The 144179-nt window shown below is 35.4% G+C and overlaps 8 protein-coding genes across 15 annotated transcripts; 6 read left to right on the top strand and 2 right to left on the bottom strand.

Annotated features, from left to right (window-relative positions):
* Nucleotides 1–25763: 25763 nt before the first annotated feature.
* LOC110622097 (glycerol-3-phosphate 2-O-acyltransferase 6) lies at nt 25764–28132 on the top strand. The gene is made up of 2 exons (XM_021766480.2): nt 25764–26467; nt 27099–28132. Exons 1-2 carry the CDS (start codon nt 25844–25846, stop codon nt 27990–27992), a joined length of 1518 nt encoding a protein of 505 aa, XP_021622172.1. The 5' UTR covers nt 25764–25843; the 3' UTR covers nt 27993–28132.
* Nucleotides 28133–54556: 26424 nt separating this feature from the next.
* LOC110622517 (protein ENDOPLASMIC RETICULUM-ARRESTED PEN3) lies at nt 54557–57382 on the top strand. 2 transcript variants are annotated; one of them, XM_021767046.2, is made up of 3 exons: nt 54557–56366; nt 56472–56517; nt 57049–57382. In XM_021767046.2, the coding sequence occupies exon 1, from the start codon at nt 54631–54633 to the stop codon at nt 56050–56052; it is 1422 nt and encodes a 473-aa protein (XP_021622738.1). In that variant the 5' UTR covers nt 54557–54630; the 3' UTR covers nt 56053–56366; nt 56472–56517; nt 57049–57382. The 2 variants fall into 2 exon arrangements, with proteins under 2 accessions (XP_021622738.1, XP_021622739.1); XM_021767047.2 differs by lacking the exon at nt 56472–56517.
* A 1003-nt stretch (nt 57383–58385) lies between these two features.
* On the top strand, nt 58386–61943 carry LOC110622518 (26S proteasome non-ATPase regulatory subunit 7 homolog A). Its single transcript, XM_021767048.2, has 10 exons — nt 58386–58678; nt 59328–59420; nt 59528–59609; nt 59831–59927; nt 60144–60219; nt 60371–60429; nt 60566–60688; nt 61289–61346; nt 61427–61512; nt 61607–61943. The coding sequence occupies exons 1-10, from the start codon at nt 58492–58494 to the stop codon at nt 61676–61678; spliced, it is 933 nt and encodes a 310-aa protein (XP_021622740.1). The 5' UTR covers nt 58386–58491; the 3' UTR covers nt 61679–61943.
* Nucleotides 61944–62706: 763 nt separating this feature from the next.
* Nucleotides 62707–72509, top strand: LOC110623767 (putative tRNA (cytidine(32)/guanosine(34)-2'-O)-methyltransferase). 4 transcript variants are annotated; one of them, XM_021768787.2, is made up of 12 exons: nt 62707–62973; nt 63586–63632; nt 63722–63815; nt 63972–64021; nt 64358–64407; nt 65715–65823; nt 66336–66396; nt 66516–66568; nt 69850–69942; nt 70281–70344; nt 70862–70969; nt 72077–72509. In XM_021768787.2, the coding sequence occupies exons 2-12, from the start codon at nt 63606–63608 to the stop codon at nt 72316–72318; spliced, it is 951 nt and encodes a 316-aa protein (XP_021624479.1). In that variant the 5' UTR covers nt 62707–62973; nt 63586–63605; the 3' UTR covers nt 72319–72509. The 4 variants fall into 4 exon arrangements, with proteins under 4 accessions (XP_021624479.1, XP_043816214.1, XP_043816216.1 ...); XM_043960279.1 differs by having other exon boundaries at nt 69850–70053; XM_043960280.1 differs by lacking the exon at nt 62707–62973 and adding an exon at nt 63043–63498 and having other exon boundaries at nt 69850–70053.
* A 583-nt stretch (nt 72510–73092) lies between these two features.
* On the bottom strand, nt 73093–73635 carry LOC110623743 (josephin-like protein). The gene has a single exon (XM_021768762.2). It carries the CDS (start codon nt 73536–73538, stop codon nt 73149–73151), a length of 390 nt encoding a protein of 129 aa, XP_021624454.1. The 5' UTR covers nt 73539–73635; the 3' UTR covers nt 73093–73148.
* Nucleotides 73636–119836: 46201 nt separating this feature from the next.
* On the top strand, nt 119837–126154 carry LOC110623487 (sulfoquinovosyl transferase SQD2). 2 transcript variants are annotated; one of them, XM_021768449.2, is made up of 11 exons: nt 119837–120468; nt 121910–121976; nt 122566–122636; nt 122949–123066; nt 123148–123221; nt 123359–123414; nt 123521–123604; nt 123884–123971; nt 124316–124393; nt 125092–125148; nt 125344–126154. In XM_021768449.2, the coding sequence occupies exons 1-11, from the start codon at nt 120350–120352 to the stop codon at nt 125831–125833; spliced, it is 1302 nt and encodes a 433-aa protein (XP_021624141.1). In that variant the 5' UTR covers nt 119837–120349; the 3' UTR covers nt 125834–126154. The 2 variants fall into 2 exon arrangements, with proteins under 2 accessions (XP_021624141.1, XP_043816284.1); XM_043960349.1 differs by lacking the exon at nt 121910–121976 and having other exon boundaries at nt 119838–120468.
* A 1891-nt stretch (nt 126155–128045) lies between these two features.
* Nucleotides 128046–135976, top strand: LOC110622738 (APO protein 2, chloroplastic). 3 transcript variants are annotated; one of them, XM_021767343.2, is made up of 4 exons: nt 128046–128201; nt 129753–129927; nt 134256–134608; nt 135061–135976. In XM_021767343.2, exons 2-4 carry the CDS (start codon nt 129796–129798, stop codon nt 135890–135892), a joined length of 1317 nt encoding a protein of 438 aa, XP_021623035.1. In that variant the 5' UTR covers nt 128046–128201; nt 129753–129795; the 3' UTR covers nt 135893–135976. The 3 variants fall into 3 exon arrangements, with proteins under 3 accessions (XP_021623035.1, XP_021623036.1, XP_043815800.1); XM_021767344.2 differs by having other exon boundaries at nt 128067–128436; XM_043959865.1 differs by lacking the exon at nt 128046–128201 and having other exon boundaries at nt 128459–129927.
* A 4414-nt stretch (nt 135977–140390) lies between these two features.
* LOC110623610 (BAHD acyltransferase DCR) lies at nt 140391–142349 on the bottom strand. Its single transcript, XM_021768611.2, has one exon. It carries the CDS (start codon nt 142193–142195, stop codon nt 140795–140797), a length of 1401 nt encoding a protein of 466 aa, XP_021624303.1. The 5' UTR covers nt 142196–142349; the 3' UTR covers nt 140391–140794.
* Nucleotides 142350–144179: the final 1830 nt, after the last annotated feature.

Genomic DNA, 144179 nt, shown 5'->3' with positions numbered 1-144179 from the left:
CCAATTTAATTGTAGTATAATAGACCTAGTAACAAATTAATGGATATAAAAAGGAAAAAAAAAAAGGAAAAACCAATTTTGTGATCTTGATTTCTGGAGTCTGTAGAGGAGTTGTGTTGATTTTTTTTTATTTTTCCATTATTTATTTTTATTTAAATATGTAAATTTCAAATATAAAATTAATATTTTATTAATAATAAATTTGAAAAAATTTTGTTTTATTTTTTTAAAGAAAGGGCTTAGTTTGAGTAAAATAAAAAGATTTGGGAAAATTTTTAAAGAAAAGACTTAATTTTAGCTAGAGTTAGATATTGCAAAAGTTCAAGTAAAAAAGAAATTTCTTCCACTGTATATATACTATGGAAATTTTCGTTAAAATTTATTAATGAACCCACTTAAAATTAATATTAAAAAATAATATCCATTCAAAATTTAAAAAATAAATATATAAAAGTGGAAGTACCACTAAACAAAAAAAAAAATACATTAAAGAATTTTTCATATATTTTTGTAAAATTCTTAGTTAACTGAAAACACACATTTTTCTGCAAAATCATGTAAACTCAGATTGATGGCAATATATTTGGTAACCCTATTTAATAAACTCTAATCAAGTATGAATTTTATATGATAGAGGTTTATTATTTAAGAAAGCAGTATATACCATAAGTTAAAAGTCGAAAAATTTTATTGAAATTTTTGAAAAGTTGAAAAGTGATTGTCTAATGGTTACGAAATACTATTTATAATAAAAGAAAATCCCTAATATATAAAATTATAAAAATATTTAAAAAATAATTAAAATACAAAATTGACCCCTTAAACGATGAAATTTTCATATCAAATTTTGTGACAAGTCTATAGTCCTCTCACACATTTGAAAGTCATGCGTATCAAAATTCTTTTTCCGAAAAGTTATCGTGAGTCTGCATCTGACATCGGCAGCAAAAGTTAGATCCGGTTCAAGTTTGCAGTAAAATTTAAAACACTACTGTGTCATATACACTTTACTATGACTCCTTTATTTGATGCTATTAAGTGTTTAGGCACTTGTAGATAAAAAAAATGACAATAGTAATTTAAGTAGATAACCAATTATGAATAGAGGAAGATGCAAATTAGTGCCTTTAAGAGGTTCAGGCAATGATAGAGGATTAAGGAGGAGGTATTTAACAAAGAAATGCAAGAGTTGAGTGGCAGGAGGGATTCTACAGAATGTGCTGATCATTGAAAGGGTTATGTAGATCTTAGGTTTTGGTGGCAATGATTCTATTAAGAGTGGAAGATAAATTATGAGAAGGAGAAGAGGCGGATTAAAAATATCCGAAGAAAGAATAAGAGGTGGTAAGGTGAGAATGGTAAATACAGGTAGCGATTTTTATTTATAGTGAATTTGAATTTTCTAATTTTGATTATGAAGATTGAATGGCACACCATCGAGGACCGTAAGTGATATGTCTGAATTTTAAGAATATGATGTTTTTGAGATTGAAAATAATAAGATTATATCTAATGTAGACGTTTGGTTAAAAAAAAGAGAGAGAGAATAGATGTGACGCATTGCTGAAAATGAAAGTAGTAAATATCCATTTAGGAGCATGTATAGGAGCATGTATGTTGGCCTGCATGTTCTGGGGGTGCTTGAAGAAAATAGTTCTAGAATTATCAGTTGTTTACTCGTCATTTTGCATGATTTATTTTATAAGAAAAAAAATTATTTTTTTTTATAAAATTATATAAAATTTCAACTTTTTAAAATAAATTTTTTTTTTAGTTAAAAAGAGTTAAATTCTTTTATTTTAATAAAAGAAATTATTAAAAAATTAATTAAATTAAAGTTCTATAGAATTTTTAATTTCAAATAGATAGTTAGAGATATATATATATATTTTTTGAATCAAAGATAGTTAGACATATTAATGTGCTAAAAAATTATTGTTGAAGATTATACAGTTTAAAGCGTGATATGGATCAATTAATCTTAAATTTAATAATAGATTTAGACTGAATTTAATTTAAAAAGTGATATGGATCAATTAGTCTTAAATTTTATGATAGAGTTGGACTGAATTTAATTTCTGCTGCGGATGTATGTTGAAAGTTCACAATAACTTTTTGAAAATAAAATTTTTAAATGAAGGCCGTAAGCATGTCAGAGAGTTCAAAACTCAAATTCCATTATTTAGGAGGCTAATTTTACATTTTAATTAACTTTTAAAATTTTTTTATATTTTTTTTATATTAAATCTTTTGCTATTATAAATAGTCATTTTCTTGATTTTAAAAACACTTTTCAATTTTCCACAATTCAATAAAAATTTTTAATTTTTAATTTTTTTTATTTCATCTTAATCGAATGTTATTAATTAAAATTTCTGACGGATAGAAGTATGAGATTGCGAGTATAAAGAATGATAAATTAAGAATAACAACCAAATGTTCCACCTATTAGTGAAACTACCTTAACATGATATTAGGAGTAGTTAACAATCACTCTTATCACAATCTAAGTTTGTATTTTAGATTAACTCTTATCTTATCAATACATGTATTATAAATATAGTGTAATATATGTTAATCCATATATACAAAAACACAGTTTATCCTTTGTTTCTTTATGGTATTAGAGCTCAACCCAAACTGATACGTTTCTCTTTTCCTTTATTCTCACAATCATCAAATTGATCCAATGGCAACTGAAACTGAATCTGACTCATTCTCACCAAAATTTCCCATCTTTAACATTGGACATACATCAACCATTCTTCGAAACAATCAAATCATCACATTCAACCCTTCATCACAACTTCCTATCAAGCTGTCCAGCAGTACAAACTTTTCAACATGGAAAACCTAGATTTTTACTTTTTTTATGTGGTTATGATTTGCTTCATTTTGTTGATGGTTCTGTTGAACCTCCTACTCAGATGATCAAGCAAACAAATATGGACATCTTGAATCCAGAATACAAATTATGGTCTCATCAAGACAATCTGATCCGCAATGCTCTCATGGCGTTTGTCGAGCCCATGATTTCTCCTTCCATTGCTAATACTCACACTTTAAAACAAGTTTAGGATCACCTCCATATCACTTATGCTAATAAATCACAAACAAGGATTTTTACTTTTCGCGATTTGCTTGCCAAAATGCAGAAAGACACGAAAACTGTTGAGAAATATCTGAGAGATATTCGTAACTTGGAAAATGAATTGGCAGCTGCAGGCTCTCCAATTGACAACACTGAGTTAATTGTGAAAATTCTTAGTGGGCTTGGTTCAGACTATAAGGAGATTAGTGCGGTAGTTCGTGCAAGGGACACTCCAATCAGTTTGGGAGAGCTTCATGATAAACTGACAGATCATGAGCTCTTTCTCAAACATGAAAATGTCAAGAAGCCTCAGCCTATAATTACAGTGCAGGTTGCTCAATCAACTGCTACATCGCAAACTAATCAACGACCGCAGCAGCGATGGAACAATCAGAATCACCAAAGATTATTTCAACATCGCTACTCACACTATAATCATCAACAACCATTTTTCCCGCAATGGCATTGCTCACAGCCTTTCACATGGCAGCAAACTTCATACTCTGTTGTTCAATGCCAACTCTGTAGCAAGATCGGTCATGTTGCTAGTGTTTGCCGATCCAAGTCTCATAGTTATATTGATGCCAAAGCTATGTATGCTGCTCACAATGAACCAAATCCATAGGTTGTTGACAATGGTTCCATTCATCATGTTATTGATAATTCAATGAATTTGATGCCACCACATGCTTATTCTAATCCTAAAGGTATTACAATGGGCAATGGTACTAGTATACTGATTACTCATACAGGTTATGTTTCTCTACCCTCTTCATCTAAAGATTTTCATTTACAGAATATTTTGTGTGCACCTCAAATTAAAAAAAAATTGATATCTGTGTCTCAATTCTGTAAACAAAATAATACCTCCATTGAATTTTTTCCTTTTGATTTTTATGTGAAGGCACTGAGCACAGATGCGCCTCTTCTACGCGAAGTAAACAATGATGATTTGTATGTCTGGTCAATTTCACAATCCAACACAACTTGCTCTTTTCGTTCCGCAAATATTGTTGCGTTTGCTCTAAGTTTAAGTCTATGGCATCATCAATTAGGTCATCCCAATTTAAGAACTTTAAAAAGTATTTTGAATTCATTTTCATTGCCTTATTCTCATTCCACTAAGTTTCATTATTGTCATTCTTGTTCATGTACTAAAAGTGTTCGTTTGCCTTTCACCACCATATCTCTCAAAAGTCATACACCATTAGAATTAATTTACACAAATGTTTGGGGACCATCGCCTTTAGAATCCATTGATAAACACATATATTATGTCATATTTGTTGACCAATTTTCAAAATATACATGGCTTTATCCCATAAAAAATAAAAGTGATGTTCTTCAAGTCTTTTCTACCTTTAAATCCACAGTGGAAAGTTTTTTCCAAACCACCATTAAGAGTGTTTATTCGGATGATGGGGCGAATTTCTTGCTGTTAAACAATTTCTTAACCACCATGGAATTCAACACTTTCTCTCCCCTCCTTATATCCCACAATGAATAGCACAAGCTGAGAGAAAATATCGTCATATCATTGAAACTACTCGAACTCTTTTACATCAAGCCTCTCTGCCATACAATCTTTGGTCTTTCGCTTGTGTCAGTGCTGTCTACTTAATCAATAGATTACCCACATGTACACTTTCTTATTCATCTCCTTATCAGACTTTGTTTTAGTCAGACCCTACTCTCTCTAACCTTAGAACTTCCGGTTGTCTTTGTTTTCCATGGCTGAAACCCTATACCAAACACAAACTTGAACCACGATCTCGCCCTTGTGTGTACTTAGGTTTTTCTGTTCAGTATCATAGTTATCAATGTTTTGATCCAACTTCTTCAAAGATTTATTTGTCTAGGGATGTCACGTTTATTGAGTATGAATTTCCTTTTCAGACCATGTTCAAACACGTAAATTTCAGCTCTTCTCTTCCAATTTGGCATAATCTTGATACACCATTACAACAGCATGATCAGTCTAGTTCATCCCACCCAGATAATTCATTCCCATCCCCTATTACTATCTCCATTCCAAGACATGCAAATCAACCTTCAAGCAACGTGTTAGGGGAGGCTTCTTCTGGTTCAGCAGCGTCACAATCATCAAGTACGTCTTCTTCTTCTCCTTCCACCTTAAATCAAACAGAACTTTCTCTTTCATCTACTGTTGTTTCACCTCAATTAGATGTCCAGCCTATTAATACCTCTACTGAAATTTCACCTCAATCAAATGTACAACCTGTTTGTCGGGTAATCACTAGATCTCAGTCTCAGAACAATATTTTCAAACCAAAGATCTTTGATTACCTAGCAATAGTAGACAAACCCAGCTTACCTGCAATTGTTAAACAAGCTAGAAATGATGAGAAGTGGTATGCAGCCATGGATGATAATATAAAGCTTTGATTTGAAATCAGACATGGGATTTGGTTCCTCCTAATGATTTACATAATGTTGTTGACTATAAATGGCTTTTCAGGATCAAATACAAAGCAAATGGAGACATTGATAGGTATAAAGCTCGCCTTGTTGCTAAAGATTTCACATAGAGATCGAGAATTGATTATCATTCCATCTTTAGCTCGATAGTTAAACCAGTGACAGTTCAACTTGTGCTTACAATTGCAGTACAGAATCATTGGCAGCTACATCAATTAGATGTAAACAACGCCTTCTTACAAGGAAAATTGGATGATGAGGTTTATATGAGAAAACCTAAGGGTTATATTAGTTCTGAATTCTCAACCTATGTCTGCAAACTTAACAAAGCTATCTATGAGTTGTGGCAAGCTCCCAAGGCTTGGTACATGGCATAGAAGACTTTTCTAACACAATATGGCTTTCATGAATCTAAATCTGATAATTCACTCTTTGTGCTTTACAAGGCTGATATTATACTTTATGTTTTGGTTTATGTTGATGATATAATTGTAACGACCCAAAAATCGGACCGCTACCGGCGCTAGGATCCAGATCGGCTTAAGGCCGCCGGTGTAATACCCGGCTAGACTCCGGTATCGAAATTCCTACCGTCCGGTGGAACCTCGGATGTCGAAAACCTCTAGAAGGGTAGAATCATATTTTATGAAATGTTTTCATGTTTTTAATGGTTTTAAGTATTAAATAAAATGAGTTTTTACAAGAAAAGTCTTTGGAGGAAAACCCAGGTTCGGCCGCCGAAAGCTAAGTTCGGCCGCCGAACATGCATGCGTTTTGGAGGCACGTTAGGCCCCCGAAAGCATGAGTGAGGGAAGTTCAGGTTCGGCCGCCGAACCTCATGTTCGGCCGCCGAACATGGCATGCATGCGGAGGCACATTCGGCCCCCGAACGTGGTCTGGCCAGCCACTATAAAAGGGTCCCTTAGCCGAAAACGGGCGAGCTTTTTCCCATTTTCGGCCAAGGTGAGCTTTCCGCCGTCTCTCACCCATTTTTGATGTTCTTCCTCTAAATCTTTCAAGATTTTCACTTGTTTTCACTTGGTTTTGAAGATTTAAGCTTTTGAAACAAGTTTTGGAGCTTTGGGAACTCAGGAGCGCATTTTCGTGGATCTCCAAGTTTAGGTCGTCTCCCTCTCGATCTTCAAGAGGTAAGAGCCGATCTTAAGCTCCTTATGTGTTTTAAATAAGTTTTATGCAAGATCTATGGGTAGAAATGCATGTTAGGTTATATGTTGAGTTTATGGGCTATATTGATGATTTGAGCAATGTATGTTGATTTTTGTGTGTTTGAAGTGTTGTAGTTGGGGTATATGACTGCTTGAGACCCCTAGGAACTTGTATGCATGTTTTAGTTGAGCTATATGCATGATTTAAGGTTTGGAGGCGAAATGTGCAAAGGGAGCCAAGTTTCTGCCCTTAGCAGAAACCAGGTTCGGCAGCCGAAGGCACTTTCGGCCGCCGAACATGGCTGGGAAGGCAGCCCTTCGGCTGCCGAAGTTGCCCCCGAAAGAGAGACTTTCGTCTCTGTCGGGCAGTTTCGGCCGCCGAAAGTGCCGCCGAACATGCATGAGTTTCGTCTCTGTCTGGGAGTTTCGGCCGCCGAAGGTGCCGCCGAACCTGCCTGACTTTCGGCTCTGGAGGGACTTTCGGCCGCCGAACCTGCCGCCGAAAGTGCCCTGTTCAGCCATTTCTTGCATGTTTTTATGTGATGCTTTCAGGATGTTTTAGGGGGTTTTTGGGGAATATTTTAGAGTTATGTTCAGGTATGTTTGGTCCCTCATTTGAGTCCACCTGTGTAGGTTCGGACCCGAGGAACCGAGGACCCCAGCAGTGAGTTCAGCTGCTTCGGTATTGTCAGAGTTAGCCAGAGGTGAGTGGAACTATAACTTAATCTTTTAAATTAAATGCTTTATCATGTTTCATGCATCATGATTATGCAATAGGATGATTGCATTAGTTTTCACGAATATGCCGCATTGCATAAATTGTTGTTGTTGTGGGTGAATGTCGGATGACCCAGTTAGTCCAAGACAGGAAGACCAGGCCCCATGCTACAGGCCTGGCACAGAGTAAACAAGTCCAGGCCCCAGTCTACAGGCCTGGCACAGAGTAAGGCACGGTTATGGGACTTGAAGACCAGGAGCCAGAGGAGGCCCTGGGAAAATGGTAAGTAATGTATGTTCTGACAGGAAAGACCAGGACCCCATTCTACAGGCCTGGCACAGAGTTAACTTGGACTAATTGGTGACAAGTTCACCCAACCCTTATGTGAATTGTTTGTGTTATGATGCATTTCATAGAGCATAGTGTTAAGACGTTTTAATAGCTCTACTCACTGGGCTTTTAGCTCACCCCTCTCCCTTTACCCCCAGGCTTGCAGGTACAGGATAGAGCAGGAGTCCGGATAGGATAATGAAGTCTTGTTTATGTAATAGCTAGCAATGGACATGATCAAATTGTAATGTAAAAGTACAGTATAGTTATGTAATGAGTTTTATGGATGTTAGTGTGTGCTTGACCATAGAATGTTGTATCCCTTTTTATATACATGATCTTAGAGATTTTGATGATGTTTATGTAAACCAGCTCAACACAGGTTATGTTACCCTTTGAGGGCACAGATGAGATCCCACAGAGGGATCAAAGTTATGTTCATATTTATGCACAGGTTGAGTTTGGTTGATGTTTATGGAAAGAAAAGTTTTAATTTTTATGCATGTTGTTGATCATGTATGGGATTACACAGGTTCACAGGTTTTATGTCAGGCTTGCTACGGGTCCCGGCGGCCTTAAGTCGACCCGGATCCTAGCGCCGGTAGCGGTCCGATTTTCGGGGCGTTACAGAATGGTATCAGAGCCCTAGGTTCATATGGTCGGACCTAGAGTGTCGGGCTCATAGAGGTTATAGAAGGTCAAGCTCAATAGGAAAGATCATGTCCACTAGGATAGGATGTGGAGTCCTGTCTTGCATGATGATGTGAAATGCCATGATAATATGCATGTGCATTAATGATATGCTATGATATGTGATGTATGTGATGAGGGTTCATGTGTGCCCACATGAACCATATGATGCTAATGTTTATGTGATGTGCACTGTTTTTCAGAAAACAGGATGAGAGGAACTCGTCGATCAGCAAGATTGACTGGAGTACCACCTGAGGATGAGGGCATGAGCGCCCGTCCTCCTACATTGCCTAGGGCAATGTCAAGCAGGTCCAACAGGGACAAAGCAGTAAGAGACCCTAGAAGGTCTTTGGATCTAGGTAGGAGCAGATCAGTCAGAGGAACAGTTCAGGGAGGAGCGTCAGAGGATATGGAGGATGATATGGACGTAGAACAGAGGAGGGATGGCAGTTTGGGAGTCAATATGTCAGAAGAAGGAATGGGAGAGTCCCAAGGAGGCACTCAGGCCTCGGGATTTGTACAGCCGCCTCACTACCCACACTTCTCACAACATCCCGGGTATTCGATGGGAGGTACATCGGATTACCCTAGTTTCACCCCTTATCCCACACAGATGCCATACCCACCATACTACCCACCATACTCTCAGTACCCAATGTATCCACCTCCACCCTACTATCCAAATCCAGCAAACCCTACCTCAGAAAATGTTGTACCACCTCCACCACCTGCAGAACCAGCAACCCCAGTTGCTCAACCACCTAGACCTAGCTCAGCCAGTGGGAGCAAGGTTAAGATGACAGACTATATGAAGCTGGGTGCTCCCCAGTTTGAAACCGGTAATGATCCGTTCGTGTACTTGGAGCGGGTTAAGGCAATTACAGACGAGATAGGGGCGGATGACAGTAGAGCCATTCAGATGGCTGGGTTCACGCTTAAGTGCAAGAAGGCACGGGAGTGGTTCAAGAATTATGTGAACCCGAGAGTGGACAACATGACGTGGGAAGAGTTTGCAAACGAGTTTGCAGGATGGGCTTTCCCTGATAGTTCAAGGGAATTGAAGATGATAGAATTCGAGCAGTTGAGGCAAACTGATGACATGAGTGTAGACGAATATACCGACAGGTTTATGGAGTTGCTGCCATTTGCAGGGCAAGACCTTAGCACAGACCAGAAGAAGTCAAGGAGGTATATCATGAAGCTCCATCCCAGGTATTCCTCCTTGGTACAGTCAGCAGATAGAGAGAGTTTTCACGCCATAGTAGACATGGCTAGGAGGATGGAGGCTAGTGCCATTATTCAGGGGACAGTTAAACAGACAGTGGCACAAGCTTCTGGTTCTAAAACTCCGGGTGGGGGAAAGTTAGATCCCTCTACCCTTAGTGCAGCAGCTTCAGGCAGCAAGAGATGGGGTAAACCCAAGGGTAAAAAGAATAAGTTCTGGAACAAGGTTAAGTCCAGTCTGGGATTTGGAAGTGGCTCAAGCTCTGGTGCGGATAATGCAGTTTGTGCAAGGTGTGGTAGACCACACAAGGGAGTATGTCGGTTTGGGACGAACACCTGCTTCAGATGCGGTCAGGAGGGGCATATAGCTCGAGACTGTCCAAGAGCGGCCCTAATGGCTCAGTCCCAGTAGACAGCTTCAGGCAGTGTAGCGCAGCCAGCAGCTCCAGCCATGACTCAGGCCAGTGGCAGAGGCAGAGGGAGAGGAGCAGCCTCTTCTTCAGCGGGTTTCAGAGGTGAAGGTCCATCAGCCCCAGCACGGATCTTCACAATGACACAGCAGGAGGCAGACGCATCCAACACCGTGGTGGCAGGTAATCTCGTCATTGGATGTTCGGATGTATATGCATTGATGGACCCTGGTGCATCTCATTCTTTTATTGCTCCGAGGGCTGTAGAGAGGTTGGGTCTGATGACTTCTGGGTTAGAGTGTCCTCTCTGGGTCAGTGGACCCAAGTGTGATCCATCAGTGGCAGAGTCAGTCTGTCAGTGTAGTCCAGTTTTTGTTGAGGGGAGATGCATGTCCGCCGACCTAGTGGTTCTAGATTTGACAGATTTTGACGTCATTCTAGGGATGGACTGGTTATCTACCCATGGTGCTACCTTGGACTGCAGGGACAAGGTAGTCAGGTTCAGAGGTCAGGATGGATCAGAGGTTGTCTTCAGAGGAGACAGGAGGGGTACACCTAGAGGTATGATCTCAGCTCTTCAGGCTCGTAGGTTGCTTAGGAGGGGATGTCAGGGGTATTTGGCTCATGTGAGAGAGCTTAATAGTCAGGTTAGAGAGCCCGCCTCGGTGCCAGTGGTTAGAGAGTTCTTAGATGTATTCCCAGACGAGCTGCCAGGGTTACCACCTGCTAGGGAGATAGAGTTCGAGATAGAACTGATGCCTGGAACCCGACCGATCTCTATCCCTCCCTACAGGATGGCTCCAGCCGAGTTGAAAGAGTTGAAAGAACAGTTGTAAGAGTTGGTAGACAAGGGCTTCATCCGACCGAGTACCTCACCCTGGGGTGCTCCAGTGTTGTTTGTGAGAAAGAAGGATGGATCCCTTCGACTTTGTATCGACTGCAGGCAGTTGAACAAAGTCACTACCAAGAACAAGTACCCATTGCCAAGGATCGACGATCTATTCGACTAGCTAGCAGGAGCGGGTTGTTTCTCCAAAATAGATCTGAGATCGGGGTACCATCAGTTGAGGATCAGAGAAGAGGATGTACCTAAGACAGCTTTCAGGACCAGATATGGGCATTTTGAGTTCCTTGTGATGCCGTTCGGGTTAACTAACGCCCCTGCAGCATTCATGGATCTCATGAATAGAGTGTTTAGTCAGTACCTGGACCACTTTGTTATTGTCTTCATAGATGATATCTTAGTGTATTCCAGGAATGCAGAAGAGCATGCCCATCATCTGAGGTTGGTTCTATAGACCTTGAGGGAGCATGGCTTGTATGCCAAGTTCTCCAAGTGTGAGTTCTGGCTAAGGAGCATTTCATTCTTGGGGCATGTAGTGTCAGAGAATGGGATTGAGGTAGACCCCAAGAAGACAGAGACTGTGGCTAACTGGCCTAGACCCACTTCAGTGACAGAGATCAGGAGTTTCTTGGGTTTGGCAGGTTACTACAGGAGGTTCGTTCAGGACTTCTCAAAGATAGCAGCTCCTCTGACCAGACTAACCAGGAAGAATCAGAAATTTGTGTGGACCGACCAGTGCGAGGAGAGTTTTGAAGAGCTTAAGAAGAGGTTGACTTCAGCACCAGTTTTAGCTCTGCCATCTAGTGGAGAGGACTTTACAGTCTTTTGTGATGCGTCCCGTGTGGGACTGGGTTGTGTGCTTATGCAGAATGAGAGGGTGATTGCTTATGCTTCTAGGCAGCTGAAGAAGCATGAGTTGAATTACCCCACACATGACCTTGAGATGGCAGCAGTAATCTTTGCACTCAAGATGTGGAGGCATTACCTCTATGGGGTTAAATGTGAGATCTTTACAGATCATAAAAGCCTACAGTACATCCTGAGTCAAAGAGATTTGAATTTGAGACAAAGGAGATGGGTAGAGTTGCTGAGTGACTATGATTGCAAGATTCAGTATCATCCGGGTAAGGCGAATGTTGTGGCAGACGCCCTAAGCCGGAAGTCACTAGGCAGTCTATCCCACATCACGGCAGAGAGGAGACCAGTGGTGAAGGAGTTTTACAAGCTCATTGAGGAAGGTCTACAGTTGGAGTTGTCTGGTACAGGTGCTTTGGTTGCTCAGATGAAAGTGACACCCGTGTTTCTAGAGCAGGTGGCTCAGAAACAGCATGAGGACCCAGAGTTAGTGAAGATTGCCAGGACAGTTCAGTCAGGCAAGGACAGTGAGTTCAGATTCGACAATAAGGGGATCCTCCGCTATGGGAGTCGACTTTGTGTACCAGATGACATTGGGCTAAAAGGAGACATTATGAGAGAGGCTCATAATGCAAGATACAACATTCACCCCGGAGCCACCAAGATGTATCAAGATCTGAAAAAGGTTTATTGGTGGCCAGCTATGAAGAAAGAAGTGGCACAGTTCGTGTCAGCCTGCGAAGTATGTCAGAGGGTGAAGCTGGAACATCAGAAGCCGGCTGGAATGCTTAACCCGCTACCTATCCCAGAATGGAAATGGGAGAATATAGCTATGGATTTCGTAGTGGGGTTACCGGCGACGTCCAACAGATTGGACTCCATATGGGTGATTGTGGACAGACTCACCAAATCTGCTCACTTCATCCCCGTCAGGAGTGGCTATTCTGTGGACAAGTTGGCGCAGGTGTATGTTGATGAAATAGTCAGACTGCATGGGGTTCCTGTTTCTATAGTGTCAGATAGAGGGCCCCAGTTCACCTCCAGGTTTTGGCGGAGTCTGCAGAATGCTATGGGTACTAGGTTGGATTTCAGCACTGCCTTCCATCCACAGACAGACGGACAGTCAGAGAGGACCATCCAGACCATAGAAGATATGCTCAGAATGTGTGTGCTGGACTTTGGCGGTTCTTGGAGGCAGCATCTACCTTTGGTGGAGTTTGCCTACAATAACAGCCATCATGCTAGCATCGGGATGGCCCCATATGAAGCTTTATATGGAAGGAAGTGCAGATCACCTGTTTGCTGGGAAGAGGTAGGAGAGAGGTCCTTAGCAGGACCCGAGCTAGTAGAGATCACCAGCAGGGTGGTGCCCCTGATCAGAGAAAGAATCAAAACAGCTGCAAGCAGACAGAAGAGTTATGCAGACATCCGCAGAAGGCTAGTAGAGTTCCAGGAGGGGGATCTGGTATTGCTTAAGGTGTCTCCAATGAAAGGAGTGGTTCGCTTTGGGAAGAAAGGTAAGCTGGCCCCACGGTACATTGGACCCTTTGAAATCTTGCAAAAGATTGGGAATGTATCGTACAAGCTGGATTTACCTGCTTCAATGGAGAGAATCCATCCGGTTTTCCATGTTTCTATGTTGAGAAAGTTCGTGTCAGATCCGGGCAAGGTTCTTAGTGAGCCTGATGTGGAGATCCAAGAGGATCTCACCTATGTTGAGCAGCCAGTACGGATCCTAGACACCCAGATCAGGAAGCTAAGGAACAAGGAAATCCCGATGGTGAAAGTCCTGTGGAACCACCACAATATAGAAGAATGCACTTGGGAGATACGGGAGTCCATGCTCCGGCAATATCCTCATCTCTTTTAAGGTTAGTCTCTATGTATTTTATGTGTTAGTTGAGGAACATTCGGGGACGAATGTTCTTAAGGGGGGGAGAATGTAATACCCGGCTAGACTCCGGTATCGGAATTCCTACCGTCCGGTGGAACCTCGGATGTCGGAAACCTCTAGAAGGGTAGAATCATATTTTATGAAATGTTTTCATGTTTTTAATGGTTTTAAGTATTAAATAAAATGAGTTTTTACAAGAAAAGTCTTTGGAGGAAAACCCAGGTTCGGCCGCCGAAAGCTAAGTTCAGCCGCCGAACATGCATGCGTTTTGGAGGCACGTTAGGCCCCCGAAAGCATGAGTGAGGGAAGTTCAGGTTCGGCCGCCGAACCTCATGTTCGGCCGCCGAACATGGCATGCATGCGGAGGCACATTCGGCCCCCGAACGTGGTCTGGCCAGCCACTATAAAAGGGTCCCTTAGCCGAAAACGGGCGAGCTTTTTCCCATTTTCGGCCAAGGTGAGCTTTCCGCCGTCTCTCACCCATTTTTGATGTTCTTCCTCTAAATCTTTCAAGATTTTCACTTGTTTTCACTTGGTTTTGAAGATTTAAGCTTTTGAAACAAGTTTTGGAGCTTTGGGAACTCAGGAGCGCATTTTCGTGGATCTCCAAGTTTAGGTCGTCTCCCTCTCGATCTTCAAGAGGTAAGAGCCGATCTTAAGCTCCTTATGTGTTTTAAATAAGTTTTATGCAAGATCTATGGGTAGAAATGCATGTTAGGTTATATGTTGAGTTTATGGGCTATATTGATGATTTGAGCAATGTATATTGATTTTTGTGTGTTTGAAGTGTTGTAGTTGGGGTATATGACTGCTTGAGACCCCTAGGAACTTGTATGCATGTTTTAGTTGAGCTATATGCATGATTTAAGGTTTGGAGGCGAAATGTGCAAAGGGAGCCAAGTTTCTGCCCTTAGCAGAAACCAGGTTCGGCAGCCGAAGGCACTTTCGGCCGCCGAACATGGCTGGGAAGGCAGCCCTTCGGCTGCCGAAGTTGCCCCCGAAAGAGAGACTTTCGTCTCTGTCGGGCAGTTTCGGCCGCCGAAAGTGCCGCCGAACATGCATGAGTTTCGTCTCTGTCTGGGAGTTTCGGCCGCCGAAGGTGCCGCCGAACCTGCCTGACTTTTGGCTCTGGAGGGACTTTCGGCCGCCGAATCTGCCGCCGAAAGTGCCCTGTTCAGCCATTTCTTGCATGTTTTTATGTGATGCTTTCAGGATGTTTTAGGGGGTTTTTGGGGAATATTTTAGAGTTATGTTCAGGTATGTTTGGTCCCTCATTTGAGTCCACCTGTGTAGGTTCGGACCCGAGGAACCGAGGACCCCAGCAGTGAGTTCAGCTGCTTCGGTATTGTCAGAGTCAGCCAGAGGTGAGTGGAACTATAACTTAATCTTTTAAATTAAATGCTTTATCATGTTTCATGCATCATGATTATGCAATAGGATGATTGCATTAGTTTTCACGAATATGCCGCATTGCATAAATTGTTGTTGTTGTGGGTGAATGTCGGATGATCCAGTTAGTCCAAGACAGGAAGACCAGGCCCTATGCTACAGGCCTGGCACAGAGTAAACAAGTCCAGGCCCCAGTCTACAGGCCTGGCACAGAGTAAGGCACGGTTATGGGACTTGAAGACCAGGAGCCAGAGGAGGCCCTGGGAAAATGGTAAGTAATGTATGTTCTGACAGGAAAGACCAGGACCCCATTCTACAGGCCTGACACAGAGTTAACTTGGACTAATTGGTGACAAGTTCACCCAACCCTTATGTGAATTGTTTGTGTTATGATGCATTTCATAGAGCATAGTGTTAAGACGTTTTAATAGCTCTACTCACTGGGCTTTTAGCTCACCCCTCTCCCTTTACCCCCAGGCTTGCAGGTACAGGATAGAGCAGGAGTCCGGATAGGATAATGAAGTCTTGTTTATGTAATAGCTAGCAATGGACATGATCAAATTGTAATGTAAAAGTACAGTATAGTTATGTAATGAGTTTTATGGATGTTAGTGTGTGCTTGACCATAGAATGTTGTATCCCTTTTTATATACATGATCTTAGAGATTTTGATGATGTTTATGTAAACCAGCTCAACACAGGTTATGTTACCCTTTGAGGGCACAGATGAGATCCCACAGAGGGATCAAAGTTATGTTCATATTTATGCACAGGTTGAGTTTGGTTGATGTTTATGGAAAGAAAAGTTTTAATTTTTATGCATGTTGTTGATCATGTATGGGATTACACAGGTTCACAGGTTTTATGTCAGGCTTGCTACGGGTCCCGGCGGCCTTAAGTCGACCCGGATCCTAGCGCCGGTAGCGGTCCGATTTTCGGGGCGTTACAGCCGGGACCCGTAGCAAGCCTGACATATAACCTGAAAACCTGTATAATCCCATACATGATCAACAACATGCATAAAAATTTAAACTTTTCTTTCAAACATCCAACTCAACCTGAACAAATACTGTGCATAGTCATAATCATAATCATGATCCCTCTGTGGGATCTCAACAATGCCCCAATGGGCAAATACATCATGAGATGAGTTGGCTTTCATAAACATTATAAAACATAACTATAGATCATGTATCAAAAGGGATAACAATACTCATAGGGTCAAGCACACCTATAACCTCAATATACCTCATTACATAACATACTGTAATCTCTTACATTACATCATAGTACAATTGTCATGTCCACAATCTAACTATTACATAAACATACTTCAAAACTCTGGCTAACCTCCTGGTCTACCCTGTACCTGCACAGCTGGGGTTAGGGGAGAGGGGTGAGCTACAAAGCCCAGTGAGCAGAATAGTGAAATCATATATTAAAATTTCATGCCATTATGAAATGCAACACATCACAGCTAATCACATCTCGGATGGTATTGTCACCAATAGTCCTCTACATAGTCCAACTGTGCCGGGACGTAGAATGGGTACAACCGGTCTTTCCCTTATCATAACATATCATAACATACCAATGTGCCAGGGACGTAGAATGGGTACAACCTGGACTTTCTCTTACATCGTGCCAGGGACGTAGAATGGGTACAACCTGGACTTCCATACCATCTCATGCCATAACATCATCATATCATATGAGGACTAAAGGATCATTCAATAACCAATCCACATCAACATCATAAATGCAATGCAACATATTCGTGAATACTAATGCAAACAACCTACTACATCTCATGGCATTCATGATGCATGGATCATGCTCAAAATTCATATTTCATTTATTTTAAAACTTAAAGTTTATTCCACTCACCTCTGGCTAGCTCTGACAACTCTGTAGCAGCTGGCTCACTGCTGGGGTCCTCGGTTCCTCGGGTCCGAACCTACACAGGTGGACTCCAATGAGGGACCAAACATACACAAACATAACTCTAATATACTCCCCAAAAACCCCCTAAAACATCATAAAACAACTACATAAAAACATGCAAGAAATGGCTGGACAGGGCACTTTCGGCGGCACCTTCGGCGGCCGAAAGTCCCTCCAGAGCCGAAAGTCAGGCAGGTTCGGCGGCACCTTCGGCGGCCGAAACTCCCAGACAGAGGCGAAACTCATGCATGTTCGGCGGCACCTTCGGCGGCCGAAAGTCCCAGACAGAGACGAAAGTCTCATTTCGGGGGCAACTTCGGCAGCCGAAAGGCCTGCCTCCCCAGCCATGTTCGGCGGCTGAAAACTCCTTCGGCGGCCGAACCTGGTTTCTGCCAAAGGGCAGAAACTTGGCTCCTTTATGCACATTTGCCTCCAAAACTAACCAATCATGCATAAACTTGTTCTAAAACATACATACACATCATACATCACACCTAGGGGTCTCAAACTCTCAAATACCCCAACTACAACACTTCAAACATGCCACATTGTTCAAAAACATAACATTAGCTTAAAAACTCATACAACCCTATACATGCCATTCTACCCATAAAATAACTTAAATCTTACTTAAAACACACAATGAGCTTAAGATCGGCTCTTACCTCTTGAAGATCGGGAGAGAGACGACCTAAACTCGGAGATCCAAGCAAATGAGCTCCTGAGTTCCCAAAGCTCCAAAACTTGTCTTAAATGCTCAAAACTTGCAATGAGAGGTGAAAACTCAAGAAAAATGGAGGAGATTTGGAGAAAGAACACAAGATCTGGGGAGAGGGAGGTCGGAAGCTAGCTACGGCCGAAAATGGGAGAAAGCTCGCCCATTTCGGCTAAGTGACCCTTTTATAGTGGCTGGCCAGGCCACGTTCGGGGGCCGAAAGTGCTTCTGCAAGCATGCCATGTTCGGCAGCCGAACTTGACTTTCGGCAGCCGAACCTGAACTTCCCTCACACATGCTTTCGGGGGCCTAACGTGCCTCCAAAACGCATGCATGTTCGGCGGCCGAACTTGACTTTCGGCGGCCGAACCTGGGTTTTCCTCCAAAGACTTTTCATGCAAAAACTCATTTAATTTTTCATACTTAAAACCATGAAGTACCTTAAAACATTCTATGAAAACATGTTTCTACCCCACTAGAGGCTTCCGACATCCGAGATTCCACCGGACCGTAGGAATTCCGATACTGGAGTCTAGCCGGGTATTACAATAATCATCATAGGTAATGATCAGATTGCTCTTACTAATGTGGTTGCTACCTTGTCCAAACATTTTTCTCTTAAAGATCTTGGGTTACTTCACTATTCTCTTGGAGTTGAAGTGCCCAAACGCTTGAAGGAATCATGTTATCACAATCGAAGTATATATTTGATCTTCTGAAGAAGTATAATATGCATGACTGTCATGATATTTCTACTCCTATGGCTTCTACTCTGCTTACACTGCAGGATGTAATAGGTTCCACAGATGTGACCAATATCGTGCAGCGATTGGCAAGCTTCAATATTTATCATTCACCAGGCCGGATATTAGTTTTGCAATCAATAAGTTATCCCAATTTATGCATTCGCCTACTATATCACATTAGCAAGTGATGAAAAGATTACTTTGGTATTTGAAACACACAATGCATTATGGGTTCCTGCTTAGTCGACATAAATCATCTCATATTTATGTGTACTCAGATGCAGATTGGGCTGGGGATCCAAGTGATCGAACATCCATATTAGGTTATGTAATACCCGGCTAGACCCCGGCATCGGAATTCCTACCTTCCGGCTGAATCTCAGTTGGAACCCGGAATTTCTCAGATGTCGGAGCCTTCTAGAAGGGTAAAATAAAGGTTTTCTAAAATATTTTTATATGTTTTTATGGTTTTAATACTAAGTTTTTGAGTTAAAGTTTTAAAAATGAAAAAGAAAAGAGCTTGAGGGAAGGACCCAGGTTCGGCCGCCGAACCTCATGTTCGGCCGCAGAACATGGGGCAGAAGTGGAGGCACTTTTGGCCCCCGAAGGTGGTATGGCCAGCCACCTATAAAGGGCCCCCTGTCCGAAAATGGGCGAGTTTTCTCTCCATTTCCGGGCAAGGTGAGTCTCCGTCACCCTTTGTCGATCTTGTACTTTTCCTTTAAGTCTCTCATGATTTTTATGAGTTTTTATCTTGTTTTTGAAGATTTTTAAGCCAAGATCAAGTTTTGAAGCTTGGAGACCCCCAGAGCTCTTTTCCTCCTAATCTCCAAGTTTGGATCACATCTCCTCTCGATCTTCAAGAGGTAAGTGTAGATCCATGCCTTTTATGATGTTATAAGTAAGTTTTAAGAAGGGATTAAGGGTTTTGATGCATGTCTAGAGTAAATCTAGAATGTTAGGGTTTATGTTAGTTTTATGCTAAATGTGATGCCATATTGATGTTTGTTGGGGTTTAGACTAGTTTTATGCCCTTATATGCATGAATAAGTGTATATGCATGCATTAGAGTAGCTGAATGTGTGTTTGGAAAGTTGTGGGTGGCTGGATGTGTGAGGTGGAATCGGGTTCTGCCCTTTGGGAGAGCCCAGGTTCGGTCGCCAAAGCCAGTTTTGGCCGCTGAACTTGCCTGTGGAGGCAGTTTTGGCCGCCTAAACTCGCCCCTGAAAGTTGGATTTTCGGCTCTGGAGGGGAGTTTCGGCCGTCGAACCTGCCCCCGAAGGTGAGTGACTTTCGGCTCTAGAAGGACCTTCGGCCGCCGAACCCTGTCCCTGAAAGTGCCTGACTTTCGGATCTGTAGGGACCTTCGGCCGCCGAAAGTCCCCTGCCTAACCTTCCTTTGCCTGTTTTGCATGCATGTTTTATGATGTTTTAGGGGATTTTTGGGGAGATGTTTAGAGTCATGTTAGGGTATGTTTGGTTCCTCATGTGAGTCCACCTGTGTAGGATCGGACCTGAGAGACCGATGAGGTCAGCAATGAGCTAGCTGCTACAGAGTCAGTAAAGCGTCAGCCAGAGGTGAGTAGAACACAACTCTATTTTTATTTCAAAGCAACTAAATTTTTAAGCATGTTCATGCATCACGATTGCCATGTTTATAGGTTGTTGCATTAGAATTCACGAATATGACGCATTGCATTATTTATTATTGATGTGGATGGATATTGGATGACCTATTAGCCCTCGATATGATATGATATGATATGAGATGGAAAGACCAGGTGTGGCCGTATTCGCCCCTGGCATAGTTGGACATGTTATGATATGTTATATGTAAGAGAAGATCAGGTGTGGCCATATTCGCCTCTGGCACAGTTGGACATGTTACGATATGTAGAGGATTACTAGTGACAAGTCCATCCGTGATGTGAATTGTTTGTGATGTGATGCATTTCATGAAAGCATATGTTTAATTAACTGTTTTACTGTTCTGCTCACTGGGCTTTAGTAGCTCACCCCTTTCCCCTAACCCAGGTTTGCAGGTTCAGGATAGACCGGGAAGTCGTCAAGGTTGAAGGTTATGTTAAGTGTAATAGATTAGTAGTGGACATGTAATGTAAAATGGTATGATGTAATGTAATGTAGAGAAATGTTTCATGGTTTAGTATTGTGTTTGGCCCTAATAGTAATGGTAATCCCTTTTGTACATGATCTATATGAAATGTTTTAATGATGAGTTATGTTGAACCAGGCTTGACATATGATATGTTGCCCCACTAGAGCATTTGATGAGGGCTCTAGGGTGGGGTTTTATGTTTTCAGTTATGGTGCATGCACAGGTCAAGCTTGGTATATGAAAAGTTTAAAGTTTTTATGAAAATGTATGATCATGTATGAGATTCTATCAGATGTACATGATGTATCTTAGGCTTGCTACGGGTTCCAGCGACCTTAAGTCGATCTGAATCCTAGCGCCGGTAGAGGTTCGGTTTTCGGGTCGTTACAGGTTACATAACCTTTCTGGGATCTTCTCCGATCAGTTGGTTTTCAAAGAAACAAAGGACAGTAGCACGTTCTTCAACTGAAGCAGAGTATCGGGCTGTTGTAGGTGCCGTGGCTGAGATTAATTGGTTGACAAATCTATTTCATGAACTCACAGGTGGTAGCAATTCAGTCTCTACTCCTGTAGTTTATTGTGATAATGTGGGAGCAACATATGTGTCAAAATCCGGTACTACATAGTAGAATGAAAATATTGCTATTGATTTTCACTTTGTGAGGGAACAAGTCAATGGAAAGAAACTTCATGTTCAACATATTCATTCAGCGGATCAATTAGCACACTCCCTTACTAAAGCACAATCTAAACAATTGTTCTCGTTGTATTGAATCAAGCTAAGTATCGTTGAACTGATATCTAACTTGCGGGGGCGTATTAGTGAAACTACCTTAACGTGATATTAGAAGTAGTTAACAATCACGCTTATCACAATTTAAATTTGTATTTTAAATTAATTCTTATCTTATCTGTACATATATTATAAATATAGTGTAATCTCTGTTAATCCATATATACAAAAACACAGTTTATCCTAATTTTTTTTACCACAAAGGACTTAAAGAGGCATTGAAAAAGTTGCAAACTTTAATCAACACAGATAGTTATAAGAGGCCGAAGAAGCAATGTTAATTATCTAAGAATGTATAATCTTGAAACTGAGGTTAAAATCCAATTAGAAACTAGAGAAAATGATGGTATTAAAAAAATCTTCATTATGTTTGATCCAATAAAACATGGATTCGTTGAATATTTTAAGCCACATATTGGTGCTGATGGTTTCCACTCAAAGGATCCATATGGGAGATGTTTTTATTTCTAATAATTGTTGATGGTAATAAATAAGCTACAACTAAATAAAAACAAAAATAATCAGAAATTAATTAAGCATTGAAATAAAAAAAAAAAAAAAAAGAATTGGAATTTGTGACAAAAACAATGCTAACACGTCAATAGAAAGTTCCTAACTGCAGCAACAAAATAAAGACTGTGTTGTGTGTCTTATACATAGTAATCTCCCAATTGAAGAAAAATGTTGCTTATTTGGTTGATTTCAAAATGTCAATATCTACCGTTAGAAACTTGAGGAGGAAGGAGGAGGGACGGAGGGAATGGAAGTTGGATGGAAAATTCAGATAAAGGAGAGGAAGGAATTAGAATGTATTGAAATTTATTTTATATAAGTCGCTCAATAATTGAGGCCTTAAAAGCTCTGGAATTAAAGCCTCCATTTGGTTAGATTGCATTAATAATAATAATTTACTATTATTAAATTAATTCTTATTTAAACTTTTTAATTTGATTAATTGTGTTAAATTACAATACTTTTCAATTCAATAAAATTATAAAATTGAACTGTTTTAAATTTTAATTTATTGATTTAATAAATTATTTTAAAATTAATTAATAATATTTTTATAATCACTATTGAAATATTTTTTCATTTTTTAAATTACTGAAAATTGTTCTTTTATGAGATTTTTTAAAAATTATTTTTTATATGTGAAAACAAAGATTTTTTTACAAACTTAAAAATTTCTAATATATGTGTTAGATATATTATTTTTAAATATCAAACGTAAGTATTTATTGAAAATTTATAATAAATATAAAAAGTAATATTTTATAATTATAAATATATTAAATTTATATTTGTAATAATAATTTTAAAATATTTATTATGAATGAATATTAGTAATGATAATTTCAATTGTGTATTTTAATTTCTAATTAAATGAAAATAACTATAAATAATTAAAATTAATAAAATAACTATAAAAATGATAATAAATATAATTTAATTTGATAAAAATAACTCTACATATCACTTAGAAAATGCCACATGTTAATATTTTGAAAATAAAAAACATCAAGTGTCATTTTTCAATTATTAAGAAATGACACATGTCAATATCTTGAGATGGTAAAACTCTACGTGTCACCATCTTCTAGAAAAATATGGCTTATATATATATATATATGAATTTTAAAAATTAAATGATATGTTTGTTTATAGAGGTATTTATATGAAAATTTATTTTTTATTATTTTATAATTTAATTTAAAATTTTAAAACCGAATAATATTATTTAAAATTTGAATTAAGAAGAATGTATTTTGTATAAATTATTTTATTATAATGCTGATGTAATAATATAATATAAATTATTTTGTTATATTTATATGTCAGGTAAATAAATGATAATGTAATAATATTTTATTATTTAAAAATTTTAAGAATTTATATTATTTTATAATTTAATTTAAATTTTTAAAAATTTATATAATTTAATTTAAAATCTTTAAATTTATTTTTTTTATTGTATCTGATTTAATGAAAAAATTATAACTTTAATTTATTTTTATTTAATACTAATTTCAATAAAAAATTATAATAGATATTATATTTATCAATTTTTTATTTTTTAAATATTTTATTGGATATCCATATCAATAAATTTTATTATATTTATTATAAAAAATTATATTAATATAATAAAAATAAAAATTATAATCTTACTATTTATGATGCTATTAACTTTTTATTAATGCTTAGTATTATTATTGAGCGTTTAAAAATAAAAGCAGATTAAAATTAAATATAATTAAAATTTAAAAGAATTAAGCGAACTAAAATTAATAAAAAAAAATCTTATTATGATTTTTTTATAAAAAAATAAAAATAAAATATAATAATAAAATTTTAAAAAATTAGTGGTAAAAGATGATAAATTTAAAAATTTTGAATTAAATTATATTAATTTTTAAAATTTTAAATTAAATTATAAAATAATTTTTATATTAATATCTTAACATATTAATATAATAAAATAATTAATTTCATATAAGCAAAACATTATCTCTCAATTTAAATTTTAAATTTTAATATAATTACAATAAAATTTATAATTATAAATAATTTTACCAATATTTAAAATTTTAAATTAAATTGTAAAATAATAAAAAATTTTAATTTTTTCATATAAATAGCCTTAATTTATAACATTCTAGGTACTTAATAAGTCCAGTTTATAAACTATAAAATTTAAAAATATATATAAAAAGAAAAATTGCAGGTTTCATTTTAGTGTTTATAAAACACTAAACTTATAATTTAATTTGACCAAATAAATTATTATATTGTCACCGTTTAATTTTAAAACTTTATTACATATCTTATTTAATATTTCTCTCATCAAATAAATTTTATTTACTATACTCTTTCATGCATATTAATATTAAGAAATATAATTTCTTTTATTAATTTTTCAATTATACTATTTTAAATATATTAAATTTTATTAAATATTAAGAAATATTTTGAGAAATTTTTAAAAATGAGATAAAATTAAATAAGATTATAATAATCAATTTATATTATTATAGTATAAAACAAGTGAATAATAATTATAAAATAATAAAAAAATAAAGAGAAACAAAAATTATGAAATTTATTTTAGGAAAGGTAAAATTCAAAAATTCAAAATTTTCAAATTCGAAAAATTAAGAATTAACTTAATGACTTACGTAACCTAACTTAAAACTAACCCATTTGAATTGATGTAATTAACTGAAATTTTGACTTGAAAATTAAATGAATAAAAATTTAACATTATTTAATAAATAATTCAAATCAAATCCCAATTAATAAGTAAAAAACTATAATCCAATTTAAATGACTTAAATTTGAACCAACATGGCCCGAACTCATATGGCCACTAATTACATTAATATTACATTAATTAGTAATTAAAAACCTATCTTGTTATATTGATAATAAGTATTCCATCGTAGTCCGATGGTTAATATATCTGAATAAATTTGAGAGATCTCATATTCTATTTCTCCAATACTCAATTTTCATTTAAAAAAAAATAAAAAGAGATTGAATATAAAAAAAATTAGTGAGCCGACATTTTGCTTAAAGCACAAGCAGATGGACGCTTTTTTGCTTAAACAAATTAGTCATGTATAAGGAACGTAATTAAAAACAAGTAAAACCTAATACATGGGACTATGCTTTGTAATTTCCAAACCTAATTCACTTTCCGATGCACCAAAAAAAAAAAACACTTTGAAGTACGACTTGCAGTTTATCCTGAAACTCAGATATATGGTCGTGAGATAGTTATAGATAGGTAAGAAATTAACTGGCTTAGCTAAGCATGGAAGCCAACTGAATTTTGTCTTTGGCTTTTGGCTTTAGCTCCTGCTCTTCTTAGACTAATGAAAATAATTTAATTTTTTTAAAAAAATTTATTCGTATTAAAACGTATAAATATATAATTTTACCGTAATTTTAATATATATGATATATTTTAATTGATCTAAAATGTATGGACTAGAATGCAGGTAGATTTTTCCAAGTTTTCCAGCCTCAAACTTCGTCAAATGCAAGAGGATTGATTAAGCGGCGTCCCAAAAACTAAAAAGTAGGCTAATTGAATGTGTTGGTATGGACTCTCAACTACTCAGCCTCTATTCACAACTGCCCTAATTTATATACCAAATATATAATATAATAAAATCATTTTTCTTAACTTCTTGCATTAACCCAAGTGACCCAAAATTAAAATTGGCAATTTTTTTTTTTACTTTTAAAGAAAAATTAAATAATGGGTATCAACTAGTCTATTATTTTTCCTTTCAATCTCAGCTATATTGAACTTTATTGATAACAATATTTTCATGCTCACGCAAATAATTTCATGACCATGCATCTTCCTCTCCTCTTCTTTTATAAACCCCTCATAACCTCTCTCTTCATTTCATATCTCACCACTACTCTCTCTCACAAGCCACAACACAAAACTCTCTCTCAAAACTTATGGTCATGGGGGCTTATCGACATTTTGAACCGGTGATGAAATGTAGCGCCGAGGGACGATCAAATCAGACGGTGGCTGCAGACCTTGATGGTACCCTTCTTGTGTCAACAAGTTCTTTTCCTTATTTCTTGCTTGTTGCACTTGAAGCTGGGAGCATTTTAAGAGCGCTGATCCTTTTAGCATCGGTTCCTTTTGTGTATTTTGTATACTTGTTTGTATCGGAGGCAATGGCAATCAAGGCTTTAGTGTTCATCACCTTCGCAGGACTTAAAATAAGAGATGTTGAGCTTGTTTCGAGGTCGGTTTTGCCGAAATTCTATGCCGATGATGTTCACCCGGAAACTTGGAGGGTGTTCAATTCTTTTGGCAAAAGATATATAGTCACTGCTAATCCTAGGATTATGGTCGAGCCATTTGTCAAGACCTTTTTAGGTGCTGACAAGGTTCTTGGCACTGAGTTAGAAGTTGCAAAATCTGGGAGAGCAACTGGGTTCGTCAAGAAACCTGGAGTTCTTGTCGGAAAACACAAAAGAGACGCCATTTTAAAGGAATTTGGCACTAATTTACCTGATTTAGGCTTGGGGGACAGAGAAACTGACCATGATTTCATGTCCATATGCAAGGTTAGATCTCAAGATCTTTGTAATTTCTCTATCTTCTCTTTTATTTTTGTTTGCTTATCTTCTTTTCGAGCTTATTATTACAGTTTCAGGATTCTTTTATGAGCTGTTTCTTAGCTCACCATGGCCTGTACAGCATTTATTGTAGGTTTGGTGAGAACGTTTATGACAAAGCTGTGTTGTCCTTCGAGTAATTCTCAATGAAAAAAAAATATATAAATGAGCTAAAATTATCGTTAGTCTTATAATTAAATTTAAAATAATAAAATTATACGAACATATTAAATCCACATGTGCATATTTCACCATCTTCATTTTATGATTTATCTTTTATTTAGTTACTGAAAATTAATGAAGAAAGATGTACAACACAAAAAGAAAGCTTGATTTATTATTACCTGTCACATGCTGTTTGCTATATATATGAAGAGTGCTGCATTCCTTTTTATAAGAAGGTGAATAGATAATTGCTAGAAGTTGGTCCACTTTCATTTAATCCACAACTACATGATTAGGTTTGATCTTTTCCTTTATAGGGGCATGGCTCAGTGGAAAATTATTACATATTCACGTTACTACTAATATATTTATAGTTTATATGAATTGAGATATAAGTTTATTTGGTAAACTGCAGGAAGGCTACATGGTTCCAGCGAGCAAGTGCGAGCCACTGCCGAGAAACAAGCTTCTAAGCCCTGTAATATTCCACGAGGGACGATTAGTTCAAAGGCCAACTCCTCTGGTTGCTCTCTTGACATTTCTATGGATGCCAATAGGTATTATTTTATCAATCCTAAGAGTCTATCTTAATATCCCATTGCCTGAGAGACTTGCCTGGTACAATTACAAGATCCTAGGAATTAAAGTTACAGTTAAGGGCACCCCTCCACCACCTCCCAGTAAAGGCCAAAGTGGAGTCCTCTTCGTCTGCAACCACCGTACCGTTTTGGACCCTGTTGTGACTGCAGTGGCTCTACGAAGAAAAATTAGCTGTGTCACATATAGTATAAGCAAGTTCACTGAAATAATTTCGCCCATTAAAGCTGTTGCTTTGTCAAGAGAAAGAGAGAAAGATGCAGCTAATATAAAGCGTCTGTTGGAGGAAGGTGACTTGGTGATCTGCCCAGAAGGAACCACATGTAGAGAGCCGTTTCTTTTGAGATTTAGTGCTCTTTTTGCTGAGCTTACAGATAGAATTGTGCCTGTTGCAATTAATACAAAACAAACAGTCTTCCATGGCACTACAGTTCGTGGGCACAAGTTGTTGGATCCTTATTTCGTGTTCATGAATCCAATGCCAACTTATGAGATCACCTTCTTGAATCAGCTGCCCACAGAGCTCACTTGCAAAGGTGGAAAATCTGCCATTGAAGTTGCAAATTATATACAGAGGGTGCTTGCTGGGACACTTGGATTTGAGTGTACTAATTTGACTAGGAAGGACAAGTATGCTGCGCTTGCTGGTACAGATGGTCGAGTCCCATCTAAGAAGGAAAAGGAAAATCAAAACCAAAAAGAAAAGGCTTAAGAAGAAATTTGCAACTTTCATCATCTTCTTATTAATTGTTTTCACATATTTGAATCTTTATAATTGAAATAAACATTTATCTTAATGATGTTATCAGTAATTCAGTATAAATTAAAGAACCCTTCTTTTATTTTTCTGATGTATTTATATTTTATATTTTTCTGATGGTTGAGTCCCACCACTGAATCCCTTCAAGATTAAATAATATATCTTAATAAAAAAAAATTATAGTATGAAGTATTTAATTCGGAGGCGAACGCAACAACGGTGATGTTAGCGGCGGCCGGGGCAACGTAGTAGAAGCCAGGCCAGATAAGTTGTGGTTGGTGAAATGGAATATGATGAAGGCTCCAGTGGTGGGGGGATGTTTATCAAAACTGCTTTAATTGCAGTGCTGTATTTTTTTTTGGCTTGCAAGTGAATACTCACATTGACATGTTATATATTTTCAATTCAACAAGCAATTTATTGAGGGAGCATCGCCAAGGACAATTGCCTGCAAAATTGGTTAAGACCTAATTCCTGGAAATTCACTCTTATGTTGACTTTGTTAATACTCAGACCTAGATTTGCCAGCTTCAGAAATAAATCCAAATTGTAATACCCGGCTCGAGTTCGGCCTCAGAATTCCTGTCATCTGGTGGAATCTCGGATGTCGGAACCCTCGAGAAGGGTAAGACATATGTTTTCATGTGTGTTTTAAGAGTTTTGAATGTTTTCAAGTGTGAAAGAAATTGAGTTTTGAAAGAAAAGCAATAAGGGAGAAATGCAAAGGTTCGGCCGCCGAAGGTCACTTTCGGCCGCCGAACATTGCATGGTTTCGGATTCACGTTCGGCTGCCAAAGGTGGTCTGGCCAGCCACCTATTTAAGGGCCAAAGGTCGGTGGAAGGAGGATATTTCTCCTCCACTTGCAGCCAGAGGTGAGCCAAAACCTTCTCACGTTGACTTTGATGATTTTCATGTTTTTCACCAAATCCTTCAAAGGTTTTAAGAGTTTTGTTGTTGTTTTGAAGATTTGAGCAAACTAACCAAGTTTTGAAGCTTGGAGCTTTGAGAGAGGATTTCTCCATATCTCCACGTTAGGATCCTTCATCCTCAAGTTCCTTAAGAGGTAAGTGAAGATCCTGAGCTTCTTTGATGATTTTTGAAGGTTTTATGAAGGTTGTGTGGGTAGTATGCATGTTTAGGTTTAGGTGAGGTTTTTGGTAATCTTTGGTGTTCAAGCATGTTTGAGTGTTATGTGCTATGTTTGTTTGGGGTTGTAGGTTCGTTTTAGACCCCTTTGTGCATATATAGGTGTATATGCTAGTTGGGAGTAGTTGATATGCATGTTGAGAGGAGTTGGGGAAAAGATGGCATGAAACAGAGCAGGGTTCTGCCCGTTAGGCAAAACCAGGTTCGGCCGCCGAAGGAAGGTTCGGCCGCCAAACCCCTTGTGGAGGCAGTTTCGGCTATCAAAGCTTGCCCCCGAAACTTGGGACTTTCGTCTCTGGAGGCAAGGTTCGGCCGCCAAAAGTACCGCCGAAGGTTGAGTTTCGTCTCTGGACGAGACTTTCGGCTGCCGAAGGTGCCGCCGAACATACATGAGTTTCGTCTCTGAAGAGGGGTTTCGGCCGCCGAACGTGCCCTGTCCAGCTTTCTTTTGCATGTTTTCTGTGATTGTTTGAGGATCGTTTAGAGGGTTTTTGGGGAGTTTCTTAGAGGTGTTCTTGAGTTAGTTTGGTCCCTCATTTGAGTCCACCTGTGTAGGTACGGATCAGAGGAATCAGGGAGGTCAGCAGTGAGTCCAGTTTCAGAACCTGCAGAGTTAGTTCAGAGTCAACCCGAGGTGAGTGGAACGGAACTTAATGTTTGAATATGAGAAATAAATATTTTATCATACTTCATGCATCATGAATATCTATAGGGTGCGTGCATTAGTGGACACGAATATGATGCATTGCATTTATCCTTGTACTTGGCATTGCTCCTTGTACATTGTTTCTATGACAGTATGGACATAGTACGGATTCAATAGCCCTCAAAGGAAAGACCTGGAACAGCCCTATGGAGACCAGGCACAAAGACCTGGAACAGCCCTAAGGGGACCAGGCACATGGTACTTCGGTACCCCAGATGAGATGCAGTACCCAGATAGAGGGAGTGTTGATCCGTCCATGCTGAGATGATGTGATTACTTGTGATGTGATACCTTTCATGAGAGCATGTTTTATCACCTGTGCTTTATCCTGTTCTACTCACTGGGCTATAGTAGCTTGTCCCTCTCCCCTACCTCCAGTTGTGCAGGTTCAGAGTTCAGAGGGAAGTCAGCAGGGTACAAAAAGAGTATATAGTTTATAATAGCTAGTGTGGACATGTATATGTAAAGAGATAATGTACAATGTATAGACTTGTGCTTGACTTAGAAGTGTTGTAATCCCTTGTTGTAGACACATGATCAGTTTATGTATGTTTCTTTTCTTGTTCCTATTGATGAGAAAACCAGGCTTATTATGACGAGTTTTATCCGCCTAGAGCAATGAGGAGCTCTAGTAGGGATTGGCAGAGAACAGAGATAGTGCATGCACAGGTTAAGCTATGGAGGAAAGAAAAGTTTTATGTTTTGACAGAAAATATATGATCATGTATGGGATGTCACAGGTGCACAGTCAGTATAGCAGGCTTACTACGGGTCCCGGCGACCTTAAGTCGATCTGGATCCTAGTGCCGGTAGCAGTTCGGTTTCCGGGCTGTTACAGATTGGTATCAGAGCCCTAGGTTCACATGATCGGACCTAGAGAGAGAGAGTTGGGCTCATAGAGGTTTAGTGGGTCAAGCACAATAGGAAAACATGTCCACTAGGATAGGATGTGAGTTCTGTCTATCTGCTGATCTTGTGCAATACCATGCTGCATGAGTTGTTTTTCCTCTATGTGTTGCTTATGTGCTCTGTTATGTGTTATTTTCCAGAGAGAGTTAAGATGCGAGGAACTCGTCGATCCGCGAGATTGACTGGAGTCCCACCTAAAAGTGAGGGTACAGCTGCTCGTCCTCCTGCATTGCCAAGGGCAAGGACTCATAGGTCAAGCAGGGAGGGAACGTCAAGAGACCCTAGAAGGTCTTCTGACGAGAGCAGAAGAGGAATAGGCAGAGGGGGAAGATCAGAAGAAGAGAGAGTTGCTATGGAGGAGGCTCAGAGTAGAGATGTAAGTATAGGTATAGGAAGGTCAGAAGAAGGTATGGGGGAGTCCCAGGGAGGCGTACAGGCCTCGGGATTTGGCTATCCACCCTTTCCACAGGGCCTAGGGGATCTGATGGGAGGCACGTCGGATTTCTCCAGCTTTGCCCCATATCCACCCTACATGCCATATATGCCCTATCCTTCCTTCTATCCACCATATCACATGTATCCACCCCCACCTTTTCATCCAAGTCCAGTACAGCCTGAAGCCAGAGAAACAGTACCTCCACCACCACCACCTGAACCAGTAGCCCCTGTTGTTGAAGCACAACCTAGTTCTTCAGGGGGAAGTAAGGTGAAGATGACTGAGTACTTAAAGTTGGATGCTCCTAAGTTCAATACGGGAGATGATCCCTTTGAGTATCTCAGTGCAGTTAGAATGATAACAAGTGAGTTGGGAGCAGATGAGAGCAGGGCCATTGAGATGGCAGGGTTCACGTTGAAATGTAAGAAAGCCAGAGAATGGTTCAAGAACTATGTGGACCCCAGAATAGACAGTATGACATGGGAAGAGTTCGCCAACGAATTTGCTGGGTGGGCTTTCCCTAACAGTTCTAGGGATTAAGAGGTAAGTGAAGATCCTGAGCTTCTTTGATGATTTTTGAAGGTTTTATGAAGGTTGTGTGGGTAGTATGCATGTTTAGGTTTAGGTGAGGTTTTTGGTAATCTTTGGTGTTCAAGCATGTTTGAGTGTTATGTGCTATGTTTGTTTGGGGTTATAGGTTCGTTTTAGACCCCTTTGTGCATATATAGGTGTATATGCTAGTTGGGAGTAGTTGATATGTGTAACGACCCGAAAATCGGACCGCTACCGGCGCTAGGATCCGGGTCGACTTAAGGCCGCCGGGACCCGTAGCAAGCCAAACATACTTCCTGGAAACCTGTTTAATCCCATACATGATCAAGAAAATATATAAAAAAATTTAAAACCCTCCTTTCAAATATCCAACTCAACCTGAACATATACTGTGCATAGTCATAAACATAATCATGATCCCTCTGTGGGATCTCATCAATGCCCCAATGGGCAATACATCATGAGATGAGTTGGCTTTCATAAACATTATAAAACATAACTATAGATCATGTATCAAAAGGGATAACAATACTCATAGGGTCAAGCACATCTAATACCTCAATATACCTCATTACATAACATACTGTAATCTCTTACATTACATCGTAGTACAATTGTCATGTCCACAATCTAACTATTACATAAACATACTTCAAAACTCTGACTAATCTCCTGGTCTACCCTGTACCTGCAAATCTGGGGCTAGGGGAGAGGGGTGAGCTACAAAGCCCAGTGAGCAGAATAGTGAAATCATATATTAAAATTTCATGCCATTATGAAATGCAACACATCACAGCTAATCACATCTCGGATGGTATTGTCACCAATAGTCCTCTACATAGTCCAACTGTGCCGGGACGTAGAATGGGTACAACCGGTCTTTCCCTTATCATAACATATCATAATATACCAATGTGCCAGGGACGTAGAATGGGTACAACCTGGACTTCCATACCATATCATGCCGTAACATCATCATGCCATATGAGGACTAAAGGATCATCCAATAACCAATCCACATCAACGTCATAAATGCAATGCAACATATTCGTGAATACTAATGCAAACAACCTACTATATCTCATGGCATTCATGATGCATGGATCATGCTCAAAATTCATATTTCATTTATTTTAAAACTTAAGGTTTATTCCACTCACTTCTGGCTAGCTCTGATAAACTCTGTAGCAGCTGGCTCACTGCTGGGGTCCTCGGTTTCTCGGGTCCGAACCTACACAGGTGGACTCCAATGAGGGACCAAACATACATAAACATAACTCTAATATACTCCCCAAAAACCCCCCAAAACATCATGAAACAATCATAGAAAAACATGCAAGAAATGGCTGAACAGGGCACTTTCGGCGGCAGGTTTGGCGGCCGAAAGTCCCTCCAGAGCCGAAAGTCAGGTAGGTTCGGCGGCACCTTCGGCGGCCGAAAGTCCCAGACAGAGACGAAAGTCTCCTTTCGGGGGCAACTTCGGCAGCCGAAAGGCCTGCCTCCCCAGCCATGTTCGGCGGCCGAAAGTGCCTTCGGCTGCCGAACCTGGTTTCTGCCAAAGGGCAGAAACTTGGCTCCTTTATGCACATTTGCCTCCTAACTCTTCCAACATGCATTTAACTCATCCAAATCATGCAAATATACATACAATGGTTCCTAGGGGCCTCAAACTAACTTAAACCCCAACTACAACACACAACAACAACACAATCCAACATACATTGTTCAAAACACATCATTAACTCAAAAACCTAACTATGAGCTAAACATGCATTCTACCCCATAGATCTTGCATAAAACTTACTTTAAACATAAAATGAGCTTAAGATCGGCTCTTACCTCTTGAAGATCGAGAGAGAGACGTCCTAAACTCGGAGGTGGGAGATTTTGGGTTCTTGAACCTCAAAGCTCCAAAACTTTGCTCAAAGCTTAAAAATCTTCAAAACTAAGTAAAAACTCATGAAAATCGAGTAAGATGGGAGGGAAAGAACTCAAGATCGGTGAGGGGGCGGCGGAGAGCTCACCTTGGCCGGAAATGGGGAAAAAGCTCGCCCATTTTCGGCTAAGGGACCCTTTTATAGTGGCTGGCCAGGCCACGTTCGGGGGCCGAACGTGCCTCCGCATGCATGCCATGTTCGGCGGCCGAACTTGAGGTTCGGCGGCCGAACCTGAACTTCCCTCACTTGTGCTTTTGGGGGCCTAAAGGCGCTCCCGAAGGCATGCATGTTCGGCGGCCGAACTTGAGGTTCGGCGGCCGAACCTGAGTTTTTCCTCCAAAGACTTTTCATGCAAAAACTCATTAAATTTTCATACTTAAAACCATGAAATACTTCAAAACATTTTATGAAAACATGTTTCTACCCTACTAGAGACTTCCGACATCCGAGATTCCACCGGACGGTAGGAATTTCGATACCGGAGTCTAGCCGGGTATTACATTCTCCCCCCCTTAAGAACATTCGTCCCCGAATGTACCTCAACTAGCACACAACATGGCATCAAACATAACACACACATAGCACATAAACACCTAGAGATCTAACCTTAAAAGAGATGAGGGTACTGCTGGAGCATAGACTCCCGTGTCTCCCAAGTGCATTCCTCCAAATTGTGGTGGTTCCACAGGACTTTCACCATCGGGATTTCCTTGTTTCTAAGCTTCCTGATCTGGGTGTCAATGATCCGCACTGGCTGCTCAACATAGGTGAGATCCTCTTGGACCTCCACATCAGGCTCACTAAGAACCTTGCTCGGATCTGACACAAACTTCCTCAACATTGAAACATGGAAAACCGGATGGATTCTTTCCATTGAAGCAGGTAAATCTAGCTTGTACGACACATTCCCAATCCTTTGCAAGATTTCAAAGGGTCCGATGTATCGTGGGGCTAGTTTACCTTTCTTCCCGAAGCGAACCACTCCTTTCATTAGAGACACCTTGAGCAATACCAGATCCCCCTCCTGAAACTCTAACTATCTTCTGCGGACGTCTGCATAACTCTTCTGTCTGCTTGCAGTAGTCTTGATTCTTTCTCTGATTATGGGTACCACCCTGCTGGTAATCTCTACTAGCTCAGGCCTTGCCAAAGCCTTTTCTCCAACCTCTTCCCAGCAAACAGGTGATCTGCACTTCCTTCCATATAAAGCTTCATATGGAGCCATCCCGATGCTAGCATGATGGCTGTTATTGTAGGCAAACTCCACCAAAGGTAGATGCTGCCTCCAAGAACCGCCAAAGTCCAGCACACACATTCTGAGCATATCCTCTATGGTCTGGATGGTCCTTTCTGACTGTCCGTCCGTCTGTGGGTGGAAGGCAGTACTGAAATCCAACCTAGTACCCATGGCATTCTGCAGACTCCGCCAAAACCTGGAGGTGAACTGGGGCCCTCTATCTGACACCATCGAAACAGGAACCCCATGCAGTCTGACGATCTCATCCACATATACCTGCGCCAACTTGTCCACAGAGTAGCCACTCCTGACAGGAATGAAGTGAGCAGATTTGGTGAGTCTGTCCACAATCACCCATATGGAGTCCACTCTGTTGGACGCTGCCGGTAACCCCACTACGAAGTCCATAGCTATGTTTTCCCATTTCCATTCTGGAATAGGTAGCGGGTTAAGCATTCCAGCCGGCTTCTGATGTTCCAGCTTCACCCTCTGACACACTTCGCAGGCTGACACAAACTGTGCCACTTCTTTCTTCATAGCTGGCCACCAATAAACCTTCTTCAAATCTTGATACATCTTGGTAGCTCCGGGGTGAATGCTGTATCTTGCATTATGAGCCTCCCTCATAATGTCTCCTTTTAGCCCTATGTCATCTGGTACACATAGTCTGCTCCCATAGCGGAGGATCCCCTTGCTGTCGAATCTGAACTCACTATCATTGCCTGACTGAACAGTCCTGGCAATCTTCACTAACTCCGGGTCCTCATGCTGTTTCTGAGCCACCTGCTCCAGAAACACGGGTGCCACTCTCATCTGGGCCACCAAGGCACCTGTACCAGATAACTCCATCTGTAGACCTTCCTCAATGAGCTTGTAGAGCTCCTTTAACACTGGCCTCCTCTCTACCGATATGTGGGATAAGCTACCGAGTGATTTCCGGCTTAAGGCGTCTGCCACGACATTCGCCTTACCCGGATGGTACTGAATCTTGCAATCATAGTCACTCAGCAGCTCCACCCATCTCCTCTGTCTCAAGTTCAAATCTCTTTGACTCAGGATGTACTGCAGGCTTTTATGATCTGTGAAGATCTCACATTTAACCCCATAGAGGTAGTGCCTCCACATCTTGAGTGCAAATATTACTGCTGCCATCTCCAGGTCGTGTGTGGGGTAATTCAACTCATGCTTCTTCAGCTGCCTAGAAGCATAAGCAATCACCCTCTCATTCTGCATCAGTACACAACCCAGTCCCACACGGGACGCATCACAAAAGACTGTAAAGTCTTCATCACCAGATGGCAGAGCTAAAACTGGTGCTGAAGTCAACCTCTTCTTAAGCTCTTCAAAACTCTCTTCGCAATGGTCGGTCCACAGAAATTTCTGATTCTTCCTGGTTAACCTGGTCAGAGGAGCTGCTATCTTTGAGAAGTCCTGAACGAACCTCCTGTAGTAACCTGCCAAACCCAAGAAACTTCTAATCTCTGTCACTGAAGTGGGTCTCGGCCAGTTAGCCACAGTTTCTGTCTTCTTGGGGTCCACCTCAATCCCATTCTCTGACACTACATGCCCCAAGAACGAAATGCTCCTCAGCCAGAACTCACATTTAGAGAACTTGGCATACAAGCCATGTTCCCTCAAAGTCTGCAAGACCAACCGCAGATGATGGGCATGCTCCTCTGCATTCCTGGAATACACCAAGATATCATCTATGAAGACAATAACGAAGTGATCCAGGTATTGGCTGAATACTCTGTTCATGAGGTCCATGAATGCTGCAGGGGCGTTGGTCAACCCAAACGGCATTACAAGGAACTCAAAATGCCCATATCTGGTCCTGAAAGCTGTCTTTGGCACATCTTCTTCTCTTATCCTTAGCTGATGGTACCCCGATCTTAGATCTATTTTGGAGAAACAACCCGCTCCTGCTAGCTGGTCGAATAGATCATCGATCCTTGGCAAAGGGTACCTATTCTTGGTAGTGACTTTGTTCAACTGCCTGTAGTCGATACAAAGTCTAAGGGATCCATCCTTCTTTCTCACAAACAAGACCGGAGCACCCCAAGGTGAGGTACTCTGTCGGATGAAGCCCTTCTCTACCAGCTCTTACAACTGCTCCTTCAATTCCTTCAACTCGGCTGGGGCCATCCTGTAGGGAGGGATAGAGATCGGTCTAGTTCCAGGCACTAACTCTATCTCGAACTCTATCTCCCTAGCAGGTGGTAAACCTGGAAGCTCATCCGGAAAAACATCCTGAAACTCTCTGACAACTGGCACCGAGGCCGGCTCCCTGACCTGACTGTCAAACTCTCTCACATGAGCTAAGTACCCCTGACCTCCCTTCCTAAGCAACCTACGAGCCTGAAGAGCTGATATCAGACCTCTAGGTGTACCCCTTTTGTCTCCTCTGAAGACGACCACTGACCCGTCCTGATCTCTGAACTTGACTACCTTGTCCCTGCAGTCCAAGGTAGCACCATGGGTAGATAACCAATCCATCCCTAGAATGACGTCAAAGTCTGTCAAATCTAGAACCACAAGGTCGGCGGAGAGGCACCTTCCCTCAACAAAAACTGGACTATACTGGCAGACTGACACTGCCACTGACGGGTCACACTTGGGTCCACTGACCCATAGGGGACACTCTAACCCAGAGACTATCAGACCCAACCTCTCAACGGCTCTCGGAGCAATAAATGAATGAGATGCACCCGGGTCCATTAATGCATACACATCAGAACACCCAATGACGAGATTACCTGACACCACGGTGTTGGATGTGTTAGCCTCCTGCTGAGTCATGGTGAAGATCCTGGCTGGAGCTGATGGACCTTCACCTCGGGAACCAGAAGAAGAGGCTACCCCTCTCCCTCTACCTCTGCCACTGCCCTGAGTTGTGGCTGGAACTGCTGGCTGTGCCACACTACCAGAAGCTGTCTGCTGGGGCTGGCCCATAAAAGGCGCTCTAGGACACTCCCGAGCTATGTGTCCCTCCTGTCCACATCTGAAACATGTATTAGTCCCAGCTCGACACACTCCCCTGTGCGGTCTTCCACATCTCTGGCATTCTGTACCATCTGAGCCTGAGCTCGAGCCACCGCCAAATCCCAGACCGGATTTCAACTTGTTCCAAAACTTATTCTTCTTCGGCTTCCTGGTGGTGTTATCCCACCTCTTCTTACCTGAGCTCTGAGAAGAGAAACCTGGTCCTCCTCTGCCTGGGGTCTTAACCCCTGAAGACTGGGTCACTGACTGCTTCACTAACCCCTCAACTATAGCACTTGCCTCCATCTTTCGAGCCATATCCACCACAGTGTGGAAACTTTCTCTCTCAGCTGACTGAATCAACGAGGAGTACCTGGAATGCAGCTTCATAACATACCTCTTGGCTTTCTTCGTATCTGTATCTAGAGCTTGCCCTGAAAAAGGCAATAGCTCTAAGAATTTATCCGTGAACTCCTCTACACCCATGTGCTCTGACTGCCTCAGTTGCTCAAACTCAATCATCTTCAGTTCTCTGGAACTGTCTGGAAAAGCCCATCCAGCGAACTCATTCGCAAATTCTTCCCATGTCATACCGTCTAGTCTCGGGTCCACATAACACTTGAACCATTCCCGTGCCTTCTTGCACTTTAAAGTGAACCCTGCCATCTGAATGGCCCTGCTGTCACTTGCCCCTAGCTCATCAGTTATTGTCTTCACCACTCTCAGATACTCAAAGGGGTCATCCCCTGACTTGTATTTGGGAGCATCTAGCTTGAGGTAATCTGTCATCTTTACCTTGCTCCCATCAGCTGAGCTAGGTCTAGGAGGTTGAGTAACTGGGGCTGCTGGTCCTGTAGGTGGTGGAGGTGGAGGTGCAGCATTCCCCGAGGTGGGGTTTGCCGGGTTTGGATAGAAGGGTGAGGGTGGATAAGCTGGGTACTGTGTATAAGGTGGATAGAAAGGTGGATAAGGCATGTAGGTAGGGTAGGGGTTAAAACTGGAGTAATCCGATGTACCTCCCATCGGATACCCTGAACCCTGTGGGAAGGGTGGATAATGGGGTGGAAAACCATACCCCGAGGCCTGAACGCCTCCCTGAGACTCCCCTGTCCCTTCTTCCTCCATGCTCACATCCAGGTTCCCATCCCTCCTCTGATCCTCTTCCATAACCTCCCTCACATCGGAAGAATTTCCTCCTCTATCAGTCCCCCTTCTGCTAGCATCAAAAGACCTTCTAGGGTCCCTTGACACTCTTTCTCTGTTGGCTCTACAAGACATTGCCCTAGGCAATGTAGGAGGACGGGCGCTCGTGCCCTCATCCTCAGGTGGCACTCCAGTCAATCGTGCAGATCGACGAGTTCCTCTCATCCTGTTTTCTGAAAAACAGTACACATCATACAAACATTAGCATCATATGGTTCATGTGGGCACACATGAACCCTCATCACATTCATATCATAGCATCAATGCACATGTATATAATCATGGCATTTCACATCAGCAACAAGACAGGACTCCACATCCTATCCTAGTGGACATGATCTTCCTATTGTGCTTGACCTTCTAGAACATCTATGAGCCCGACACTCTAGGTCCGATCCTATGAACCTAGGGCTCTGATACCATTCTGTAACGACCCGAAAATCGGACCGCTACCGGCGCTAGGATCCGGGTCGACTTAAGGCCGCCGGGACCCGTAGCAAGCCAAACATACTTCCTGAAAACCTGTTAAATCCCATACATGATCAAGAAAATACACAAAAAAATTTAAAACCTTCCTTTCAAATATCCAACTCAACCTGAACATATACTGTGCATAGTCATAAACATAATCATGATCCCTCTGTGGGATCTCATCAATGGCCCAATGGGCAATACATCATGAGATGAGTTGGCTTTCATAAACATTATAAAACATAACTATAGATCATGTATCAAAAGGGATAACAATACTCATAGGGTCAAGCACATCTATAACCTCAATATACCTCATTACATAACATACTGCAATCTCTTACATTACATCATAGTACAATTGTCATGTCCACAATCTAACTATTACATAAACATACTTCAAAACTCTGACTAATCTCCTGGTCTACCCTGTACCTGCACATCTGGGGTTAGGGGAGAGGGGTGAGCTACAAAACCCAGTGAGCAGAATAGTGAAATCATATATTAAAATTTCATGCCATTATGAAATGCAACACATCACAGCTAATCACATCTCGGATGGTATTGTCACCAATAGTCCTCTACATAGTCCAACTGTGCCGGGACGTAGAATGGGTACAACCGGTCTTTCCCTTATCATAACATATCATAACATACCAATGTGCCAGGGACGTAGAATGGGTACAACCTGGACTTTCTCTTACATCGTGCCAGGGACGTAGAATGGGTACAACCTGGACTTCCATACCATATCATGCCGTAACATCATCATGCCATAACATCATCATGCCATATGAGGACTAAAGGATCATCCAATAACCAATCCACATCAACATCATAAATGCAATGCAACATATTCGTGAATACTAATGCAAACAACCTACTATATCTCATGGCATTCATGATGCATGGATCATGCTCAAAATTCATATTTCATTTATTTTAAAACTTAAGGTTTATTCCACTCACTTCTGGCTAGCTCTGATAAACTCTGTAGCAGCTGGCTCACTGCTGGGGTCCTCGGTTCCTCGGGTCCGAACCTACACAGGTGGACTCCAATGAGGGACCAAACATACATAAACATAACTCTAATATACTCCCCAAAAACCCCCCAAAACATCATGAAACAATCATAGAAAAACATGCAAGAAATGGCTGAACAGGGCACTTTCGGCGGCAGGTTCGGCGGCCGAAAGTCCCTCCAGAGCCGAAAGTCAGACAGGTTCAGCGGCACCTTCGGCGGCCGAAAGTCCCAGACAGAGACGAAAGTCTCCTTTCGGGGGCAACTTCGGCAGCCGAAAGGCCTGCCTCCCCAGCCATGTTTGGCGGCCGAAAGTGCCTTCGGCTGCCGAACCTGGTTTCTGCCAAAGGGCAGAAACTTGGCTCCTTTATGCACATTTGCCTCCTAACTCTTCCAACATGCATTTAACTCATCCAAATCATGCAAATATACATACAATGGTTCCTAGGGGCCTCAAACTAACTTAAACCCCAACTACAACACACAACAACAACACAATCCAACATACATTGTTCAAAACACATCATTAACTAAAAAACCTAACTATGAGCTAAACATGCATTCTACCCCATAGATCTTGCATAAAACTTACTTTAAACATAAAATGAGCTTAAGATCGGCTCTTACCTCTTGAAGATCGAGAGAGAGACGTCCTAAACTCGGAGGTGGGAGATTTTGGGTTCTTGAACCTCATAGCTCCAAAACTTTGCTCAAAGCTTGAAAATCTTCAAAACCAAGTAAAAACTCATGAAAATCGAGTAAGATGGGAGGGAAAGAACTCAAGATCGGTGAGGGGGCGGCGGAGAGCTCACCTTGGCCGGAAATGGGGAAAAAGCTCGCCCATTTTCGGCTAAGGGACCCTTTTATAGTGGCTGGCCAGGCCACGTTCGGGGGCCGAACGTGCCTCCGCATGCATGCCATGTTCGGCGGCCGAACTTGAGGTTCGGCGGCCGAACCTGAGTTTTTCCTCCAAAGACTTTTCATGCAAAAACTCATTAAATTTTCATACTTAAAACCATGAAATACTTCAAAACATTTTATGAAAACATGTTTCTACCCTACTAGAGACTTCCGACATCCGAGATTCCACCGGACGGTAGGAATTCCGATACCGGAGTCTAGCCGGGTATTACATTCTCCCCCCCTTAAGAACATTCGTCCCCGAATGTACCTCAACTAGCACACAACATGGCATCAAACATAACACACACATTGTAACACCCGGCTAGACTCCGGTGTCGAAATTCCTACCGTCCGGTGGAATCTCGGATGTCGGAGACCCCTAGAAGGGTAGAATCATGTTTTATAAAATGTTTTCATGATTTTAATGGTTTTAAAGTATGAAACTAAACGAGTTTTGCATGAAAAGTCTTTGGAGGAAAACCCAGGTTCGGCCGCCGAAAGTCAAGTTCGGCCGCCGAACATGCATGCGTTTTGGAGGCACATTAGGCCCCCGAAAGCAGGAGTTAGGGAAGTTCAGGTTCGGCCGCCGAAAGTCAAGTTCGGCCGCCGAACATTGCATGGATGCGGAGGCACATTCGGCCCCCGAACGTGGCCTGGCCAGCCACCTATAAAAGGGTCCCTTAGCCGAAAATGGGCGAGCTTTTTCTCCCCATTCGGCCAAGGTGAGCATTCCGCCATCCTTCCCCAATCTTGAGTTTTTCCTTCCTTTTTCCATGATCTTTACAAGTTTATAACTTTGGTTTTGAAGATCTTTGAGCTTAGAACGAGTTTTGGAACTTGGAGACCAAAAGTTGGAACTTCTCCCATCTCCAAGTTTAGATCTCCTCAACCCTCGATCTTCAAGAGGTAAGAGCCGATCTTAAGCTCAATGTATGATTTAAACAAGTTTTATGAAGTTTTAAGGGGTAGAATGCATGTTAGGGTATATGTTGAACCTATGGGTTTTTGATGACTTTTTGAACAATGTGTGTTGTTTGAGTATGTTTGAAGTGTTGTAGTTGGGGTATTTGATGTTTTGAGGCCCCTAGGAACTTGTATGCATGATTTAACTGAGGTATATGCATGATTGGAAGGTTTGGAGGCGAAATGTGCAAAGGGAGCCAAGTTTCTGCCCTTTGGCAGAAACCAGGTTCGGCAGCCGAAGGTACTTTCGGCCGCCGAACATGGCTGGGGAGGCAGGCCTTTCGGCTGCCGAAGTTGCCCCCGAAAGGAGACTTTCGTCTCTGTCTGGCACTTTCGGCCGCCGAAGGTGCCGCCGAACCTAGCTGAGTTTCGTCTCTGTCCAGGACTTTCGGCCGCCGAAGGTGCCGCCGAAAGTGCCCTGTTCAGCCATTTCATGCATATTTTCTGTGATATTTTCATGATGTTTTAGGGGGTTTTTGGGGGATATATTAGAGTTATGTTTACGTAAGTTTGGTCCCTCATTGGAGTCCACCTGTGTAGGTTCGGACCCGAGGAACCAAGGACCCCAGCAGTGAGCCAGCTGCTGCAGAGTTTGTCAGAGTCAGCCAGAGGTGAGTGGAACTAAACTTAACCTTTTTAAATTAAGAAATGAAATACTTTTATCATGCTTCATGCATCATGATCATATTATAGGTTGTTTGCATTAGAATTCACGACTATGCCGCATTGTATTGTTGTGATAGATGATAGTGGATGGACATTAGGATGATTCATTAGCCTTCTATATACGAAGTCCTGTGGTGCCCATAATAGGGCCGGGCAATACGAAGACCTGTGGTGCCCATAATAGGGCCGGGCAATAACTCCGAGTACGAAGTCCTGTGGTGCCCATAATAGGGCCGGGCATGGAGTTGAGGGATTTTTGAATCAGTCCATCCGTGGTGTGATTAATATGTGCAGTGACGCATTTCATGATAGCATGTTTTAAATATTCTTTTTATAGTTCTACTCACTGGGCTGTGTAGCTCACCCCTCTCCCCTAACCCCCAGGTTTGCAGGTACGGGATAGATAGAGAAGGCAAGAAGAAAAAGTCATATGTATGTAATAGTTAGTTTGTGGACATGACAAATGTATTATGATAAAATGTAAAAATGTTCAGGATGTTATGTAATAAGGTTATTGAGGATAGAGTTGTGCTTGACCATAATATATTGTTAATCCCTTTTGTATATACATGATCTTATGTTATGATGTTTATGTAAACTAACTCAACACAGGATGTTTTGCCTTTGAGGCTTGATGAGATCCCACAGAGGGACTATGTTATGTATATGATCAGAGTATGCACAAGTTGAGTTAGTTGATGACAGTATGTATGAGGAAAAGTTTTAAATTTTATGCATGTTGTTGATCATGTATGGGATTATACAGGTTTACAGGATATATGTCAGGCTTGCTACGGGTCCCGGCGGCCTTAAGTCGACCCGGATCCTAGCGCCGGTAGCGGTCCGGATTTCCGGGGCGTTACAGAGTGGTATCAGAGCCCTAGGTTCATATGGTCGGACCTAGAGTGTTGGGCTCATAGATGTTATAGAAGGTCAAGCACAATAGGAAAGTCATGTCCACTAGGATAGGATGTTGAGTCCTGTCTTACATGATGATGTGAAATGCCATGATTATATACATGTGCATTAATGATATGATATGCTATGATATGCTTATGTGATGAGGGTTCATGTGTGCCCACATGAACCGTATGATGCTAATGCTTTCTTGATGTGCACTGTTTTTCAGAAAACAGGATGAGAGGAACTCGTCGATCTGCACGATTGACTGGAGTGCCACCTGAGGATGAGGGCACGAGTGCCCGTCCTCCTACATTGCCTAGGGCAATGTCTTGTAGAGCCAACAGAGAGAGAGTGTCAAGGGACCCCAGAAGGTCTTTTGATGCTAGCAGAAGGGGGACTGATGGAGGTGGAAGTTCTTCAGATGTGAGGGAGGTCATGGAAGAGGATCAGAGGAGGGATGGGAACCTGGATGTGAGCATGCAGGAAGAAGGGACAGGGGAGTCACAGGGAGGCGTTCAGGCCTCGGGGTATGGTTTTCCACCCCATTATCCACCCTTCCCACAGGGTTCAGGGTATCCGATGGGAGGTACATCGGATTATTCCAGCTTTAACCCCTACCCTACCTACATGCCCTATCCACCTTTCTATCCACCCTATACACAGTACCCAGCTTATCCACCCTCACCCTTCTATCCAAATCCGGCAAACCCCACCTCGGGGAATGCTGCACCTCCACCTCCACCACCTACAGAACCAGCAGCCCCAGTTACTCAACCTCCTAGACCTAGCTCAGTCGATGGGAGCAAGGTAAAGATGACAGACTACCTTAAGCTAGATGCTCCCAAATACAAGTCAGGGGATGACCCCTTTGAGTATCTGAGAGTAGTAAAGACAATAACTGATGAGCTAGGGGCAAGTGACAGCAGGGCCATTCAGATGGCAGGGTTCACTTTAAAGTGCAAGAAGGCACGGGAATGGTTCAAGTGTTATGTGGACCCGAGACTAGACGGTATGACATGGGAAGAATTTGCGAATGAGTTCGCTGGATGGGCTTTTCCAGACAGTTCTAGAGAACTGAAAATGATTGAGTTTGAGCAACTGAGACAGTCAGAGCACATGAGTGTAGAGGAGTTCACGGATAAATTTTTGGAGCTATTGCCTTTTTCAGGGCAAGCTCTAGATTCAGATACGAAGAAGGCCAAGAAATATGTTATGAAGCTGCATTCCAGGTACTCCTCGTTGGTTCAGTCAGCTGAGAGAGAAAGTTTCCACACTGTGGTGGATATGGCTCGAAGAATGGAGGCAAGTGCTATAGTTGAGGGGTCAGTGAAGCAGTCAGTGACCCAGTCTTCAGGGGTTAAGACCCCAAGCAGAGGAGGACCAGGTTTCTCTTCTCAGAGCTCAGGTAAGAAGAGGTGGGATGGTACCACCAAGAAGCCGAAGAAGAATAAGTTTTGGAACAAGTTGAAATCCGGTCTGGGATTCGGCGGTGGCTCGAGCTCAGGCTCAGATGGTACAGAATGCCAGAGATGTGGAAGACCGCACAGGGGAGTGTGTCGAGCTGGGACTAATACATGTTTCAGATGTGGACAGGAGGGACACATAGCTCGGGATTGTCCTAGAGCGCCTTTTATGGGCCAGCTCCAGCAGACAGCTTCTGGTAGTGTGGCACAGCCAGCAGTTCCAGCCACAACTCAGGGCAGTGGCAGAGGTAGAGGGAGAGGGGCAGCCTCTTCTTCTGGTTCCCGAGGTGAAGGTCCATCAGCTCCAGCCAGGATCTTCACCATGACTCAGCAGGAGGCTAACACATCCAACACCGTGGTGTCAGGTAATCTCGTCATTGGGTGTTCTGATGTGTATGCATTAATGGACCCGGGTGCATCTCATTCATTTATTGCTCCGAGAGCCGTTGAGAGGTTGGGTCTGATAGTCTCTGGGTTAGAGTGTCCCCTATGGGTCAGTGGACCCAAGTGTGACCCGTCAGTGGCAGTGTCAGTCTGCCAGTACAGTCCAGTTTTTATTGAGGGAAGATGCCTCTCCGCCGACCTTGTGGTTCTAGATTTGACAGACTTTGACGTCATTCTAGGGATGGATTGGCTATCTACCCATGGTGCTACCTTGGACTGCAGGGACAAGGTAGTCAGGTTCAGAGATCAGAACGGGTCAGAGGTCGTCTTCAGAGGAGACAAGAGGAGCACACCTAGAGGTCTGATATCAGCTCTTCAGGCTCGTAGGTTGCTTAGGAAGGGATGTCAGGGGTACTTAGCTCATGTGAGAGAGCTAGACAGTCAGGTCAGGGAGCCGGCCTCGGTGCCAGTTGTCAGAGAGTTTCAGGATGTCTTTCCTGATGAGCTTCCAGGTTTACCACCTGCTAGGGAGATAGAGTTCGAGATAGAGTTGGTGCCTGGCACTAGACCGATCTCTATCCCTCCCTACAGGATGGCTCCAGCCGAGTTGAAGGAGTTGAAAGAGCAATTGCAAGAGCTGGTAGAAAAGGGTTTCATCCGACAGAGTACCTCACCTTGGGGTGCTCCGGTCTTGTTTGTAAGGAAGAAGGATGGATCCCTTAGACTTTGTATCGACTACAGGCAGTTGAACAAAGTCACTACCAAGAATAGGTACCCATTGCCTAGGATCGATGATCTATTCGACCAGCTAGCAGGAGCGGGTTGTTTCTCCAAAATAGATTTGAGATCGGGGTACCATCAGCTAAGGATAAGAGAAGAAGATGTGCCAAAGACAGCTTTCAGGACCAGATATGGGCATTTTGAGTTCCTTGTAATGCCGTTCGGGTTAACTAACGCCCCTGCAGCATTCATGGATCTCATGAACAGAGTGTTTAGCCAGTACCTGGATCACTTTGTTATTGTCTTCATAGATGATATCTTAGTGTATTCCAGGAATGCAGAGGAGCATGCCCATCATCTGCGGTTGGTCTTGCAGACTTTGAGGGAACACGGCTTGTATGCCAAGTTCTCTAAATGTGAGTTCTGGCTGAGGAGCATTTCATTCTTGGGGCATGTAGTGTCAGAGAATGGTATTGAGGTAGATCCCAAGAAGACAGAAACTGTGGCTAACTGGCCTAGACCCACTTCAGTGACAGAGATTAGAAGTTTCTTGGGTTTGGCAGGTTACTACAGGAGGTTCGTTCAGGACTTCTCGAAGATAGCAGCTCCTCTGACCAGACTGACCAGGAAGAATCAGAAGTTTCTGTGGACCGACCAGTGCGAAGAGAGTTTTGAAGAGCTCAAGAAGAGGTTGACTTCAGCACCAGTGTTAGCTCTGCCATCTAGTGTAGAGGACTTTACAGTCTTTTGTGATGCGTCCCGTGTGGGACTGGGTTGTGTGCTTATGCAGAATGAGAAGGTAATTGCTTATGCTTCTAGGCAGCTAAAGAAGCATGAGTTGAATTACCCCACACATGACCTTGAGATGGCAGCAGTAATCTTTGCACTCAAGATGTGGAGGCATTACCTCTATGGGGTAAAATGTGAGATCTTTACAGATCATAAGAGCCTGCAGTACATCTTGAGTCAGAGGGATCTGAATTTGAGGCAGAGGAGATGGGTAGAGCTGCTGAGTGACTATGATTGCAAGATTCAGTACCATCCGGGTAAGGCGAATGTTGTGGCAGACGCCTTGAGCCGGAAATCACTCGGTAGTCTATCCCACATCACGGCAGAGAGGAGACCAGTGGTGAAGGAGTTCTACAAGCTAATTGAGGAAGGTCTACAGTTGGAGTTGTCCGGTACAGGTGCCTTAGTGGCCCAGATGAGAGTAGCACCCGTGTTTCTGGAGCAGGTGGCTCAGAAACAGCATGAGGACCCGGAGTTAGTGAAGATTGCCAGGACTGTTCAGTCAGGCAATGATAGTGAGTACAGATTCGACAGTAAGGGGATCCTCCGCTATGGGAGCAGACTATGTGTACCAGATGACATTGGGCTAAAAGGAGACATTATGAGAGAGGCTCATAATGCAAGATACAGCATTCACCCCGGAGCCACCAAGATGTATCAAGATTTGAAGAAGGTTTATTGGTGGCCAGCGATGAAGAAAGAAGTGGCACAGTTTGTGTCAGCCTGCGAAGTATGTCAGAGGGTGAAGCTGGAACATCAGAAGCCGGCTGGAATGCTTAACCCGCTACCTATTCCAGAATGGAAATGGGAAAATATAGCTATGGACTTCGTAGTGGGGTTACCGGCAGCGCTCAACAGAGTGGACTCCATATGGGTGATTGTGGACAGACTCACCAAATCTGCTCACTTCATTCCTGTCAGGAGTGGCTACTCTGTGGACAAGTTGGCGCAGGTGTATGTGGATGAGATCGTCAGGCTGCATGGGGTTCCTGTTTCGATAGTGTCAGATAGAGGGCCCCAGTTCACCTCCAGGTTTTGGCGGAGTCTGCAGAATGCCATGGGTACTAGGTTGGACTTCAGTACTGCCTTCCACCCCCAGACGGACGGACAGTCCGAAAGGACCATCCAGACTATCGAGGATATGCTTAGAATGTGTGTGCTGGACTTTGGCGGTTCTTGGGGGCAACATCTACCTTTGGTGGAGTTTGCCTACAACAACAGCCATCATGCTAGCATCGGGATGGCTCCATATGAAGCTTTGTATGGAAGGAAGTGCAGATCACCTGTTTGCTGGGAGGAAGTTGGAGAAAAGGCCTTGGCAGGGCCTGAGTTAGTAGAGATCACCAGCAGGGTGGTACCCATAATCAGAGAAAGAATCAAGACTGCTGCAAGCAGACAGAAGAGCTATGCAGACGTCCGCAGGAGACAGTTAGAGTTTCAGGAGGGGGATCTGGTATTGCTTAAGGTGTCTCCAATGAAGGGAGTGGTTCGCTTCGGGAAGAAAGGTAAACTAGCCCCACGATACATCGGACCCTTTGAAATCTTGCAAAAGATTGGGAATGTGTCGTACAAGCTAGATTTACCTGTTTCGATGGAGAGAATCCATCCGGTTTTCCATGTTTCAATGTTGAGGAAGTTTGTGTCAGATCCGAGCAAGGTTCTTAGTGAGCCTGATGTAGAGGTCCAAGAGGATCTCACCTATGTTGAACAGCCAGTGCGGATCATAGACACCCAGATCAGAAAGTTAAGAAACAAGGAAATCCCGATGGTGAAAGTCCTGTGGAACCACCACAACTTGGAAGAATGCACTTGGGAGACACGGGAGTCCATGCTCCAGCAATATCCCCATCTCTTTTAAGGTTAGATCTCTTTGTGTTATATGTATGTTATGATGTATGCTATGCATGTGTTAGTTGAGGAACATTCGGGGATGAATGTTCTTAAGGGGGGGAGAATGTAATACCCGGCTAGACTCCGGTGTCGAAATTCCTACCGTCCGGTGGAATCTCGGATGTCGGAGACCCCTAGAAGGGTAGAATCATGTTTTATAAAATGTTTTCATGATTTTAATGGTTTTAAAGTATGAAACTAAACGAGTTTTGCATGAAAAGTCTTTGGAGGAAAACCCAGGTTCGGCCGCCGAAAGTCAAGTTCGGCCGCCGAACATGCATGCGTTTTGGAGGCACGTTAGGCCCCCGAAAGCAGGAGTTAGGGAAGTTCAGGTTCGGCCGCCGAAAGTCAAGTTCGGCCGCCGAACATTGCATGGATGCGGAGGCACATTCGGCCCCCGAACGTGGCCTGGCCAGCCACCTATAAAAGGGTCCCTTAGCCGAAAATGGGCGAGCTTTTTCTCCCCATTCGGCCAAGGTGAGCATTCCGCCATCCTTCCCCAATCTTGAGTTTTTCCTTCCTTTTTCCATGATCTTTACAAGTTTATAACTTTGGTTTTAAAGATCTTTGAGCTTAGAACGAGTTTTGGAACTTGGAGACCAAAAGTTGGAACTTCTCCCATCTCCAAGTTTAGATCTCCTCAACCCTCGATCTTCAAGAGGTAAGAGCCGATCTTAAGCTCAATGTATGATTTAAACAAGTTTTATGAAGTTTTAAGGGGTAGAATGCATGTTAGGGTATATGTTGAACCTATGGGTTTTTGATGACTTTTTGAACAATGTGTGTTGTTTGAGTATGTTTGAAGTGTTGTAGTTGGGGTATTTGATGTTTTGAGGCCCCTAGGAACTTGTATGCATGATTTAACTGAGGTATATGCATGATTGGAAGGTTTGGAGGCGAAATGTGCAAAGGGAGCCAAGTTTCTGCCCTTTGGCAGAAACCAGGTTCGGCAGCCGAAGGTACTTTCGGCCGCCGAACATGGCTGGGGAGGCAGGCCTTTCGGCTGCCGAAGTTGCCCCCGAAAGGAGACTTTCGTCTCTGTCTGGCACTTTCGGCCGCCGAAGGTGCCGCCGAACCTAGCTGAGTTTCGTCTCTGTCCAGGACTTTCGGCCGCCGAAGGTGCCGCCGAAAGTGCCCTGTTCAGCCATTTCATGCATATTTTCTGTGATATTTTCATGATGTTTTAGGGGGTTTTTGGGGGATATATTAGAGTTATGTTTACGTAAGTTTGGTCCCTCATTGGAGTCCACCTGTGTAGGTTCGGACCCGAGGAACCAAGGACCCCAGCAGTGAGCCAGCTGCTGCAGAGTTTGTCAGAGTCAGCCAGAGGTGAGTGGAACTAAACTTAACCTTTTTAAATTAAGAAATGAAATACTTTTATCATGCTTCATGCATCATGATCATATTATAGGTTGTTTGCATTAGAATTCACGACTATGCCGCATTGTATTGTTGTGATAGATGATAGTGGATGGACATTAGGATGATTCATTAGCCTTCTATATACGAAGTCCTGTGGTGCCCATAATAGGGCCGGGCAATACGAAGACCTGTGGTGCCCATAATAGGGCCGGGCAATAACTCCGAGTACGAAGTCCTGTGGTGCCCATAATAGGGCCGGGCATGGAGTTGAGGGATTTTTGAATCAGTCCATCCGTGGTGTGATTAATATGTGCAGTGACGCATTTCATGATAGCATATTTTAAATATTCTTTTTATAGTTCTACTCACTGGGCTGTGTAGCTCACCCCTCTCCCCTAACCCCCAGGTTTGCAGGTACGGGATAGATAGAGAAGGCAAGAAGAAAAAGTCATATGTATGTAATAGTTAGTTTGTGGACATGACAAATGTATTATGATAAAATGTAAAAATGTTCAGGATGTTATGTAATAAGGTTATTGAGGATAGAGTTGTGCTTGACCATAATATATTGTTAATCCCTTTTGTATATACATGATCTTATGTTATGATGTTTATGTAAACTAACTCAACACAGGATGTTTTGCCTTTGAGGCTTGATGAGATCCCACAGAGGGACTATGTTATGTATATGATCAGAGTATGCACAAGTTGAGTTAGTTGATGACAGTATGTATGAGGAAAAGTTTTAAATTTTATGCATGTTGTTGATCATGTATGGGATTATACAGGTTTACAGGATATATGTCAGGCTTGCTACGGGTCCCGGCGGCCTTAAGTCGACCCGGATCCTAGCGCCGGTAGCGGTCCGGATTTCCGGGGCGTTACACACATAGCACATAAACACCTAGAGATCTAACCTTAAAAGAGATGAGGGTACTGCTGGAGCATAGACTCCCGTGTCTCCCAAGTGCATTCCTCCAAATTGTGGTGGTTCCACAGGACTTTCACCATCGGGATTTCCTTGTTTCTAAGCTTCCTGATCTGGGTGTCAATGATCCGCACTGGCTGCTCAACATAGGTGAGATCCTCTTGGACCTCCACATCAGGCTCACTAAGAACCTTGCTTGGATCTGACACAAACTTCCTCAACATTGAAACATGGAAAACCGGATGGATTCTTTCCATTGAAGCAGGTAAATCCAGCTTGTACGACACATTCCCAATCCTTTGCAAGATTTCAAAGGGTCCGATGTATCGTGGGGCTAGTTTACCTTTCTTCCCGAAGCGAACCACTCCTTTCATTGGAGACACCTTGAGCAATACCAGATCCCCCTCCTGAAACTCTAACTGTCTTCTACGGACGTCTGCATAACTCTTCTGTCTGCTTGCAGCAGTCTTGATTCTTTCTCTGATTATGGGTACCACCCTGCTGGTAATCTCTACTAGCTCAGGCCCTGCTAAAGCCTTTTCTCCAACCTCTTCCCAGCAAACAGGTGATCTGCACTTCCTTCCATATAAAGCTTCATATGGAGCCATCCCGATGCTAGCATGATGGCTGTTATTGTAGGCAAACTCCACCAAAGGTAGATGCTGCCTCCAAGAACCGCCAAAGTCCAGCACACACATTCTGAGCATATCATATAGAAATTTTCATACTATTATAAAATTAAAAATATTATTAATAAAAATATACAAAATAATTTAAAATCGGTTACGTAATATGATATATTTATTAATAACCCTTTTAATGCTATAATAAATAGCAATTATTATGAAGTAAATTAAAATATATTGAAAAATTATTTATTATATATACTTATAACATAATATATGAACATATAAATTAATTTGTAGTTTTTTATTTAAACTACATTTATGTTTTACTAATTAGTAATAATATTTCATAAAATTCTTTAAAAAACTTAATATTTGCTAAATATTATTAAACAAAAATAATATTTAGATATATTATATTTCTTAACTATAATAAAAGTATATACATATATTTTTTTAAAATGGAAATTGAAAATTGAAAATTGGAAAAGCAGAACTTGAGATCTCTCAGATTTATTCAAATACACTTATTACTGGACTAAAAATATGAAAATCTATATAAAAAATTAAAATTTGAAATATTATTTTATTTAGTTTCTATTTATTTATAAAAAATAATTTATGTTTGAAAAATATTTTATGTAAAAAATATTTAAAATTTTTTTATGATATTTAACTGCTAAAATTAATAAATAAATTAATTAATAAATACTTTAAAATATCAGAGATATTGTAACGTATTTTTTAAAATTAAAAGACTAAATAAAAAGTTTTTTTGGTAATATAGAAATTAAATAATAATTTTTTCTAACTAAAATTTATAAATATTAAAATTAATATTAGCGAACACGGCCAAATTTCGCATTTAACAATATCAGCCCCAAAGCAATTCATTGGATTCAATATTGGGCTATAAATCAATTTAAGGCATCTAAAGCCCTGAAGCCCACTCTATATATAACTTTTAATCACGCTGTCTTTTTTTTTTTAACTAAAAATTAAAAATTAAAAATATAAAATTAAAATCTCTCATATTTATTTAGATATATTTATCATTAAATTAAGTTTATGAATACATACCACTTTATTTTTATAATATAAAATTTATTTTATTTAAAACTATTTAATAGTTTTAAGAAAATTAAAAAATATTAATTAATTTTTTTATTATAAACTTACCTCTATTAAAAGAATAATTATTTCTTTAAATTGTTTAAAATGTCTTATTAGTTATTTTTTCTCTTTCATTTGTCTATTAATAAATTAATGAAAAAAGTATTAATTATATAAAATAAAGTAATTTAATAAAAATTTTAAAATATATTATTATAATTCTCTTCAAATTATGACATGTATGTTAGATTTTGTGCTTTTCTCTAATTGTCGTTGTTGTTGCCATTGACTGGCGGTTGGTCGGGGTTTGTTTTCTTTGACAATCGGTGACAAAGGCGAGGGAAGGTGCTCTGGCAGGTGTTGCATTGATTTTAGTGGTTTGGTTCGGCTATGGATTGGCTTTTGGGTTTGAGTTGAACTCTATTTTATGGGTTGATTTTTGGGTTTTGGTAACTTTTTGGTTTGGGCTGTGCTTGGCTCAATGTGGGTTGCTTCTTAGATTGCTATATGGCTAAAGCCCACTTTGTATCTTTGCCTTGGCCTTCTTAAATGCACTGCCAGTTGTATTGTTTTAAAAAAATGGTAGAAAATTGTACTTTATTTATTTTTGTTTATAATATTTTCTTAAAAATGCTTTTATCAATTTTAAAAATATTATAAGTACTGATAGAATTAAATATTAAATTAATTATTTAATTTAATTTAATATATTTTAAAAATTAAATTATTAATTTTATTTAAAAGTTAATAAATATTTGATTCAAATTAAAAAAATTTATTAAATTGAATTAATTTAAAATTTTATTTTTATTTTTTATTTAATTTAAAATTTTAATTTTATTTTTTATTTATTTTAATTCAGTTTGATTTTTAATTTTAAATTTTTAATTATTTTAATTCAATTGAATTTTAATAAAAATAAATTAAATTGAACTAGTATATTATTTTTAATAATATAAAAAAATTAGATAATATTAAAATTAAAATATTTTAATTAAAATATTAAAAATAAAATATAAAAAATAAAAAATTTATTAAAAATTCAAACTCAAATCACATTAATTTAATTTAATTTTAATTAAATTTAATTAAATTTAATTTTTATAAATAATAAATTTTTAATTTTTAATTTATTCACTTAAATTTAATTTTAAATAAAATCGAGCTGGCCACGAATTTTATCATATTCTATTCCCTTAATTTTATGTCTTAATTTCTCGTCTTAAAATTGTACTAGATTATTACAGTCGAGTGCGAAGCAATTCCACGTCTTCCACTAATGGAGAACGAAATTCCTAGTTCTAGCCCATCTCGCCATCCCACCGATCGTATCAAGCTCAATGTTGGAGGCAAGCTCTTCGAGACAACCATATCCACGATGCAATCCGGCGGTCCTGACTCCCTCTTAGCCGCCCTGTCCAGCCGCCACACTCAAGACCCTGTTTTCATTGACCGTGACCCGGAGATTTTCTCCGTTCTCCTTTCTCTGCTTCGTTCCGGCCGCATACCTTCTACTGCTCAACGCTTCTCCAAGCAAGAGCTCGCCGATGAGGCTCTCTACTATGGCATCGAGTCGCAGCTCCGATTTGCGATGTCTCCGCCTCCTCTATCTGGAATCGACGCCTCCCTTGTCACCACCATCCACCCCGCTTCAGACGGCCTGCCCTCCACCTTCACTGCTGCAGCTGGAGATGGCTCCATCTGGATAGCACACGGAGGCCAAATATCAGCTTATGATTGGAACCTCAGCCACACTGGCACCATCCGTACGCATCTTGATGATATCACCTCCATACGCCGAATCTTGCCGGATGTTGCCACCGTCGGATCAAACTCCGCTGCTGGACTCCATTTTTATGATTTTTGTAGCGCTAGTCACCTCGGGTCAACTCACTGGACTGACTCATCGGATCCTAGAATATATAAAGCCCGGGTAACTTCAATCGCTGACTCATCGAATCAGGTTTTTGCTTCCTTCGATTGTCAACACAGAGAGAATTGCATACTAGTAATAGATAAATCAACACTCCAGATTGTCTCCGAAATTGCGAGACAATCTGGGAGCTCAGCGAAGACTATGGTCCCCGGGAAGCTAACTTGGCTTCCCGATACCGGTGTGATAATCGGAACCGCGGTCACAAGTGGGGCGTTTGGGTACTCGGGATACATCAGAATATGGGACCCAAGGGCTAATGGAGCGGTGATTTGGGAGACGAGCGAGCCTGGTTCTGGCCGGAGCAGCAGATTTGGTGATTCATTCGCGGACGTCGATGTCGACGTTGAGGGCTCGAATTTGTTCAAGATCTGTTCCAAATCTGGGGATTTAGCAATGGCAGATTTACGCAATTTAGGGGATGATCCTTGGGTTTATCTGAAAGATAAAAACCCAATGATGAGATACACTGGTGGCGCAGTAGATAGTGTGATACATTGCTATAGAAGTCAGGTTTTTGTGGGAAGAGAAGGGGCTCTGGAGGTTTGGTCAAGGGTGATTGAGAAGGAAAATGGAATAGATACAGAGAATGTGATAGGTGAGGAGTTGTATAGAAGGAATTTTGTGGATAAATTGGAGGATTCAGAGAGAGGGATAATCAAGAAAATTGAAGGGGGAGGGAATAGGCTGTTTGTTAGCAGGGAAGATGTTGAGGGTATTGAGGTGTGGGAAAGCTCTCATTTATCTGGTGCAGTTTCAGTTGTGTGATCCAGATTTTGGCTTATTTGTTGTGGGAATCTGGCCTTCAACAAGCATTTGTCTTCTTGATTTTGTTGTAAAGTGCATATGAATTGAACCAACCTCGATTGGACGATCTTTAATCAATTCAGTTCATTGAATTCTTCAAGCTTCTTGGGTAGTTTCTCATTACAAGTTTCCTAGTTTTTAATGAACTGCTCCCCCTTCAATCTTCATTTGATTTTAGTTTAAATCTCCTCAATCATTTGTTGAAGACAAGAATGTTCACCCTTCATCAGAATTGAGCTTTTCATTTCCTGAGGATTCAGAGGATCCTATTCAGGGTAAAGGCTTCTTGTTGGGACGTGTTACAATATTTTTCTTTGCTTTACTACTTTTTTGTGTTTGGTAATTTTTGGGGTTACTTATTCGTGATTTTTGTTTTCCAGATAACTGTAATGATAGGCAGACATGGTATGATTTTTCAAATTACAGGTAACAGTATTTTCAGTTAGAACATGTCCTACTCAACTACTTGTTTTCTCTAATCTAATTAGGAAGAATACACACTACTTTATTCTTCAGTTTACAAAACTGAATTATGTCAGTAACCAGTGTCTATTTAAGATTCTTTATAGTGTGCTATATCTCCTAACTTACAAAAGCTTGGATATTACAAGAGAGAAATTTATAGTTTGTTTGAACAAAAGGATGATTCCTTCGCAGTAAGAATGCTCCTAAAACCTACTAAGGCTATGTCACTTTGTTCTTTCCTTTCTATTGTAATAACTGAATGTTACCAATACTGTATGAGAGAAGTGATCTTGGCAATGATTTATTTTCACAGTAGATGCCTTTGGTCTTCCCTGTTTGTTTCTTGCTTCTTCACATTTCTACAGCACATCCCTCGAATCTTTAGTGGATTTGGATCTTTGTATTGTATACCAAGTAATATATATTGCTTCTTTCCTACCACATTGTTTACTGCAAGAAACAACTACCACAATTTCTTATTATGATTTGCAGTTTCCTTGACAAGGCTGCACTTACATCGCCATGACAAAATCTCAAAAGAGCTAGAAAAAAACCGATGGAAACTCTGGAGGGTGACCAAGTCCATGAAGATAAACTAGTTTCAAGTATGCTTTCCATGTGGCCGACCTTTATTGTTCGTGTTGTTTTATTTTCCATCAGAAACACTTGGTTTGTGGAGCATGCAAGTTTTGAGCATGCTTTCCCATGTGGATAACCTTTATTGTTTGTGGAGTTGTATCTTCCACCGGAAAAACCTTATTTATGGAGCATCCGATCAATGCAGATCTGGAGTTTTGGGGGTGGAAAGTTCTTGTCCCCATGTTTATACTTCTTTGTCAATTATTCATGAAGTCCTCTATAGTATTTTACCCAAAATGAAGAGAAGTTTGGGTGCATGAACGATAAAATACGCAGCATCATAGGAATGGCAGCTCTTCTCTGTATTTTGTTGCAGTTTTTCTTTTCTTTTCTTTTTTTTTTTCGGGTGGAAGAAAAGCTAATAATGAAGTGCTCAAATGGCGCTAATATGGTAGCTAGGTACATGGGTGGTGTCATTTCGATGCAGAGCAGGCGAAGCCAACAAAAGATTAGGAAAGCCCAGTTGAATGAGAATCAAGTGAGTCAGTGTACTTTGTGGCAGCTATTTGGATGCTCAAAGTTACTTGAGATTTATTTAGAGAGAAAGGACATAATAATTAGTTATTATAATTTTAATATTTATAACAATTTAATTTTTTTAATTTACATTGATTTATTTAATTTTTTTATCTGAATTAGGAATTTATAGTTGACTAATGAGAATTTAACAGAAAAATTATTTTATTAATAAAATAAAAGTTTATGAACTAAATTATTTAGTATTCAAAAGTGCATAGTAATTTACTTGATATCAAGACTAAATTATTATAAAAAATATTTTTTTTAAGAAAATTTAAAAATATATTGAATAAGGACTTGTTTCCGATTACTATTTTTTATGTTCTACCTCTAAATGGAAGACTAATCACTCTTCATGGTTTTTTTCAATTAGAGACTATAGTTGTGTTTTAGATTATAATAATATATAAATTCACTATTATATTTATATTTAATTTTGAATTTTTTAATTTTTTTAAATATTTTTAATATATAATAAAGTTTAATATATTTAAAATAGTTATAATAAAAAAAATTAATTCCATTTCAAAGAAAAATTAAAAAATTAATTAAAAAATTATATTTTTTAATATATATAAAAAAGCAGCCGGAAGAAAAATGACGGGAAGAGGTAGTATATTTTTCAAAAATATAAAAAGCTTTCGGGTCAACTAGACCCGTTTGCCCGTGTGGTCTGGCATGCCGTAGAGGCTACAAAAGCGTTTTTGCGAGGTTAGAGAAGCTGTGAAAGAGCAATCGAGCTGTAGACTGCAGAGAGAAAGCTAAAGAAATTTGGGAATGGACGTGATAAAGACGCAGCAAATACAGTCAAGGCCAATAGAGAAGGTGATAGTGCATCCACTGGTTCTTCTCAGCATCGTCGATAACTACACCAGAGTCGCCAAGGACACTCGCAAGCGAGTCATTGGTGTCTTACTCGGTAGCTCTTTTAAAGGCACCGTCGATGTCACTAATAGCTATGCAGGTCCCATTTCTTTCTCTTCTTCATTATCTTTTCATATCAGCCGCTTGAAGCCCTCGCTGCTATTTAATTTTTCTTAATTTTGTTCTAGATCTAATTTTTCTTTCTTAAGTTTCATTGCTATACAGGAAATTGAGCTTTTGCAATTGTTGTGTTTTCTTGTTTGAATAGTGGGCTAGGTTTCATGCAGTGAAACTTGTTTAATAATGGTATTGTAGCGCTGTCGTTAATTTCTTCATTGGTCCACAATTTTGTGTGGTTAGGGAAGATCTTATGTTTGGTTTGGTATAATGTTTTCCCTGTATCTAGTCAACCTGAGCTTTTTCATAAGCTCTGAACTTTTAAGTTGGAGAAGATTGGAGTCCTTAGTAATGGGTCACTGATTAGGTGTCACTGAGGTTATTTTCTTTTCAAAAGGCATTTCCTCTGCTTTGCATAAGGTTGTCTTAAATTTTTTAGAGGTTTTATGTTAATGGATGGAGAAAAGACAGTTGAGCTAGTTCCAATTCTATGCGCTAAAGATGTGTTAATATTATGGCATTAACATAAATTGTAAACAGAGTAATGTGTTTTGATACTATAGCATACATTGTAAATATAGTACTCTCAATAATGATTGCTGAGTTTCAGTATTGTAATTTTGTGCTTTCAGTGCCTTTTGAAGAAGAAGACAAGGACCCAACTATATGGTTTCTTGACCACAACTACCATGAATCTATGTTTTCAATGTTCAAAAGAATAAATGGTAATACTTGTTTCAATTTCTTGTTATTTGTGATTGCTATTTATGTTATATTGTCATTTATCTCCATATATGTCTTATCAATTTGTATTTTGTGGCAACTCTTTCAGCCAAGGAACATGTCGTAGGTTGGTATAGTACAGGCCCAAAGCTAAGGGAGAATGACCTAGATATTCACCAGTTATTCCACAAGTAAGATCATATTCTTATTTATAGTCATTTCATAAATTTCTTACACATTTTATGCTCTTTTTTGCTTTCTATCCATTATAGTACCGAATCTTTGTGTTTGTTGAATGGTTCTATGTATGCTTTTGGTTTTTTAACAAGGATGAGGTTGTGAAACTTGTACTTAGGTCATTGCTTTTTTTAAAGTTCACTTTTTCTTTATCAAGTGATTTGTGGTGATGTAGCTATGTCCAAAATCCTGTCTTGGTTATTATTGACGTTCAGCCTAAGGAGTTGGGAATACCTACCAAGGCCTACTATGATGTTGAAGAAGTTAAAGAGGTAACAATAAATCATGTTTTGCTTTCTAGTTGTTATCAGTGATTAATCTAGTGCATTATATTATATGAAAGTGGAATACAACTGATTCAATTGTCAAAGACGGTTAAATCATGTGATGAGGACTCTAATGAAATTAAAGAAGTGGTTTGATATTTGTTGAGGTTCCAGTTGGCTTTTTTTCTCACCTTTTCTTTCTTTTTTTTTTAATAATAATAGAATGCCACTCAAAAGAGCCAGAAGGTTTTTGTTCATGTGCCTTCAGAAATTGCAGCTCATGAGGTTGAGGAAATTGGTATGGCATAATATGGAAGTCAAGTTGTCCTGTCAGAATGTGTGTGTTTTTTTTCCTGTCCTTTATTAGCTATGAAGAAGATACAGTTGCTATTAACCCGGTTTTATTTGACATTTACTTTCACTAATGATGTCTTTGCCTCGCCCAACAGGAGTTGAACACTTGCTGCGGGATGTGAAGGACACAACCATCAGCACACTTGCAACTGAGGTTTTTGTTTCCTAACAGATTTTCTATGCTTGATTATTGAGCTTTCTTCATCTTTTTAAATATTCTTTTAGTATATGGATGTTGAAATAATAGATAAATGGAAATAAGGTGAAGGACCATTATCTTCTATTCTCAGGTTACTGGTAAACTTACAGCTTTGAAGGGTTTGGATGCACGACTACGAGAAATTCGGGGTTATCTTGATCTTGTCATTGATGGAAAGCTGCCATTGAATCATGAGATCCTTTACCATTTACAGGTGTGGTTTATATTGTTATCTGTTTATTACTGCACCCTACAAGTTTTAGTTTCCTTTATTTTAGACTTTTCCAGTAATATTCTGTTTTTCATGCTTGATTATTCTACCTTTTCTTGCTCTTCAATGAAATAAGCTTATTATTCTATTAGCTAATGAAATGCTCAAGGTTCTTCAGTGTTGATTGGTTAGAGCCGGTGGCTATAATTGGAATTGATGAGCAATTATTAACTTTTTAATTGCTTGTTGATTTTTAATTTTTGATGTATTTACTTCTATTGATTGATTTCAGGTTATATTAATCATTCTTAAGAAGCATCTGAGGTTTGAAATTAGTGTTTATTGTGTTGGAAAATTCATTTGATTGTCATCCAAGTATAGTGTGCAATGATAGCTGCAAGTAAATATGGAGTTGTGTGTGTGTGCATGAGTGTAGTGGGAACTGGAATGCCAGTGGTAGGCTGTTTGGATAGGTCATTTTGGCAGGGAGCTTATTCAGGTTTATTGTCCTAGGTGTTCTCAATATGAACCAAGTGCTGTTATACAATAGCCCTTCAATGTTCTCAACTTTGTTTACCGTATTTTCTTATATCTATTATGCAGGATGTGTTCAACCTACTGCCAAATCTTAATGTGAGCGAGTTGATCAAGGCTTTTGCCGGTAAACACAACTCATAATTGACATATATGCTTGCTCCTCAGAAGTACATAGATCACTAACTGTTTATCTTGTTATTGCAGTAAAAACAAATGATATGATGTTGGTTATATATCTATCATCTCTCATTCGAAGTGTCATCGCACTTCACAACTTGATTAATAATAAGGTGACAGCCTTTTCCATGCAAATAGCTAAAAAATGATAACTACTTCTGTGAATGTTCACGGCATTCAATTTACTTGCAAAATTTGGTCTTCCAGATGCTTAACAAAGAACATGAGAAAGCAGAGGATGCAAAACCAGCGACAATCCCAGCTGCCAATGGAAGCTGAAAATCTATTCTTCAGGCTTTGGGACAATAGTCATGACACAGCTCCAGAGCTAATGGACTAGCTTATGGTTGTAAGACATTTGAGGCAATTTTGTTGTTTAGCAGTAAAATAGTAGAATGAAAGATGACAAAGCCCCCTGATGATCTTGATTTGTGAGATGGTGGTAGTTAAATGTATTCTATTTAGCATTGTAAACCATTTAAACTTATGATTTACTCTTCAATACTTTGTTTAGGTGCTTGAATTGAATGCCGTCCTTCTATTCCACGATTCCCATTTTAGCTATGGGACTATCATTAGCCTATGATCTGCTCCTCTGGCTACCCTTGGTGAAACTAAAACTGTGGTGCTTGCTGCTTGATTCACATTTGCATTATTTCATCTCCTTCCTCCTTTTTACCTCGTTGAAAGACCCTGCCTAGTTAATTCTTTTAGTTAAAAGAATTAAATTTTTTTCATAGAATTGTTCAAAAAGAAATCAATTAAATTAAATTGTATCCTTATAAAATTTTTGATTCTAGTGTTAATAAAGTTAAATCTTGTTGCATAATTCCATAAATGTACACCAGAGGGAAATACAAAATTTTAAAATTAGAATATAAATATAAAATATAGTAAATATGTAATTTTTTTTTTTGTTGAAATGATATAAGGATGTAAGACAAAATGCATTTAATTTTTTTTTTGAAATAAAAATTAATAATGGTCACAAATTACAAGTTATTTTTTTAATGAAAATTTTATTAATTTTTAAATATATTTCAATTTAATATATATTAAAAAATATAATTTTTAATTTAATAATAAATATATTTAATTTAGCCGAAAAATTTCAAATTTAACATCCCAATTCCCTAACTCTAATATAAAAAAAGCATAAATTATTAATTTTAAAAATAATTTTATAACAAAATAATATTAATATAGTATATATTAAAACAATATATATATATTTTTTGTTTTGACAGTGTTATCTGTAGTTTTTAATATGTATATAAAAATAAATTAACGATTTTTTTCTTTGAAATTTAATATCATTCCATTATTCTAGAAAATTTTTAACGTAATCTACCGTGAAATATACTGCGCCAACGAATGGGCAGGCCGTTGAGGACAGCTGCCAGTTAGAAAATAGCTCGAACATCGCCGCTGCCGCGAGTGCTGCAGAGATTCTGTTCTGATTCTTTTGCGTTTGCTTCACGTCTTCTCGTTCTTTAGAACTTAGGAAACTCTCTGCGTGAATGCTTGAGAAGAAGAGCATATTGATTTGACTCACTTGACCTAAACCAAAGCAAGTAAGCTCTCATCCCTTTTATTTCAATTTTATTATTTTTTTTTCTAATATTTATTCGGTCTCTCTCTCTGCTTTGTCTGCCTTGATCGAAACTGGTTTCTTTCGCTTATTTTGTATCTTCTGGCCCTGTCTCCTTCTGAATCCCATTGTCATTTTTTGTGATCACAAACGTAGAGTCGTTTAAAGAAACAAGCTATACCCTTTATCATCTAAGTTCTAGGCTTCTAGCTATGCACATAAGGTGCTTGAAGAAATGGCCTACCTAAATTTGGTTATGCCTCACGGAGACAGAAGGGGAAAACAAAACCCAAAAAATTTTTGCTATTCCCTTTTGCCAGTGTAGTAATATTAGCTGTTCGTCAATGCAGTTTTCGCTTTGAAGAAAGTGTTTTGCCTTATAGTGATACGGATTTTGTGGCCAACTCTAAGCCCAATTTAGTTTCTGAAACATGTAGCCTTTATATGATCTATAACATCATGCTTCTCATTCTCGTTAGCGTTGACATCATTGTTGTTAGTGCCAAAGGTAGATGTGCTACTTACTTTCACCCTGAACCATATGCTTCTTTTAATATTGGAGCTAACCAACCAATAACTTTTCTGGTATTTGCAGAAGTAGTGACTATCTAAAACATGGGAAAGGCATCAAGGGATAAGAGGGTAAGTCATGCTTATGTTAAAAGTTCATTGCTTCTTTTCCCTTGTTGCTATATATGGCTAGAGGTGATAATGAGATAATCAATCTGCAGGATATCTACTACCGAAAAGCAAAAGAAGAAGGTTGGCGTGCTCGAAGTGCTTTTAAGCTTCTTCAGATAGATGAGGAATTCAACATATTTGAAGGTACATAGTACATTCAACCCCCCCTCCCCTTCCTTTCCCTCTCTCAAGTTGACTCCTTTTGTCTATTCCTGAGTAAGAATGAGGTCACAATGCATAAGATATTATCTTGGTTAGTGATTTGCTCACCTTGTTGTGTGATCATGATTTGATTTGTAGGGGTGAAGCGTGTGGTGGATTTATGTGCTGCACCTGGCAGTTGGAGTCAGGTATACTTAAATTGACTATGTTCTTCCTTTGAATGTTTAAAGGCAATATCTTCCTTTCTGTGATATTTTAGCTATCTATTACAAAATTAGTCAACTTCAGTAGTTTAAGAATACCCTTGATTGCTCTCCTCATCTTCTCTTTCTGTTGCCAACAACGGTACACTTTTCAATTTTGGATGTTTTAATCTTTCGCACTGGAAATTCCTTCACTTTGGAATATAGGCCACCCTAAAATTTTATTATGCTATATAGTGGACATTATACTTATATTATGGTAATGCTGTTTCGGGTGAGTAATGTACAAAACATCTTGATTAGTATGGTTTCCATTTGCAGGTTTTGAGCCGTAAATTATATCTGCCGGCAAAACTTTCACAAGATTCAAGGTCAAATTTCAGTCTGTTATTTGAAAATATGTTTACATCAAAATTTGTAAAAGGCCATATGCCAAGCTTAGCATATAACCTTCACCTGAAAAGTGCCCTGACATTGCCTTACCTGTTGAAAATACAAAAAGAGATGTGCATGTTATGGGAAGCATTGTAACTGAATTATTTCTTGATTTACATTGAAAGTGTAGCTTGTCTTAATTCCATCCTTCCACTTTCTGAGTCTACAGTGTGAGTTAGATTGATCAAAGCCTTGAATGTTGGTATTCATGAGAGAGGTTTGCAATAGATGATCTCCGTTACAAAAATGTAAATTGATTTTGCACTGGCACTATCTATTTTGCATTTTCCTTGAGTCAAACTTGTGATTTTAGCTTATTGCTGTCTCTTGAATATACAAGGGATGTGAAAGAAAACTAGTATGCTCAAGAAACAGCTTTCTAAACACCTTTTTTACGTAAAGTAAAATTAACAAATCAGGAAAAAATGTTTGACTTGTTTTAACATGTGCTTGACTTGATCTTGTTTTATGCCCATTTATGTTTGTTTAGCTACTTTTCTGAAGCTTGATTAGATTTGATAGGTAATTAACTTTAAGCTATGAAATTTGGCATTTTAGTGATAAAAAAACATTATAGTCTGTTGTTAGATCTTCATAATAGGAGTTGAATGATTAAAATAAATTGCTGGAATGCAAAATATTTGCTTTGAAGTTTGAAATATAGGGAATGGGCAAGTAAAAAAGTGGGAAACAAGCGAGGAAGGAAAATGTGGTATTTGCGCACATTGATCCAATCCAAACACACATCTGTACATAGAAAAAAATACCTGATACCGACTAGTGAATCTTGAACTTGAGCTTCAAATTGAATAAAATAAATATTATCAGGCATAAATACCTGATACTCAGCTCAGCTCAAATTGTTTACATTATACACTGTTCATAATTTCATTGTATTACAATAAATATTGAAAAGAATGAACTTTCATTCCAGGAAAAGGAAAGAAAATGTGAAATTTATTCTTCATTTCTGTTGAGATAGTAACTTTCCAATATTTTGAGCTTGACCTTGAAGTTTAATTAACATAAGCATTGCCTGGCCTAGACACTTTAGACTTAGCTTGCTTGGCTCAACTTGTTTACACCCTGTACACACTTCATAATTTTCATTGTCTTACAATAAATATTGAAAAAATAATAATAATACTTTTATGAGTTTCATCGACAAAGAAAAAGAAAGAAAACATCAAATTTATTATTCCTTTCATATTGAGATGGAAACTGTCTACTTTGTGATTTGCAGGGATGATGAACTTCCTCTTATTGTGGCTATTGACTTACAACCCATGGCTCCAATTGAAGGTGTTATCCAAGTACAGGGAGACATCACCAATGCCCGAACAGCTGAAGTGGTGAGGAACTGAGGATGGTTTCCTCTATCCTTCACATGCATTTTCCAATTAACATTGTATAGAAATTTATTTTATTGTTTTTTAAAAGTTAAATGGCCTATTTGAGTTATTTCTGTTTTGATTGGAATACAATTGTATAATCATGTCTTGAAGTTGTTTAGTGAGTATTGAGAAATGGCATTCTAAGTCTGAATATATTGAAGATGGTTAAAGTCTATAAATGGTTTGTAGATTTCCAAAGGCTTCTTTTTTGGGTGAGTAGCATACGTCGAACAAAATTCTTGGGGCTCTAAAATGCTAAGAGGAAGTTACTGGGAATATGACCATATAATTAAATCTACATGCAACCATCAACTAGTTGGATTTGTTGATTTTTCCACTATTGTTTATCACTTTGGTTCTTTTGGGATGAGCATACTTGCACCTTCATATGGTAAATCAAATCAACGTTACTTCATTACTATTGCATGATGGTTGGTTCTTTATTACTCATCTTTTTTTCTCTTTTGTAGGTTATTAGACATTTTGATGGCTGCAAGGCTGACCTGGTTGTATGTGATGGTGCACCCGATGGTAATGCAACATTTACAGTCCTTCATGTTAAATGGTTAATCACCTTATTGGCTTAGATTAATACAGTAATTAATATTTTATACTTTCTAATGTTTGCTTTATAATGTTCTGACTTACAGTCACTGGTCTTCATGATATGGATGAATTTGTTCAATCTCAACTCATACTAGCGGTAAGAGTTCAGATTCCTAGACTTACTCCTGCATACCTAAGGATGTTGTCTTTCGTTTGTAAAGGAATATGAATATATGTGAAACACAAGTAATTTCTATGCTTCATTTTTATTTTATGTTCTTAATAGTTTTATTTTAATGCCACAATATTGGAGAGAATGACAATATCGATCAAGGTTTGTTTTATTCAATTTTGTAGGTTTATTATAGTGTAGTCACCATTTGCATATTATGTTAATCTTAAATAATTATGAACCATGGACTTCTCTCACATAATTGTGAATCTTACCAATAGAATCTATATATGATCTTTTATTGTTGGCTCCAAACTTTCTAAAAAAAATTCCAAAATTTTCCACATTTTCACTATAAAATCTCAAAATCTTTAATTTACAGTAAAATTCAAAATTTTTGCAGTTAAGTACCAAATATTTATGCAAAATGTTAAATCGTTTCTGAACAATGAGTGAATTGATTAATCTGTTTTCTGGAGTGAACTGGGACAAATCAGTACATGATCAATCAGATTCGACTGATTCTTCCCTTATTGTGTTTGTAAGACCCAATTGTTTAAGTTCATATTTTACAATAACTTGCCATGAAAGAACCCCCTAAACCCTACACCAATTAATTTGAAGTAAGGAGAGAAAAAGAGAATAAAAAACCTTTTTCCTGTCATACCTAAACAGTAAACAAAATCAAATCATCTTGCTGTTTGGCATGAATCTGCATTCTGTTCCTATTCCTGTACTCCAGTCTCCTACACACTAATAATGTCTTGTGACATTCAGAAGTCCCCCCCCCCTTCTCCATATGACATTCATTTCCCTCTCCTTTTTTGTACTTTTTATCTATTTTCTGATCTGTTAACTTTTATCCATGTAACAATCATTGTCACATTGTGATGTTACTTACCCATTCAGATTGCCCATTTGTTCCTTTTTTTTTCTGCCATAGCTTGTTGACTTTTATGGTTAGGACCTTTTAGGTTCTATTGCAAACATGTTAAAGCATTAGGTCATGAAGACTAAGATAGACTTGACCATGGTCCGGTTCAAACTGTGAATTGGACAGGTCAAATCCGAGACCAGAACTGGTCAAAAGGTTCCATTTCGTGAACCGAACTGGGACCATTTATTAGGAGGGGGTTACAAGGTTTGAACTGGAATTGGCTGATTCTTTTTTTTTTTGAAATTATATTAGCTGATTTGGTTCCTTTAATTTTTATTATAAAAAATAAATAAATGGTGTATTTTAAATCTAAATCTTCTAAATTTTTATGTATTCTAATTTATAGAATGATAATTTTTTTTAAAAGAAAAAATTAAAATCAGGCCGAACTGGAATTAGAAGCAAACAGAATCACTTTGAACAACAGCTATTACTTTTCTGGAACCAAAGCTGTTTCAAACTGGGACCATTTTAACCAAAACTGAATCGAACTGTGCAGCTTGACAAATTGGCAGTTCTAGCTCGTGGCCGGGTCTAGACTAAGGGTTATGTTGATGAAGCTCAAAGATCATTTGAAGACAAGTGTTGGTGTTCCACTTCTTTTTTTTTTTTTTTGTGGCATATGGCTACATGATATGGAGCATAAATATTATATATTTTGTATCAAATGAATATGAGATATGACTCTTAACATTTAGTGAAAATTACTGTTTAGTTCTTATAGTATAGGAAAACTCACTCGATAGTTTTTGGACTTTTAAAAATAAACTAAAACATTGCTCACGTTTAAAAAATTCAATTAGTCCTTCTGTTACTTGAAGCCGTTAAGGACTAATGAAAAGTAAAAAATGACCTAAATTAGACTAATAACTACTCAATTAACCTAAAAGGAAAAAAAGCCCCTAAATCCCCAATTTCCCTATGCCCTCTCTCTTCATACATGCCCCCCATAGTCTTCTTCACCTTGTCTCTTCCCTTTGTCTCTTCTCTTTCTCTCTACCCATTCTTGCACAATGATTGAGTGAGAGTGGGTATCGATTGAGCGAGAGTGGTTCCTGTTGATCTAAGTGAACAAGTTCTTCTGCTGAGTGTTAATGGGAACCAATAATGTCTGTCTCAAATAATGAAGATAAAGTATCCTTATTATTTGTTATTTCATATGTAAAATGTGGCCCATTTGTTTTAAAATTAGGTTTCGCCTTATTGTTTTCTTGAATTTGCTTTATTCTGAAATAGATTGTTGATTGATCTCGATACATGATTGCAAGATTCTCATGTTGTTTCCAAAATTTTGAGGTGTCGATACATGACTCACTAGAGCCAAAAGATCAAAATGTTGGAGATCCCATTGGAAAAGCTTGTGGGATAGATTCTAAATTTCATAAAGCCAATGGCCAAACTCTTGCTGAAGGGACCGAGCAAGAAACTAAATAGGATAGTGTATTGGGTTCTGTCCATGTTGGTGACATTGATGAAGATGCTGCAATCAATGTGGAAGTTGAACGTACATCAATTGAAAGAGTAGAAGAGGAACCAACTATCAGACTAGATGACCCACATTAAACAAGCCAAAAGAAGTTGCTTCAGTTAAAGAAGAGGAAACTTTGGACATAGAGAAAGTAAAGAAGATTCAAGGAAAGAATATGAACTTCTATCCCTTTTCCCACACTCACCATATGAGAGGAAGGATGTTGATTTCTCTTGGCTGCCATGGCAAATAATGAGAGGAAAGAAGAAGTGATAGTAAAATTAGGGTTTTCTCTTAAGTTTAAAAGGGTTTTAAACATTAATTAGAAGGGTATTTTTGGAAGAAAAATCTTCTCTCTTCTCCTTTCACGTTAAAATTAACGGCATTAGTTAGAAAAAGTAACGGCGGGGATTAACCAGTTGCATTTTTTAAATGTGAGGGATGTTTTAATGTATTTTTAAAAATTTAGGAACCGACTAGTGTGTTTTTCGATACTATAGGGACTAAATAGTAATTTTTCATAATATTTATTTGGTTTATATGTGCATTTGTGTTTTAGAAGAGTGGATCATGGGAAACTTCATGAGTTTAGACTCACATTTCTTGCTTTATGGGCAAACATATATCGTTAGATGATACTTGATATTTGGAAAAATATGTCCTATTTTGATGTGTTTTGTATGTTTTATGTGAATATATTGTATCGAAAATTATGATTCACTTGTTAAAAAAAATGAGGGTTTTGATTCCTAATTTGATTTGATGGTTATGGTTTGCGTGTATTGACTCCGAGAAAGTTTGTAATCTTGTTCAGGTTTTTTTAACTCTGATAGTAGCTCTGCTGGATGATATTATTTGCAGGGTTTGACAATTGTCACACATGTACTTAGAGAAGGTGGGAAATTTATTGCTAAAATATTTCGTGGGAAAGATACAAGTCTTCTTTACTGCCAGGTGCATGAAATGCTCATTAGAAGTTCAATTTTTTATGATGCATCTTATGATCTGGTTACTTGTTTGTTGTTCAATCATTCCCTGTCATATCACGCCAAAGCTTGTGTTCTGGTGCGTTTGAAATTTTTAGACAATTAGTGAGGTTACTTTCTGTTAATCATGTATATTCAACAAATAACCAGAGTTATGTTGAACCAGTAAAAGCAAAAACAACTATAATAAATTTGTTGACTCCAAGTCAAGGGGCAGGCTTTAGGCTGAAGGACTTGTTCAAATGAAATATTCTTGTTTTTAGATCAAACATACCATTTATGATGTTGTTTCTTTTTCTGTTGCAGCTCAAATTATTTTTCCCTGTCGTGACTTTTGCAAAACCAAAAAGTAGCCGCAATTCCAGTATAGGTAAGAGTAACCTTTTCTTTTGTTGTCCTTTTTTGTTGACACAATCGAATTTCTTATCTGGGGAGTGTATGGCTCAGCGTATTCTCATAGAGAACTGAGCAGCTGCATTGCATAAGAAAGATATTTCTAGAAAATGAGTTGTCACTGAAATATAGTATGAAATGCAATTCAATATGACTCCCAGTGAACTAGAAAAACTTCTGGTTTCCATGAATTTTTTTTTTTGGGTGCGGGGGTGGGATTGGTTTACATTTATGCTTTGTGAGAGTCTGGTCTTTCTAGGGAACAAATGTCAAGGGAGAAGCAAAATGTGGTAAGCATTGTTGTATGGGGCACTTGAATAGGAATATCATCCAATTGGAACAGTGACACCATCCCTACCTACAAAGGGATAGATGTGGATTAACCAGGGCAATGATATTAGTGATGATAAGCACAAAACCGATGGATGTTCTTGCATGCAAGCACAAGAAAAGATGAAATGCTTATAACTAAAATTATGTCTTTCCTAATGCAGAAGCATTTGCAGTTTGTGAGAATTATTCCCCTCCTGAGGGATTTAATCCAAAAGACTTGCATCGCCTCCTAGAAAAGGTGGGAAGCCCCTCAGGCATGGACGATATAGGTAATATAACAATGTTATTATATAAATATATAATTATTATTTGTTTTACATATTTATATATCTGTGAATTTGTATGTATAGTTTCATATGGATTGTTAAAGAAACATGCTTGCAATATACTTTTCTGTTTGAATAATGATTCTCTATTAGTATACGATGTCACAGTTTTTTGCCCTTCTGCAATTCATAGTCGGTCACTTTCAGCAAAGAATATTCGTAGGCTTATTTGTTTTTTCCCCTCTTGGGACAACACATATTCAACTAGCAAAGTTTGCAGGTTATTTATTATTATTATTATTTTCTAATTCTTAAGTTCGTTCTCATAAACCTCAAATGATTGGGCAACATAACCTTTTATAGCAGCCACTTACATTCAATTATAATAACTAGGAGTAGTGGAATGTAGGCAGGGAGTGATTCAGAAAAAGCCATTCAGTTCAAGGAGTATTACAATGTTGATTTGACTTAGCATGAACAGTGCAGGCTACCCCTACCGTGCAATTTGTCTTGTTATAGCCTGATACTTCCCTTTTAATTTGAGGGATTTTCGTTCATTTGCATAGGATTTGTAAAGTAACTTTTCTTTTTTGGAAAGATAAAATCATTTCTTTAAGTCTTTGCAACAATGAATCATAGTATCTTTCTCTTTCTTTTGTATTCCTTTTTCTTCAACTGCATAATTCTCAATATCAACAATAATCATAGTAAACTCTTATCAAATTATCTAGTATTTGGTGTCCCAAATGAGTAAATACTGAACAACTTCTAAAGATCAGGAATGTATAACCAATTTAACTTCCTAAATAAAATAAATACTACTTTTTGAATAATAATAAAATTCTAAAAATATAAAACGTCCAATTAATAAAAACCTAAATTCATGATTTTACAAAGAAAAACTAAATCATACGAACAATAAAAAGAAAAAGTTTGATTTCCTTGACTGTAACTGCATCAGTAGTATTGTTCTTTACTTAGATCAAGTGAGACAGTATTACACAGCTTTAGTTAAATTACTGGTTCTTCCGGGGCTTGTTCTAAATATATCTCGTTTCTCATTGCTGGATTATTAGTAATATTCTGGAAATTATATTTGTTTTGTTACAGATTGCAGCAGTGGATGGTTAGAAGGACCGAATAAGGTTTATATCCCATTTCTAGCTTGTGGGGACCTTAGCGGGTATGATTCTGACCGATCATATCCGCTGCCGAAAGTTGCGGAGGGCACTTATCAGAGCTTGGATCCTGTACAACCCCCAATCGCCCCTCCTTATAAGAGAGCTCTTGAAATGAAGAAAGCTTCTAATCATGGCATCAAAGAGCTTGAAAAACTCTCTTTGGATTCCTAATCCTCCCCCTAAATTTTTCATTCTTTTTCTCCCTTTTTCTGTTCCCTTTTGAACATGAGCTTAGCAGATTTGGAAGGGTTAGTTTTTGTTGTACTTGCTTATTACTGGCAGACATACAATGATTACCATGTCCTAATTATTAACTTTCATCATTATCAATTTTATCTCTCGAATCATTTGACAGAGATTTATTTACACAATCTCTTTCTTTTTTTTTTTTCCTGATAGATGCACACGAGACCACTAATTTGTAAAAGTAATAATACCTTGTAGACATGAATTCCTCATCCTTCGTGGGCATTTCTATGTATCTAGGAAGTAACCTGCTTCCGTGATCCAATTAAGACTTTCTGAAAAGTGAACTTAACAGAAATTAACAGAAAATAATCCATTCTGATGACTTGGGTACCTATCATATAGGAGTCTCTGGAGTGAAAAAAAAACAATAAAAATAGTGACCACCAACTGGGATATTCGGTGAACTTTGCAATTATGGTCCTGATAATGACTCAACCATCTAGGATTGGCCCAACCCTTTGGAATGGTCTGCATCGATGAGTTACATGGTGTTGAGTTTTCATACATGTAATTTATGTCACCCCCTGATCAGCTGGGTTAAGCTATGCCTTTAACTAAGCTTTAACATACAGTAACATTCATGAACCTCTGATAGGTTCAAGTAGTTATTGGTCGTGTTAGTGTTTAACAGTAGTGGCGATGCAGATCTCGGCCACTGAGAAACTCATGATCAGAACCTTGTTATGATCAATTCTATAAAGAATAATAAACTTCTTGTTTTCTTTCATTTACATATATCAATTGCGAAAATTCTAGCAAGAATTTGTAGAAACTGAATTTGACCTCTGCAAAGAGGAAGAAGAATTTAAGAACTCGATACAATCTTCTATAGCTTCAGCTCTCTGAGAGTCTATTGCATCTGCAAGAGATCTTGATCTTGCCAAACTGGCTGAAGACACCTTGCGAGAAGACTTCCTTCTCATAGACACAAAACGTAAAACTCTAGCTACCTTAGCGCTGAGTCGCCGGAGTATTCTTGCTGGAGAAAATTTGGAGCTTCTGGGCAACCTAAAGCTGAAGATTCCGGCAACCCTTTTCCTATGTGTAGCTACTCTGATTCCACCGCCATGTTTAGGGAAGAAAATGGGCTTCTCATGGACATCAGGGCTGAAACTGACTCGCTTACTTCCGTTGGATGACATTTTTGGACAGCTGCAGCAGACGGGAGATTTGGAAACAAGGAGGAAGGGGCAGTTGGCTAGGATGTGAGACTATTTATTGATGAATTATTAAATATGACATAAAGAGATGGAAAATAAGAAAAAGATAAAGTTAAAAGAAAAAAAAAAAAAGACTGTTATTGAAACTAGGAGTAGGAAATTTTACTGTTGAGACCTAGCTAGCAATTTGCTTGACGCGCAGCTCATCCTTAGGTACATGTATAACGTGCATGAGCCATGCACGTGGCACATTTGACTCTCCGGTGGCTATACTAATTTCTAGCCACAACATGCTCCCTAAGTCCAGGCACATGCCATTTTTCTTCTTCTTTTTTTTTTTCTCCATTAAGTTTTCCTTGTGCTCATAAGCTGCACACTTTAGAAATGAAAATTTCTTTTCATTTTTAATGAGTTACGTCCAAATTAAAATAATAATTATTATTAAGATTTATTTGTAAAAAATAATTAATATCTTTCCGTATTATAGAATCATTATATCAATAACCTTTTTATTGTTAGCCATATGTATCATAATTAGACCTGCGTGCATAGCTGGGCAAAAAAGTTGGCCAAGTGTTTGATGAAAGTTGAATGAGAAGAAGATTTGGGTGTATGAAAGAAAGAGAGGTATGTAGAGGTAGAGACACAGAGCTTAGCTTAGGTAGGTGTGTAAATGGAATTAGACTTTGTCAGAGCAATGATTGAAGAGAAAGAGAGGTGGGTGTGGTCAAAAGAACTAGACATTGTGAGACATATAAGAGGTTAAAGAAAAGGGAAAGGCCTTCAAGAGGAAGAAGGGAGCATAAAAGATGCACAAATATTTACTATTCTTCTCATAAGCGTTTCTTTTTAGGTGCCCTTCAGGGGCCTACCCATTTTCTTTATGGTAAATTTATTAATTAATTTTTTAATTTTAAAAAATATATTATTTTTTTTAAATATAATAATTAATCTTTTTTTAATTAATTTTAACTGTTAAATATTTTATTATTTATTTTTTTATATAAAATTAAATAATAATGTTTTTTTTTCTTTATATTCTGTTAGCAGGTGGATCAAAATTTTAAATATTCTGGTGATGGTGATGATCATGGTTGTCTATTTTTAGAGGGAATCTATTTGAATATGGAAATGTGGGGTTGGGTTTGTGATATATGAGGGAACCCATGTCTTTTCTTTTCTTTTTTCTTTTTTTTTTTTTCAAATTTCCTTTTTAAATTTTGTCACTTTCTTTTTGTCACTTTTGCAGAAGAAATTTGCTGTTGAAAAATCTGAATGATGCTGGTAAGTTTTTTGACTGGGGAGCTAAAAGGCCCCAGTTTTATGACCAATAGTTTGTCTCTCTTTAGAATTTCAGTTCTTGGTCAAGCTCAAGCATTCCTTCAAACCAAGAATAAGCCTGGGAAGCACATGGGATCTGGGTGTTAACATATTTAGCTTTATTAATTATCAACTTTAGGGTTTGTTGGATGGAAGTAATTTAATTTTGGAATTTTAATTTTTAAAAAATATTAAAACTTTATTTATTTGATTAGTAATTTTTTCATGACTTGTTGAGAATTTAAGATTTTTATTTTTTATTATAAAAAATAAAAAGAGTTTTTAGTTTAATTTATAAAAATTATCTTTTTTATTTTTATTTGATAAAAAAATAGAAAACTTGTTTGGTTATTAATGTGTCGTTTTTATTTTTATTATTTATTAAAAATTATTTTTAAAATAAAAAAATTAAAAACCACAAATATTAATTTTCTTATTACAAATTCTACTAAATCATTATTTTTCTTTACAAATTTTATTAAATCATTAATAATTTTAAAATTTTATCTTCGTCAGTTAAATTCATTTTTTAAAAATATAAATTTATTCAATTAATTTATAAAAAATATTTTTATATTTTTATTTTATTATTATAAAAAATTTAATATTTAGTATTTGTATTAGAGAAAACTTTGTTAATTAATTTTTTATTTTGAAAAATAATTCAAGAGTGCTTTGAGATTTTAATAAATCTATTAATTAATCATTCTATTAATTTTAATTTTTAAATATTTTATTATTTTATTCTATAATTTAAAAGAACTCATCCTTTAATTTTATAAAAATATCTATTAATTATTAAACGCATTTTAAATTTTTGGAGTATTGGACAAAAAATTTTAAACGTTTGTGTAATTCACAAATATATTCCGCGCTTTACATTTTAGATAATAAAATTTAATTTTTTTCAATTTACAATATGAAAAAGTTAATGATAAATTATAATATAGTTTTTAAAATTTGATATTATTAATAAAATATATAATTTTTTAATTTAAATTTTATATTAAAATTAAATATATTTTAAATTTATTTTATATAATATTAAATGTATTATATTAAATAAATATTTATTATAAATAAATTTCTATTATATAAAATATTACATATAAATCATATATATTAAATATTTGACTGAATGTTTATATTTAATATTATATATTATATGTATATTTTTTATATTTAGAAAATTTTACTTTCTATTAATAATATTTTAAATAAAATAAAAAATTATATATTTTAAATTATAAAATTTTATTTTTTTATATTTTAAATTTTTATTAACACCTACGATATTATATAAAAATGAGAATAGGGATTGAATATATTTTATTAATTTTTTTAATAATTAAAGAAAAATGAAGGAAATAAAATAGATAGACCTTCGATTTAAAGTTTAAATACAAATATTTAAGCTGCTTTTCTTTTTGTTGTGATTTTTTATTTGATAAAAAATATAAAATTTATTTTATTATTAGTGTTGCAATTTTATTTTTATTATTTGTTAGAAATTATTTTTAAAATTAAAAAATTATAAATTATAAATATTGATTTTTTTATTACATATTCTATCAAATTATTATATTTCTTTATAATTTTTATTAGATTATTGATAATTTAAAATTTTATCTTCATTAATTAAATTTATTTTTTAAAATATATATTCATTTAATTAATTTATAAAATATATTTTTATATTTTTATTTTATTATTGTTTGAAAAATTTAATATTTAGTTCTTGTATTATTAAAAAATTTATTAATTAATTCTTAATTTTGAAAATTATATTAAAAAGTGTTTAAGATCTTAACAAATCTATTAATTAGTAATTTTATTAATTTTAATTTTTAAATGTTTTATTATTTTGTTTTTACGGTATAAAAAACTCATTCTTTAATTTTGTAAAAATATTTATTAATTATTTTCTTTATATTAAATGCATTTTAAATTTGTAGAGTATTGGATAAAAAAGTTATAAATGTTTACGTAATTCACAAATATATCTAACGATTTAATTTAAATAATAAAGTCAAATCTTTTTAATTTACCATAATTATAGTTGAGAACTAAATGAAATTTAAAAAATTTAATAATAAATTATAATATAATTTTTAAAATTTTATATTATTAATAAGATATATAATTCTTTAATTTAAATTTTATATTAAAATTATATATATATATATATATTATATATATATTTGTTATATAATATTAAATATATTATGATAAATATTTATTATAAATAAATTTTTATTATATAAAATATCACATATAAATAATATATAGTAAAAATTTAACTGAATATTTATACTTAATATTATAAACTATATATAAATATTTTATATTTGAAAAACTTTACTTTTTATTCATAATATTCTAAATAAAATAAAATATTATATATTTTAAATTATAAAATTTTATTTTTTTGCATATTTTAAATTTTTATTAATATTTATAATATTATATAAAAGTGAAAATAAAACTCTATAATGTGATTAATAAAAAATAATATTATTGTAATAAAAATATATATTTAAGAATTATTTTAAATAAAATTTGAGGGAATATATTATAATTTACTTAATTAATAGAAATTTAATTTAATTTTTTTGGTTGTAGCAAATTTAAAAAGTTTAATTTTATTATTCAAAATTTAAGGTATTAAACATAAATATGAATTAATGTAAATATGTAGATTTTTTTATTCAATCGCCCTAAACTTTTTAGAAGGAAAATTTATTTTTTATAGTAAAACTAATTAGTTTGTTTCTTAATTTTTAGAATTATATTAAAAAGTCTATAAAATATTTAAAAATATACTAATTAATAATTTTATTATTTTAGTAATTAAACATTTTACTATTTAATTTCTATAATAAAAAAAATTATTAGTTCACCTCTCAATTCGTAAAAATATTTACTAATTAGTTTTTTTATATTAAGAATATTTTAAACTTTTTATACCACTTAATAGTTAAAATTAATTTAGAAATTAGTTAGTATTAAAACTTTATGGATATTTTAATTTATTTTTGAAAGTCAAATGGTTAATTAGTGAGTTTTCATATACTATAGGGTTAAATAATAAATTTTTTTATTTTTATAAAATCAGACTAAAATTAATGGAAAAGTTAAATAATAAATTTTCTAAAATCTTAATAATATTTTATTATATTTTTAAATTAATAGACTAATTAATTAATTTTTTAATAGCCTGAGAGCATATAACAAACTTTTATTATAATATTATATATTTTGTAAAAATATTAAATTTCTCGTTAACACACATATCACCTCTACATTTTCTCCGCATCATCACAATATAATACAAAATAATTATTAAAAATTTTTATATTCTACAATTCATTACAATTCTACCTATACTTTAAAAATAACTAGTTTAATTATATATTTTTAAAATTTTCATCAATGATATTAAACCGTTAAAAAATATTAATTTTTATTTTATCATTAATAAAAACACCGTATAATCATGTCACATATTATAAAATTGGCTAAATACATATTTACATACATATATTTTAATATTTTTATTTATCAAATACTTCGATTTTATTATAAACTAATAAGCACTTAAACTCTAAAAAATATGTATTTTTAAATATCATTTTGTCAAATTTATAGTTTTAAAGTTGTGTTTAAAATTAAATTTTCAAATCCATGGTTAAATACATGGTTTTTAAGTTGTGTTTAAAGTTAATTTTTTTTATTTTTAAAAATTTAAGCATTTAAAATAATATTATTTTAAAGTTTTGGTATTTAAAAGTAATATTTTTTAAAGTTTAAATATTTATTAGGTCACGATTAAAATTAAGGTATATGATAGATAAAAATATTAAAATATACGTGTGTAAATATATATTTTGCCCTATAAAATTGGCTAAAATATAAAATTTAACATCAAATTATATAACAGAATTAAAATATTAAATTTTATCTTTTAATCTAAATTTACTCTTAAATTATTATTAAAAGTATTTTTTTTAATCTATTTGGCATTATTTGACCTTTTAATAATAATTTATGAATAAATTTAAATGAAAAAATAAAATTTAATATTTTTAAATTTACCGTAAAATTATTAATTAGACTTTTATCAATTTTAATAATTATTTTATAAATATAAATGCCATATATCTTAAAATATCTAACATTATATTGTAATATGACAATGACATGATATCTTCATCTTTGAAAAAAATTGTGGCATTTCTATTAGTAGATTAATAGTTATCTTAATAATTGATGAAAATTTAAAAAATATATAATTAAATTAATTATTTTTAAAGTATGGAGTAGAATTAAAAATAATTGTAAAGTATAAAATTTTTTAATTATTTTATTTTATATCATGATGATGTAGGGACGTTCTGACGATGATATAGCAATAATATTATATTTTTATTAGTGGATTAACTGAAATTTTAAGAGTTAAATATAATTTTTAAAAAATTAAAAGTATCAAATTGACTATTTTTAAAATATAAAGTAGAATTATAAAAAATTATAAAATATAAATTTTTTTTTAACAATTAACTCTATTTTTAAAAAAGTATTTTATTACTTATTTTATGTGATAAATAATAAACTTATTTTTTTATAAATATTTTTTTAAAAACAATTTTCAAAAGGTAAATAATAAAAATATAAAAATAATTTTTAATTTTTTAAAAGATAAAAAACAGAAATCATACAGCATTACCAAACACGCTCTTAAATGTCAAATTTTAAAAATCTATGAAAAATATATCTTCTCCATCCCATAATTTTTTTGTTTAATTTATATAATTTATTTATAACCATTTTAAAAAAATTAAATTTTATTAAATATTAAAAAATATTTTAAAATATTTTTTAAAAATAAAATAAAATAAATATAATTATAATAATTAATTTATATATTACTATTGTGTAAAAAAAATTGATAATAATTATAAAATAACTAAAAAAAGAAATATATACAAAAATTTTGGGATGAAGAGATGTTGATTATAATGTAAGGGACTAAATAATTTAGTCTAAGATAATCCATAAACTAATGATTTAAGAAAAATGCAATTGCTCAATTAATTGTTATTTTCTTTACAAACGTGAAGTCTTGAAAAGAAAAAAATTTAAAAAGAGAAGACGAAGAATATTTTTATTTCTAATGGCAAGTTTGAGAAGTCAAACGGAATAGATGGGCTCCAATAAAAAGCAACTGCCCTCCATTTTTTCTCATTTATTAGAATGAAATCCAGCCCAACGATAAGCACGGTCCACGAATAACCACCCTCCTGCTTTTTTCTCCTCAATTTTTTTTTAGGAAAAGTAAAAAAAAAAACTTTATAGTTTTATTTACTTCAATCTTTATAGTGTAATATACCCGTATATAACAGTAATTTTTAAATATTATTAAAAAATATTTATATAAAAATCATATTATTAGATAATATTTTAATATAAATAAATTACATATTTAAAATCAAAATGAGTGAAATGATATAATATTTTTATAATTTAACTATATATATATATATATATAATAACAAATTTATTATATAATATATATAAATTAAAAATATAATTATTATATACAATTTTTATCATAATTTATTATTTATAATATTATTATATTTATATATTACAATGTTAAGTAATTTATGGATGTAAAATATTAAATTTTAGAATGCAATATTTTGTAACTAATAATTTAAAAGAGTAAAATAGTCTATATCCGCTATCAAATCATGAAAAAAATTTTAAAAATAAAATAGACAAATATTGAAATTAAAATTAATTATCAATTTATAAAGTTTATTAAATAAATATAAATACTCATTAAATATGAAATAGCTATAAACTATTTCGAAAAGCTAAATCAAACGACATTCAAAGTTTTTTCTTGTGAATTTATTAATTTATATATAATTTATATTTAAAATAAATAAATAAATAAATATTATTTCATAATATAATATACAAACAATTATTTATAAATTGATTTTTTTTTCTTTGCTTTATATAATTGTAAGAAATCCAAATGATACTCAAATTTCATGGGGAAAAAAATGATTACACGTTAGTTTGAATAAAAACAAACAAAATCAAATAATAATGAGATACACGTGCCAATAAATAAAATCGAAGTTCACGTTGTAGATGGAATTATTAGTGTGTGGTGCGGCCCACATAACTATGATACATCCAAAGTTCAAGAGCATATCCCTGAGCATATGTAATGATACTTCACGCTAATTTACAAATAGTATCATTAACATAGAACCATCGGTTTGGCATAGCTTGAAGCGGGTCAGCAGTTTAAATAAAAAAAAAATAATTGAATTGAATTAATTTAATTTTTTATTTATTTTAATTTTATTAATTTTTAATTTTAAAGATTTAAATATTTTAATTTTTAATTTTAATTAAAAAATTAAATTAAATTAATTAATAATAATAGTATATTATTTTTAATAATATAAAGAGATTAGATTATATTAAAATTATAATATTTTAATTAAATTTTAAAATACCAAAAATAAAGTATAAAAAATAAAAAAAATTTATTAAAAATTTAAATCGATCGAATCAAATTGAATCAATCAAATTAAATCAATTCGATTTGATTCAGTTTCTGATTAAAATCAATTCGACTTGATTTTTATAAATACTAAGATTTTAATTTTTGATTTTCAATTTATTTAATTTAGTTTGATTTTAAATTAAACTGATCAAATATTCACTCTTATAAATGATCCTTTTAAAAAAACTCCCGATCCAATACTTAAATAAGTAATCCGACATAAGTAAGTAATTCGACATAAGTAAGTAATTCGACACAAATGCTCTGCATGTTTTTTTAGTTTTTTTAAACATAAGTAAAATTTTTATTAATCGAATATAGCTTAAATTTTCAGATTTTAATAAAAAGTAATGTTATTTAGTCTTTTAATTATAGTTTAAAAATATAGTAAATTATAATCTGTGATTACGGTAATTTCCTTTATTTAAAAAATTTGTAGTTAACTTGAAATTCAAATTTTATTTTTCTATTTATTGAATTTATTGTTATATTAAAAATTTCATAATTCAGTTTTAGGTTGAATTCATTTTATTTAATTTATTTTATTTTTATTGATTTTGTTTTATTAAATTAGTAATATATATTCTTTTATTTTATTTTAATTTTATTGAAGCATATTTTTTTTTATATCATATGTATTTTTTTTATTTATATTAGTGAAATAATGATGACTGTTAGGCTTTTTTGCACTTAGAGTGAGGTCGAACTCTGAAGAAGAATATAGATTTGGAGCCTATTAGGTCTTTCAGAGCAAACCGATTCAATATCGCGCACCCAGCGCATGACTAAAGCATGCCGAACTGACTCCATGCTCGAATCCACCAAATGATAATCTAGTCTGGCGATGTAATGGGACGCAGGGGAGCGGGTTCAGCTACCTCACAGTCCTATCAACATACATACTGGAAAAATTAAATGATTGACAAAAAAAGATATGCTTATATGTCTATACGTACGGGTCTGAGTGACAGGGATATGTGACACTGTAATAAGGTGGCGGTTATACGTCATTAGAGGATAAGAAAAAAAAAAGGAATAAAGAAAAAGACGTAATTCTCTCAGACTAAATTTATACACTGTAAATCCTATTTCCTTAGTTTATTGTTAATCGTATTTTATATAAAAATAATTTGTATACAAAATGAAGTTAAAAATTTTTGTGATTCGTAGAATTAAAATTGAGGAACACTTGTGCTGCACTTATCTAAATTTGAATACAATAAATAAAATTTATCACTGAGTTAATTTGTAAATTGATAATAATATGTTACGATAACTTTAATAATAAAATTAAAATTAGAGAGATTTATGATATAAATTAAATTTATGGCAAGAAAAAAAAAGAATTATATTAATAAAATTTAATTCATTTTAATTCTTAAAAATGCTCTTTTATTTGGAATAGATTTTAAAATAATAAAATTTAATAAAATTCATTTATTTTAAATTAATTATTAATAAATTTAAATTAATTTTTTGATATATTATTCTTATTATTTCTAAACTAAATATATCAGTCTGGCAGATTTTTATCCTTGTGACCTTGGTATAAAATGCTTTAGTTAATTGGACTAACACCCGGTCATTGGTCTACCGAATACCCGTCTCATGGCCTTAGCATAAAATACCTTAGCTAACTTTAATAATTGGAATTAACGCCCGGATATGAGTTTGGTGGATATCCATTTTGTGGCTATCTTTGGCAAAAATTGCCTTTAATTATTGCCTTTTGGGACTAACACCCGAAAACTCGTATGGTGGTTATCCGCTTTGTAACTCACTTAGCGGTTAGCCGCCTCGTGGCGATTTTTCTTGTCCATGCGCTTTCACCAATCCATCGTTTCTGAAAATTCTAATTTAAGCACCAAAAGAATTAGAAAAATACATTATAATTTTATTTGATAATATTTTCATGAATTACACAATACTCCGAGTGTTGACTCCGCCATCTAACTTGAGCAACTTATAAATACCCAGCCTAATAAATTTAGAGGCCTTATATGGTGTCTTCCGAGAGGAGTGAGGCATCATCCAAGCCATAGTCCTCCTTTTACTCCTTCTCATACCTTTACACGGCTCATATCAGCTTCTAGTCGACATCCTTCGCAGCCTGTCCGATGACTCCTCTACCTCCAGCTTGGCTTTCCCCTTGGATTGTGTTTGGATTGCCTCCATCCGAGTCCTTGGGGTGTCGATGGAAGCTTCCTCTCTTATTGAGAGCCATGAAGGAGGCATTCTCCCAAGCTTTAAACTTCTCAAGAGTGGCATGTAGTTTTTTTATTTATTGGAGTATCTGCTCATTATTTAGATTACTCAAATCAGCCTCATTGACCATTGAAGGTGTGTTTTTCTCACTACTAGGAGTGTTTTTCTCACTACTAGGAGTGGAGAAAATGATTACGCTCTTATTGGCAGCAACTTTAGCAGTAGCTCATGAATTGTCAGTTATTTTAGAGAATGGAAAAGAAAAAAGATTGCTTTTTAGGAGAAAATGAATGAAAAACCAGTTTCTAATCTAATTTAAGAGAATCCAATGGAATTATCCGGCAATGGAATTAAATGATGGGGTTGAAATGGAGTTGTACTGCGATTGGTCAATTTAAAATAAAAAGAAAGCGAGGTGATTGGTCCCTATGACAGTCACTGCAATGCTCAAGTCAGTAAATTAAAGAAAATGGCGAGTGTAATGAATTTCTTTGAACTCAAGAGTAGTTGTGTAAAAATGTGTACCTTGATCTCTGCGATCATTAGCTTTTATACTGTAAGAAAATAGAGTTAGTTATCACATCTTCTGAAAATCCAACTGGTACCTGCTAGTAGATAGTGGATCTTGCGATTATAGGTATAATGGAAATCTGTTAGATTCTATCCGTTAATGGTAACTTTATATAAAAACTCGATTTTTTCAGGAGAAAGCGAGTTTTGATGAAAAACCGGGTGCTGCAGTGTCTAGGTCTTCCTTTCTTCAAATGGAATTGCATATTAACTTATCAAACTCTTGTATTGTGACTCTATCTCATAATAACAGTTCATGACACATTTTGAACAAATATCGTATCATATCACTTACGTATCTGAAACATTTGGAGAATCTCCTAGCTCATTTATCAATTTAAGGTAATTTATGTTATTAAAATAAAAATATCCTAAGTCAAAGTAAAATTGAAAAAAAAAAAAACTATTTTTAACATACGGACTAATTTATTGAATGGAATTAAATTTAAAAAATTTAATTGTTATATAAATTTAAATCAGAAATTAATTCGTGAATTTTGTCAAAATTTCGGAAACTTACATGTAATTTACCAAATTAAAAAATATCAAACTACTTCCAATTAAATTCATAATTGCTGCTTTAGGTAAATGTGTAAATATCTAAAATAGTTAATCCTTTGAAGAATTTAATCAAATTTAGTATTCGATCTCTCTTTCTATTTACAACAAATTAGTTCATCAAAGGTTCTTTAGAATAAAAAAATTTATAAAAATTTTAATTTAATTATTTTTTTTATCATTTTTCTTGTTTGAAATGAGATAATTTAATTAATTTAATTTTTAAAATTATTTTAAAAATAATTGAAATTGAATATGAATTTATAAAAATAAATTTAAATTCTTTTCTTATAAATAAATAGTTACAGATGACAAAATAAGAGAATTTTACTTATATCAAGTTTTCATCCTATTGTTTTACATTCTTTAATTATATAGTTAAAAAAATAATAAATTTATTTTTTAATTATATAATAAAAAAATAAATTTACTCTTGAATTATATAATGAAATTAAAAATATCAAATTTTATTTTTTGATCTAAAATTACTTTATAACGAGTATTAAAAGTCTAAACAAAATCTACACTTATTGCTTTTGTTTGATATGCATTTCTTGTATAAAAAGAATTTATTTATGTTTAAAAAAATTAATTTATTTGAAATCAATTTAAATATAATAAAATTTAATTTAACTCTTTTATGTTAAACAAATTAATAATAAAATGTAAATTAATTTATAATATTAATTATAAATATATTAAATATTGATAGACAATATTAAATTAAAATAATCTTTATAAACTGAAATTATTAATTAAAAAAATAAAACTAAAATTAAAACAAACAAAAAATACAAAATAAAGGATAAAAGAAAGAAAAAAAAAAGAATTTTTAAGAATTAATTAAATAATTTTGATGTAAATGGTCTTAAATGAAACAATTTCTTACAAAATTATAATAATTTTAATAAAATTTATTTTTAATTCAAAATTAATTTTTTTGTGAGAGAGAATTGAATTCTTACGTTATTATGTTGCCAAATCACAAAATTTCAAGAGAAAGAATTCATTTCTTGTGAATTCTTTCAAATTTAAGTATTTTAAATAAAATATTACAACTTTAAAGTGTGAGCTATAATCTACTCAGCCTATTTAATTATATTGATTTTATTTATCTTTTAATAATATTTTTTGAGTAAATTTAAATTGTTAAAAAAAATTAGTATTTTTTATTCTTAACTTTCATTTGTTTGTGCAAACTTGCATTTAAAATATTTTCTGTGCAAAAAAAAATTTTTTTATTGTAAAATATTTTTTTCAATAAGTTTATTTATAAAAAATATTAATAAGATCTTAAAAGTGTGAAAATTATTTTTTTTTGAAAAAATATTTTTTAAATTGATTTATTTTTTTTAAAAAAAATTATTGATTAAATTTTATAAATAAACTAAATATTAAAAATATTTTTTAAAAAATATTATCTGTAAAAAAAAAAATAGAGCCTTAATATATGATTTATGAGCAAATTTAATTTCATAGTTTTTTCATATCATCATTGATCGATGACTCTTCATTGTATAGCATGTTTTTCTTTTCCATCTCTTATTCTTAGGCAATCGAAAACTATGATTGCGATCTTATTAATTAATTTAAGTAGCATAAGCTAGAAATGAGCAGTATTCGGTTCAAATCGAAAAAATTGATCGAATTGAAATCAGTTTGATTTTTTATTCAATTTGATTCAGTTCGGTTTTTAATTTTAAAAATTTCAGTTATTTTGATTCGGTTTGATTTTGATAAAAAAAATAAAAAAAAATGAACTGAACTGATTAATGATTATAATATATTATTTTCAATAATATAGAGAAATTAAATTATATTAAAATTAAAATATTTTAATTAAATTTTAAAAATATTAAAAATAAAGTGAAAAAAATAAAAAATTTATTAAAAATTGAAACCGATCAAATCGAATCGAATCAGACTAGTTTCTGACTAAAATCGATTCGGTTTGATTTTTATAAATATTAAAATTTCAGTTTTCAGTTTATTCAGTTCGGTTTGATTTTGAATTGAACCGATCGAATACTGACCCTAAAATAGCTTGCCCCAAAAATAAATAAATAAAAAGAAAGAAAATTGAAATACTACGCTTTGGAGCTTGAGTGTTGAATTGATACATCCAATGTCAAATAGGAATTTGATTTAAATATATTAGGATAAGAACGTTGTCTTTGTTGGGATGAGTTTGGATTTAATATTATTAAAATATTGATTGTTTTATGTATAATATTATTTTAAAATATATTTTTTATTTTCTTTTTCGTTGAAAGCACTTAAATTAATTAATTAATAAAAATATTTTTTTATTAAATAAATTATATCATTTAAAAATAATAATTTTTTAATTTTTTAACGCTTACAAAATTTTACGATCATTCTTATATAAAAATTTATTAATATATTTTATTTTTAAATTAAGAAAAAATTACTTTTTAGTCTTTGAGGTTTAACGTAATTAACACTTCTGTCCCTCTATTTTGGCAACCCAACACTTAAGTCCCTCACTTTCTCATCCGTCCAAATTCGTAGTCCTTCCGTCCAAAATAGCCATTTGGAACACATGAATTGACAAAATTAACCCTCTTCTTCTTTTTCTTCTTCTTCTTCTTCTTCTTCCTACCCTTTCTGCAACTTCTTATTCTTCTTCTTCTTCTTTCTTCTTCTTCTTCTTCTTCTTCTTCTTCTTTCTTCTTCTTCTTCTTTCTTCTTCTTCTTCTTGCTGCTGCAACTTCTTCTTCTTCTTGCTGCTGCAACTTCTTCTTCTTTCTTCTTCTTCTTCTTCTTTCTTCTTCTTCTTCTTTTTCTTCTTCTTCTGGAATTTCACATTAAAAGAAGGGTATTTTTGGAAAAAATTATCACATCTCACCTTTGACTCTTTGACCAAACGGTTTAAATGGACAGAAGGACTACGAATTTGGACGGAAGAGAAAGTGAGGGACTTAAGTGTTGGGTCGCCAAAATAGAGGAATTGAAGTGTTAATTACGTTAAACCTCTGGGACTAAAAAGTAATTTTTCCTTAAATTAATATTAAGTTATTTTTAAAAAATTTTAATTTTAATTTTATTTATTGAATACTCAAAATATGAAATATTAGACTTCGAAATACAATTTAAAGGATTATTGAATTTTAATATATAATCCTTTAAATTTTATTTTCAATAGTAAATGCTCTCAAATTTACAATTGAAAAATGTTTATAATTGTTTGCTTCAAGTCAATTAAAAATAAAAAAAAAATCAAATTTTAAAAAATCAACCAAACTATGAGACTCGATTCAAACAATCAATTCTTCTTATATTCTCTATTTTTCAATTTTGAGCCGTTTTATAATTTTATTTATACTACATAAAAATAAGTTATAAGTTATTAATATAAAATAGATTTACGTGATAAAATTTAATAATTAAATAATGCAATAAAAAAGTATAAATATTTTAATATTCGAATCATTTTCAAAACTCGTCGTATATTAAATAGAACAAGTCTCGATACAAAATTATTATTAAACAGAAACAGTTCGATATGTTTTTATTACATTTGTAATATTAGCCGATAATATCATTATCAAACGGCCAATCATATTATTATCGAATTATTGAAAAATATTATATTTATCTTCAATTTTTTTACAATATAAATGAACAAAGTAAGAAGTACGGTATTCTATTACACAAAAAACTTTAAATAATTCACTGTATTTATTCTTTTATTCATTATATTAATTTGAATCGGCTGCCGTAAACACTTACTACCTCACGTTTTTTATCTTACAGATTTAAACCAATCACAATACAGTTTTATTTTTAAGTTACATCATCTACAATATCATATGAATCTATCAAAATCGAAATAATTTTTATTAATGAATTTAAATCCATTAGCTTTTTTATTAATGTATTTTAATTAAAATTCATTAGTTATTTGTAAGATAAAAATTGGATTTAAAATTCATTGATAATATATTAAAAATTTTTATATCATGTTGGTAGTTATGGAATAAAAAATTTTGGTATTTGATTTAAAAATAAAGAAATGCAGTGGTAATTTATCATTGAATTAAAATGGTTGCTAAAAGAAAAAATTATTAATAAATTATAAAATTCGTTGGAGAAAAAATCACACTTTTATTTAAAAGTCCATTTTCTTTTATTATCTACATAATTTAAAATTTATTGATAATTTGCTAATGATTTTGAAATATATTAAAATTCAAGGAAAAATTATGTTTTCTACATATTTTAAAATTTATTGATAATTTGCTAGTAGTTTTTCTCTCAGGTTGCTGGTAACAAGTCCTACTACGTATGGATTCTCAGCTCCATCAGTTAACCTTAGAGGACGATGAGGAGGCAACGACATTCGTTCATGGACACGATGAAAAGCCAACAATTGTGGAGTATCATGAGCTAACAGTGGTTGGAAAGCTTTTGACAGAACGTGTTGCACAATAATTTACTGTCGGTGTGGTGACTTGGCAGAGAGAGGGATTAATATACAGGATTTGGGAACTGAGGTCTATTTTATTTCAAGTTTTCCATGTTGTTGACATAAAGAGAGTTGTAGAAGGAGGGCCTTACTCCTTCAATAATCATCTTTTGCAGGTTCATCATCTTCAACCCAGTGAGAATCTATTAACAGTGCCTTTATACACAACACAATTTTGGGTTCAGATTCATGGTGTATCAATAGAATCTATTAACAGTGGTCCGAGATTTAATTCGATAAAAATTCACTTAATAATAATCTTTTCAAAACTAAATATTATCCAATGAAGAGTTTTTAAAAGCTGAGATGAGCGATAACCTAAGTGATATACGAAAGAGTCTTTTGCAGGCATAAGAGTTGTTAAGACAATGTATTAGAGAGAGTATGATAATTGGAATATTATTAATGTGTGGAATGTCCCTTAGATTCTTAACAAGCATAACTTTTTATGGAGACGGTGATGATTGAGGAGTTGCGGGACCTTACTGTAGCAGGATTGATTAATGCAGAAGGGACCAATTGGAACGGTTGTTAAGAAAAATATTTCCTTAAAAATACTATTTAAAAATATTAAAAAATAATAAAAAATTATTTTTAACATAATTTAATTTTAAAATTATTAAAAATATTAAAATAACAGAATAATTTTTTCAATATTTCTTCAATAATAAATGAAAATGTATTTTTTTCTAATTACTTATTTGATTCTTTTGATTTATAACATTGTAGATTAGGATATGTTAGTACTTTTTATATTAAAAAATATAATATTTTGGTATAATAATACATGTTTAAATAAATATGAGATTTGTGTAGAATTTAAGTCAATCAAAAAAATCATATTCAACAACACATAGAGAAATAGTTTAAAACAAACTATGACTAAAGTATATTTGCTTAGAGAAGTAGTTTAAAACAAACTATGACTAAAGTATATTTTCTCCCTTAATTTTTTCATGTAATTTTTATTGATAATTATTCTAGATATACTAAATTATATTTGTTTAGAAATAAAGATGAAGTATTTGATATGTTTCAATTATATAAAATTGAAGTAGAAAATTAATTAAATAGGAAAATAAAAAAGATTAGATCAGATAGAGAATGACTTTTGTGAAAAAGAAAAAATAATTTATGAATTTACTCCATTTTATTCACATGAATCTAACGGAGTAGCGAAAAGAAAAAAATAAAATATTAAAAGAAATGATGAATACTTTATTAATAAGTTTCTTCTCACCTAATAAACCTTTAGGGAGAAAATTAATAGATAAAACATCGAGGGCAATGAGACTTGAGCCAATTTGAAATTATCAGTGATAGAAACTCAATCTTTGTGATTGGAGATCCCATGAAAAAGGTTTATGTGGGTAATAACAAGTCACTTGTTAATTCTGCCAGTACTATTTGTCATTATCTCTTCCTATAGTGTGAGAAGTGCTAAACTGTATTAACGAGAGGATGAGATGAAAGCTCTTAATAAAATTCATATCCCTTATGGGTAGTGTATAAATTGCAGTATACACTTAATGATATCACCTATATAAGTGTAGAGTGGGGTCGCTTCTATGAGATTGTAGCATAATCTCTAGAACCCTTATGAACTACTAGGCGCGTGCATGGCCTATTAGCGCAAAATAATGTTGACAACAAGATTTGTGAAATGTTATGAGATTGATGGAATATTAGCATACAAAAAAAAATGTTTTTGGTTCATAGAAACTAAAATTTCACCGATTGCTCTGTAAGTTAAATCTTATTAATTTAGGTCTGGTTTATAGTCTAAAAAACACCAGATTCGAAACATATACACTAAATTTTTAAACTCAACAATGAAAAATCTTTTGAAATATATGGGGGATTATTATAAAATTAGTTTAGATTTCAAAAGATTTTATAATCGTTGAAGATTTTATAGTCGTTAAAAATTTTATGGCAGTTGAAAATTTTATGGTTGTTGAAGATTTTAGTCATTTAAGATTTTATTTATGAAATTTTTTTGCTGTTGCAGATTTGATATTTAAATTTAATATTAAATCTGACTGTTATGATTTTATTATATTATTTCAATATTTTTATAACAGCTTACCACTGCCTTTTTTTTCACTATAAATAACTTTCATTTTTTAAAAAAATCTCAATCTTATTTTTCTACTTTATTCTATCTTCTTTATATTTTCTGTTAGATTATAAATTAAAAATAAATTCCTATTATCCTGATTTTAAAAATTAAATTTTAAAAAAATTTATTTAATTCAAAGATTACAAAATAAATCATTAAAAGCGGTAATTTTTCAGAAAAATCACTTTTTTGAGCTCAAATTGAATGCAAAATCCCACTTAATATGTTTAGTTTTTATATGATTAATAAAATTTTAATTTAAAATTTAAAGAAAAAACATAATTGTAAAAGCACAAAATCAACAATTTCAATTATTGGTTTTTGAATCAGAATAAATACAAGCAAACATTATATTCAACAAATATCAATTCCCAAAAAAAAAAAAAATTCACAACCACATCCCCATTAATAAAATTCCATATGAAAATCGATTAAAACTACGAAAACCCATTAATCAATTTATACAATTTCAAGCTGAAAAATTGGGTATTCGTCTTCTGATATTCACACCTCACTCAACGTGCGGCGAGGCAATCAAGAAGGGATAATGCTTAAGAAAAAAAAAGTATTTTTTAATATATTATGAAAGAACATAAAAAAAATTTTATATTAATTTTAATAAATTTAAGTGACAAAAATAATAAAATTACACAATAGCTTTTTTCTTGTACAATCACATTAGTATGCACTATTTGTGGTACGTTGGATATTTTAATTGAGAAAATAAATTTTAATATGTTTATTAAAAGGTGTTAAAAATAATTTAAAATTAAATTAATAATTTCTACTCACAAAACATTAAAATAACAAAATAATTTTGATATCAAACTATAATGCCAAGTAAGTACTATAATATAAATATTAATATTAATTTTTATGCTTTTAATTTACAGCGAAAGAAGTTAATTCTTTTAACTTAAAAATAATTTTTAAAATTTTAGAACGAAATAAGTTAATTCTTTTAATTTAAAAGTAATTTTTAAAATTTTAAAACGAAATTAGATAGCGCGTATATTTTCATTAATTAGTAGTTATTAATAAATGATTTTAAGTTCGAGAAAAAATGATTTTCATTAATTAGCAGTGTATTATTTATTACACTATTTTCATCTCATAGTTTTTATTCACATTTTCCTTTTTAATTATTTTAAAATTATTATTTATTTTTTACATTAGCATATAACTTTATTATTATAATTCAATTTAATTTTATATTATTTTAAAAAATCTCATACGATATCTATTAATATTTAATAAAATTTAATATTTTTAAAATAAATATAATTAAAAATTTAATAAAAAATTATATCTTTTAATGTGTGTGAAAAAATAAAATGGACAAAATTTATAAAACAGAGGAGTAGATGTTTTCAATTTAAATTTAAATTATTTAAATAAATAGGTTGCTACTAATGAGGACGTTATCATTTCTTTCACTCTTGGTAGGAGACAAAACACATCCCCTATTATCAATGAGACAGATTTCAACAATCTGAGCATCGAACAAATATTCCAATACGTTAGAAGGTTTCAGGTTATTTTTGAGTAATACAAAACTCGGAAAGAGGCATTACTCATGGCTCCAGGGAGAGAGAGGAAGTTTCCGTAGAAATCTCAAGGATTCGGACAAAGGCAATCCAGATTCAGTCCCAAGGAAAAGACAAGTCCGAGGAAGAGGAGCCATCAAATGATGTTCCCAAGAACGTTGGCTGAAAGTTGGTATGGGCTGCCTAAAGGTGCCAAGAAGGATGAGAAGAGGACAAAAGGATGGATCAGAAGTAAGGCCAAAAGCCGGACAAGCAGAGGTATAAGGGAGACCACAAAAGTTATCTAATCTCCCGAGGAAGGAATAGCCAAGGTAAGTATAAGAAATATACCATATTGAATGACTCACGAACACATATTCTAATGTAGATTAGAAAAAATGACAAGAAAATTAGGTGGCCTCTCAAACTCAACCTCAAGAAAGCCAAAAAATGAGACAGGACCTGCCATTTTTATGAAGACATCATACATGTAACAAAGGATTGCAGGCAATTGAAAGACGAGATCAAAAGATTAGTAGGGAACGACACACTTTAAAAGTTCATCAGAAAGAGTAAAAAAGATAGGAGGGCCGAGCCTAAGGTAACAATTTCTGAAACCACCACTGACAGTAAACTTGTGGGGGTTTATTCATGTGATTATAGGAGGAACGAGTGTTAACAGGGGTGATAATAAGGAAAATGTTGGGGATGTCTAGTGTTAGGAAACCCAGATATTACTGCAACCCAAACTATGCAGTGGAAAAATAAAAAAAAAATCTCTAGTTTCCTTCACAGGATCTGAGTGCTTCGTTTATTTCGAAAGGAAGGATAAGAGACTAACCTGTTAGACTCGACGAGAAGATATAGTAACGGACTGATGATGCTGCTTTTGAAACAAATACCCTCTATGGTATTCACATGAATATCTTTTATCCTTCTAGAGTGCTAGCTCTCTCAAAGATTAATAAATTATGTACTCCCCAATCTACAACTCAAAAACGATGTCTCTAAAAACGTTACTCCCACAATTCGTAGAAGAGGTTTTTATTCATTTTTAGTCTTTTGTTTTCCTCACTTCTTTTCGTAAAAGAGTTGTATTCATAACCAACTATCACAATCTCGCAGTGTAATATCCGGGTAGACCCCGGCACCGGAATTTCTACCTTCCGGTGGAATCTCCGTTGGAATCCGGAGTTTCTCGGATGTCGGAGCTTTCTAGAAGGGTAATATAAGGTTTTCATAAAATGTTTTAATGTTTTTAAGGTTTTTATGGTCTTAATCAGAGAAAGAAAATTATTTTTTTGAAAGAAATCACCTTGGAGGAAAAGTCCAGGTTTGGCCTCCGAACCTCATGTTCGGCAGCCGAACCTGGTGGAGTTTCGGAGGCACTTTCGGCCCCTGAAGGTGGTCTGGCCAGACACCTATAAAGGGCCCCCTGTTCGGAAAATGGGCGAGTTTTCTCTCCCCATTTCCAGGCAAGGTGAGTCTCCACCACTCCTTTTATGATCTTGTGTTTTCTCCTCAAATCCTTTAAGATTTTTACGAGTTTTTATCATGTTTTGAAGATTTTTGAGCTAAAGATCAAAGTTTTGAAGCTTGGAGACCCCCGGAGCTCGTTCCTCCATATCTCCGAGTTGGGATCGCACCTCCTCTCGATCTTCAAGAGGTAAGTGTAGATCCATGCCTTTTATGATGTTTTAAGTAAGTTTTATGAAGGGTTAAGGGGTTTTTAATGCATGTTTAGGCTAGTTGTAAAATATGAGGGTTTATGTTAGTTAAATGATAAATGTATGTTTATGTGTTGATATGTTGTTGTTTGTTGGGGTTTAGACTAGTTTTATGCCCCTATATGCATGAATGAGTGTATATACATGTTTTAGAATAGTTGGATGCATGTTGGAAAGTTTGGAGGGCTGAATGCGGGATGGCAGAATCGGGTTCTGCCACCTAGAAGGATCTAGGTTCGGCTTTCGAACATGCTTCCGAACCTGCTTTCGAAAGTGCCTGACTTTCGGATCTGTGGAGGACCTTCGGCTTTCGAACCTGCTTCCGAAAGTGCCTGACTTTCGGATCTGTGGAGGACCTTCGGCTTCCGAACCTGCTTTCGAAAGTGCCTGACTTTCGGATCTGGAAGGGGTTTCGGCCGCCGAAAATCCCCTGTCCAGCCCTTCCTTGGTTGTTTTATATGCATGTTTTATGATGTTTTAGGGGGTTTTTGGGGAGATGTTTAGAGTTATGTTAGAGTTGTTTGGTCCCTCATTTGAGTCCACCTGTGTAGGATCGGACCTGAGGAACCGAGGTAATTAGTAGTGAGATAGCTGCTTCAGAGTCAGATCAGAGTCAGCCAGAGGTGAGTAGAACACAACTCTTTTATTTTAAAGCAAATGAACTTTAGAGCATGATCCATGCATCATGAATGCTATAATATGTATTAGGTTGTTTTGCATTAGAATCCACGAATATGACGCATTGCATTATTCATTGTTAATGTGGATGGATATTGGGTGATCCATTAGCTCTCAATGTGATATGATATGATATGAGATGGAAAGACCAGGTGTGGCCTAATCGCCCCTGGCACAGAGTAAGAAAAGACTAGGTGAGGCCTAATCGCCCCTGGCATAGAATAAGAGAAGACCAGGTGTGGCCTAATCGCCCCTGGCACAGTTGGACATGTTATGTTATGTTAAGAGGAAGTCCTGAGGAGCTCCGTCGAGGGCCGGGCATTTATGGGATATGTAGGGGGCTTTTGGTGACAATACCATCTTAAGGTGATTACTTGTGTTGTGATGCATTTCATGATGGCATATGATATTTAAATATTTTTATTGTTCTGCTCACTGGGCTTTTTAGCTCACCCATTTCCCCTAACCCCCAGGTTTGCAGGGTCAGTGATAGCAGGAAGTCAGCAAAGGTAAAAGCTATGTTCTCATAATAGAGTTGTAGTGGACATGTATTATAATGTAATGTAATGTAAAGATATGTAATGGATAGAGTTGTGCTTTGCCCTAGTCATGTATGATTAAGTCCCTTTTTATATATGATCTTTATGTAAAGAGATAAATGTTTTAATGATGAGATATGTTGAACCAAGCTTGATGTATGATATGTTGACCCAGCTAGAGCATTTGATGAGGGCTCCAGTAAGGGGTTTTATGTTTACAGATTTAGTGCATGCACAGGTCAAGTTTGGTATATGGAAAGTTTTAAATTTTTGCGAAAATGTATGATCATGTAGGGGATTTTATCAGGTACACAGGTTGTATGTTAGGCTTGCTATGGGTCCCGGCGACCTTAAGTCGATCTGGATCCTAGCGTCGGTAGCGGTCCGGTTTCCGGGTCGTTACACGCAGATACTCAAATATTTTACATGATAGTTTATTTTAATAAGGAAAATCAAAGAATCTTTTATCTGTAACAGTTACAGATAAACTGTAGATCTTTTTAAATATTATTATTTTATAATAATAAATAATTAATATTAATAATAATAACATCTTTATTATTATTAATTATACTAATGGGTTTTTAGCCTATTAATATGACATAGCATATCAATGACGTTCTTTTGTGTGTGACCCAATAGACTCATATTAATTGGCAATAGGCCCAGTCCCACTAGGCCCATAAATAATAAACGGCCTCTAGCAAGATATTATGACTACCCAACTAATATGAGGATCGATAGTCCGATAAAACCTAATAAATAGAACATGTATTAATCCTTTGTCACACGATATCTAGTTTGAACATAAGTCATAGTCAATGTCAAACCTATAATGTCAAACTTATAATGTTCAAACTTGTGATTTCTCGATCTCTAAGTAGACTGATAAAATCAAATGATATTGATCACACTATTAATTCAATTGAGCACGGCCATGCATTTCTTAGTCTCACTTATCGAGAGGCCTAGAAGATATCTCTCTTAGAGAGGAAAAAAAAAATTCTATCTTGATTGTTCAATATCCTCTACATAATTTCTATTATGCTCAATCATAACCTTTATGATTATCCAATTAAAGATAATATTTGGTTATGTCAAAACATAATAGTCCTTATGTTGGAAACTATGACAATCTCAAGTCAAAGAATTAAGACATAACTACTTTGCTATTCACTTATGACAATAACCCATGTAGTAATCTCAATGTGAGTCCATCTAATACTTTGTTCTCTAACAAGTATCTATGATTATTGAATTATATCAACATATACATAATCATCTCATGATTATCAATCAATAATCATACTAGTTATATTTTATTATTATCGACATAATAATAATAAATAACTAGGGATGTTAATCATTATTATGTAACATGCAAACAAATAATAATGATAATAAAATCTCTTTTATTAATAGGGGTGATAATAAGGAAAACGTCGGGGATGTCTAGATCCTAAGACAAACTATGAGTTCTGAAATTAGTCAAGTCAGACGACCGATTCTTTTATTTTATCCTTAGAGAAAATATTTGTGATTTATGATAATGTTATAACTAGAATGCATTCTTCAAGCTTCTTTTCTTATAGAAAAACTAGAATTGTTGGATGGATGAAAGTATGGAGATAAAAACATTGGTCATAAGGCAATTGCCAGCCTATACGGGCATGGGTGCCGCATATAATCTAAGCGTTGGTCCACGAGAACAAATTCATAAAAAGCCACAAGACCATTCGAGCATAGGTCCCGCACAACAAGACATTTTCATACCAGACCGCAAAGCGGGTCCCGCATCATAAAAAGACTCTAGGTCATCTAGTATCAGGCCTCAAGGCGGGTATACGCCAGGCCGACCTTCCAGGTGTTAGTCCCGAGAAGTTTCTAAGGCATTTTCATGCCAAGCCCCAAGGCGAGTATACGCCCGACTGACCTTTCAGGTGTTAGTCTTAAGAAGTTTCTAAGGCATTGAATGCCAGACCATAAGGCGAGTATACGCCAGGCCAAAAGATCGGGTATTAGTTCTACATCACAAAAAGTTTCTAAGGCATTTAATACTAGGGCGCAAGGCAGGTATATGTCAGGCCAACCATCCGAGTGTAGGGGTGAGCATTCGGTCGGTTCGGTTCAAAACCGAACCGAACCGAATAAACCGAAAACCGAAATTTTAGTTTTTATGAAAACCGAACCGAACCGATTTTGGTCAGAAACCGAATCGAACCGAACCGGTCTGATTCGGTTCGGTTCAGTTCGGTTTGATCGGTTTCGATTTTTAATATTTTTTTAATTTTTTACTCTTTATTTTTAGTATTTTAAAATTTAATTAAAATATTTTAATTTTAATATAATTTAATTTCTCTATATTATTGAAAAAATATATTATTATCCCAAATCGGTTCGGTTCGGTTTTTTCGGTTTTTTTCTGATCAAAACCGAACCGAACCGAAATAACCGGAATTTCTGAAATTTAAAACCGAACCGAACCGAAATGTATAAAAAACCGAACCAAATTTTCAAATCGGTTCGGTTCGGTCGGTTTTTTCGGTTTGAACCGGATTCTGCTCAGCCCTATCCGAGTGTAAGTCCCGAGAAGTTTCTAAGGCATTAAATGTCGGGACACAAGGCGTGGACCTTCCTGAGTGTTAGTCCTGAGAATTTTGTAAGTCATTGAATGTCAAGCTGCAAGACAGTTATACGCCAGGCCAAAAGACCAGGTATTAGTCCCGCATCACAAAAAGTTTCTAAGGCATCTAGTGCCAGGCCGCAAAGCGGGTATACGGTAGGCTGACCTTCTGGGTGTTAGTTCTGAGAAGTTTCTAAGGCATTGAATGCTGGGCCGCAAGGTAGGTACACACCAGGCCAGAAGACCGGGTGTTAGTCTCGCTTTACAAAAAGTTTTTAAGGCATTGAATGTTGCAAGACAAGTATACGCCAGACTGACTTTCCGGGTGTTAGTCCTGAGAAATTTCTAAGGCATTGAATGCTAGGCCGCAAGAGGGGTATACGCTAAGCCAAAAGATCGGGTGTTAGTCCCGTATCACAAAAAGTTTCTAAGGCATTTAATGCCAGGCCGCAAGGCGGGTAAATGCCAGAACAACATTCTGGGTGTTAGTCTTGAGATGTATCTAAGGCATTGAATGTTGAGGCTTAAGGTGAGTATACGCCAGGCTGACCTTTTGGGTGTTAGTCCCGAGAAGTTTCTAAGACATTGAACGCTAGGCCATAAGACAGGTATACGCTAGGTCAGAAGACTGGGTGTTAGTCCCGCATCACAAAAAGTTTCAAAGACATTTAATGACAGGTCGCAAAGCGAAAATACGTTAGGCCAGACCTACCGAGTGTTAGTCCCGCTTCACGAAAAGTTTCTAAGGCATTTAATTTCAGGCTGTAAAGCAGAAATACATCAGGCCAGATCTACTGGGTATTAGTCCCGCTTTACAATAAGTTTCTAAGGTATTTGATATTAGGCTGTAAGGCAGGAACACGTCAAGCTGACCTATCGAGTGATATTTTTGCTTTACAAGATGTTTCTAGGGCAGATGATGCCAGGCTGCAAGGCGGGTACACGTCAGACCAACTTACTGAGTGTTATTCCCGCTTCACAAGAAGTTTCTAAGGTAGTTGATGTCAGGCCTCAAGATGGGCATACGTCAGTCCGACCTACTGGATGCTAGTCCCGCTTTATAAGAAGTTTCTAAGGCATTTAATGCCCAGATCATAAGGCGGGTATTAACTAGGCCATACGATCAAGAGCATTGGTCCCATCTCTTAAAGAGAATCACAGGCATGTGTCATCGCTCTTACAATTACTCTAAAAAATCTAAAACTTTTTGCAAGGAACAAAATGATCAAAAGCTCGTCAAGACTGTAAAAATACACATAAGCCTGTCAGGATTGCAAAATGCTCAGAAGCTCAACAATGCTCGAAAAGGCCAAAGGAGCTCGCAAGGGCTAGAAAAATGCCCAAAAACTCATCAAGGCTAGAAAAGGCCAAAAAGCTTGCAAGGGCTAGAAAAATGCCTGAAAACTCATTAAGGCATTACTATATCACTCGGATCAATTTTTGCCAAGATAAGTAAAAGGCAAGGGCTGAAAAATGCCCAAAAACTCGTCAAGATATTACTATATCATTCAGATTAATTTTTGCCAAGACAAGTTATTGAACTTGACTGGTCAACAGGGCAACTAAGAAGAAGCAAGGACATTATGCGCTCAGTCCGAACAAACAAGCCACATTATCCAGATCATGAAGATAGCTATCACCTTCGAATCTAAAAAATTGAAGACCAGCGGGGGACCTCTGATGCTACATGAGACTCGCTCAAAGTAGGCAGTGAGCTATCACCATAAGACTAGATCATGTGGCAAGGATCTAATAAACTAATACGTGGTTCAACTCATAGAAACGAAGGCCCGAACGACCATGGTACCTTGAACCAAGAGAAAATAAGACCTGGGCGCTTCAAGACAGATCGGTCTCAGGTTGGACAAGACTCGCCCTCTTAATTTCAGGGCGAGACTCCATGAGGAAGTTACCGTTAACAACTACAATACAACAGATCCCCTTTATGTCTTCGATTACGGAATTTCCGACCAATTAGCAGGTGAAGATCCTTTACCAACGAGTCGGCCACATCATCACTAGATTGTCAGGAAATACTATATTTATCGCTACCTTCTTACAGTATAAAAGGAGAGTGATTACAGAGGCAAAAGTGTGCTATTTTCTCTCACTATAACTCTTAAGTTCTAAATATTATACTCGCTCTCCTCTTTCTTTTACTGACTTGAGCATCGAAGTGGCTACCGTGGGTACCTACCACCTCATATTCTCTTTCTTACATGTTTAGCCGATCACAACACAGCTCCATTTTGTCACGTTATCAATTTAGTCTAGCAACATCAGTGTCAAATATTAATATTTTTTTCTAACTTATATGATCACTCAGCTCAATACAAAATAATAATTAATTTGTCAAAAAGTTAATCAAACTCTGAAAATATGTATATTTTACTTTAAATTTTCTATAAAGTACACATAATATTTGTAATCAATCACATTACAAAAGTATATAATATTTAATGAAAAAATATAATAATTTAAAATAATATATAAACATAATAATTTTTATAAATTTTTTAAAAAATAAAATCTATAAGTGTTACATTTTTTACTTTATGTATAAAAAAAATATACATACTTAAAAAATATTAACATTTCAAAATATAAAGATATTAATTTACAAAATTTAATTTATTTTTATAATAAAATAAATTTATTTTACTTCTTATGAAATAATTTAATTAAATTATTTTTTTCCACCAACAATGACTCCACTTCAGACTTGATTTTTTTCCTTAAAGATTTTGATGTCAGGAAATTGAGGGAAAAGATAAATCTTATATACTAATTAAGATTAATTAATTAAATACTTAATTAAAACTGAAACATATTGAACATTTTATAAAAAAATATAATAATTAATGTTGTCGAAATAGAGTTGCGTTGTAATTGGTCAATTGCAAGAAGGAAAATGTGAGGTTATTAGCGTTTACGACAAGCACCCGGACTCAAGTCAGTAAACTGAAAAATGGGGCGAGTATAAGAAATTTTTTAGAACTCAAGAGTAGTTATGTAAGAATTGCGTACCTTTGTCTTTATGGTCCTTAACTTTTATATTGTAAGAAGATGGAGTTAATTATAGCATTCCCTGAAAATCTGGCTAGTCTCAGCTAATTGATGGGAGATTCCATCAGCGATCGGTGATTCCATGATTACAGGTGTAACAAGGATCTGCTGGATCGTATCTGCTAACGGTAACATTATATAAAGACTCAATCTCTGCAAGAGAGGGCGAGTTTTGATGAAAAACTGGGTGTTATGGTGTTCAAGTCTTCCTTTCCATGGGTGGGACAGCGTATCAACTTATCAGACTTTTGGCACGTGACCCTATCTTATGTGACAGCTCATGACTCATTTTGGGCAATTGTTGTATTATATCAAAGGTCCTCCTATAGTATTTGATTCTTCAAATTCGAAGGAGACAGTTGTCTTCACGATTTGAGACTCATAGCTAATTTAGATTGGCCTTTTCCTATTCACGTCGTTTCACCTGCTCTTGCCCATTAATGATGATTTTCCTATTTCTCGAGTCGCATTTAAAACCTGCCGTCAAAATTATCATATAAGAACCCTTTTTATTATCCAAATATCACTTTTACTCACAACTGTTATCTTTGTTTTAGAGAAGACTCGATCACTTCCCTTTTTCGTTCATACTTCCTTACTTTCATAGTAATTCCTATTTTCTTTTTCCTTTTAAAATGAACAAGATTACTTCCTCTTCTTATCTTACTCCCAGTGAAAGTTCTGCCACAAGCTTCTCCTCCGAAGGCTCTATTCACGCCCCAGCTCCTATCGTTCCATTGAGAGTGACTCATGAAAGCGAAGGTAGCCTGATCAATGACATCCCTTTCATAAAAACAGAGCAAGACGTAGATTGCCTTCATGAAAAATATCAAACTTCTCGAGAAACCTTCCACGTCTTTGCTCCATCCTCAAGCGTTTGCGCAGATGACCAGATCCCTTCGATTTCATAAACTTTCAATTGCTCAGTTGTATTCCAACAGCTGGAGAATCTTGATGGCCTTTCGGTTTATTTGTTTCAATAATAATATTGAGCCGAGCGTGGCCCTCTTCTCCCAACTGTATCAGCTGGACACTCAAAGAAATAAGGAGTTTTGATTATTCAGTAGGAGGAAATACCAAATGCTGTTTGACCGGATACCTTCTTCATTAAAGTGATAGAAGAACAAGTTTTATCCTCCATCATCGGACGTCTAAGGGTTTTGGACACCTCCGAATGAGCTGGATAATGTCAGTGGAGCTGAGGAAGGATGGGATCCAGCCACAGAGGGATGAGGAAGAGGCTTTAAACTTCCTCCATAAGATGGCCACATCCTAAAAAATGGATATCACCAAGGCGGTGAGGAACGCTCTCTTATCTTGGCAAAGCCTTCTCCAGGTGAGCTAGGCTCGGGGTCCTCACCCGCCTAGCCTTCCCTGCCTTGGGGAAAGCAATGTCATGCACTCTGCCATGGTCCTCTATGAGTACATTGCCAAAGAGTGTAACAAGACTCTGAGGTGAGAGTTTGGGGCTTAAGAGACAAACAGAAGAATCCTAGCAGAGGAATGCTCGAGGTTGAAGACTCGGGTTGATGAAGTGGAGAGTACCATGAAAGAGACATTGGAGTCAGTAGACAAGCTCCAAGCAGATCTGGGTGAGGCCAATGCTTCTAAGCTTGCCATTGGGAATTGAGTTAAGAGTGCTAAGGATCAAGTGGCCATACTTTAATGCCAAGTCCAGGAGCTGCAATCTCAAATTGAGGAGAATCGAGCCACCTCCAACAAAATTGCTGAATTAGAGGCCGAGCTTCAAGAAACGGTGGCCCTAGGAGGAGAGATATACGTCGAGGGCCAAGACTCGACCAAGAAGGAACTAGTGAAGCGGTTTCCTTCTAAGGATTTTGTTTGGATAGATGACATCTTTCCAGAGGAGGAAGAGAGCAAGGACGAGCAAGAGGAGGAGAGGATCAATGATATCGACCAAATCTTTACAGGAAATGTAATAGATGTAGGAAATACTAATGTAATAGAGACTCAGGAAGAGGAACCTGAAGTCATCTCTCCTCCTATGCAATCTTCTAAGATTTTAATGAAAAATATCTTCTCTCATATCTTGTTATTATTTTTATTAAGTGCTTGTATGATCGATACTCATCTATAACCCTCTTCCATTTATTGCCAAATAAGACTTTGAATAATTTTTAAAAAATTGGTAAGGGGTCAACACCCGACCCTAACACCTGGTCACTGGTCTAGCCAGTGGCCATAAAATAAATAACTTGAAAATTTTATAAATTGGGACTAATACCTAGACATGTGGCCTAGCAGATACCCACCTTACAGTTTGGGCATGAAATGGGTTAGAGAAATAGGACTAACATTCGGTCTTGTGGCCTGGTGAATATTCACCTTGTAACCTGCGCATAGAATGCCTATGAGACTTTTTTGTGAAACGGGGCTAACACCCGGTCATATGTCCTTATGGATACCCGCTTCGTGGCCTGGGCATGTAATGCCTTAGAAATTTTTTGCAAAATGGGACTAATACCCAGTAGCATGTCCTAGCTAACACTCGCCTTATAGCCTGAGCATACAATGCCTTGGAAACTTTTTGCGAAATGGAACTAAATCTGTAACGACCCCAAAATGGACCATCACCGGCGCTAGGATTCAGGTCGGCTTAAGGCCGCCAGAACCCGTAGCAAGCCTGCTATACTCTCAGTGTACCTGTAATCTCATACATGATCATACATTTTCTGTGAAAATAACAACTTTTCTCTGGACCAAGGCTTAACCTGTGCATGCACTATCTCTGTACTCTGTACTCTGTACTCTGTACCCCTGACTAGAGCTTGCTCTAGATGGGTTCTTTCATACCTGTTAAGCCTGGTTTTTACATACAGTAAAACATATATACATATACAGATCATGTACATAATAAACAGCACTAAGTCAAGCATATTTCTAACTTTATACACAATTATTCCATCTCTTTCATATTACATGTCCACTCTAAGCTATTACAACTCTCTTTACTCTTTCTGTACTCTGTGGATCTCCTCTGTATAATGTAATACCCGTCTAGATTTCGGCATCAGAAGTTTACTTTCCGGTGGAGTCTGGGATGTCGGAAGTCTCTCGAAGGGTTAGATTTATGTTTTTCTATAATGTTTTGCTATGGTTAGTAAGTTTTATGCATAAGGAACTAAGTTTTTGAGTGAAATGAACCAAGGCAGAAAAGCCAGGTTCGGCCGCCGAAGTTGAGGTTCGGCCGCCGAACATGCATGGCTTTCGGTTTCACGTGTGGCCGCCGAAGGTGGTCTGGCCAACCACCTATAAATGGCCCTCAGTCGGTTGAAGTGGTAAGAACACCATTTCTTTTGTCTTCTGAGGTGAGACCCTATCCTTTGTGAGTCTTCTTTCATGTTTTCATTAAATCCTACACAGATTTGATTAGTTTTTATGGTATTTTGAAGGTGTTAAGCTAAAAACTCAAAGGTTTGAAGTTTGGAGCGTTTGAAGGCAAGTTGCTCCAAAACTCCACGTTAGGATCGTTCATTTTCTTGATTTCAAGAGGTAAGTGAAGATCCTGAGCTTGTTTTTATGTTTTCTGAAGGTTTTATGGGGTTTATGGAGAGAGTTGCATGAATAGGGTTCTTTGTGAGGTTTTGATGATTTTGTGCATCGAGCTTGTGTCTGTGTTGTTTGAGTTGTGTGTTTGGGGTTTTTAGGTAGTTTTTGACCCCTTTGAGCATATACATGAGTGCCTTTTGGCCTCCGAAACTTGCCCCCGAAAGGGTTCGGCAGCCGAAAGTGGAAGTTCGGCCGCCGAAGGTGCTTGAGTTTCGTCTCTGGAGAGGACTTTCGGCCGCCGAACCTGCCGCCGAAAGTGTCTTGTCCAGCTTTCCTTTGCATGCTTTGCATGGATGTTAGAGTGAGTTTAAGGGGATTCTTGGGGAGTTTAATAGAGTTGTTCTTGAGTTCGTGTGGTCCCTCATTTGAGTCTATCTGTATAGGTATAAACCAGAGGAACCAGAGGAACCAGAGAGAGCAGCAGTGAGTACTGCTCCAGAGTTTACAGAGCCTGCAGAGTCAGTCAGTCCAGATAGCCAGAGGTGAGTGGAACTAACCTTAACTCTTTTAATTGCACAATGGAATGTTTTAGCATATCTCATGCATCATGATTATGCACTAGGTTGATTGCATTAGTATCCACGAATATGTTGCATTGCATAGTTATTTGTTGATGTGGGTGAATGCTGAATGATCCAATAGTCTCAGATAGGAAGTCTAGGATCCTTTGACTACGCCCTGGCAGGTATAGTAAAGACTAGGAGCCTTTGACTACGCCCTGGCAGGTATAGTAAAGACCAAGAGCCTTTGACTACGCCCTGGCAGGTATAGTAAAGACCAGGAGCCTTTGACTACGCCCTGGCAATGGTAAGTACAGAGGTGTTATATACACATATACATATATGACAGGAAGACCAGGTGCTCGATTCTACGCCCTGGCACAGAGTTACTGGGACTATGTGGTTACAGGTTTACTCTTGATGTGGTTTGTCTGTGTTATGACGCATTCCATGAGATCATATTTTAATGAATTGTTTTACTGTTCTACTCACTGGGCTATAGAGCTCATCCCACTCCCTTAACCCCAGTCTTGCAGGTTCAATGTACAGTGTACAGAGAAGGTTCAGCAAAGTGCAGAAAAAGAAAAGAGAATTGTAATAGTGTAGAGTGGACATGTAATGTTAAAGAGATGTAATAGTTATGTTTTCAGTTACAGATGTGCTTGACTTAGTAGTTTGTGTTGTAAATCTATTGTTATGTACATGATCTGTATATGTATATATTTTACTGAGTATGTGAAAAAAAAAACAGGCTTAACAGGTATGAGTTAACCCATCTAGAGCAAGCTCTAGTCAGGGGTACAGAGTACAGAGTACAGAGTACAGAGTACAGAGATAGTGCATGCACAGGTTAAGCCTTGGTTCAGAAAAGAGTTTTTATTTTCACAGAAAATGTATGATCATGTATGAGATTTACAGGTACACAGAGAGTATAGCAGGCTTGCTACGGGTTCTGGCGGCCTTAAGCCGACCTGAATCCTAGCGCCGGTGACGGTCCATTTTGAGGTCGTTACATATACTGTACACTGAACCTGCAAAACTGGGGTTAAGGGAGTGGGATGAGCTCTATAGCCCAGTGAGTAGAACAGTAAAACATCTCATTAAAATATGATCTCATGGAATGCATCATATCACAGACAATCCACATCAAGGGTAAACCTGTCACCACATAGTCCCGGTAACTCTGCCGTGCCAGGGCGTAGAATCGAGCACCTGGTCTTCCTGTCATATATGTATATGTGTATATAACACCTCTGTACTTACCATTGCTAGGGCGTAGTCAAAGGCTCCTGAACTTCTCTGTACCTGCCAGGGCGTAGTCAAAGGCTCCTGGACTTCTCTCAGAGACTATTGGATCATTCAGCATTCACCCACAACAACAAGTAACTATGCAATGCAACATATTCGTGATTGCTAATGCAAACAACCTACTGTATATTCATGATGCATGAAGTATGCTAAAAGCAGTTTATATGTCAATTTAAACGTAGTTAGGTTAGTTCCACTCACCTCTGGCTAACTGGACTGACTCTGCAGGCTCTGACAAACTCTGGAGCAGGACTCATTGCTGCTCTCTCTGGTTCCTCTGGTCTGTACCTAGACAGAGAGACTCAAATGAGGGACCAAACTAGTTTATGAACAACTCTATTAAACTCCCCAAGAATCCCCGTAAACTCACTCTACTATCCATGCAAAGCATGCAAAGGAAAGCTGGACAGGACACTTTCGGCGGCATGTTCGGCGGCCGAAAGTCCTCTCCAGAGACGAAACTCATGCACCTTCGACGGCCGAAGCTCTATTTTCGGAAGCCGAACCCTTTCGGGGGCAAGTTTCGGAGGCTGAAAGGCACTCCAGAGACGAAAGTCTCTAACCTTCGGCGGCACCTTCGGCGGCCGAACTCCCCTCCAGAGCCGAAAGTCCAAAAGCTCGGGGCAAGCTTGGGCAGCCGAAGCCACCTCCTCTCTTCTCCTCAGAGGTTCGGCGGCCGAATGTACCTTCGGCTGCCGAATCTGAGTTCATCAGCAGGGCAGAAACTTGCCCTGCCTCTCGCCAAGTGTACAAAACGCTCTCCAACTCAACCACCTCACTTCCTCCACTTGCATACACGCATGTATATGCTCAAAGGGGTCAAAAACTACCTTACAACCCCAAACACAGAACAAAAACAACACAGAAACAAGCTTTACTCACAAAATCATGAAAACCTCACACATAACCCTATTCATGTACCACTCTCCCCAAAACCACATAAAACCTTCAGAAAACATAAAAACAAGCTCAGGATCTTCACTTACCTCTTGAAACCAAGAAGATGAACGATCCTAACGTGGATTTTTGGAGCAACTCTCCTTCAAACTCTTCAAACTTCACAACTTTGAGTTTTTAGCTTAAAACCTTCAAAATAACATAAAAACTAATCAAATCTTTGCAAGATTGGATGAAAACATGAAAGAATACTCACAAAGGACAGGGTCTCACCTCAGAACGTGAAAGAAAACGTCGAAGCTTATCCTTTCAACCGACTGAGGGCCTTTTATAGGTGGCTGGCCAGACCACCTTCGGCGGCCACACGTGAAACCGAAAGCCATGCATGTTCGGCGGCCGAACCTCAACTTCGGCGGCCGAACCTGGCTTTTCTGCCTTGGTTCATTTCACTCAAAAACTCATTTCCTTATACTTTAAAACTATGAAACATACCAAAACATGTTAGAAACACATCACTCTAACCCTTCTAGAGACTTCCGACATCCGAAACTCCATCGGAAAGTAGAATTCCGATGCCGGACTCTAGCCGGGTATTACAAACACCAAGTCACATTGCCTGGCTAACACTCGCCTTATAGCCTAGGGATACAATGCTTTGAAAACTTTTTGCTTAGCGGGACTAACACCTGATCATGTGGCCTAACTAACACTCACCTTTTGGCTCGGGCATACAATGCCTTTTAAAACTTTTTATGAAGTGGAACTAACACCGGTCACGTGGCCTAGCTAACACTCACCTTATGGCTTGGCATAAGATGTCTTATTTAGCGGGACTAACACCCGGATTATAGCCTGGCTAACACTCTCCTTATGGCCTGGCATAGGATGTCTTGTTTAGCGGAACTAATACCCGAATTATGGTCTGGCTAACACTCGCCTTATGGCTTGGCATAGGATGCATTGGGAACTTTTTGTGAAACAGGAGTAACACTTGATCGCGTGGCCTGGCTAACACTCATCTTATAGCCTTGGCATAAAATGCCTTTTAAATTTTTTATGAAGTGGGACTAACACCCAGCCACATGGCCTGGCTAACACTCGCCTTTTGGCTTGGCATAGGATGCCTAGGAAACTTTTTTTGAAATGGGACTAATACTTGGTCGCGTGGCCTAACTAATACTTGCCTTATGGCTTGAGCATACAATGCCTTGGAAACTTTTTGCAAAGTGAGATTTACACCCAAATTATGAGTCTGGCGAATACCCGCTTTGTGGTCTGGGCATAAAATGCCTTTTAAACTTTTTGTAAAGTGGAACTAACACCCGGTCATGTAGCCTGGCTAATACTCATCTTATAGCCTGGCATAGGATGCCTTGTTTAGCGGGACTAACACCCGGATTATGGCTTGGTATAGGATGTCTTGTTTAACGAGACTAATGCCCTGATTATGGCCTGACAAACACTCGCCTTATGGCCTAGTATAGGATGCCTTGTTTAGTGGGATTAACACCCAGTTTATGGCCTGATGGATTCCCACTTTGCAGCCTGGCATAGAGGCTAAACACTTCTTTTTAGTTGAAGGTTAATCAAAATTGAGGTTTATTCAAGTTGTGATATTATGTTCTTAACTTCTCTTCACCTTATTTCTATTTTCTATTAATTTCTATTTTCGAGAAACACCACCTCCATTGTTATCCTCTTAAGAATTCAAGAGGCCCCTTGAATTTCTTAGGAAGATAACATATTGCTAATTAATCCAATTAAATCCATAATTGTAACATCCTCTGGGCCCACACCAGTGAATATTGTTCGCTTTGGGTCAAGGGATTGAAACCCTGTCTTCCCTCACGGGTTTGTTTCTGGGTCAAGGGATTTACTACCCTGTCTTCCCAAAACGTGTCCACTGGGGTCTCTTAGGCATAGGCTTATAAGGCCCTCTCCCTTTCCACCTCTTTCCGATGTGGGATACTTTTAATCCACCTCATGGGGTTCCTTCCCCCCATAAGGCCTGAGCGTCCTCGCTCAGCACACTGTACTCATGAGGCCCAGGCTCTGATACCAATTGTAACATCCTCTGGGCCCACACCAGTAAATATTATCCGCTTTGGGTAGGAGTGTAAATGAACCAAACCGTTCGTGAGCTATTCAAGGTTCGATTCGATAAAAGCTCGACCGAGCTCGACTCGATTTCTAAACGAGCCAAGCTCGAGCTTAATTTTTAGGCTCGTTTGATAAACGAGCCAAGCTTGAGCTCCATAGTATTCGGCTCGTTAAGACTCGTGAGCTCGGCTCATTTCTGAGTTCATGAGCAGGCTCACGAATAGGCTCGTGAACAGTCTCGTTAAGTAAACTGAAATTACTATCATAAGAGAAATAAGTTCAAACCCTGCATATACTTTCATGAGCCAAAGCTGAATTTTTTAAAATTCAGCTCTATATATAGTTTAATTACACTCTTAAACTTGCATATATTTAGATCATTAAGATTTAAAAACTCATCTTTATAAGTTTACATGCTAATTTGTAGATATACTTATTTAACTAAAATTATTTTAGTTTTAAACTAAAATTCATTATACATGTAAATAAATTAAATTACTCGTGAACTATTTGAGACTCAGCTCGATAAAAACTTGACTCAGCTCGATAAAAGCTCGACTCGTCTAAGCTCGTTTGCTAAACGAGCCAAGCTTGAGCTTCTTAATACTCGGCTCGAGTTCCATATGAGTAAAGCTCGAATTCGGCTCGAGTTCGAAAAAATTTTAACGAGCCAAGCTTGAGCTCTTCAAAGCTCGGCTCGGCTTGGTTCGTTTACACCCCTAGCTTTGGGTCAATGGATTGAAACCCTGTCTTCCCTCACGGGTTTGTTTCTGAGTCAAGGGATTTACTACCCTGTCTTCCCAAAATGCGTCCACTGGGGTCTCTTGGGCATAGGCTTATAAAGCCCTCTCCCTTTCCACCTCTTTCCGATGTGGGATACTTTTAATCCACCTCATGGGGTTTTGGGTCAAGGGATTGAAACCCTGTCTTCCCTCACGGGTTTGTTTCTGGGTCAAGGGATTTACTACCCTGTCTTCCCAAAACGCGTCCACTGGGGTCTCTTGGGCATAGGCTTATAAGCCCCTCTCCCTTTCCACCTCTTTCCGATGTGGGATACTTTTAATCCACCTCATGGGGTTCCTTCCCTCCATAAGGCCTGAGCGTCATCGCTCAGCACACCGTACTCATGAGGCCCAGGCTCTGATACCAATTGTAACATCCTCTGGGCCCACACCAGTGAATATTGTCCGCTTTGGGTCAAGGGATTGAAACCTTGTCTTCCCTCACGGGTTTATTTCTGGGTCAAGGGATTTACTACCCTGTCTTCCCAAAACGCGTCCACTGGGGTCTCTTGGGCATAGGCTTATAAAGCCCTCTCCCTTTCCACCTCTTTCCGATGTGGGATACTTCCATGAGGTGGATTAAAAGTATCCCACATCGGAAAGAGGTGGAAAGGGAGAGGGCCTTATAAGCCTATGCCCAAGAGACCCCAGTGGATGCGTTTTGGGAAGACAGGGTAGTAAATCCCTTGACCCAGAAACAAACCCGTGAGGGAAGACAGGGTTTCAATCCCTTGACCCAAAGCGGACAATATTCACTGGTGTGGGCTCAGAGGATGTTACAATTGGTATCAGAGCCTGGGCCTCACGAGTACGGTGTGCTGAGCGAGGACGCTCAGGCCTTATGGGGGGAAGGAACCCCATGAGGTGGATTAAAAGTATCCCACATCGGAAAGAGGTGGAAAGGGAGAGGGCCGTATAAGCCTATGCCCAAGAGACCCCAGTGGACGCGTTTTGGGAAGACAGGGTAGTAAATCCCTTGACCTAGAAACAAACCCGTGAGGGAAGACAGGGTTTCAATCCCTTGACCCAAAGCGGACAATATTCACTGGTGTGGGCCCAGAGGATGTTACAATAATTATTTAATTTGATTAATAATAAGTAGCAATTAGCATATTCATATATGTTAAGAAATTAATAGATTTGATTTAAATAATTCGCGTATTATTATTGATCAAATTTAGATTCTTCTCTCTTAAAGCAGTTAACTAATTAAATCTACACGCGTGTTGGGGTTGTTAATTAACTAGAAATTAATTTAAGCGTGAATTAGATTAATTTAATCATAAGAAAGAACTGGTGAGATTCGCTGATTAGACCAAATTTAGACTCATTTATCATGTTGTTATTGATGTTAATTTACACATCTTCTGCCTAATTCTGTGGTTTTGATCTTATTTTGCAGAAAACAGTGTAAAGAGGCAATTTAGTGAAAATGCTCTTAAAACTGCCTAAAAGAGGATAAAAGAGAACAAGCATGGTTTGCCCAAGCCAAGTTGCAGCTGAAGTGAAGATAGATAAGGAAAGTAAAGACAGTAGAGTAATTTGAAATTCAAATTTCAAATCTTCAAGAAGTCTTTCCCTTACTAAAAATGTGAAGACACCTCAGCATTCAATTCAGCTTATTCAGAAAGTCAAATCTCAAGAAGATGCACTTGCCTCCTAAGAATTCAAAATTCCAAATAAATTCAAAAGCCATCTCAACAAGGAAATCTAGGGCAGCACTTTCAGCGATAAAAGGATCACAAACAAGTAAGAGAAGACTCTTCTTCACTTTTTCGGAATTGAAGAGCCGCACGCCTCCTACTCCAAGCCGCCGCCCGGTTCCTCTTTCCTCTTCTCTTTCTTTTATTTTTGTGTTTTGTTTCAACCATGAGTGACTGAAACTTTTTTTTCTAGTTGAAGATTAGGTGAAACTTTAGTTGTTTTATGGATTGGGAGATCTGAACATATTATGTTTATCTTTTATTTATCAATATTTATGCAATTTCATGCTTAATTCCATTGTTGCTTTGTTGTTTAGATCAATAAGGCCCATTGATTCTTGATTGTAAAGTAATTATTTGTTAGTTTGGATAGTTTTAAGTACGTAATTGCCTGAATTATTCAAACACAAGTAACTCTTGGTGTAAAAACTAAGGAAATTGCATAATCTAGCAATATCACCATACGTTTGGGTAGCTAGAATTAGGTCTCTCTATTTCTTAATATAATTAACGGTTGATTGATACTAAAAGCCCCAAGGACGTTCCTTGGCAACTTGTTGATTAGTGATTAATTAGAGAGCGTTTCCTAGTTAATCTATGCTTAAGGAGGGATATGGTGGTGAGAAGCGTTTTCCACCTCCATAACTAATTTATTGAATCAAATAAAGGAACCTAAGTGTCAATGATCAATCCCAACAACTGAAGTGAATCCAATTCTTCAACTAGAGCTTTTCTCATATTTGAATCTTCTTTACTTTATTGCTTTTGGTATTAGTTTAATTCAGCAAATCTCAAAACCCCTTTTTATTTATTTGCAATTTCTTTACTTGGTCTTTGATAAGAAAAATAGGTGAGTATCAATTCTCTGTGAATTTGATCCTTTTGCCACTATCTACAGTTATAAAATTGTTGATAATAAAAAAGGTTATTTTTTACCGGTTTCGACAACCGCACAGTCATTCGCGTATTTGAACACTATAACCAAACAATAGATAATAAAATGAATTATTTTTTCTAATCAATGATCAACTGCTAACCTCTCAATTTGATTATCTTCAGCTGAATTTTAATCTAATTATTTGTTTTACCATCTCAATTACAATATTTTTCTTCTTTAAAGTTTTGGCTTGCCCAAGGCAAAAATTAATTTCTTCAAACAAAAATCCTCTTCTTCTCTCTTTTTGTTTTAAATTATTCTTCTTATTCTACTATTCATCTAAATTAAACAAAGTTAAGACCTTTGAGGGATTGACACTAATTTGCACTATCTACAAATTCTTTTAAATTAAGGAAAGGAAAATAAGTTTTAATTGACGGATTCGACGTCCGTCATTAACCTTAATAAATTCCTTTTGGGAATAGAATTTTTTTTTTTTGTTTTGAATTAGGAATCCTACCTTTAATATATTTCTTCCAAGGAGAGAACTCCTTGATTTGAGGAGGATATGGTGTCGCACTGAATAAGGAAAAATCGAGTAGGTCCTGCGCCTTTTAATGAGAAGACCTAGTCTTCTTTTTTTCAAATTTGAATTTTTCCCGCTCACTGTCAAGTTCTGTGCAGACTGCTGGTTTGCGTAGTAGTTTGAGCAAATCGCTGGTCAAATTCGCCATCTAAATATGGTTAATTCAGCTTGTGGGTCTGGACAATTCCTAGCTTCTCTAAAGTATGATCATCAGTGGGTTTGCCTAAATTGCTGGTCAAGTCAATTTCAATACTTTTTAACACTTTTTAACACTTTTATATCAAATCCACTTCTCTTTTGTTTTTTTGCAAAATATCATCCAAAAATAAAAAATTGATTAGAAAAATACTCAATTCAATGCTAAGAACAATATGAAAAAATGTGTTAAAATTATATTCGATCAATGGGTTCATGGTCAGGGGTTGTTTCAGGAGTTGTTACCTCGGATTAAGACCTTCTCTCTTCTCTATTCTTTTTCACAAACTTTTGAAGTGTGTCGTCTCTTATTAACCTCTCAATCTCGTCTTTGAGCTATTAGCATTCCTCTATTGTATGCTCATGATCTTTGTGAAAATGGTAATACTTGATCCTATCTCGTTTTTTTGCTCTCTCAAGGTTGATCTTGAGAGGCCTCCTAACCTCCTTGTCATTTTTTCTGATCCAGATCAGAATACATATTCATGAGTTATTTAATGGAGTATAATTCTTATACTTACGTTGATCATCCCTTCCTCGGGAGGTTAGGTAATTTCTTTGGTCTCCTTCGTATCCTCGCCTCTCCAGCTTTTGGTTTTGCTTTTGACTTGTCCTTTTATCCTCTCTCAACGCTTAGACTTTATCATCTAGCCTAATGTACTTCTGATCTTTATTCATTAGTTGTTGGTACATAGTGGCTGGGTTCTTGATCGTCTCCTTCGTATCCTCGCCTCTCCAACTTTTGGTTTTGCTTTTGACTTATCATTTTGTCCTCTCTCAACGCTAAAACTTTGTCATCCAGCCTGATGTACTTTTGGCCTTTATTCATTAGTTGTTGGTACGTAGCGGTTGGGTTCTTGATTAGGGAATCCATAAACTTGATATTGCGTGTTCTTTTCTTCAATGCTTTGCATGCTATCTAATGATTTAATTCCTTCACTTGTATTACTTCTGCATTAAACCGTGAGATAAAGCTCTTTAAAGACTCGCCCTCTCCCTGGCGATTTTTTCACAAGTCAGAGGAGAGTTTTTTAGGAGATATATAAGTAATAAATCTGGACTTAAATAACATAATGAATTACATAAAGTTCTAAATTAAACTTGGGGCTCAGATGTTGGTAACATTTTTGAGTCAAACCTATGAGTGTTAATGAAAACACTCAGCACAATACGAAGTCATTAACATCCTGAAGCTGCATGGTCATTCTAAAGATCGCTAGGTGACTCTTGGGATCTACTAATCGTCATACATGTTTAGACTTGGGATTTTGAACTTAGCGAAAAATATCTCTACCAAGTTCTCTTCAAAAAGAGGCGAGGCATCATCTAGGCCAAAGTCCTTTTTCTGCTCCTTCTGGTTCATTTGAATAGCTCATACCAGCTTCTAATTGACTTTTTTCAGAGCATCGTTTGATGACTCCTCTTCCTCGAACTCAGCCTTCCATTTGGACCGCGTCTGGATCGCTTCTGTTTGAATTTTTGGAGTATCAACTGATGCTTCCTCCCTTCCTCTAGGAGCCATGAAAGATGCCTCTCCCCGAGAATTATATTGCTTGAGAATAACCTACATCTTTTTTATGTATTGGAGCATTTGCTCATTGCTTAGATTGTTGAGATCTGCTTCGTTGACCATAGAGGATGTGTTTTGTCCACTGCCAGGAGTGAAAGAAATCATAACGCCCTCATTGGTAGCAACAACCTTAGCAGCAACTTGTGAATTGCTGGCCATTTCGAGAGAGAGAAAAGAGAGATTTTTTTTAAAAGAAAGGGGATAAGAGACCGGTTTTAATCCAAATGAAAATAGAAAATTTAATAGATTTTCAACAACAGAATCAAATGATGTGGCCGAAATAGAGCTGTACTGTGATTAGTCAATATTGCAAGAAAGAGAATGTGAGGTGGTTAGTTCCTATGGCAACCACTCCGACGCTCAAGTTAATAAACTAAAGAATGGGGCGAGTAAAAAGAATTGCTTAGAACTCAAGAGTAGTTGTGCAAGAATTGTGTACTTTTATCTCTATGGTCCTTAGCTTTTATACTGTAAGAAGATGTAGTTAATTATATCATTTCCTGAAAATTCAACTGGTGTCGGCTAATTGATTGGAGATCTCACCGGCTAATTGATCGGTGATTCCGTGATTATAGGCATAACAATAATCTACTGGATCATACCTGCTAACGGTAACATTATATGAAGACTCGACATCTACAGGACATGGCAAGTCTTGATGAAGAACCGGATGTTATGGTGATCAGATCTTCCTTTCTACGGGAATGACTGTGTATCAGCTTATCAGACCCTTACCACGTGACTCTATCTTACAGTGACAACTCATAACTCATTTTGAACGATTTTGTGTTATATCAATAATTAAATACAAATAATTTATTAAAAAATAAAACTCGATCTCACAAATTGCTTATTGCATTCTAAATTTTATTATTTAGACTACATTTGTTTGTGAAAAATAATTTGTATTTGAAAAATAATTTTCAACAAGATAATTTATTTTTTTATTGATTAATTTTAATTTAAAAAATAAATTTTATTAATAAATTTATATAAAGAGATTTTAATAAAATTTTAACAAATAGGAAATAACTTCATTCTTTTAAAAAAATAAGTCATTTTTCTTAAAATGTTTTGTATTTTTTTATTAAATTTTTTAATATTTTAAACGCTAAAAAATATAAAAAATATTTTCCTTTAAAATATTTTTCGAAGAATAAGTAGAGCCTTATGCTATAAATTTTTTTTTTTTGAAATAGGGGTGGGGGAGTCGAACCTTTGACCTCACAAGGCTACAAAGATGCACTTTCCACCAGACTAAGTCTCGAAGTGCGCTATAAATTTTTTATAAATCGATAAAATTATATGAATATAATTTTATGACTTAAATGTCTAAAAAATTTAAAATTTTAACGCTTTTATTAATTTTAGCCATTTTTTTTCTTATCAATTTTAGCTTAATTTAAAATTTTTGTGTTAATTTTAGTCTATAATCAAAATTGAAATCGGTTTATTGAGGAGACGGCTAACATGCTATAAATATTAATATTTTATTTAATATTACTGACGTGGCCAAAAGTCTTATAGTAAAAATATTTTTTTTCTATATTTATCAATTATAAGTATATTTAAAATTGCTATTTGAATTATAGTCAATTAACTAATTTTGATCTAAATTCTTTGAAATTAATAAAAATTAATTAATTTTTTATTTTATTTAGTATAATTTATGAAATTATGTATTTATAAATATTTATTTATAAAATAAAAATAATATTTTATAATTAAAAATATTATATTATTTAAAAGGTCGTTGGAGATAACTTTTACTTTTTCTTAAATTAATTAATTTTTTCTTAAAATTTAGTGAGCATGCATAATTAATATTTATAAAATATAAAATAATTTTTAAATTTTAGTGTAAATAGTAATCCTGTAAAAAAAATAGATGTATATAAGATTTATCTTTAATATTTTTACATGTTCTTCTGTATTTTCTAAAGAAATGACAATAATGATGAGTTTTTTTATTATTGCTAATTATTTAATAGAGAAAATTACTTTTTAGTCTTTGAGTATTAGCATAATTAACACTTCTATCTCTCTATTTTGGCGACTCAACACTTAAGTCCTTCACTTTCTCTTCCGTCCAAATTCGTAGTCCTTCTGTCTAAAATAGACGTCTGGGACACTTGAATTGACAAAATTGACCCTCACTGAAAGTCCCATTATTTTAAAATCATCAAACCCAAACTCAATACATCTTCACTGCATATTCTTCTTCTTCTTCCTCATACTGTTTCTCTAACTCTCCATCTCCAAATCACTAATCTCTCAGTTCTCATGTCAGTGTCCTCACCATAACTCCTACATCTTTTGCAATAAATCTCTCTCTATTTTTGCAAGAGCTCACTCTCTCATCTCTCTATTAACCCTCTAAGAAAAGAATTTACAACTCTCAAATAATAATTTAGGGATCCCAAGACTTGAAATTCCATCTTATGAATGATGGTGGTGGTGTTGATTGGGGAAGTGATGGTGGATTTGGAGAGAGAAGAGTGTTGAGAGAAGTTGATGATGGGCTTCTAGTGTCTACTTGTTGCAAATATTTTAGAGGAAAAAAAGAGAAAGATATGGAAGAGAAGAAAGATGGAAAAGAGAAAAAAAAAAAAAAAGAAAGAACGAAAATCAATAATGCCAAAAGAAAATAGAGAAGATATGAGGGAGAAGAAAGTGAAAAGAAAGAGAGAGAAAAAAACAAAAGAGATAGAGAAGCTACGAAAGAGGAAAAGATGGAGGTTTCACATTGAGGGGTTTAACAAGTTTATTAAGGGCATTTTTAGAAAACATTCTCACCTCTCACCTTTAACTCTCTGACCAAACGACTATTTTAGACAGAAAGACTACGAATTTGGACGGAAGAGAAAGTGAAGGATTTAAGTGTTGGGTCGCCAAAATAGAGGGACAAGTGTTAATTATGCTAAACCTCAGGGACTAAAAAATAATTTTCCCTTATTTAATATTTTTTACTATATTATATATATATATATATATTTATAAATATTAATTATTGCAATAATTATAATAATTTTAATAACAGTAAATATGCATAATCAGATAAGAATTAGTATTCACACTGAATTTTAACTAGTACTTTAAATACACAGACTATTCATGCACTATTTTAAATATTTATATTTAAATACTTCCTAAAAAAAAAAGAAATTACAACTATTAGTTAATGCATATTTTACTTAGAAAAAAGATATAATTAATAAGAGACATTATGTTATAATTGAATTGTAACAATATAAATAATATATTATATTGTCATAATATACACAAAATAAATAAATATATTAAGTTTATTGGATTAAATAATAAAATATTAATTTTAATTAATCTAAATTAAAATTAGTAATAGACTATACTTGAAATAAAATTTTAAAATTCGATTATAATCGATAAAAATAAAAATTTTTAGATTTTTTATTATAAAATTTTATCTTACACCAACAATAATGATTAAAATATTAATATTCATATCATATAAAACCTAACAATTTCTAATTTTAATTTTGATTATGAGTTAAAATTAACATCAAAATTTTAAATTAGGTTAAAATTAATAAAAAAATAACTAAAAGTGACAAAAACGCTCAAATTTTAAAATTTTTAAAAATTTACACCTAATTTTATTATTTTATTAAAATTTAGAATTTAATTAACAAATTTTTTAGGATGGTTAGCAATAAATTTAAATGATTTCTGATTTTTTTTTTATAAATTCAGTGGTAATATATATTAAATGTTTATAATTTTTATATATAGATGGTTAATAAATTATAATTTTAGTTGAAAGTATATATTTAGGAAAAAAATGATATTTAATTTTTATAATATAAAAAAATTTTAATTAATTTTTTTATTTTAAAAAATATATTAAAATATTTTTAATATTTTAAAAAATTTATTAATTAATTATTATATTAATTTTACTGGTTAAATATTATAAAAAAATTAAAATATATAAAATTAATTAATAAATTTTTAAAAATTTAAAAAGTTAATTAATAAATTTTTTAAAATTATAAAAATTAAATAATAGAATATTTAATAGTAAAATTAATAAAATTTTAAAATGTTGAAAATATTTTAATATATTTTGTTAAAATTAATAGATAATAAGTGAAATTCTCGGATTAAATAGTAAGGTTTTCACAAAAAAAAAACAGCAGCAATCGGCGTCAACAGCCGTAGACAGAAGCATGTACTGGCATCTCTATTGCCTGTTGCAGGGAGATAGAGACCCGCCTTTCACGAGAATATCCATTGTTATTGTACCCTTTAAGATTCCTTTGAATAATCCCATTTCCATTTCCATCTTCTGTCTCTTACTCTTTCTCTTTCTCCTTTCCCACACGATTAGTAATCAATCAGCAATTCCAACTCATCCCACACCCCACTATATTATGGTAACCCCTTCATCATCACGCCCTCCTCTTCACTCTCTATAAATCCATCTCTCTCCCCCTCTTCTTTTCTCCATCACTTCTTCCTCTGCCTGCCTTTCTCCTTCTTCTACTTCTTCTTCTTCTTCTTCTTCTTGCTGCTCTTTTTCTGTTTCTTTTAGAGCAATTTGAGCTTTTCATCTTTTAGGACAAGACCCATTTCCATTTCTTGCAAGTACGATTCCCCTAGGGTAAAAATATTTGATCTTTTTCAAGCTAAAGCTAAACCCAGATACAGCAATATGACTATTACGGAGATTAGAGTAGAGGAGGAGGAGGATAATCTTCCTCTTTTGGTTGATCCTCAGACCAATTCCAAGCCTCGCCGCATTGCTCTTTTTGTTGAGCCTTCTCCATTTGCGTGAGTATTCTTTCTTTTGTTTTATTATAGATGTTGATCCTGTTGATCTTTAAAAGACATTGAAGTGATGCTTTAATTTTGTCTCTATGATTTTTTTTGGGGAACTTTTGGGTTTTTGACCAAACATTGACTTTGATATTTTTGCTTGATTTTTTCAAGTTTCAAGTTGTTTTCTCGAGCTTGATTTCTGTATCGGCTGATGTGACAGTTTTCTAATGTGTCTTGCCTTCTGCTAATGTTGTGAAATTAATATGGATCTAACTACGTTGTTTCTTCAGTGCTTAAGTAGCTTGGTTGATTAAGTTTGGTTCATCAATACTTTATGAGTTTTTGCTTTTGGGTTTATGGTTCTGTTGGAAATGTGCCTCTATCTTTAATTGACTTCAGCCTATTCACTTAGCTGCTCTGCAATGAGGATTGTCCATGATCAAGTCATGCTTTACCTTTGATCTGACATTTAGATCCATATGCTTTTTTTTTTTTCTCTAATTCTGTTGTGAAATTCATCTTTCACCATTTGCTGCATTTCATTATTAGATGTCTTGGCTAGTTTCTTGGCCTAACTGTGCTGCTGACTACTGCTCATCACTTTTTTCCTCTGGAACTGACAATTTCCAACACAAATTGTTGGCTCATTGATATTTCTGTAGTTTTGTTATGTTCTTCTCTGCGTCGGATTGTTGATTATGGTGGTTTGAAGTTTTAACTACATTTATTCTTTGAGGTAGCTGTTCTGTTTGTAACGTGAACTTCATCCCTATGCTATTAGCTGATGATGCAGAGCATCCGACCTTCCAATTGCAGGAAAATAGTTGTTCTAAAATTCATCAGGCACTGAATGTTCTTAACTTCCTATCTTTAAGCTATCTGCCCACATTTTTGCAGATGATAACCCTTGTGATCCATTTGTGTTTGTGTTCTTTCCTTTCTTTTGGGAGATCCAAACAAGATTGTCTCACACAAGTAAAATCCTTCTACTTCTAACATCTACTTGCTACTAACCCTATAAATTCAGAATTTGATCAGAAGGAGAAATACAGCTCTTGTGAAATTTCTGGGATTATTGTCTGCTGTTATTGTAGACTTTTAAGTTAATTAGAACTAAATGTTTGTAAAGGTTAAATTGTATTCTCATAGTATATACATATTATATTCAAATATTTACACCTAATTATTTCTAGTTGCCTCAAAAATTAGAGAGGAAGAGATACCTCCTTTGATGATTTGGTTGAGACTTGAGACACAAGGGGATTAGTGATAGGAACATTTCATAATGTAGCACATATATCAAACTTGTTTAGTTTATTTATTTTGGCAACAGAATTTCAGACACATGATTGTAGAATCTTGTTTCTTTTGTATTCTCTATAGTTATTATGTTAGTTGTAAGGTAAGAAGCGCACACGCATTAAATCCTTTGTTTCCTTTTTTTTTTTTGCAGATATGTGTCAGGATATAAAAATAGGTTCCAGAATTTTATCAAATATTTACGCGAAATGGGGGATGAGGTAATTTTATTATGCATTGAGTTGACCAGGAATCTGCATGACTAAGTTTAATATTTTACAATCCAAACATATCCCATCCTTACTAAAAGTTGACAATGTAAACATATGGACAGGGCAGATTTCTGTTTATCCATTTTATAGTATATATTATCTCTCCATATTATTTTCATTTTTTTTGTGTCTTGGTTTGTCTTGGATCAAATAAATTGGGAAGTCCTCTCTCCATCTCATGCCTCTCACCCAATTCAAATAGAATTTGAACGTACGATCGCCTATTTGGAATCCCAGGTTATAATCGTTGTGACATATCCCGAGGATATTTATTTTCTTCCAATTTTCCAGCACCAACTCAGAGTTTGAAACCCTTGAGCCACAGTAGTTCAAATAATTGGTTTTGTCTGGCAAGTGGCAAGGCTTTTGATTTACCCTCAGCTCATCTTCCTATTTGCTATTTCCAGTCTAACTATCAACCAGCTTGCTTCTTTAAAGCTACAAGTTGCTGGTTTGAACAGCATTTTGCTTCGCTCTATAAAAAGGCCTCTAAATGATAAAACTAACTATTTCTTTTTTTTTTTCATGCATTGCATAGGTGATGGTTGTGACAACACACGAAGGAGTACCTGAGGAGTTTTATGGAGCAAAATTGATTGGATCACGGAGGTTGCTATGATAACCTTAGACTGACTGTCTTGATGAACTAAATTCTGTCTATCCAATTCTTAAGGATGCCTGTTATGATAAATTTAAGTTATAGGGTGATTGGTACTTTTGGCCCACAAGTACCAAGTTGCTGTCATTGCATTATATTAATTATTACAACTTGCTATTAGAACATTGTCAGGATTATGTAGGACCTTTAATTTTGAATGTCATAGTACAACTGCATTATTTAAAATTCTGCACATTATTATAATTTGTCATTTAAAACATGGGCTTTGCCTTATGGTTGTCAATTTTTCACCCTCTTTGCAGCTTCCCCTGCCCCTGGTACCAGAAGGTGCCTCTTTCTTTGGCACTCAGTCCAAGAATAATTTCAGAGGTTGCACGGTTTAAACCTGATATAATACATGCATCATCACCTGGGATAATGGTAACTTTCGCATTCAAAAATATAATGGATATAAAACATTGGTTGGCAATAAATAATTGACAGTTGCAATCTGTGCTGTAGGTTTTTGGCGCTCTTATTATTGCAAAACTGTTATGTGTCCCCATTGTGATGTCTTATCACACTCATGTTCCTGTGTGAGTTTGACTCTTCTGTGATCTTTTAGATATTTTTGCATGTACTTCAATATTCTGTTCATTCAGTCTTCTACTGCCAGGTTCCTTTGAGATATACAAAATGTCATGGCTGAGCAACTTTTTTTTTTTCATTGCAGATACATCCCAAGGTACACTTTTAGCTGGCTAGTGAAACCCATGTGGTCGATCATAAGTATGTGAACTATGTTAGCTTTTTATGTCTTTGTCGTATTTCAATGCAGATGCTGAAGGGTTTAGATTGCTGGGCCATAACTTAACTTACATTGCCATTTTGCCAGAATTTCTGCACCAATCAGCTGATCTTACCCTGGTACCATCAGCTGCTATAGGGAGGGATCTTCAAGCAGCTAGGGTAACAGAAGGTGAACATAAAGCATCTAGTTCCTATAGATAACAGTTTCTTGCAGTTTTGTCAATTCAAATAAAGTTCGCAATGTAAATCTATGCAACAAATTCTTCAGTTAGTTTTTTCTTTCTTTTCTTTTCTTTTTTTTTTTTAAATTTTCCTTTTCTGTGGCATTTACTTCTATTATGTAACAAAAAGAAATGCATCATGTGCTTCCTTTCCAAATGTCCTTATATTCCAATGTTGCTTTTCTATGCCCACCCAGCAGTATAACTGGTTTTTCTTATTTTTTCAGCTAATAAGATTCGACTTTGGAATAAGGGTGTTGACTCTGAGAGCTTCCACCCTCATTTCCGCTCTGATGAAATGCGATGTAGATTGAGGTAAGATAGTGCACTTTGGCACTGGTCCAATTCAGACCTGGAACTAGACAGAACTGGACTGATTTCTCTCTCCTCCTGAATTGGACTGGAACCAGCTGGTCTGGTTCAGGGCTAAGTCTACTTTTTTTTTTTTAATTATTCTTTTAAAAAATTGAAGAGAATTTTGACCATTGGACTGGTTCATAACTGAAATGAACCAGAATCAAGACCGGAGGACCCTGCAGTTTGGTCTCTGATTTTTTGGAACTAGAGGCCACCCTTATACACATTCATTCTTTTATGTCCATGTCATCATAACCTTGTTTTTCAAGTTATTCTGAGTGATAAATTTTTGGTCCAAACAGCAATGGTGCACCTGAAAAACCATTGATAGTCCATGTTGGACGACTTGGGGTCGAGAAAAGCTTGGATTTCCTTAAAAGGTATTAGCGCTCACTCTCCCTCTCTTTCCGCTGTCTCTTTATATATCTATATCTATATCTATGTATGTATGTGTAAAATATCGAATAGTTTTACTGTATATAAGCCAACTATATATATACACACATATTTTTGGTTTAGTTTGTTTAGTTTTAGTAGAATTTGATGTTTGGTTACAAATTTGATTATTTGAAAAATTATAATTGAAATACCTCAGCTTAAGATTATATAATTTACATGAGTGAGAAGTTTTTGATGTTGTCTACATTTGAAGAGAGAGATATATATATATATATTCTTTTTTTTTCTCTTTTCTTCTATTAACCAATTTGATTATGCCTTCAAAAACTTAATGATACATAATCCTTGAAGTTTTGATTCTTCTGTGCGTCCACTTATTATTTTGTGATTGTTCTTCAGGATCTCTCTCTCTCTCTCTCTCTCGGTTGTCAATGGCATCTCTTATTATATTTGTTTTGAAACCATAGCAGTCTCTCTTTTCTTCTTCGTCATCTCTCCTCATCTTTATGTGATGGAAAAATATCACACTTTTTAATTGGAGTTGTACTTTCACTTATGTTCTTTGCAATATATGGCATGCTTGTTGTGCGTGTTTGGGCATTTAACCACTTTTTGATACTTAGCTAAACTATTATTCCATAATTTTAATCCATGTTATTAAATGAATGTGATTTAACAGTGTCATGGATAGGCTTCCAGATGCAAGAATTGCCGTCATTGGAGATGGACCATATAGGTAATCTCTCTTGCTGAGAACAATAGGAGAATGTTAGTCATCTGAATTCACCAACTTGAGGATTGCAATTTCTGAATTGGATTCTTCTTCATATTTTTCCTGACCGATATACTGATATTTTCTTTTTCATAGAAACAAGAGGATCATATGAAATCTGTAACTGTGTTTTATGAAGCACAACTCCTTTCTTTGCAGGGAGGAACTTGAAAAGATGTTCACTGGTATGCCTGCTGTCTTTACCGGGATGTTAGGAGGAGAAGAGCTCTCTCAGGCATATGCTAGTGGGGATGTTTTCATAATGCCTTCAGAATCTGAGACGCTCGGTCTCGTTGTTTTGGAGGCCATGGCTTCAGGGATACCGGTAGTGGGAGCTCGTGCTGGTGGAATCCCAGATATAATTCCTCCAGAGCAGGAAGGCAAAACTGGTTTTCTGTTTAATCCTGGAGATGTTGATGATTGCTTGAGGAAATTAGAGCCATTGTTGAACAACGGCGAACTCAGAGAAACCATTGGTAAAGCAGCACGTGAAGAAATGGAGAAGTATGACTGGAGGGCAGCAACTCGAATAATACGAAACGAACAATACAATGCTGCGATTTGGTTCTGGCGCAAGGAGGGAGCGCAGCAGGTTCTGAGACCTTTTCAATGGCTGGTAAAGCGTCTTTTCCCATCTCCAGAAGTTTAACTATAATTGATGGGATAAATTTCAGAGCTCTTGTTCTGCAAAAGGTATCCCAAAACATGGGGAAAATCCAGGGAAGGGAGGTTGGTGGTTGTATAGTTGATTCAGCTTTCCACAGGGCCCTTCAAGGGTTGTGGATGATTGATTGTTTGCTGTTTATTCATTGTTCATTTGTTGTATATTATAGTCAGGTTTGCAATTAAATGATTTGGATATTTTTTCTTTTCTTTTGAAACAAATGATTTGGATAGTTTAGATGAACACTTTCTGGAAAAAGCAAAACTCTAGCATTAATGTAGAATTGCTATGTGCTCATTTTTCTTATTCTGTTTTTTTCTAGGATGAATTACACTTTAATCCTTATATTTTAACATAATTAATAGATCAGTTTTTATATTTATAAAATTAAACATTTAAATTCATATATAATCAACACGTTCAAATTAGATAATCTTCTGTTCATAATTCCGTTAGTTTACCAGTCAAATGGAGAATAAATATTTTAAATATCTAAAATATCTTTATGAGCACTTAAATATTTATAGGTGAAGAATTTTGTATTGTGTAAGCTATATTTTTATTTTTAAATTTTAGTGTATTTAATTTGTGAAGAATTATTTCTAATGTATTTTATTTTATGCACTTTATTTTACATTTTTTGTGTTTTTTTATTGTCCTTAATTGGTCTACATATAATATTTTAAGGACCTGTTTGATATTATACTCATCCCTATAAAAAGAGCTTCTGACCATGTACAGACATATAATTTTATTTTTTCATTGAGACAATAAATATGCCTTTTCTCTCTCTTCTCTCGATGCTTCCTTTTATAATCAGTTTAAAATTACATTTATTTAATTCATTATAGGCTTAACGATGGACGCAATTTTTTCGGAAAGTATAATTTTTTTTTTAAAAAAAATTATAAAAATTTATAATCTCACTTAATATTACTTAAAAATAGTTAAAATTATAAATATTTTTTTATAAATTTTAAAATTATAAATATTGAAATATTTTAATGAATAAAAATTTAACAACATAAAATATTAAAAATTAATTAAATGAAATAAAATAAATAAAAATTAATAGAAATTTAAATATTTTTTAAATAAAAAATATTTGAATTATAATAAAAAATGATAAATTGTTATAAATAAATTTAAGTGTAAATTTTAAATTATAAAAATTAATTCATTAATTATTATAAAAATAAAAATTTAAATATAATTTATCTATTGAAAAATAATAATAATACTATTTATATACTTTATAACAATAAAAATGGATAAAGAATCTCCGGATGATTTATTAGACATCTAAATTTTTTATTATTAACATTTAATACCTACTTTTATATAAAAGTATAATTATTAATAAACTTTTTATATAAAAGACTATAATTATAGTGTGAACATTTATTAATAAAAATAAATAAACTTTATGCTTTAAAATTAAAAATTCATTAATAATAATAATCAATTTGTTATGGTAGGGATAGGGAGGGGAGATGGAAAGACAAAGATGGGTGGAGGAAGGTCTGAGAAACAGAGTAAAAAAAAAAAAAATAGTCATTTTCTTTTGTTATATATCATTAAATTCACTATCAGTTATTAAAAATATGGTCAACGTTGTTATTTTTGATATTTTATATGATTCTTTTAATTTTAAAATTACAATTTTATCTATTTTAAAAATAATTTATATTAACCCATTTTTAAAAAAACATAAATATATATTGAGAAAGAGAAATTTTATTGTTATCATATTGTATAAATAAAATTAATTTAAGCGAAAGAAGAGAGAGAAAAGGCATATTGTATAAATAAAATTTTATTGTTATCATATTGTATAAATAAAATTTAAATATTTAAATTAAAAAATATAATAATATAAGCGTTGTTGAGCTTTTTAAGATTATTAATTTATATAATAATAATAATAATAATAATAATAATAATAATATCCAGTTAAATTATTAAAGTATTATGTAAATTATTAAATTTAAAAATTTAAAAATTAATTAAAATTACATCAAAATATAAAAATGAAAATTAAAAATCACATTAAAATATAAATAAAACACGAACCTTTTGAATTTTTTTTGGATCAATTGGCATTTTAAAAAATACACTAATTTCCATTTTTATCTCCAATCTAAGAAGAGGCAATAAGTTTGATGAACGACCGGTAATCGAGTAAAACTTTCAAGATCAACTCCAGCTATTTATATCATTCAACTCCTCAAAGTCTAGAGGGCGAGACACTGCCCTCTCACTGTAAGGATAAAGCTAAGCCTCTTATACAACCTTCCATTTCAAAATCCTAATCTCCTCCGCCAACCCGCCACAGCTGCCGTCTCATTTATAGGTGAGCCTATTCAAACCCTGAAACCCACTTTTTGTTTGCTCCAATCTGCCTGTGGGTGTATGTTGCTCTCTCCCCCACTTCTCTGCTAAGTGCCGAGACTGCCGGCAGCCCAGTCGGAGACAACCCTTCCCTCTCCCCAGTCGGCGTCATCTCTTTTCCTCTCCCCAGTCGGCGTTTCTTTCTTTCGTTGAATCGGTTATTCTAGTAATCAAGATTTGACTGGAACTCTCTTTGGGTTTGTAATCAGATTTTGATAATCAAGATTTTTAAAGTGCATGTTGTTAAAGATTTTTTAGTTGCTATTAAAGATTTTAGAATTTATGGACTACTAATCTGATTATTTAGGTCATGTTAAAAAATTTTTAGGCGCTGTTAAAGATTTTTTAAGTAATCATCAAGATTTTTTGTTTTGTTGGACGAAATATTGTCATTGCAAATTTGCCATTTATCACCTCACTCACTAGAAGCACCAGAATATTCATCTGAATCAATCATCAAATTTTGCATCTGATGCCTTATTCATAGATGGAGGCATCCCTTCCATGGATGGATCAATGATTTCATCTGTTTTACCAATAACCAAGATTAGGCACCGATTATATTGTTTAATAGCACAACCTTACAAGAATAGAAGAAAATAGTGCCATGCACCATCAAGGTAGGAAATGCTGCTATAGATAAGGCTGCATTGAAAATTTTTTATGTCCTTCCAGGTGCTTTAGTTCATATTTAATTAGTTCTTTGATAAAGCTTTTATCCTTTTCTTTTAATGCTGGTTGAATTATATTAACTAGGTGAACTGGTGTGATTATTTTAGTTTGTGGTTATGTATTGACTTAAATAAATTTATTTGTTGATTAAGTTACTATATGTTATTTGTTCTTGTGGTTATATATTGTTTGCTAATACATGTTATTGTTCTTCATATCTAGGATATTTAAAATATCAAGGTTTAATAGTTCTGAAGCTGCAGTGAGTTGTAAAGCTACTACTGTTTCAACCACTCAGCTACATTTAGTAAAATTAAAATACTAAATGGATTTGGGATGGGTTTGGATTTGGGTACCCTCAATTTCGCGGGTACCCTACTCATTTACGTCCCTACTACTTCAATAGTGCCTCCTCCATTTCACTGTAAATTTAGAGTTTATTAACTTATTTACATTTTATCTAATAATTATTTTGAAAAGTTTAAAAGTAATTGTAATATAAATAAATTAAATGGATGTTTAAATTTGTCGCATATTATATGAGATGTGTTAATCATTTAATTAAATGGTTAGTCATAAGATAGAATAAATCAACGTCCATAACACACATTTTGTACTGTGTAATAAATGAATGATTTTATTAACCAAATTTATTTATATTGAACCTAAATTTAAGTGGACAGCCTATAACTAAGATGAAGTTCAAAAAGGGTCCTACCTAAAACGTTGACCTGAAGCATCCATGTACTTTCTTGTTCTAATGCTTTCTTCTTCTTCTTCTTCTTCTTCTTTGGATCTACAGAAGCTAACATGTTCACAATTTCAATACTTCTTGCTATAGTTTTAAGGACAGCTTGTGGTTTTCATAGTTCCTGTTTGGTACCATGGCTTTGTTTCATGGTAAATTGATTGTATTCCATCCCAAAGCGGAGGGCTCCATAGTTTCTCACTGCCCCAGATCACAAATTCGTGAATTTAGTCTCTACTCAGGTCTCAGTTCGCTTGATTCTTTTCAGGTACTACATACTTTAGTTCAAAAATTGTTGATTTTTATCTAGTAGAATTGAAATATTTGGTAAGTTGCAATTATTGATTGATGATTTGTTAATATGGGGATTTTTTTAAAATTTCAATCATGTTAAATTACCATTGCTTATTGCCTTGGATTCTTGGCATTCTATTAAGAATGTACAAGTAGCACAAAAAGAAAACAACATGGTGAATGGATTTGATTTCTTCTCTTACAATTCAGTTGGTGTCTATAGGCATATGCATTTGATGCTTTTTAGTATTATTGAGCAGTTGTATATTTATGTTCATGCTTTAGCTCATTGTCATTGTCACATTGCTCCCAGATCACTAACATTTGTATTTTTAATTGTGTGAATTTTTGTGTGTGTGCATGTGTTTTGGGATAGGGGCTGGAATTATGTTGACATATGCTCTCTAGCTCTCCTTTCTTTTGGGAATTATCTTTGACGTTGTTTTATGTGGCATTGTACGGATAATCAAAATGATTAGGTCACTTAGATTTTGATAATGCAAAGAGCAATTTAAACTTCCTTCACATTGTGGTCGCAGTAGATCACTTTCAATCTTGGAATTAGTGTTTGAAGGTTCCTTTTTCTGCAGTTGGCATATCTTATAGATTATACATCTTATGTTGAGATGAGCACTTTTCAATTCCGTGTACAGTGGACAAAAAATGTGTTTTCACAAAACTTTAGAGAATGTAGTCATGGAGAATAATTGAAGGCTCCATTTGAATGCATGTGAATTTCAAATGATGAGGTGTTTAAATTTGATTCTTAACTATTTGAAGCTCAAATTCAAAATATCAATTATTGCAGATGCACATACAGCAAAAAAGGAGCCTAAGATAATTTGATTTCAAATAATTAGCAATCAATTTAATAATGCTCTAAACATATTCAAATCGGTTTGGTTTTCTAGATGCAATTATTTCTATAATTTGACTTCCATGATGTATCGCCTCATTGGTGTAAAAGTGGATGTTTTCTCTATGTGTACATATGATGTTATGTTCTTTTGAGTGCTACAATCTACCAAAACATTATTGTCTCCAACATTTATATTTTGTAGAATGTGAGCAGAGATGCAGAGTATATAAACGGCAATGACATCCAACCATATCTTCCATTTAATTTTGATGAGAAATGCTATTTCAAGCATAGAATTTGGGTCTAGCATTAACATTGGGTTGCTGCTCCATTAGCTGAGAAATAGGAAGGATAGCTTTTAGTTAGGTAACAACTGCAATTTGCATAGAAAGCGTGTCATACAAAATATATCAACCTTCCTCCTTGAGCATCCAGGCACAAGAATTGCTTATGCTTCATAATCGATACTTATGGTTGCTTGCTTCCCCAACCTTCAATGCATCCACCAAGGGTAGGTGGAGAGATGACCTTTCCTCTAGAGCATCCAGTGGTAGGACTTGCTTGTGCTCCATATTGTTATGTATTATAGGAAGAGATATCGAAATAGAATGTAAAATGATTAATAGTAAAGGTTCTAGAAAAGAATAAGTAGTTCTAGAAGAAAAAGGTTGGCAGGAAAATACAATGAGATAGTTATAGGAGTATTTGACTCTATTGTACTTCTTGGAGCTGACTTGTTTATCAAAATCTGTACAAATCTCAGGAGAGTCCATATTGTAATTTCATTCCAAGGATTGTCAAGAATACTACTCTTTCTTCTCTCAGTCTATTCTTCTTATTTTTCTCTTGGCTAATCTTTTTCTAGATTCTTCTCCTCTTTCTTTTGCAACCTCTGTTAGGATTTCTGCAACTCTAAAATTTGGTAGTACAGCATTGCATTCTTGGAAAATAGTAGGTAATTGGTTCTTGGCGGTCGGTATCATGAATAAATCCACAATAGTTATCAAGAGATGGTACAAATTGCAGAATTGGAGGAACAAGTTTGGATGTTGCACGAAGTCACTTGGAAGAATGTTGGAGAGTTAAGATATTTCAAAGGTGAAGTGAGGAAGACTTCCAGAGATTATAATGTGATCTTGGAGGCTGCGAGAAAAAAAAAAAGGGATCAGGCAATTTTGATGATGGAAGAAGCAGACTGAAAACAAAGGTTCCTAGTCAATCTATGTAGAGAATAATGGACTATTACTAATCATAATGAGACTCAGAATCATCAGGTTAGGGATCAAGGTAATTTTGGAACCTTTTCTATTACTGGTATAACTCAAATTTTGCCAAAAATTGAGCTGGTGACCTATGAGGGAAAAGAGTCTAAGGCTTGGTTGAGAAAATGTGTGAAGTACTTTGAAGTACTTTGAAGTTAATAGGGTTCCTAATGATCAGAGGATGCTATTATTTCTCTTAGATAAAGTAGATGTGTGGTCTCTTGGAATGGAAGAGAGACATACAAATAATTTGAGAAGGGATTTGTAATAGATTTGGGGATGAAAGATTTGAAGGCATAATTAAAAGGTTTACAAAATTAAGACAAGAGGAGATTATGGAGAAATATTGGGATGAGTCTGAAGACATGAGAATAGGATTGGAAGACTGATGCCTCAGTTGGGGGAATCATACTTTCTCTCTAGTTTTATTGGAGAGTTAAAAGAAGAAATTAGATTGATGGTTAAGGATGATGAAGCATGTCTCTCTTTCCCAAGCAATGAAGGTGGGTGGATTACAGGAGCAATTGATTGAAAGTGAGAAGGCATGAAGCCCTAATGCTTCGTTTAGGCCATTCACAAAGTCAATCAAATAATACCTAAGCTGTTGAGTTTTCTGGTAATGGATCATGTCATGGGTCTATGGACAGCTAAGTCTTCTTCAATTGCTACCTTACCCTTGCCTTGATTCCTGCACTTGCATGCTGAACCTATTGTGAACATGGGTAGAGCTCAATAGAGGGATCTCCAATACCTCAAGACTCACTGGGTTAAGAGAGTCTCAATCTCAATATCTGATAATAATCTGCTTCATTTTAGTTGAATGAAAATAATCTGTTTTATAGTGGGGATTGCATATAGCCTGACTCTTCTTATCATGGTTTTAAATAAATGCCACTCATAACGGCCGTTTTTTATAGGTTTCTAACTCTCCGGTTATCGTTACACCCATTATTAAAGGACAAAAAAAATTTTATTCTTGTAACTGCCGTTACTTACCGTTAATGGTAACAGTCCTTTGCCTAATCTTTAAACATATGGGGCAAAAAATAATTTCTTTTTCTTAGATTGTGAAGTTTTATGCTATTGTATCTCACTTTTCTCAAATTTCCATTGAAAGTTAACTCTATATCTACAAATGTCTCACTTCTTTTCTCTTGAGCTAAGATTATCAACTATCTTTCAAAATTCTATAAATCTAACCTTATGAAATTTGAGTTATTTATCTTTGCTTTTGTCATTTTTTACTTATTCGTTAAAGAAAATAATGTTGGATGCCATGTTCTTTTCGTCACATTTAGAGTATGAAGAATTATTCTTTACTATCTATGTTATCTACATTTTTACCTTAGCTATAAATTAATTATTGTTAAAGATGTCTAACAATAATGGATTGAATGTCTTTTCATTTCATGAGTTTTGCAATTTTTTTAAAAAAATTTGCGTAGCGATAAACTGTTATCGTTATGTTATGGCCGTTATAAGCCTGTATCAATTATTTGTGAGCTTCTAATTGAAGTGAATGACTAATACAAGCAGATATTGAATCATACAAAATAATTCCTACTGAAGATAAATGTTAATCCTACAAGAATGGGTTATCTTTGAAACTGGTCCAGCTATAATTATAATGTTGCACAGATGAAAAGAATGGCTTGCATTGTTTTTATGGTAGTTGTCAAATATCAAAGCTTTGCATTTCCAAATATGTCCATGTACGACTAATTGATCAATGAAGAATAGTAAACATTTATTATGGCCATTAGAAGTTTGATATTGAGCTAGTTTTATCATTATTGCTGTGTATCATATGGACGAATAAATATTATTGACATTGTTGCTCATAAAATTAGGAAAGAATATAACTGTCAAAGTTCATTTTGTTATCCAACACATTTGGAAAATACCTTGATCAACTTGAAGCAAGCTACTTTTCCAAGTTACTGCTACTTACCCAAGTCACTCCTCATTGCATAATTCCATCATGCCTTTGCTTTTGGGTAGGCACTGTTAAGGCTAGGACACTTAACATCACTATCCATACTTGAAGGTTGTTTTAACTTTGAAATATTCTTTTCGTGTTCCTTGAGAACATTTGTGTACTTAATTTCTCAAGTATTCAAGGTGATCATCTCCTGCATTTATGCTGCTCTTTAACTCTTTTTTCTCACTGTTCCCTTGCAGCATAGCTGTAGTAAACTTAGACACGGACTGAAGTCTGTAATTAAATTAAGAAAGTTGCAGCATCCACATGCGTTGGTTATCACAAATGAGTATCCGCAAAATGCTGATTTCCCTCGAAATTACTCGACGAAAGAGAAAAAGCCCTTTCCAGTACCCGTAGTTGAATTGAGACGAGCTGCGAGAGAGAGATTCAAGAACAGGAAAGGCCAGCCTAAAAGACAAGCCCCTCCTCCAAAAAATGGCTTAGTTGTTAAGAGCCTCATACCACTTGCTTATGATGTGTTCAATGCTAGGATTATCATGATTAACAATCTCAAGAAATTGTTGAAAGTGGTGCCTGTGCATGCTTGTGGGTAATTTTCATCTGCTTCCTCCATTTCATCTTCAGTCATGGGTAATAACAGAATTCGCTCAAGGTTTCTGTTTCCTTGTAAAAATCGATTACTTGCATGAACATGGATTTAGGAGATTCTCTCTTGCTTGCTAGTAGTAATATTTATCACATGCGCTTGACGCCATCTGATATCTGATCAAACTTCAGTCTTTTCTACTGATAAATGTTAGTCATCTGGGTTGGTTGAAAAATGTAGTTTGGCAGTTTGTGTCTGAGGCATTAAGAATCTTAAAATAGGCAGGTTTATTGTCTGTAATTTTGAATTAGTCGTTTCTTGTTTTCATATGATTTGCTGGTAAGTGGTAAGGGTAAATGCATGCAAGCACATTAGTTGGCATAAACAATTGTTGCGAGCCAATCTTGAACCTCTTCGATGAATATTGTTATATTGGTTATTGTCTATCATTGCAGGTGGTGTAATGAAATCCATGTGGGACCTGTAGGACATCCATTCAAGTCATGTAAAGGCAAATATGCTAGCCTCCGAAAGGGCCTTCATGAGTGGACAAATGCAACTATCGAAGATGTGTTTGTTCTTATAGAAGCCTACCACCTTTTCGACCGCCTAGGAAAGCGCATTTCTCACGAGGAGAGATTTTCAATCCCCCGAATTCCTGCTGTAGTCGAGCTCTGCATTCAAGCAGGCGTGGATATGTCCGAATATCCGACGAAAAGGAGAAGAAAACCGATCATTCGTATCAGTAGAAGTGAATTTGTTGATGCAGATGAAAGTGAGCTACCGGACCCTGTCCCAGAAGTTCCTGTAAAGCCACTATTAAGTGAAATACCTAACTCAGAAATAGTAGCCCCATCTAATGAAGAAGAAAGCAAATTTCTTGCTGAGGAAACACTGCAAGCATGGGAGAAGATGAGGAAAGGAGCCAAGAGGCTGATGAAGATCTATCCAGTGAGAGTTTGTGGATATTGCCCAGAGGTGCATGTAGGACCCAGTGGACACAAAGCACAGAACTGTGGAGCCCACAAGCACCAGCAAAGAAATGGGCAACACGGTTGGCAGGCTGCGGTTCTTGATGACTTGATACCACCAAGATACGTTTGGCATGTTCCTGATGTAAATGGTTCACCAATGCAGCGGGAGCTTAGGAATTTCTATGGACAAGCCCCTGCCATTGTGGAAATCTGCATTCAGGCGGGTGCAGATGTGCCAGAGCAATACAAATCAACTATGAGGTTGGATATTGGAATCCCCACCAGTGTTAGAGAAGCTGAAATGGTTGTTTGAGGTATTGTATTTCACCTCTTTCCAAATGAACTGTTGTAAATTGTATGCAGAATATTGGAAGTGAAGACGATGTAGATTTTTTCAGAGAGATGGGCAAACCATTTTGAGGGCTTTTTAGGTTTTAGGTGTTAAAAAGAAAAATATTTAAGAAAAGGGTCGGGAGAAACTATTTAGGAATGAAGGGTTTTTACTGCCACATTGGTAGTCAAACCCCCCTCAGAAGCACGATTTAATCGAGACCTGAGGCACATTAGATGTGGAGACTACTCATGACAAAGACTACTTAGAAGCCAACAAGTCTTTGATGCCAGTATGGCAGTTAGAATCTCTAATTTCTAAATAGTTTTTGCCCACCTTTTTTTATCTAAATGTTTTCTTTTTAACATCTAAAATTTAAAAAGCTTTTTCATATTATCATGACCACTGGGATATCTGTTTCTTCTCTTATTTAGAAAAAATTATTTTTCATGAAAAAAAAAATTCTAACAAAATGAATGATTTATGTTTTATTGCTTAATTTTAATTTAAAAAATAAATATATTAATAAAGAAAAAATAAATTCTTTTTTTGAAAATAATAATTTATTCTTTTAAATATTTATTTTTTAGGAAAAATTACTTTTTAGTACATGAGATTTAATATAATTAACATTTCTGTTCCACTTTAGTTCTTCACTTTTTTTTTTTCGTCCAAATTCGTAATCTTTCCGTCCAAAATAGCCGTTTGGTCAAAAAGTTTAGTCAAAGAGTTTAAGGTGAAGTGAGATTTTTTTTTCAAAAATACCCTTAATGAACTTGTTAAAATTCCTTTTAACGTGAAATTTCTCTTATCTTTTTTCGCTTTCTTGTTTTCTTTATTTTTTTTTCATTATTGATTCACTTTGTTTTTTCTCTTTTCCTTTTTTTCTCACTTATATTTTTTTACTGTTTCATATCTTTCTTTTCCCTCACATTTTCTCTTTCCTTTTGGCTATCCTTGATTTTCCTTATTTTTTCTCATTTTCATTTTTCTTCTCCCTCATATTTTTCTTCTCTATTTCCTTTTAACCATTATTGTGAATCATCATTGGAAAAGAAAAATGTCTGTATCAAGTGGATATGCTAGGTATTGTAATAAAAAATTGAAAAATGTGAACTACAGATGTAGTAAAAGGGTTTGGATAAGAATTTTTGAATTAGCCAAAAACCCTAATAAACTATATTATTTTTATAGAGATAACGTGTATGAGTTTTTATGGGTGGTGTGAATCTGTGAATCAAAGTTCAACTCTATCAAGTGACAACATTAACATGTATGTGGAATAGAAAATCGAAAAAAGAACACCTTTAAAAAAAATGGTAGAAAAGGTAATAGAAGATATTACAAAAATAAAGAATGATTTGAAAAAGATGAAGGAAGAACAAGAAGCTAGTAGGGATGAGATTGCAAATATTAGGGATAAATATTGGGGATATGTGTCAATTGAGAATAATTTATATTGTTTTGATTTTTGTTAGAGTTGGAGTAGCAATAAAAGTTATTTGAAATTATATGTATCAAGAATTTAAATAATAAAAATTATTTTTTTGTTGTGAATATATGTTTTGAATTTACAATAGTTTGAAGGACTAAAGTGTTTGAATATTTAATTTTATGAGGACGTAAGTGTTTAACAAACTGAACATATGAGAACTAAAGTGTTTGCAAATTTAAAAATATGAAAATTATAGTGTTTGAATATTTAAATGTATGGAACTATAGTGTTGTAAATTTTTAGTTAATCAAGTGACAATATCTTTTATAGATATATTATTTTGTTGCAAAGTACTTTATTTCCATTCATACATAAAAATATTACAAAAAAATAGTTAATAAAAAATGTAAGCGCATGTACAGGATGTGGAAAAAAAAATTGCATATTTATTCATATAAAAACTTGATTATTTGAATGACAACATCAACATTATTTCTACTGATAAGTCCAAAATAACTTTACAATATCTGTATATTTGAAATGATCAGTATATATTCAAAATAACTGCACATTAAAAAAATCTCAAGAAAATCAATATATATTCAAAACCTGCAAATAAAATTTATATATATAAAAAAAAACAAACATCAAAAGCTGCATATTAATTATATTAAAAAAAATCACAATTTCATCTAATTTAGATTAAATTAAAACTCACCAAATATATAAAAAAAAAAAGCATATATTTGTTTAAAAAAATATTACAACATGCAAAAATAAATTTGCCCAAAAAAATATAAGTTTTAAAATGTCTTTAATTTTTTAAAATGCATCTTAATTTGCTGATGCTTGGCTATGGAGATCCATTAGTTGAAAAGAATTACTGTTCACTGTCTCTTGTCTAGTCTGTCCCATATCAAAATAACTTTCCCTGTGACTACTGCTGGAGTACAATCAAAATTAATAGAAATAGTCAAATAAATTGAAATAGTAAATAGACATATATGTAAATGAAAATAGTAATTAGAAAGATATTCTTACCCGTAATCTGACAGGTTTTTTTGTTATGTCCCAACTTGTAACACTTTTTGCAAACTACTGTGGCATTTCTTGTCCTTTTTGGAGCTGAACCTACCTCACCATCTTCTCTCATCGCCTTTTTTAGTTTGCTTGGTTGCCTTTTCAAAGGAGGAGGCTGCATTGGTGGGTGATTCCCATTTGGTTGCAAATCTCTTTATGACATGAAATGTATTACACGTTGATATACCTTCTTGTATGTAGAAATAGTGAAAGTCCCTTAAGATGACATCCATCCAACCCAAAAAAGGGTTTATATTCATTTATGAATCTTACTCTAACAGCATCAAACATGATAAACACTCTCTTGAAGACCTTAGGTTCATTACAATTAACAGTTCAGTACTTTGAATTTTCACCTCAATACCGTGATTGAACATTTTCAAGAAGTATACATACTTGTGCAATTATTTGTAAGAGTCTTCATACAAACCAATATTTTTTTCTTTTGCCTTACATTTGGCTCTATACAACCGTCATATAGGGGGCTCAAACACCCCACTTTTCCTTTAATTCATTTTGTATCAATTCATAACTCATTGTAAGATCAGCTCTCAAATTACTCTTAAGTTTTTCAGCAATCCAAATGCAAGTATGGTTAGGATTGTGGTTGTCATTGATATTATGCATGTACATTCATCTTGTAATGTTTTAATCATAAATGTAATCTTATCAGGTAAAATAAAAGCATGAAATCTCCAAGGACAAGTATTAGTGTCATATATTAAAGTTACTCTTTTATTATCATTTTTCATTTTAATTATTGTAAAGCCTCTTTGACTGCATAATTCCCAAGTGAATCTCTAACTACTTGGACATTATCAAAAATTTGACCAATTTTAAATTGTATTTTTTTCTCTTCTTGACAAGAAAATGGATCTAAGTATAATCCTTTTAAATGATCTTTTCATTTTCTCTGACAATCCTAATCATCAACAGTTTCAACAGCTTCATCAACACTATTTTTGTCTCCACTATAAAAATAGAGAAAATGATAGAATCACTTTCACCCATCATTTCATCTTCCATCTCATTCTCTTTACACAATTCATCATTATTACATCAACACTATTTTTGTCTCCACTATAAAAATCAGAGAAAGGGATAGAATCGCTTTCACCCATCATTTCATCTTCCGTCTCATTCTCTTTACACAATTCATCATTATTACTGTCTTCACTATCAGTACCCACAAAATCTGCACCCACGGAATCTACACTATCCTCGGCTTCTTCTGCATTTTCCTCCTCTCCTTCTATATTTTCTTCTTCTACTTCTATATTTTCCTCACCTTCTACATTTTCCCAATCTCTTCTACCTTTTCCTCCTCTCCTTCTATGTTTTCCTACTCTACGTCTATATTTTCATCACCTTTTACATTTACTCTACCTTGTATATTTTCCTCGTCTTCACTTGAACCCTCAATATTTTTTTTAAATTTCATTTATCTTGTTATATCAATGAGAATTATTGTCGTCCCATAAAGCACAAGAGCTCATCCTTTCACCTTTTAAGTATTTTAAAAAGGAAAATAAATATTTTTATTCAAAATTATTGTATGAGTCACTAAAACTATAACATATTAATTTTTTATAATAATTTAAACGTACATGAAATTTCCTATACATTTGTCACTCATCCAACTGCCCTCACATGCCACATTTATTAAAAGTGATATGGATAATGACAATACTGAGTGATTGAACAATTTTTTTTTATTCGAACTGTGATTGATAAACTTCATTGTTAGAAAGGATAATCCTAGATTTAGTACAGTTTAATTTTTACTATTTTAATAAAAAATAATTTCATTTTTAAAATTTTATTTTATTAATAAAATATTTTTTTATTAAATTTCATAATTATAATAATTTAATCTTTTTATTTCATATTGATTTGTATTGAATTTGATTTTTATTTTTCTATAGTTTGAGCCTTTACTTAGGTAGTAACTCATTGAGGAGAAAGTCGATTAAAAAGCATCATACATTAAGAACCTGTGGTTCCTTTTCCCATGATCATGTCGTTTTGCCAGTTGCCCCATTTACAAGCACTTGAACACTCGCACACACACACACACACTGCTGGCCCAAACAGCACAAATACGGTGCTGTTTTGCCTATTATATTCCTTCTTAATTTTTTATATAAAAAAAAAAAAGAAAAGAAAAAAGAAGCAGAAAATCACAACCGTCCAAATCATTTATCCGACCGCAGTAACCATCACCACCATATTTGACCTCCACGATTTTGACAGCGACTGCATCCTCCACCATCCAATCAGATTCCTTCAAATGTGTACCATTTATCCGAACCTCGCCGATATTTTCTCATCTTCCAAATCCATTCCAGTTTTACTACGCTGTAACTCACTCACACGCTTGTCGATACGTACTGCATGAATTCACCATCCATTTCAAGCCCAGCCATTGTTTCCGGTGCCAGAACAACCTCCAGATCCACACTCCCATTCCCTTCTCTCCCCGGAAAAGCTGAAATCTTACCATCAAATTTATTGGCTCTACCACTCCTAATGGCCAAAGGTCGGCCCCACCCAAAATCATTATTGTACATGGGAAATCTCGGAGAACTACCCATCGTGATTGATGCACCGTCGAAGTTTCCTAGCGGGAACAAGCGTGGTTCCCTCTCCCAATCTGCTACTCCCTTCCTCACCGTACCGTCGTCATGTGCGACGACGTTTTTGTGCAGCAGCTCAGCTCCCCAGTTTAAATTATGAGAGAGCAGCTCTCCCACCGGAGCCACTGTGGGAATGCTCTGTATAGCGTTTCCAAAGTAGTACGGGTGGAGTCGCGGCTCGAGTCGATGCCGGCAGTTTACTGCCATACGAAATGTTGTCGTTTTAGAGGGAAAGAGATTCCTCGCACGTGTGACCGACCGCCAAAGCTGTGCGCACAATGATTGAAACGACGATATTTCTATCGTTTTGTTCTTTAAGAAATTCTCAGAGAAGTCTCCTCCGTTAACGACTTTCCAACTGTCATTGCATTGTTTTCCCAAAATCTCTACCGGGTCACATAAGAGATTACCGTTATTAGCTTTGTATTTAAGCTTGAGAATAGCTTCTCTGCTAAAGTGGAAAATTCTCTCACGCAATGGCTCGTTACCAGAGAAGGTAATCTTCGGGCCACCAGCAGGGAATTTAAGCACGGCCGGAGAGTTGAAAACGGTGTCGCGGCTAAAATCAGGAGAATTTGATATTTTCTTGGCTCCTTTACAGATTTCAGCAAAAGTATTAAAGAAATGCCAAAACGAAGTTCCATCAGTAACTGCATGATTCACAATACAGCCAATGAAAACACCATCTGCAAGCTCAGTGACCTGAACTGCAGCCAAGGGATTAGAGTGACCAGAATAACTAAGCATTTTATCAAAACTGAAGAAACCCTTGAAGCAATCAGGAACATCAGAAGGAGAAAGAACGTTATCGATATAAAGGTGCCTAGCTTTAGCTTGTATGAAATAGACACCAGCATCATTACAAACTATATGAACATGGCCATCAGAGTCCGTCGAGAGACGACCGGCGAGAGCAGGGAAGAAAGAAAGAGCAGTAGAAAGAGAGCGTTTGAGAAATGTAATGAGATCATCAAACGAGTAAGGTGGATAAGAAAGAAGAACACCCTTTTGGATATACTGGCAAGAGAGCATAGGAAGATCAGAAACAGAGAGCTTGAGTGTTTTGATTGATGATTTCTGATCAGGGTAGATTGTGCATTTGGAGATGATCGTGGTAGTAGAAGAAGAAGGCATGTTTGTAGATTATGGAAGTGATGAGGAAGAGAGTGATGGAGGGTGTGAGAAATGATGGAGATGGCGAAGGATTTATATAGGGAAGAAGATAAGGTAGGATTCATGAACTTGGGAGGTAGTTTCGTGGTGGTTGGGAATACATGATCTTGTTTCACTGTATCCATTTGTTTATGGTCTTTTTATCAACAGAAGATGTATGGAGAGAAAATTCAGAGACGAGTCAAAGACTCTCCCCCGAGTCAGAGAAATGTACTAGAATTATGTAACACGTGGACTACAATAAATTTTAAAAAAAATTTTGACATGATAAAAAAATTGGGGAGGTAATAGAAATAATGAGAAATGGAGGGGTGCATGTGAAAAAGGAAAGAAGGGGAGAGTAGTGGTTGACTTGGATTGGACACCAAACGTGGCACTAGCTATGTATGAGAAATGCAGCATGTGCGGATGTATGGTGATTCCAGGAAAGTAGGTTTAAGACACATCCAAAAGCTTCAGGTGAGCATTCCTGTCCTGTTTTGTGAGTTAACCCACGAGTGAAACGAGCAATAAAACATCTTAATTTAATTATAAAAATATATTTCCCCTAATTTTTCACCGAATCATATTCAATAATTATTAAATTTTAACAAATAAGTGTTGAATACAATTATAAAATCAGCTGTACTTTGCAATAAAAATTTTAGATTTCATCCTTTAATTATTAAGAGAAATAATTACGAATTTTTTTTTTTTTTTTTACGACAAGCAGTTTGATATGAAATCAAATACTAGAAAAAAAAAAACAATTATTAAGATTCGTAATTTTTACTTGCATACATGTACTCATTAGATTCTCCATCTTTATTATTTTATTTTCGAGCTAACCATTTAAAAATGGAAGGAGAACCTTAACTAATTCCTAATTTGATGCATATTTTTAGTTATTTAATTAGGGTTTTGGGGCCCATATGTTGGAGCTAGCTAGTAGCTTGGAATACGCATAATAATCAAGCTTGCTAATTAACCTAATTTCTTAAGTACAGTTTGAGATTGGCTGATTTAGTACCAGGGTAGTGACAACTTGACAATGGCATTTTTATTAGCAATATTTGTTTTTATGGTTTATTTATTTATTTATTCATTTTTGTGTACTATTATTAGCTTCACCTTTAAATTTTAATTAATATCATATTTTCTATTTAAATATTACTATATAATTCTATTAGAAAATATTAGTTGTTTTAGCAGCGGATAGTTATTATCAGTTCTGATAATAGTTAGTTAAACATTATGAGTAATTTTTCATAATCTATTATCTCAATTATTTGCAAAAAACGTGTAGTACTTTGAATTTAAAAATTAATTAAACTCTTAATTGGAGTAATTACACACATTATTGACTTTTATATATTATTATATTTTTACATTATGATTAAAAAATAATTAATTCATTTAAATTATACTAAAATATTCATTAATTAGTTAAATTCCCTTTAATTTTACTTTAATCATTGTCTCCAGACATAGTCGGATAGTTAAAAAAAAACAGAAAATGAGATAATAAGATAGTTTATGAAATTGTAGAAATAGTTATTATATTTAATAGAAATAGAAATAAAAATTAAAAAAATATAATTAATACTCTTTAATTTTCTCAAACTTACATATGGCTTGGAGCAAAATAACTTTTAAATAAAAAATAGATGAAATATGCATTAATTACTGAAATTCATTAATGACATCGGTTATTATCTTTAAAACTAGGTGAGATGGCGCGTTGATCCCTTTTCTCTTAACTAAATATCTCGAATTCGAATTCTGAACATGAAACATTTCTTAAAATTTCAGTCCGTCCAATATAAATTCAGGTTAATCAAATTAATAAATTTTGAATATTGTAAATTCTATTATAAAAAATAAATAGATAAAACTCGTTAACTCTTAAATTCATAATATCCCGAAAATTAATGCTCCTGTTCTTGAATTGTGATGCTGGTATACA

The sequence above is a fragment of the Manihot esculenta genome, chromosome 9, assembly GCF_001659605.2.
Source record: "Manihot esculenta cultivar AM560-2 chromosome 9, M.esculenta_v8, whole genome shotgun sequence".
Taxonomy (NCBI): domain Eukaryota; kingdom Viridiplantae; phylum Streptophyta; class Magnoliopsida; order Malpighiales; family Euphorbiaceae; genus Manihot; species Manihot esculenta.
The sequence above is the reverse complement of the archived record's forward strand: the minus strand, read 5'-3'. Positions and strand labels throughout refer to the sequence as shown.

Excerpts from the sequence above, each read along its gene's own strand:
- LOC110622097 (XM_021766480.2), top strand. The coding sequence starts at position 25,844 with ATGGTCATGGGGGCTTATCGACATTTTGAACCGGTGATGAAATGTAGC. Across the intron at positions 26,468-27,098 it reads ATTTCATGTCCATATGCAAG|GAAGGCTACATGGTTCCAGC; the intron begins GTTAGATCTCAA and ends GGTAAACTGCAG.
- LOC110622517 (XM_021767047.2), top strand. The coding sequence starts at position 54,631 with ATGGAGAACGAAATTCCTAGTTCTAGCCCATCTCGCCATCCCACCGAT.
- LOC110622518 (XM_021767048.2), top strand. The coding sequence starts at position 58,492 with ATGGACGTGATAAAGACGCAGCAAATACAGTCAAGGCCAATAGAGAAG. Across the intron at positions 59,610-59,830 it reads ATTCACCAGTTATTCCACAA|CTATGTCCAAAATCCTGTCT; the intron begins GTAAGATCATAT and ends GTGGTGATGTAG. Across the intron at positions 60,689-61,288 it reads AGATCCTTTACCATTTACAG|GATGTGTTCAACCTACTGCC; the intron begins GTGTGGTTTATA and ends TCTATTATGCAG.
- LOC110623767 (XM_043960279.1), top strand. The coding sequence starts at position 63,606 with ATGGGAAAGGCATCAAGGGATAAGAGG. Across the intron at positions 63,633-63,721 it reads AGGCATCAAGGGATAAGAGG|GATATCTACTACCGAAAAGC; the intron begins GTAAGTCATGCT and ends ATCAATCTGCAG. Across the intron at positions 66,397-66,515 it reads ATGTGATGGTGCACCCGATG|TCACTGGTCTTCATGATATG; the intron begins GTAATGCAACAT and ends TCTGACTTACAG.
- LOC110623743 (XM_021768762.2), bottom strand. The coding sequence starts at position 73,538 with ATGTCATCCAACGGAAGTAAGCGAGTCAGTTTCAGCCCTGATGTCCAT.
- LOC110623487 (XM_021768449.2), top strand. The coding sequence starts at position 120,350 with ATGACTATTACGGAGATTAGAGTAGAGGAGGAGGAGGATAATCTTCCT. Across the intron at positions 120,469-121,909 it reads GTTGAGCCTTCTCCATTTGC|ATATGTGTCAGGATATAAAA; the intron begins GTGAGTATTCTT and ends TTTTTTTTGCAG. Across the intron at positions 124,394-125,091 it reads AGCTTGGATTTCCTTAAAAG|TGTCATGGATAGGCTTCCAG; the intron begins GTATTAGCGCTC and ends GTGATTTAACAG.
- LOC110622738 (XM_021767343.2), top strand. The coding sequence starts at position 129,796 with ATGGCTTTGTTTCATGGTAAATTGATTGTATTCCATCCCAAAGCGGAG. Across the intron at positions 129,928-134,255 it reads GTTCGCTTGATTCTTTTCAG|CATAGCTGTAGTAAACTTAG; the intron begins GTACTACATACT and ends GTTCCCTTGCAG. Across the intron at positions 134,609-135,060 it reads GTGCCTGTGCATGCTTGTGG|GTGGTGTAATGAAATCCATG; the intron begins GTAATTTTCATC and ends CTATCATTGCAG.
- LOC110623610 (XM_021768611.2), bottom strand. The coding sequence starts at position 142,195 with ATGCCTTCTTCTTCTACTACCACGATCATCTCCAAATGCACAATCTAC.